This window comes from Gorilla gorilla, chromosome 2 (assembly GCF_029281585.2).
Source record: "Gorilla gorilla gorilla isolate KB3781 chromosome 2, NHGRI_mGorGor1-v2.1_pri, whole genome shotgun sequence".
Classification (NCBI taxonomy): domain Eukaryota; kingdom Metazoa; phylum Chordata; class Mammalia; order Primates; family Hominidae; genus Gorilla; species Gorilla gorilla.
The window spans coordinates 99,760,919-99,905,097 of NC_086017.1; the positions used below are offsets into that span (position 1 = coordinate 99,760,919).

General features: G+C 36.4%; 1 long non-coding RNA gene across 1 annotated transcript; it reads right to left on the reverse strand.

Annotated features, from left to right (window-relative positions):
* Window positions 1-2,693: 2,693 nt before the first annotated feature.
* Window positions 2,694-118,359, reverse strand: LOC129532361 (uncharacterized). The gene is made up of 5 exons (XR_008678061.1): window positions 117,890-118,359; window positions 14,485-14,595; window positions 13,277-13,332; window positions 4,225-4,418; window positions 2,694-4,012 (listed from the first exon to the last, which is right to left on the reverse strand). It is a non-coding gene; the product is annotated as an uncharacterized lncRNA (long non-coding RNA).
* Window positions 118,360-144,179: the final 25,820 nt, after the last annotated feature.

Here is a 144,179-nt window from a genome sequence, read left to right on the forward strand (position 1 = left end):
AAGCTTCACATTGTAGGGAAAATATATTTCACTAAGTTATTTTGGCCAAGTTACTAAACAAATAAGCAAGTTCAAGTGAGGGGAAAAAATTAGTACCCAGAGTTGCTACAATATATACTCTCAAATGTCTAGTTTTTAACAATAACAACAAAAATATGAGACCCACAAGGGAGCAGGAGTATGACTCATACACAGGGGGAAATACCAGTAAAAAAGGCCAAATGTTGAAGTAAACACTCAAAAACTTCAAAACACCAGTGATAAATGTGTTCAAGAAAGGAAAGGGAATCATGCTTTACAAAAGTAAAGGAAGTTTTGGTTTTGAGGGTTTTTTTTCAAGATGGCAGATTGGAGGCAGTGTTAGCATGCCTCTCCCACTGGGACGCACAGAATAGTGGGTACAGATTCACACTGAGAAATTTTTCCCCTAGAACCACCACAGGAACATAGAAGGAAAACCAAAAGAATCCACAGACCCTTTGAAAGAAGCGACAGGCTACAGCCTCCTCCATGAGACAGGCAGAACACTGTACATTCCCAGAGTGTGAGAGGTGGAGAGTCTGCCTCCAAGCCCACATCCCTATCAAGTAATCTGAAAATCCAGATCATGGGAGAAGGCCTTAACCCTACCCAGAGCTGGAGTGGATTCAGGAAGAAGCAGCAGTGGGAAGTGCATTGTAGGCATTTTCAGTCTCCAGAGTGAACAGAGGAAAGCCATTCCTGACTATGCCTCACAGGGGCCCTTGGGGAAGTCAGTCAATGAGTTCAGGGAGGGGTCACAGGGTGAAAGAAGCTCCCAGATGAATTTTGTGATATAATCTTGAGTGGGGACAAACTCCCTTGAACAAAACCAGGCGGATGAGTGGGAAATGTGCTGCAGACACAAACACAGCGCTGGGCACCTGGCCTCACAAGCAGACAGGGAGAGGCATGGTCTGAGAGCCCTGATTGCTGTCTCTTCAGGGAAGTTTATGGCCTGGGCAGGTCTGAGTTCTGTGTGCAGACTGCCAGAATCTAAACTCATTGTTGTTGGTGGAGGACTGTGGGAGCAAGACCAGCCTCACCAACTGCATGGGAGCTGGGTGAGGCTTACTGCTGCCTGCTACTCTCTACTCCTTTTGCTAACTTTTCTATACAGCAGAGACAGTTATATGTCCTTCTGGAACGTTACCCCAGTGGCCTGAGAACCACCCCCTATCTCCAACAGGAGCTGCACCCTGTCTTGCCCAAGGAGAATCTGAGTTCAGACCAACCTAAACCTGCCCCTACCTGGTGATATTTCTTCACCCACCCTGGTATCTTAACACAAAGGACATAAACTTTTGGGAGCTTTATGTTTTCACCCATTGCACGAGTAACCAGAATACTTCCCCTGGATAGCTTAGAGCAAGTTTAAAATCCCACTGCTACTACCACAACTGGTGCTCTCTTGAAAGCGCCACCTCCCAGCTGGAGGCCAACTGTATTGATTCATTCTTATGCTGCTATAAAGAACTGCCCAACACTGGGTGGTTTAATTAAATCACAGTTCTGCAGGGCTGGGGAGGCCTCAGGAAACTTACAATTATGGAGGAAGGAGAAACCTACACATCCTTTTAACATGGTGGCAGGAAGGAGAAGAATGACTGCCCAACAAAGTGGGAAACTCCTTATAAAACCATCAGATCTCATGAGAATGCACTCACTATCACAAGAACAGGATGGGGGAAACTGCCCACATGATTCAATTATCTATACCTGGTCCCTCCATGACACATGGGATTATGGGAACCACAATTCAAGATGAGATTTCCATGGGGACACAGCCAAACCATATTATTTCACTCGTGGCTCCTCCCAAATCTCATGTCCTCACATTTCAGAACACAATCATGCCCTTCCAACAGTCCCCAAAACTCTTAACTCATTTCAGCATTAACACAAAATTCCAAGTCCAAAGTCTCATCTGAGACAAAGTAAGTCCCTTCCATCTATGATCCTGTAAAATCAAAAGCAAGTAAGTTACGTCCTAGATACAATGGGGGTACAGCCATTGGGTAAATTCACCCATTCCAAATGGGAGAAATTGGCCAAAGCAAAGTGGCTACAGGCCCCATGCAAGTCTGAAAGCCAATAGGGCAGTCGTTAAAGCTTAAAGTTCCAAAATGATCTCCTTTGACTCCATGTCTCACATTCAGGTCATGCTGATGCCAGAGGTAGGTTCCCACAGCCTAGAGCAGCTTTGCCCTTGTGACTTGGCAGTGTACAGACTCCCTCCCACCTGGCTTTTCCAGGTGCATGATGCAAGCTGTCAGTGGATCAACCATTTTGGGATCTGGAGGATAGTGGCTTTCTTCTCACAGCTCCACTAGGAAGTGCCCCAGGGGAGACTCTGTGTGGAGGCTTCAACTCACATTTTTCTTCTGCACTGCCCTAGCAGAGAGGTTCTCTATGAGAGCTCTGCCCCTGTAGCAAACTTCTGCCTGGACATCCAGGTGTATCCAAGTGCCTCTGACATCTATGCAGAGGTTCCCAAACCTTGATTCTTGTCTTCTGTGCACCTGCAGGCTAACACCACATGTAAGTTGCCAAGACTTGAGGCTTGCACCCTCTGACGCAAAGGCCTGAAATGTATGTTGGCTTCTTTTAGCCATGGCTGGAGCTGAAGCAGCTAGAACAAATGATGCCATGTCCTGAGGCTGCATAGAGCCCAGCCCACAAAATCATTTTTTCCTGCTAGGCCTCTGGCCTCTAATGGGAGGGGTGGCTGTGAAGGTCTTTGACATGCCCTGGAGACATCATTGTCTTTGTGATTAACATTTTGCTCCTCGTTACTTATACAAATTTCTGCAGTTGGCTTGAATTTATCCTCAGAAAATGGGTTTTTCTTTTCTATCACATCGTGAAGCTGCAAATTTTCCAAACTTTTATGGTCTGCTTCCTTTTGAAGCCTTTGCCACTTAAAAATTTCTTCCACCAAACCCGAAATCATCTCTCTCAAGTTCAAAGTTCCACAGATCTCTAGGGCATATGCAAAATGCCACCAGTCTTTTTGCATAGCAAGAGTGACCTTTACTCCAGTTCCCAACAAGTCTCAGCCTGGACTTCCTTGTCCATATCACTATCAGCATTTTGGTTAAAGCCTTTCAACAAGTCTCTAGTAAGTTCCACACTTTCCCACATCTTCCTGTGTTCTTCTGAGGCCTCCAAACTGTTCCAACTTCTGCCTGTTACTCAGTTCCAAAGTTGCTTCCACAGTTTTGGGTATCCTTATAGCAGCACCCCACTTTACTGGTATCAATTTACTGTATTAGTTTGTTCTCACGCTGCTAATAAATACATGCCCAAGACTGGGTAATTTATAAAGGAAAAGGTTTAATTGACTCACAGTTCTGCATGGCTGGGGAGGCCTCAGGAATCTTACAATCATGATGGAAGGGGAAGCAAACATGCCTTTCTTCATATGGCAGCAGGAAGAAGAATAAATGCTCAGGGAAGGGGGGAACCCCTTATGAAATCATTAGTTTTCATGAAACCTAACTTACTATCATGAGAACAGGATTGGGAAAACCACCCCCATGATTCAATTATCTCTGCCTGGTCCCTCCCAGGATGTGTGAGGATTATAGGAACTACGATTCAAGATGAGATTTTGGTGGGACACAGCCAAACCATATCACCAATCAACACAAGCCATTACAGCAACTCTCTGTAGAATAACTGCACCCAGGAAGGAGAAAATACCTGTGTGATCTCAGCTATCACCCCTGACTGTAACACTCTGGCAAACCAGAGGTCCTGAGCCTCTCCACCTGAGAAGTTCACTACTATTATAATCAGCATTTGAGAAAGTCAGCACATTAAGCCTATCTAAAACCAAGGAATCTCACACAGTCTGCGTCACTCTTCTGCTACCTCCATTAGAGCAGGTGCTGGTATCCTCTGCTAGGAGACTTGAAGATATGTTCCATCACTGGATCCCTTGCAGTCATTTCCCATCACCAGCCTACAGTCTGATAGCCCCAGTAGATGTCTAGACACAGAGGAGAAATAATAATCACTGTAGTCTGGTTCTCAGGAAGTCTCATTCATAGGGAAAGGGGGAGAACACCACATCAAGGGAATACCCCAGGGGACCAAATAATCTGAACGGTAGTCCTTTAGATCTTTCTGATGCTGGGAAGTTTCTTACAGCAGAGACACAATTGCACTGATGGATGTAGTAGGGAAAGTCTGCACCCTTACCCAAATGAGCAGGTGTCCTCCACAATCATGAAGCGTATTAAAGAAGGAGTCCTTCTTGCCCCCTGATACACCACTGGAGACACAACTGGGGCTTCTCCAATGGGAACGTAGTGTGGATGTACCTAAAGATAGCCTTCCCAGAATAATGCAGGGTGATTGCAGTCTCATAGAAGGAGCACTCCCCAGATTCATGCCTGCACAAGAGGAAGTCATAATTTTTTACACTTGGAATATAAACATTCCTACAGATAAAAAGAGATATCTGTCTGATCTGAATAGCATGTATTAGTCTGTTTTTATGCTGCTGATAAAGGCATACCCAAACTGGGCAATTTACAAAAGAAAGAGGTTTAGGGGACTCACAGTTCCACATGGCTAGAAAGGCCTCATAATCATGGCAGAAGGTGAAAGGCACATCTCACACGGTGTCAGAAAGAGAAGAGAGCTTGTGCAGAGAAACTTCCCTTTAGATCTCATGATCAGATCTCAACCATCGGATCTCATGATACTTATTCACCATCACGAGAATAGCACAGAAAAGACTCACCCCCATGATACAATTACCTCCCACTGCATCCCTCCAACAACACGTGGGAATTGTGAGAGCTATACTTCAAGATGAGATTTGGGTTGGGACACAGCCAAATCATATCTTTCTGCCACCGGCCCCTCTCAAATATGATGTCCTTATATTTCAAAACCAATCATGCCTTCCTAACAGTCCTCCAAAGTCTTAACTCATTTCAGCATTAATTTGAAAGTCCACAGTCTAAAGTTTTGTCTGAGACAAGGCGAATCCCTTCTGCCTATGAGCCTGCAAAATCAAAAGCAAGTTAGTTACTTCCTATATGTAATGAGGTTATAGGATTGGAAAATACACCCATTCCAAATGGGAGAAATTGGCAAAAATGAAGGGGCTAAAGGACCCATCCAAATCTGAAATCCAGAGGGGCAGTCAAATCATAAAGGTCCAAAAAAAAAAAAAAAAAAAAGATATCCTTTGACTCCATGTCTCACATCCAGGCCACGCTGATGCAAGAGGTAGGTTCCCATGGTCTTGGGCAGCTTCACCCCTATGCCTTTGATTTTGCACTGGCTAGTGTTGAGTGTCTGTGGCTTTTCCAGGCACACAATGCAAGCTGTCAGTGGATCTACAATTCTGAGGTCTGGAGGATGGTGGCTCTCTTCTCACCGCTCCACTAGACAGCACCTCAGTGGGAACTCTGTGTGGGGGCAGCCACACCACATTTTCCTTCCACACTGCTCTAGCAGAGGTTCTCCATTAGTGCCCCACCCCTGCAGCAAACTTCTGCTTGGACATTCAGGCATTTTTTATACATCCTCTGAAATCTAGGCAGAGGTTCCCAAACCTCAATTCTTGCACCCACAGGCTCAACACCCTGTGGAAGCTGCCATGGTTTGGGGCTTACACCATCTGAATTCACAGCCTGAGCTGTACCTTGGCCCCTTTTAGTCACAGCTGGAGCAGCTGAGATGCAGGGCACCAAGACCCTACACTGCACACAGCAGAGGGACTCTGGGCACCACTCATGAAACAATTTTTTCCTCCTGGGCCTCTGGGCCTGTGATGGGAGGGGCTGCCACAAAGGTCTCTGACATACCCTGGAGATATATTCCCCATTGTCTTGGTGATTAACATTTGCCTCCTCATTAATTATGCAAATTTCTGCAGCTGACTTGAAATTCTCCTCAGAAAATGGGATTTTCTTTATTATTGCATTGTCAGGCTGCATATTTTCCAAACTTTTATGCTCTGTTTCCCTTTTAAAATGGAATGCTTTTGTATTAATCCGTTTTCATGCTGCTGATAAAGACATACCCTAGACTGGGAAGAAAAATAGGTTTAATGGACCCATAGTTCCACATGGCTCAGAAAGCCTCAAAATTATGGTGGAAGACAAAAGGCCCTTCTTACATAGTAGCAGGAAGAGAGGATGAGAAAGAGGCAACAGCAGAAACCTCTTATAAAACCATCAGCTCTCATGAGACTTATTCACTACCACAAGAAAATTATGGGGGAAACTGCCTCCATGATTCAATTTTCTCCCACCAGGTCCCTCCCACAACATGTGGGAATTATGGGAGTACAATTCAAGATGAAAGTTGTGTGGGGGTACAGAGCCAAACTACATCAGCTTTCAACAGCACCCAAGTAACTTCTTGAATACTTTGCTCCTTAGCAAAGGGTAGGGTATCCTGCCAGATACCCTAAATCATCTCTCTCAAGTTCAAAGTTTAACAAATCTCCAGGGCAGAGGCAAAATGTTGCCAGTCTTTTGGCTAAAATATAACAAGTGTCACCTTAGCTCCAGTTCCCAGCAAGTCCTTCATGTTCATTTGAGACCACCTCAGCCTGGATTTCATTGTCTATATCATTATCAGCATTTTAGTCAAAACCATTCAACAAGTCTCTAGGGAGTTCCAAACTTTCTCACATTTTCCTCTCTTCTTCTGAGCCGTCCAAACTGTTTGCAACTCTGCCTGCTACCCAATTCCATTTCAGGTATCTTTTCAGCAGTACCCCATTCTACTGGTATCAATTTACTATATTAGTCTGTTTTCATGCTGTTGGTAAAGACATACCTGAGAATGGGCAATTTACAAAAGAAATAGGTTTATTGGACTCACAGTTTCACGTGGCTGGGGAGGCCTCACAATCATGGCAGAAGGTAAAAGGCACAGCAAACATGGTGGCAGAAAGAGACGCAAGCTTGTGTAGGGGTATTTCCCTCTATGAAACCATCAGATATCATGAGACTTATTCACTATCGTGAGAATAGCATGGGAAAGACTCACCCCCATGATTCAATTACTTCCCACCTGGTTCCTCCCACAACATGTGGGAATTGTGGGAGCTACAATTCAAGATGAGATTTGGGTGGGGACACATCCAAACCATATCACTGCAACACTGGGACAGGAGTGAGGCTGTGAGTTGGAGAGCTTTCCTGCTGGTCTGACAGGGGAACTGAGGTAGCTGTCATCCTTCACCCTGATAAAACCTCAGCATATCTAATTGAGAGCTCCCTCAACCACCTTCATCAAGGCTGGGACCTCTGCTCACCATGGGGTATTACAGCTACTCATCTGTTTTAGCTATAACCAATGCCTACCATGGATACCTTTCCTATTGGCCTGAAGCCTGAATCATCACCTCAGTAAATAAAATATATGAGCTGTCTTCAGGAGACTCACCTAATGCATACGGACTTGCATAAACTTAAGGTAAAGAATTGGAAAAAGCTATTTCATGCAAATGGAAACCAAAGCAAGCAGGAGTAGCTAGTCTTATATCAGACAAAACAGACTTTAAAGTAATAACAGTAAAAACAAAAACAAAAACAAAAAAAACAAAGAAGGACATTATATAATAATAAAAGGATCAGGCTAACAGAAAGAAATTGCAATCCTGACTTCATATGCACGTAAAAATGGAGCTCCTAGATTTAGAAAACAATTATTACTAGACCTAAGAAATGAGATAGACAGGAACACAATGGTAGTGGGGGACTTCAATAATCCACTGACAGCACTAGAAAGGCCATTAATACAGAAAGTAAACAAAAAAACAATGGATTTAACTATACCTTAAAACAAATGAAAGTTGTGGATATTTACAGAACATTCTTCCCAACAACTGCAGAACAGAGATTCTTCTAATCAGCACATGGAACATTTTCCCAGATAGATCATGTGATAGGCCAAAAACCAAATCTCAGTACATTTAAGAATATCAAAATCATGTCGAGTACCTTCTCAGACCACAATAGAATACTGGAAATAAACTCCAAAAGGAACACTCAAAGCAATACAGATACAGGGAAATTAAATAATCTGCTCTTGAATGATTTTGGGGTTAACAATGAAATCAAGAGGAATATTTAAGAATTATTTGAAGTAGAATATTTCACAATAGAGATACAATTTATCAAAATATCTGAAATATAGCAAAAGTGTTGCTAAGAGGAATGTTCATATCATTAAATGCCAACATCAAAAAGTCTGAAAGACAACAAATTGGCAACCTAATGTCAGACCACAAGGAACTAGAGAAACAAGGCCAAACTTAACCCAAACCCAGGAGAAGAAAAGAAATAACAAAGCTCAGAGCATAACTCAATGAAAACGAAACAAACCAACAAAGGAAATACAAAAGATAAATGAAAAAAAAAACTAGTTATTTGGAAGGATAAGCAAAACTGATAGACCACTAGTGAGATTAACCAAGAAAGGAAGGGGGACCATCCAAATAAACTCAATTAGAAATGAAACTGTAGATATTACAACTGATACCACAGAAATAAGAAAGATCATTCGAGGTACTATGAATACCTTTATGTACACAAACTAGAAAATCTAAAGGAAATGCATAAATTCCTGGACCAGATGGATTCACAGCTGGAATTTACCAGACATTCAGAGAAGAATTGATACCAATCCTACAGAAACTATTCCAACAAATAGAGAAAGACAGAATCCTCCCTAAATTATTCTATGAAGCTAGTATCATGCTAATAACAAAACCAGAAAAGGACATAACAAAAAAAAAGAAAACTACAGACCAATATTTCCTATGAACATTGATGCAAAAATCCTCAACAAAATACTAACTAACCAGTTCCAACACCATATCCACATCATGATCAAGTGGATTTCACACCACAAATGCTGGGATGATTTAACATATACAAGTCAATAAATGTGATACATCACATAAGCAGAATTAAAAACAAAATGATATGATCATCTCAATAGATGCAGAAAAAGCATTTGACAAAATCCAGCATCACTTTATAATAAAAATCCATAACAAAATTGGCATAAAGGGACATACCTAAAGTAATAAAAGCTATACATGACAAACCCACAGCCTACATCATACTGAATAGGAAAAATTTGATAGCATTCCACATGAGAACTGGAACAAAATAAGGATATTCACTTTCACCATGTCTATTCAAAATAGTACTTGATGTCCTGCCAAAGCAATCGGACAAGAGAAGGAAACAAAGGGCATCCAAATTGGAAAACAGAAAGTCAAACCATCACTGGTTACAAATGATGTGATAATATGCCTAGAAAAATCCTAAGGCTCCTACATCTGATGAATGAATTCAGTATAGTCTCAGGTTTCAAAATCAATGTGCACAAATCAGTAGCATGGCTATACATCAACAATGACTAAGCTGAGAATCCAATCATGACCACAATTGTTTTTACCATAGCTGCAAAAAATAAAATAAAATACTTACGTATATGCCTAATCAAGGAGGTGAAAGAACTTTACAAGGAAAACTACAAAACATTGCTAAAAGTAATCATAGACGACACAAACAAGTGGAAACACATCCTATGCTCCTGGATGGGAAGAAACAAAATTGTGAAAATGGCCATACTGCCAAAAGCAATCTAAAGACTGAATGCAATTCCCATCAAAATATCATCATCATTCTTCACAGAACCAAAAACAAAACAAAAAAAACGATAAGATTCATACGGAACCAAAAAAGAGCCTGCATAGCCAAAGCAATACTAAGCAAAAAGAATATATCTGGAGGCATCATATTACCTGACATCAAATTATGCTACAAGGCTATAATTACCAAAACAGCATGGTACTGGTATAAAAATAGACACATAGACCAATGGAACAGAATGGAGAACCCAGAAATAAAGTCAAATACATACAGCTAACTGATCTTTAACAAAGCACACAAAAACATAAGTTGGGGAAAGGACACCCTACTCAATCAATGGTGCTGGGAAAACTGGGTAGCCACAATAGAAGAATGAAACTGGATCCTCATCTCTCACCTTATACAAAAATCAAACCAAGATGGATCAAAGACTTAAATCTAAGACATGAAACCATAAAACTCTAGAAGATAACGTCAGAAAAACCCTTCTAAACATTGGCTTAGGTCAAAGACTTCATTACCAAGAACCCAAAAGCAAATACAATAAAACAGAGATAAATAGATGGGACTTAATTAAACTAAAAAGCATCTGCACAGCAAAAGAAATAATCAGCAGAGAAAATAGACAACCCACAGAATGGGAGAAAATCTTTGCAAACTGTGCATCTGACAAAGGACTAATATCCAGAATTTACCAGGAACTCAAATCAGCAAGAAAAAAACAATCCCATCAAAAAGTGGGCTAAGTACATGAATAGACAATTCTCAAAATAAGATATATATATATATATATATATATATATATCGCTAGCAAATATATGAAAAAATGCTTAACATCACTAATCATCAGGGAAATGCAAGTTAAAACCACAATGAGATACCACTTTACTCCTGTAAGAATGTCCATAATTAAAAAATCAAAAAACAGTGGATGTTAGAGTGGATGTGGTGAAAAGGGAACACTTTACTCTGCTGGTGCAAATGTAAATCCGTGAAACCACTGTGGAAAACTGTATGGAGCTTTCTTAAATAACTAAAAGTAGAACTACCGTTCAGTTCAGCAATTCTCACTACTGGGTATCTACCAAAAGGAAAAGAAGTCATTATATGAAAAAGACACTTGCACACACATGTTTATGGTAGCACAATTCACAATTGCAAAGATATGGAACCAACCTAAGTGCCCATCAACCGAGGAGTGAATAAAGCAAATGTGCTATATATACACCATGGCATATTACTCAGCCATTAAAAAAATAAAATAGTGTCTTTTGCAGCAGCATGGATGGAGCTGGAGGCCGTTAGCCTAAGTGAAGTAACTCAGAAATGGAAAGCCAAATATTATATATTCTCACTTATAAGTGGGAGCTAAGCTATGAAGGCACAAAGGCATAAAAATGATATAATGGACTTTGAGGAATCAGTGGTGGGGGGAAGGTTGGGAAGGAAGTGAAAAATAAAAGACTACATATTGGGCACAGTGTATGCTGCTTGGGTGACAGGTGCACTAAAATCTCAGAATTCACCACTGAAGAAAGTATCTATGGGCTGGGCAAGGTGACTGAGGCCTGTAATACCAGCACTTTAGGAGGCTGAGGCAGGCAGATCACTTGAGTTCAGGAATTCAAGACCAGCCTGGCCAACATGGTGAAACCCCATCTGTACTAAAAATACAAAAAACATTATCTGGGTGTGGTGGCATACACCTGCAATCACAGCTACTCTGGAGCCTGAGGCACAAGAGTCACTTAAATCCAGGAGGTAGAGGTTTCAGTGAGGTGAGATGCTATTACTGCACTCCAGCCTGGGTGATGGAGTGAGACTCTTGTCTCAAAAAAAAAAAAAAAAAAAAAAATCCTTGTAATCTAAAACCACCTACACCCCAACAAAACTATTGAAATAAAAATAAAATTTTAAAAAAAGTAAAGTAATTAAATAGAGATTTCATTAGATAGAGATATCTCTATAATTAGATAGAGAATATCAATAGATAGAATTAATGTTCTTCATGGCAAGACAGTATAACCTCTTAGGTTGTCTTTTCACCATATAAAAATTATTTGCATATTTACTGGGGCAAATATGCAGGTTAACATGTAATTTTCGAAAGTCTAAGCCATTAATTGTTAGATAATAGCATTCAAACAATGGCATAGTGTCCTAGAAAAGAAAAAAATCATTCAGTGGCTCTAAGAAACAATTCTTCAGTATGATAGTGAAAGGAGCTGCAGTCATTCTTTTTGCCTTATTTTAAAGTTTTGGATAATTCATCTTACAAGAAATATGTCCCCATGTTGACTAGAAAGAGAAAAATATGCAAGACAGAGAAAATCCAAGGAGTAGAAAATAGCAATGTGTTTGGAGAACAAGTAATTCACTAATGATTGTGTATAAAATTTTAGATGCAGAAGAGGAGGTTGGATAGTTAGTTAGTATCGAAAAGCCACTTGTAAAATAAATAACAATTTTAAAAGCCCCTCATGTGCCTGGCTAAGTAAGAAGTTTAGGCTTTATGTAAATATTAACTTGTACCATTTATGGATTTTAAATAAAGATAAATACAGTTTTAGAGAGAACAGTAGAGAGCAAGGTAGCACTGAAGGGAACTAGACTGCAAAAACTAATCTTTCATCTTTGTTTAGATCCATGCTTCTCTAGATTTAATGTGCATGCAAATAAACCACCTCAGGGAACTTGTAAAAATTAATTTTTGTATTTAGTAGAGCTGTGATAGCGCCTAAGATTCTGCATTTCTAAAAAGCTCTCAGGTAATGCCAGTGCTGCTGGTTTATGGATTACACATGGAGTAGCAAGAATTAAGATCAGCACTGTCTAATAGAAATATAATGTTTTAGTGGCCATGTTCCAAAGAAGTAAAAAATTAAAATTAATATAAAAATAGATTTTATTTTATCCAATATATTTAAAATATTAGCATTTAAACATGTTATCAGTTTTTAAAAGATTGGTAATCAGTTATTTTGCATTCTTCTCTTCATACTCACTATTAGATACCCAGCATATCTTTTATATTTACAACATATTTCAATTCAGACTCTAAGTTTTCATTGGGAATATTCGATCTGCACTTTGCACTTCGATTTTATAAAACTTACCATTGAAAAAGTCTTACATATGCAAGTTGATCCAAACATACTCAAAATTTTTGTGATAACTGAATCAAATTTCCTTTTGGGAGTTTAAATCAGTTAAAATTAAACAAAATTAAATATTTGGTTTCTCAGTTGCATTAGCCACATTTCAAGTGCTCAGAAACCAAAAAAGAACACTAGACTATTGGAGACCACAGGTATAGATGGTAAGAGTCAGAACAAGTACAGTAGTGCTATGCTATAGCATTTAAATGGTACATTAAGGTAAGAAAGTGTAAAGAATAAGTCAAAAAATACTCAAAGAGGTAGTGAAAAAAATCAGGAGACAGTCCTTATTTAATTCTTATAGCTCAACAGAGCCAATTATGTACATTTCTTCCCAATTCCGTATTCAGTAATGTTATATTGATAGCTTGAATTTGGCCATGATGAGTGTATTTACAACATAAATATTAGCACATGCTCCGTTTCCTCCTCCAGCACACATTGTTAAATACTTACCAGCACATCACTAGGGTTCAGATATCGGAGAGATCAGACTGGTTTATTCCCATTTTCTGAAATTAGTAGGTTTTCATTAGAATAAAATCCACAAAATCCTATAATATCCTACATAATCTGGCTTTAGTCTACCTCTCTAAAACCATCTACATTATGATATTAGATTACCTTGCTCTTCCTTCAACATGCCAAGCATATTCCAACTTACAAATCTCATTGCCTGTTGAACATTCTCCCTATCTGTGAATTTCATTCTAATACATATCATTTGCTCAGACTCATTTTCCAGAAAAGCCTTCAGAAACCACCAGTTCTTCCTTAACAATTAGTGATTAACTGTCTGCATCCTTGCTTTATTTTTCTTCCTAGAATTAAACACAACCTGAGATAATATATTTTTTAAAATTTGCTTATCTATTTCTTGTCTGTCTCTGGAAATGTGAGCTCTTTGAAAACTTATTTGGTTTTGTTGTCATGCCTCAAGCTCCTAGAGCACTGCATGATACCAGTGGCATTCAATAACAATTTGACACATGTGGAAATAATTGAATAAATGAATTTATTTAAGTGGGACCTATAATACATGGATTTGGTAAATGATTGGCAATGGGGACTAAATGAGTAGGTAGAGCCAAGAGGTCTCTCAGTTTCCCAGCTTTGGTTGTTAAGGCATGCAGTAAATAAGATAGTAAACATACGAGGAAGAAGAAATGCGGACATGAGTATTACCAGTTCATCTTTGATCATGCTGAGTTTAAGCGCCTATGGAAACTACAAATAGAGAAGTCCAATAGGACATTCAATATGCAAGTCTGGATTTTGGGAAAGAGACAGAATCTCAGAGATTTGATAACTATTTCTTATAGGTAGCACTTAAAAATCACTTAAGATCACATAGAAAGTTGATGACAAACGAAGATAAGAAAGTTAAGTGTGAAATTCTGTATAACACCAAAGTTATGGTGGCAACTAGAAGTAATAAACATGTAAGAAAAGTCATAAAAGAAAGAAAATACCAAAACAGCATAGAATCCAGGAGACAGTCATAATTTATTCTTACAATCAAAAATGCCATTTTTTTCTTATGACAAATGCCAGACATTATAATAATACGAGATATTCAAGCAGGGATAAGATATGATTCCTGCTAGATTTCAGAAGAAGAAGGACATGGCAGAAAATACCCATAATTAATCTGAAAGACTTACTGGCTGAATAATTGTTTAGAGTACAGGATGAGGCTGGGTGTAAATCCTTTTGACTTAATCCTCTTTTTCCCACAATCAAGATACCTTCTCAGGCCCTCCAACCTGTAAGTCCTGAATGAAAAGAAAAAGTCTAAGTGGTAAAGCTAGAGAATTAGGGTATCTAAATATCTTCTGTAGGATCTTCCTCTGAAAGACTCCAATAACAGAAAATGACAGTGTCAAATCAATGTAGGACTTGAGGAACAACCAGTGATTATGTTAGTGAGTCAGATGATTCTCCGGGGCACCAAAGTCCAAAGTCAGCGAGCACTGCTGATTAGACAATTGAAGAACTACTGCAGCAGAACTTACAGGGTCTCAGGAGACCTAGCAGAGGGTGTCAGAGCCTTGAAAAGAAACAGGATTTTATGAAATATAGTCCTCAGATCACTTTTGATCTTGGGAACTATGTGGAAGCTATGCAACTTGGCAATTAGATTCTATTCATCTTTGCAACTCAGGACCAGCCCAAGCTGTTAAAATGATTTTCCCATGTCCATACATTTGATAGGAGTCAAAGCAGACATTTGGGATCTATCACAATATTTTTAACATCTGGAAATATTTTTTAAATAAAAGTTTTTGCATATCTGTTAGAAGTAATTGATCTAAAGTGTGGAGTCCTATCTGTTTCCAGATGCCCTTATCAGTCAGATTTGGACACCCTTATTTGTCTGATTTGTCTACTTGTTGGCTCTACAATAAGATTGTGATTTATTCTATTCTTATATAATTTATTCTTATATATTATACCTATTCATTTTTGTAACTTCATACCTGCAAATAGTGGATGCTTAATGTATATTCTTTCAATCATTAAAAAAAAACAAAAAAGATTTGTTCTATTTATACCTGTAGAGAACTAGCCAAGAATGTCTCAAGTGGAAACCTCAGTGGCACACTGAGAAACAACACCCACTACAGTGTTGGAGCTGATACAAATTTCAATCTGAAATTGCATTTTTCAACTGAAAATGGGGAAAAATTAAATTTAAAAATTCAGAATAAGTGACTACTGCCTTTAACTTGAATCACTAAGCTAATTTTTTTAAATGTCTACATCTGTACATTCACTTGAGAGTACTCTGGTTATTGTAGAAAAAAAGTCTGTCAGCTAAAGCAGAGATCAAAATACAAATTGTAACACACAGAAACGTTACATGAATTTGTTTCACTCCCTGGAGAACTTTAGGTTCATAAAAAGCAATGAATGTATTACATGAAGACATAAATATGCTCCTGCATTTTCATCTATGACAGATATATTCTTATTGCAATGCAGTCTTTAAAACTACACCACCTTGAGCTATGAGCTCATCAGAGCTCTCAAGCTCAGTGGGGTCAAATCTGGTTAATGTTTGGAAGGGTGACCTCCAAGGAAAATCCAGGTGCAAGAGGATATAATGCTAGTAATTCAATAGATGACATGATTTCCTTTAAGTCACTAATAAGCAATTCTCCCTTAAGGCCATTATCAGACACCATGCTACTGCAGGTTTCTTTGTAAAGATTTAATATATGTGGACATTTAAGATCTCATGAATTCTTTTATATTCTCTTTATTATCTTGATAATCATTCCAAACAACATTTTTTTCCAAATTTTATGGCAAGATATACATAAAATAAAATGTGTCATCTCAACCATTTTAATTACAATTCAGTGATATAATACATTCATATTTTGGGCAACCATCACAACCATTTATTTCTAGAACTCTTTATTTTGTAAAACTGAGACTCTATACCCATAAACAATACCTCCCCTTTCTGTCTTTTTCCAGCCTGGGGCAACCACCATTTTACTTTCTATTTCTATGATTCTGATTATTCTATGTACTTGATAAAAGCGGAATCATACAATAGTTGTCTTTTGGGGTTTGGCTTATATTTCACTTAGCACAAAGTCCTCAGGATTTATTCTTTTCACAACAAATGTCAGAATTGCCTTCCTTTTTTTTTTTTTTTTTTTTTTTTTTTGAGTTGGACTCTCGCTCTGTCACACAGTTTGGAGTGCAGTGGCACGATCTCACCTCACTGCTACCTCCGCCTCCCAGGTTCAAGCAATTCTCCCGTCTCAGGCACCTGAGTAGCTGGGATTACAGGCATCTACCACCATGCCCAGCTAACTTTTGTATTTTAGTAGAGACAGGGTTTCACGATGTTGGCCAGGCTGGTCTTGAACTCCTGACCTCAGGTGATCCGCCTCAGCCTCCCAAAGTGTTGGGATTACAGGCATGAGCCACTATGCCTGGCCAGAATTGCCTTCCTTTTTAAAGATGAATAATATTCCATTGCGCATGTATGCCACATTTTGCTCATTCCTTCATCCATTGATGAACATTTGGGTTTCTTTTACATTTTAGCTATTGTGACTAATGTTGCTATGAACGTGCATGTACAAATATCTCTTTGTAACCCTGCTTTCAGTTCTTCTGGGTATTTACCCAGGAGTCTAATTGCCAGATCATATGATAATTCTATTTGTAAGCTTTTGATAAATGGCCATACTGTTTTCTACATCATTTTATATCTCCACCAAGAATGCAAAGCGTTTCAATTTCTGTACATCCTCACCAACACTTAGTTTCTGTTTTTTGTTTGTTTGTTTGTTTTGTTTTTTGTCTTATGATTGTTTGTTTTATAGTAGTCAGCCTAATAGATTTCAGGTAGTATTTCATTGTGTTTTTGACTTGCTTTTTCCTAATGGGATGCTGAGCATCTTTCCATGTGCTTATTTGTCATTTGACAGCTTCTCTAGAGAAATGTCTATTCATATCTTTTGCCATTTTTGAATGATTGTTTTCTATTGCTAAGTTTTAGAGTTCTCTTCATATTCTGGATATTAACCCTTATCAGATGTATGATTTTAAAATATTTTCTCCCATTCTGTGCATCCCTCGATGCACAGAAGTTTTAAATTTTCATGAAGTCCAGTTTGTCTATTTTTTCTTTTGTTACATGTACCTTTGCTATCATAGCTAAGAAAGTATTTTCAAATCCAATGTCATGAAGCTTTTGCCCTTTATTTTCTTCTGAGTTTTCTAGTTTTTTGCCTCATGTTTAGGTTTTTAATCCATTTTTGAGTTAATTTTTGTATACAGTGTTAGATAAAGATCCAATTTTATTCTTTTGAATATAGATATACAATTTCCCCTGCACCTTTATTGAAAAGACTGTCCTTTCCCCCATTGCATGGTCTTGGAGTCCTTGATGAAAAGCATTTGACCATTTATGCAAAGATTTCTTTCAGGACTCACTTTCCTCTTTTGTTGGTCTATATGTTCCTCTTTATGGCAGTACAATACTGTTTTGATTATTGTAGCTTTGTAATAAGTTTTGAAATCAGAAGTTGTTAGACATCCAATTCTGCTCTTGTTTTTCAGTATTGTTTTGTATATTAAGGGTTCCATAAAATTCCATGTAAGCTTCAGGAGGTCTTTTTCTATTTCTACACAAAAAATGTCATTGGGACTTTGATAAATATTGCATTAAATTTATAGATTGCTTCAAGTAGCATTTACATCTTAATAATATAAAGTCATCCAATCAATGAAAATCAAATGTGTTTTCATTTATTTACATCTTCTTTAATATCTCTTAGCAATGTTTAATAGTTTTCACTGTACAAGTCTTACAACTTCTTGGTTAATTCCTAAGTACTTTATTCTTTTTGATGCTATTATAAAGAGAGCTTTTTTTATAATTTTCTTTTCAGCTTACTCATTGTTAGTGTATAGAAAGGCAATAGATTTTTTTTGTGGTGACTTTTTATTCTGCTACTTTGCCAATTTTTTTTAGTTCTAACCAATATTATTCTGGAATCTTTAGGACTGTAACACATAAGATCATATTATCTGCAAACAGAAATGATTTTATTTCTTCCTTTTCAATTTGAATGCCTATTATTTCCTTTTCTTGCCCAGTAGCTCTGGCTAGACTTCCAGCACTATGTTGAATAGAAGTGGTGAAAGCAGCCATCCTTGCTTTGTTCCTGATCTTAAAGGAACAAAACATTCAGTCTTTCCCCAAAAAGTGTGATGTTCTCTTGGGCACTTGGGTTACTTCCACATTTGAAGGGTTGAAGGGTTTCAACTTCTCTACATTTTCACCAACAGTGAGATTTTCATGTATGAATTCTGTTATGTTGAAGTAGTTTACTTCTGTTCTTGGTTTGTTGATTTTTTTTAATAAAAGAGTTAAATTTTGTCAAATTATTTCTTTGTATTATGATATAATTATGTGTATTTTTTGTGCTTCATTCGTTAATGTGGTCTGTTACGTCAATTGATTTTCATATGTTGAGCCGTATTTACAGTCCAAGAATAAATCCCACTTGGTAATGGTGTATAAATCTTTCAATATGCTTTGAATTCCATTTGCTAGTATTTTGTAGAGGATTTTTGCATTAATGTTTATAAGGGATATTAGCTTATAGTTTTCTTTTCTTGTAGTATCATTGTCTGGCTTTGGTATCAGGGTAATGCTGGCTCCATAGGATGAGTTAGAAAGTACTCCCTCCTCTTTTTTTTTCTAATTTTCTTGGAAAAGCATGAAAAGAACTGGGGTTAGTTGTCCTTTAAATATGTGGTAGATTCACAATTGAAGCCATTAGGTCCAGGGCTTTTATTATATTTTATTTTTTTTCAGGAGTTTTTTTTCTTTACTGATTTAATCTTACTATCTATAGGTCTTTTCAGATTTTTCATTTCTTTTAGTCATGGTAGGTTGTGTGTTTCTAGTAGTTTGTCCATTTCATAGAGATTATCCAATTTCTTCATATACCATTGCTCATGGTACTCTCTAATAATATTTCTTATTTTTGTATAATTTGTAGCAGTGCCCCCAGCTTCATTTCTGATTTTAGTAATCTGAGGCTTCTCTCTTTTTTTCTTAGTCCATCTTGCTCAAGATTTGTCAATTTTGTTGATATTTTTAAAGAACTAAACCTAATATAACTGACTGATGAGGGTGATTACTTGCTAGGATGGCTATTTTTATGTCAACTTGGCTAAGTCAGAGGGTTCCAAGATATTTGGCTGTTATTCTGAGTGTGTCTCTGAGGCTGTTTCTGGAGAAGATAAACATTTGAATTGGTGGACTGAGTAAAGCAAATTGCCCTCTCTATGTGGGTGAGCTTCATCTAATCCACTGAAGGCTAAACAGAACAAAAAGGCTGAATAAAGGAGAATCCATTTATTCTTAATCCATTTATGTCTTAAATGTCTTCCAGCCAGGTCATCAATCTTCTCCTGCCTTGAAACTTAGACCAGAATTTTTACCATCAGCTTTCTTGATTCTCAGGCCTTTGGACTCAGACTAAAACTATACCATCAGCTCTCCCAGGTGTCTGTAGCTTGCCAGTCTTGGAACTTCTTAGGCTCCATAATCATGGGAGCCAATTTTTTATTGTAAATTTCTTCCTATATATATAACCTATTGTTTCTGTTCCTCTGGGGAATCCTGACTGACACATGTGTTATATCTACCATAGCACAACCAGTAGTTCTGACATTCCTACTTTAGATAATGTGGGCCATCACCTTCTTAAATTTCCAAAAGCCATCTTGGCGAAATGTTAGCACCCTCTCTGACAATCATTGCCAGGGAGATAAGCTTATCCTAGGAGAGAATTCCCTATGATAAATATTCCTTTATCAAACATTATGTTCTGCCTCAGCAATCCTGCAACCTTCGAATCTATCTACTGCTATCCATACTCTGCTAGCTTTGACAACGAATGTTGGCTAGGCCTCATAGTTCTTTGGGGTATAGTTCCTTTCCTTTCTTGGCAGATTCACCACTTCCTGCACCTGTAAGTTCTTGAAGGTGCATGACTTGACCTACTTGTTGATCTAGTGACAACATGGGAAGGTGAATACAGATTTTGAGGCAGGTTCATGTTGTATATTTTCTTCAAGCAAGAGGTACGCTAGCCTTTAATAAGGACTGAACTATATCTCCAGAGAGTTTAGGGGATTTAAAAGTTTTAAAAGCAAAGTGTCTTTTTTTTTTTAATTTTTGTCTGCTTTGATTTGGAAGTTCTCTGTGTATCGTTAAGGCCTCAACTAAAGCTTTGACCTTGGCATAGGAGACTTGAGGAATTGATCATTTAAATTTCTGTACGCCCCTCTATTACTTTTATTATTAACTCCTAAGCCTGGACTTTAGTTTTTTCTGCATGCAAGAGATAAAGAACTTTTAAAAATCCTGCTGAGGAGGACATCTACCATTCACATTTTCCATTTACTTGGTGACTGCATCCTCAGTCTTTGATTCACTATACTAGTGGGACAATGATACTTAGCAAAGCCTGTCTAATTCCATTGTTGTTATAATTAACACATTTTCCCAGACCCTCACCTTACTGAAATTTTACTGATAATCTATCCTAATTGGCTATCAGTAAAATTTTAACAATTGCACTGCTACAATATACCGGGGCACTTAGTGTTCTATCCGCTACAAAAGTAAGGGTCTTCATTACTAGTTGACCAGCGGTTGGTCCACATCTCACGTCTCACTTTAGAATACACTCTCTTGGACCAATCTAGCACTAGTTGTCTTAGGTCAGATTTCCTGGGATATAGATTTTGAAAGCGTTTTTCATGCAGAGATTTTACCTAGGGATGTCAATGATATCAACAACTCTGGAGCAGTTAAGGAAGAAATGTACAGAGTAAGAGAAAAGAGGCCTCAGCCAATCTCATGAATGTCCCTTTAGAGTAACACCCCTAGGAATAGTAGAGTAGATTTTATATCTGTGTCACCAGGCTAGCTGTTGTCAAACTTTTTTTCTGTAAAAACCAAGTAGTAAATATTTTAAGCTTTGTTCTATAATGACTAAGCAGTGAATATTTTAGGCTTTTTGGGTCACATTCATTCGGTCACATATTCTCTCCCTCTTCTTTTTCTTTCCTCCTATATGAAAACACTTTAAAATATAAAATTTATTTTTATATTTTGCACCCTATAAAAACAAAGTTGGTCTGTGGCCATATTTTACTTATCTGAGAAAAGTCAACAAGTATGTGCTTCCTTCAGGAAGGGGATGTGAGATTGAATTAGTTGGTTCTTGTGAAGCTAGATAAATTCCTAGACAAAGACTCATCTTGGTTGTTCAGTCTTCAACACTTATAGAAGCTGTGGGTAGTAAGCAATCCAATCTTGATTAGAGAATTTACATGATACATCACTAAATATACTCTCCACGAAAGCTCTATTCTAGCAAGAGACATAGACAATAGACCATTAAATAAATAAGTACATAATTATGGCCGGGCGTAGTGGCTCACACCTGTAATCCCAGCATTTTGGGTGGCCGAGAGGGGTGGATCACTTAAGGTCAGGAATTTGAGACCAGCCTAGCCAACATGGTGAAACTCCATCTCTACTAAAAATACAAAAAATTAGCTGGGTGTGGTGGCATGTGCCTGTAATCCCAGCTACTCGGGAGGCTGAGACAGGAGAATCACTTGAACCCAGGAGGTGGAGGTTGCCATGAACTGAGATCACACCATTGCACTCCAGCCTGGGCAACAGAGTGAGACTCCATCTCAAAAAATAAATACATTTATATACATACATACATAATTATGAAGTTATAAATGCTTTGGAAAAAATAGAGAGTAGAGCAAAGTAAGGAGGATCAGATATGGGAGATAGGTTTCACTTTAATATAGTTGGGCAAACATCTTTAAGATGGTTAAGTATATGATTTTTATAAAGATACAATTAAACTGACATATCAAATCTATAGTTTGAAGTGTTTTGATAACTGTATACAGTTCTATAAATACCATCACAATTAAAATACACAACACATCCATTATTTCCTCTCTGCCAAAATTGCCTTTTGTCTCTGTACACCATCGTTTTGACCCATCCTAAGGCCTTGGCAAACAAACACTATCACGTTTTTTCTCCCTGTAAAGTTTTGTCTTTTCCAGAATGCATGTAAATGGAATCTTGTAGTCTTCTACCACTTAACACATGCTTTTGAGTTTCATCCATGCTATTTCATGTATCAACAATTCATTCTTTTTTACAGCTGAATAATATCCTATTAAATGGACATACCACAACTTGTTTATCTACTTAGCAGTTGATCGATATTTGGGTTGTATAAGTTTTCCCATTTTTTTTTACTGTTAAGAATATAGCTTATATGAACAGTTGCATGCAGGTCTTTATGTGCATGTTTTCATTTCTTTCAGGTAAAACATCTTGGGCCAAAATAGAAGGGTCATAAGATAAATGTTTTACCTCCATAAGAAACTGCTAAGAGTTTTCCAACATGAGTATACAATTTTGTATTGCCACCACCAATGTATGGAATATCTAGTTGCTACAAATTCTGAGCATCATTAAGCATTGTCAATCTTTAAAAATTTTAGCCATTGCAGTGGTTTCATGATATTTCAGTTATGACTTTCATTTGCATTTGCTCAGGATATTCTCAAATGCTTTTTAGCCATTTGCATTTTCTTCCTGCTAAAGATGTCTGCTGAAACACTTTGCACATTTTATTATCGTTTTTCTGTGCTTCTATTTTTGCCTGATAAAAGATGTTTACATATTTTGGATGCAAATCTGGCATTTGATAAGTGTTTTGCAAATAATTTTTCCAGTTTGTGACTTCTCTTTTCCCTTTACCTAACAGCAACTTTCAAAGAGGAAAAGTTTTTAATGAGATGGAGATTTTTATATATATGTATATGTGTGAATATATATATGTGTGTGTGTGTGTGTATATATATATATATGTATGTGTGTGTGTGTGGCTTATGCTTGGTTTTGTCCTAACATCTGCCTAGTGCAAAATCACACACACACACACACACACACACAAAATCATCTTTTTTTTTAACTTCTGAAGTTTTATAGTTATAGCTCTTCCATTTGGGAGGATGGTTCATATCGGGTTTTATTTATTTATTTATTTATTTATTTTATTTTATTTTTTTTTTGAGACGCAGTCTCCCTCTGTCACCCAAGCTGGAGTGCAGTGGCGCGATCTCGGCTCACTGCAAGCTCCGCCTCCCGAGTTCACGCCATTCTCCTGCCTCAGCCTCCCGAGTAGCTGGGACTACAGGCGCCCGCCACCACGCCCCTGTAGTATTTTTTTTAGTAGAGACAGGGTTTCACCACGTTAGCCAGGATGGTCTCGGTCTCCTGACCTCGTGATTTGCCCGCCTCAGCCTCCCAGAGTGCTGGGATTGCAGGCGTGAGCCTCTGCGCCTGGCCATCAAGTTGGTTTTTATATATTAACATCTAATTTTTAAGTGCTGTTTGTTGGAAGACTAGACTTCTACAACTGAATTACATTCGGGCCTTTGTAAAATAAATGTGTGGTTCTATTACCAGACTATTTTTTCTATTTTATCTATATATATGTCTATTTTTATGTCTTGATTACTGCCTCTTTTAACTTTATGAGTTTGTATATGTGTATTCAGGAGGATGGTATGAATACTGATGGGAAGGTAGAGTATATTTTAAAGCAACATGGTAAGATTTATTTATTTAGAGATATTATCTGATAAAATAAAGCAAAATATACATTCAATAAAAGTCCCAGGCACGCACATTTTTCGTCATACTTTAACATTAAAATTAAACTAACAAGGTAGGCCAGATATACAAATAATTTCAAAATAAAAATTTTTAAGCATAAACCTTAGTATTTTATTCACAAACAGGTTTTAACTAAATCGAAATGACAATATTCCTTACCAATGCTTCTTACATTAATTCCTCAAGTATTTATTGAAATTTAGATATTCACTTCATTGTGTTTGAAGATAGAACTCTAACAAAGATTTGTCTCTATCCTCAAGGTTTTTAGAGTAGTAAGAAAATTTATGCATATATCATAAAAATATGTGGTAAGCACTGTGAGCATGTAATCTTTGCACTGAATTCAGAAAGGCTATTCAAAGAAAAGATGCTAGTGTTAAGGTCAAAAGAATAAGTATAATTTTTTTCTAATAAATCACTAGATTAAATTTTATTGATTGAAGGTGAAAGGTTTGTGTATTTTTTTGTTTGTGTTTTTGAATCCCCTGAAGTCCATTTTTATACCTGTTATTCACAGTACATATTGACAACAAAGATGAGTTAAATGCTTTCTTCAATAAATTCCTAAAAATATAGTGTTCTATTCCCTTTAAATGTATAAAGGTTGGCCAAGCAACTTTTTAATCTTTATTTAAAAAATGAGTAATAGAAGATTGATACCTACTCACCCTGGACCTAATAAATATTCAAACCCAGTACTATCTGGTTAATTATTTTATCAGAAGATATTTCAGAAGCTCAAAAAATATATGAATGCATTATCCAGTGTGGCTTTCTCTTGAGTAGTAATTTATACTTTGGTAAGTTCCGACTGCCTTCAGATGACAATGATGATGATTTAGTGCAAGGAAGCCACGATTTATCACAAGCGATACACACAGTGAACTACTGGAGAAGCACAGAGTAAGATGAAAAGGATCCAAGGATTCGGCTCTCATTATATTGAGTCTTAAATATTGTTTCAATTTTCCCTCCTAGTCTATCACTGCCACTTAGTAAATTATTTAAATGGCAGGGACTGGAGATAATATTCAAAAACTAATCCATTTGGTTATTAAGTTGAATGAACTATAAATTAATTTTTACCATAAAGTAATTTTCAATGAATAGCCATTGGCCTAACTGTGGAATCAAAGACATTTAGGTTATTTTTTTTCTTTCTGCAAAAGATTTGTTAAATATAAGATTCAGCAAATCTGTTTTCTTACTGTTACAAAATTAATAATGGTTCAACAAAAAGAATTTTTAATTTTTAAAACATTTTAAAAATTAGCATTTATTTGAATTAAAGCTATAGATGTTATCTAAATTATTACATTTCCATCTATATAACTAGAATTATTTTAATTAAAATCAACAACTGATTTTCTCAATCAGAAGCAATGGTTTGCAATTATAGTTGCTGAAACTAGTAAAATGATTAATTATCTGTTTAGTAAATACAAAATATTCTTAGAAGACAAACAACAAAGGAATCCTGCAGGAATCACGTTTTGGAGATCACCTTAACTAGGGCTAGAATATTTGGATTTATAATATTGGATAATATTTAGTTTCTTAGATTTTGAATCAAATTTTTAAAAAATATATGTGCAATAACATTTATGTCTTGCTTAAACAAATGTTGGCATTTCTAGGTCTATCTTTACATAGAAAATTAAAGTCTCCATGAGGGTTAAAACGTTTAATAAACTATGTACTATAATTATTTTTGAACTTACACATTTTTATCTGAAAGCCCAAGTATACTCTAAATGGTGCAGGACTTTAAAAGTGACATAAGAAGGAAAACCTAGAAGACTTCCATACTGAAATCTGTTCAGTAGTTAAATTGTAGCAAAACTTACACCAGCAATTATTTTCTTTTCTCAAAAAGCTTTTATATAAAGTCTTCTGCACATTACATATTGATAATAAAGGATACATAGTTTTAAAGAGCTCCAGTGGAAGGAGAGGAAATAACTTATTTTGAGTGCCCATTGTGTGCCCACAGCTTCACATATAAGCCTCACAATAACCCTGCAGGTAGGCATTACTTTATATTATATGTAGAGAAGCATGTGGAGATTAAATTATTTGCCTGGTTTTATACAGCTGGTATATAGCAAAGTCAAGATTCAAACTTGAATATTTATAAACGAAAATTGTAAGCTCTTTTCTTTATGATACAAACATTCAAGATAGCCTAATATCTACCAAACCCCATCTCTTTGCAAGACGTATAAGAGCATAGAAGCTTAAGGAGCTAAAGCAACTTCTCAAAATATTTTGATCATGGACTTTTAATCCTGAAGAATGATGGAGTGGATGCACTTCTTCATATTTCAGTCCTTACAGTGAACAAAACCCTGTGTGTCTCATATGTTATACACATAAGGAGGCTCTAAAAGACAAAGAGAAGAAGGGCAGACCAGCTAGAGACACCAGGGCCCAAGGAAAGAAATGTCAGTGAGTTATCTGGATTTTCCTTTGGCTTCATATATCACAAAATGGACACTAGGAAACCTGGCAATTTGGAAACACCAACAAGCACAACAAAAAAGCCCTAACAAAAGCCTCTTCTATACAGCCAAAGGACCTGGAAAAGGGTAGCAAAGCTAAATAGATGTTTAGACAACAATCACTCTACTCTAGTCAAACAGCATGAATAAAAACCAAAAACACCATGGCCCCACCTCTGTCCCCATCAGCAGAGGCTGAGTGGGGAACCAAGACTTCCAGTCTTTCCCGGATGTAACAAGGTATCTTCTTTGGCGACCACAAGGGTTGAGTTAGGAAGGCCTTCAGTATATTGTCTCTTTAATGTGGCCAAGATACAAAAGAATGTACTGGACAAATACCATGACCTGTTGACTTACTGCTGCATCTAATAATTCACATGAATCATCAAAAAAAATCTAAGTTCCAGAGGTGACCCTTATTTATACTCTCTCTCTAAAATATAGAACTCAAAGAATACTATTTGGAAATAAGTCTCTAGAATATACTTGAAACTTTTGCAGACTCTTTTTGGTGTCTCAAGTGAAAATAAATAGGTTGTTCTACAGTGAGAGCACATAGACACAGGTAGGGCAACATCGCAGGCCAGGGCCTGTCAGTGGGTGGGGGGAAAGGGAGGACCTAACGCATGCGGGGCTTAAAACCTAGATGGCAGGTTGATAGGTACAGCAAACCACCATGGCACAGGTATACCTATGTAATAAATCTGCACATTCAGCAAATATATCCCAGAACTTAAAGTAAAATAAAAAATATAATAAATCTCTTACACATGAAAAAAATAGGTGGTTCTAGTGGTCTCAGATATGAAAAAGGGAAATCAAAAACATGAGTAAATATAATAATTATTTTTGTATTGCTGCCTACTTGTTTAAATGATTTTATATGATGGAATGTCAAAAATCTTCCTGCTAAGTTCTCCAAGTAAGCTGGTTTTTCTTGCAAGAAAGTCTTCACATTTTATAAATGTTAATGCTTCTAAATTAGTTTGATGCAACCCTATGACATTTTTTATTCAAGTAGACAGAGAATACTTTTACTTTTGCATCTTGCTTTTGTTTGTATTAATTAGTGGGCACCCCAGGAGTAATAATTCTTTAGTACTATATAATAATAATAAAAATGAATTTTATATATAAAATATTCACCTCCTAGATATTATTAAAATTTGAATGATTATCTTTAATTTTATATATGCAAATGCCAATAGTCATAATTGCTTAATAAATTCTTACCTATTTTCCCTTTCTATAAAGTTATCCTCTTTCAAATTATTTTTATTTGATAGATGCATTTACATAATTATGTATTAATTTGAGGAATATCTTAGTGAATTTTATAAAACAGAATTCAATGATTTTTATTGACAGTTTCTAATAAATCTATTCAAAAAAACTTTTAGCTTTATTAGAACTGTGAAATTCTACAAAACTAAACAATTGATCCAAGATATTTTAGTCTTTACAGAGCACATAGCTGAAATATAGTAGATATTTAATACCTAAGAAATCACCGTATCTTCATGAGAAAAAAGAAGAAATATCCTTCAAAATATATTGTTAAGCAAAATAGACATTGCCTCTGTATGTGTGTGTGTATGTGTCTGAAATATCTGACAATGTATCTATTTGGTGAGAAATTAATAGTTTGTTAAAAACACCTACTTGAAGGAAATGAAAAACTCTGTGTATCTATAATCTTTCCCCAAAATGAAAGGAAAGTTGTTCCACTGGAAAATATTCAGTAAGTCAATACTAAACTTAATATCTCTTCTTTTTTCTGCATATTTATGGAATAGATTTCACTTTCTTTATGTTAGTAATGTGAGATAATAAAAGAGTATACTGACATGTAAAGAAAAATAAATGATGTTTCCTGCTAAAATGGCTATTGTTTAAACACATTAATCTAGCTAAAACATTGTGTATAAGAAAAATAGAAAATGATATCTTAGCTATAGCTTAATTCTAGGAATCAGACATCATTCTTTCTGATCCTATCATAGAATAATTTTATAGAATGGCAAACAGTTATTACATGTACCCAAATTTCTAGAACCATAGATGTTATCCTGAATCACAGAATTGCCTTCAAAACTTAATCATGGATTAAAATAGTTGATTACAGGCATCTAATACTTTCCTCCTTCACAAAGGAGGATGAAAACAATAAAGATGTAGCCTAACATTGAATAGAGCATCTAAGAGAGAACACCGGAATACAGCAAAAAAATGACAAAGACCCTCTGAGGCAGAGAAACACAAGATGGCAAGATAGAGATGGAAGTGAAGTAGCTGGTTAAGATCCAATGAAACCCAAGGGGGACTCCCTCTTGTTGGTAAAAGTAAGTGGGCGATCCCCAGGACTCCACATTCTTACCACTGATACTTGCAATCCTGACTACAGGAGAGCCCTTCAGGCCTCATTGGCTCTAAGACTCACATAGGAACTTCCTTGCATCAATGGAGTGCATTTTCATAGACAGGAAATTCACTCTGAGTCACCCTCAAGCCCCCCCAGACCCTGATGCAGTACAGAGTCATTTTGAGAATAGAGCCACAACCAAACTACATCTTGCCCTAAGGCTCAATAGCCCATGTGTCTCCACATTTTAATTTTGCACCTCAAGGAACTAGAAAAACAAGAACAGACCAAACCCCAAATTAGTAGAAGAAAAGAAATAATACAGATCAGAGAAGAAATATATGAAATTGAGACTAAAAAATACAGAAGATCAATGAAATGAATTTATTTCTTCAAAAAGATAAGCAAAATTGACAAAATTTAGCTAGACTAAAAAGAGAGAAGACCCAAATATATAAACTCAGAGATGAAAAAGGGCATATCACAATGGATACCACAAAAATACAAAGGATCATTAGAGACTACTATGGATGACTACATGCCAATAAACTTGAAAAACCTAGAGGAAATTAATAAATGCCTGGATGCAAGCAGCCCACAAAGATTGAACCATGAAGAAATAGAAAACCTAAATAAACCAATAATCACTAACAAGATCAAAGCCCTAATAAAAAGTATCCCATCAAAGAAGAGCCTGGGACCTGATGTCTTCAAAGCTGAATTCCACCAAGCATTAAAAAAAGAACTAATATCAACCCTACTCAAAATTCTTCCAAAAAATTGAAGAGGCAAGAATGCTTCCAAACTCATTCAATAAGGCCAGCATTACCTCAATACCAAAATCAAAATAGGACACAACAAACCAAACAAAAAAAACTATAGGCCAGTCTCACTGATAAAATCCCCACAACAACAACAAAAATATTGCAGACTGAATTCAACAATACATTAAAAAGATCATCCACCATGATCAAGTGAGATTCATCCCAGGGATGCAAGGATGGTTCAACATATCCAAATAAATAAACATGATATCACACTAACAGAATCAATAACAAAAACTATATGATTATTTCAATAGATGCCAAAAAATCCTTTTGATAAAATTCAATATCCCTTTGTAATAAAGGCCCTTATCAAAATGAGTATAGGAGAAACATACCTTAAAATAATAAAGACCACATGACAACCCATAACTAACATTGTACTGAATGCAGAAAATTGAAGGCTTTTTCTCTGAGGACTTGAGAAGGACAAGGATGCCCACGTTTATTCAATATAAACTTGGAACTCCTGACCAAGCCAATTAGACTAGAGAAAGAAATACAGGGCATCCAAACTGGAAAGCAATAAGTCAAATTAGCCTTGTTCACAGGCAACATGATCTTATACCTAGAAAAAACTAAAGACTCCACCAAAAAACTGTTAGAACTTCTAAATTCAATAGAGTTGCAGGATACAAAAAATCAGTAGCATTTAGGTACATTAACAACAAATAATCTGAAAAAAATAAAAAAAGCAGTTTCATTTACAATACCTACAAAAATATAGTGTCTAAAAATGAAACGAACCCAGGAAGTGAAAGATCTGTACATGGAAAACTATAAAACATTGATGAAACAAATTGTAAATTGAAGATGACATTAAAAAGATGAAAGATATTCCATATTCATGGATTGGAAAAATTAATATTGTTGAAACATCCATAATAATGAAAGCAATTTACAGAATCAATGTAATCCTTATCAAAATACCAAGATATTGTTCACAAAAATGAAAAAACATCCTAAAATTTACAGGGAACCACAAACGATCCTGAATAGCCAAACCAATCCTGAGAAAAAGGAACAAAGTTGGAGGCACCACACTACCTGACTTTAACATTTACTACAAAGCAATAGTAACCAAAACAGCATGGTACTGGCATAAAAACAGACACATGGACCAATAGAACAGAATAAAGAACCCAGATATAAATATACATATTTATAGCCAACTCATCTTCAGCAAAGCTGCCAAGAACATACATTGAGGTAAGGACAGTCTTTTCAATAAATGTTCTGGGAAAACTAGATAACTATGTACAGAAGAATAAAATTAGACCCCATTTCTCATGATACACAAAAAAATGAATCAAAATGAATTAAATACTTAAAGATCTAAGCCTTGAAACTATGAAACTAATGGAAGAAAACATTGAGGAAACACTCCAGGATATTCTGTGCAAGACCTTAAAAGTGTAGGTAACCAAATAAAAAATAGACAAATGGGATTGCATCAAGCTAAAAATCTTCTGCATACCAAGGGAAACAATCAACAAAGTTAAGAGACAACCCACAGAGTGGGAAAAATATTTGCAAACTATCCATCTGACAGGGATGATACTGCTGGCAATTGTTGCTATGCTTTATCAAAGAGACTGGGGGCATTTTTCCCCTGCCCTAGAGATCTGTGGAACTTTGAACTTGAGAGAGATGACTTTGGGTATCTGGCAGAAGAAATTTCTTAGAAGCAAAGCATTCAAGAGGTCCCTTGTGTGCTCTTAAAAGCATTCAGTTTTATTGATTCACAAAGATATGGTTTGGAATTGGAACTTACATTTAAAAGGGAAACAGAGCATAAAAGTTCAGAAAATTAGCAGCCTGTCAATACAGTGGAAAAGAAAAACCCATTTTCTGAGGAGAATTTCAATTTGGCAGCAGAAATTTGCATAAGTAATGAGGAGCCAAATGCTAATTACAAAGACAATGGGGAAAATGACTCCAGGCCATGTCAGAGACCTTCAAGAAAGCCCCTTCTTTCAGAGGCCCAAGGTAGGAGGAAAAAATGGTTTCCTGGGCTGAGTCTAGGGCCCCACTGCTCTGTGCAGCCTTGGGACATGATGCCCTGAGACTCAGCTGCTCCAGCCATGGCTTAAAAGGGGCCAAGGTACAGCTTGGGCCCATGGTTTTAGAAGGTGCAAGCCCCAAGCCTTGGCAGCTTCTACATGATGTTGAGCCTTCAGGTGCACAGAAGTTGAGATTTGAAGTTTGGGATCCTCAACCTGGATTTCAGAGGATGTATGGAAACACCTGGATGTCCAGGCAGATGTTTGCTGCAGGGGTGGAGCCCACATGGAGAACCTCTACTAGGGCAGTGCAGAAAGGAAATATGGAGTGGGAGCCCCTACAGTGTCCCCACTGGGGCACTGCCTAGTAGAGCTGTGAGAAGAGGGCCACCATCCTCCAGGCCACAGAATGGTATATCCACAGATAGATTGCACTGTGCACCTGAAAAGCTAGAAACACTCAACAGCAGCTCATGAAAGCAGCTGAGAGAGGGGCTGTACCCTGCAAAGCCACAGGGGCAGATCTGCCCAATACCATGGGAGCCAACCTCTTGCATCAGCATGACCTGGATGTGACACATGGAGCAGAAGATCATTTCAAAGCTTTGAGATTTCTCTACCTCACTGGATTTTGGACTTGCATGGGTCCTGTAGCCTCTTAATTTTGGCCAATTTCTCCCATTTGGAACAGGCAATTCAAACTGTTTAGAGAAATCTTAACAAAATTCAAGACAACACAGATAACGAATTTAGAATCTTATCAGGTAAATTTAACAAAGATATTAGATAATTTTAAAAATCCAGGAGAATTTCTGAAGCTGAAAAATTCAATTGGCATAATGAAGAATGCATTAGAGTCTCTAAACAGCAGAATTTATTAAAAAAAAAAGGTGAGCTTAGAAACAGGCTGTATTAGTCAATTTTCATGCAGCCAATAAAGACCTATATGATACTGGGCAACTTACAAAAGAAAGAGGTTTATTGGACTTACAGTTCCACATGGCTGAGGAGGCCTCACAATCATGGTGTATGGCAAGGAGGAGCAAGTCACATCTTACATTGATGGCAGCAAGCAAAAAGAGAACTTGTGCAGGAAAATTCCTGTTTTTAAAACCATCAGATCTTGTAAGACTAATTCACTGTTATGAGAACAGCGCAGGATAGACCCACCCCTGTAATTCATTCACCTCCCACTGGGTTCATCCCATGAAAATGTGGGAATTGTGGGACTCAAGATGAGGTTTGGGTGGTCCCACAGCCAAATCATATCACAGCCTACTGGAAAACACACAGTCAGAGGAGACAAAAGAAAAAATAATAAGAAATAATAAAGCAAAACTACATGACACAGCAAATAGCCTCAAAAGGCAAAATCTAAGAGTTATTGACCTTATAGAGGATGTAGAGAGATTAGCATACAAAGTTCTTTAAAGGGATATAAACAGAATAATTTCAAAACCTAGAGAAGATATTGATAGTTAAGTACAAGAAGTTTAGAGCACACCTAGCAGATTTAACCCAAATAACTACCTCAAGACATGTAATAATAAAACTCCCAAAGGTCAAAGAGAAAGAAAGGATCATTAAAGCAGCAAAAGAGGTACAAAAGAGCTCCAACACATCCGGCAGCAGCCTTCCCAAAGGAAACCTTATGGGCCAGGAGAGAGTGGCATGACATATTTGAAATGCCAGAAAAAAAACCTTTTATTATTCAATAGTATATCCAGTGAAAATATCCTTCAAACAAGAAGGAGAAATAAATACTTTTCCAGTCAAACCAAAGCTGAGAGATTTCTTCAACATCAGACCTGTCCTACAAAAAAATGCTAAAGGGAGTTCTTTAATCTGAATGAAAAGGATGTTAATGAGCAATGAGAAATCATCTAGGGGTATGAACTCACTGATAAAAATAAATACACAGACAAATATATAATATTATACTATAATTGTGGACTATAAACTACTCATATGTTGAGTAAAAAGACTAAAGAAGAGCCTATCAAAAATAATACTAAGAAAACTTTCCAAGACATAGACAGTATAATAACATACAAAAATAAACGACCAAAAAAAAACTTAAAAAGCAGAAGGATGAAGTTAAAATGTAGACTTTTATTAGTTTTCTCTTTGCTCTTTTGTTTACATTGTTTCTTCAATCAATTGGAATTGGTCATCTGTTTTAAATAATGAGATATAAGATGTAACTTTCAAGCCTCATGGTAACCTAAAATCAAAAAAACATATAAGAGAAACACAAAAAATAAAAAGCAAGAAATTAAAACACACCACCAGATAAAATAACCGTTACATAACAGTGAACAATCTGAAAAAATTAAGAAAGTAATCCCATTTACAATAACTACAAATAAAATGGAATACCTCAGAATATACTTAACCAAAGAAGTGAAATATATTTACAATGAAAATTATAAAACATTGATGCAAAAAATTGAAGAGGACACCAAAAAATGGAAAGATATTCCATGTTCATGGATTGGAAGAATCAATGTTTTTAAATGTCCTTACTATCCAAAGCAAGTTCAATGCAATCCAAATCAAAATACCACTCACATTCTTCAAGGAAATAGAAAAAATAATCCTAACATTTATACGGAATTGCAAAAGACCCAGTATATTCAAAACCACATGATCAAAGAAGAACAAAACTAGAGGCATCACATTACCCAACTTCAAATTATATTAAGAAATCATAGTCAACAAAATAGCATGGTACTGGCATAAAAATAGATGCATAGACCAATGAAACGGAAGAGAGAACCCAGAAATAAATGTCTACAGAGAACTCATTTTTGACAAAGTTTCCAATAATATACACTGAAGAGAAAACAGTCTCCTCAATAAATAGTGCTGGGAAAACTGGACAATGAATTTGCAGGACAATGAAACTAGATCCCTATCTCTCACCATATACTAAAATCAAATCAAAATAGACTAAAGACTTTAATCAGAAACCTCTCACAATGAAACTACTAAAAGAAAACATTGGAGAAGCTCTCCAGGACATTGGTCTGGGAAAAATTTTTTGAGTAATATTCTACAGTCACTGGCAACCAAAGCAAATTGGACAAATGGGATCACATTGAATTAAAAAGCATCTGCATAGTAAACTAAGCAACAAAGTGAAGAGACAGCTGATAGAATGGGAGAAAATATTTGCAAGCTAACCCCACTGACCAAAGATTAAATGATAAACAGAATATATAAGGAACTCAAATAATTCTACAGGAAAAAATATAATAATCTGATTATTAAAATGGGCAAGATAGACATTTTCAAAAGAAGATAACAAATGGCAAACAGGCATATGAAAAGGTGCTCAACAACATTGATCATGAAAAAAATGCAAATCAAAACTATGATGAGATATCGTCTCACCCTGATTTATTATGGCCTTTATACAAAAGACAGGCAGTAACAAATGTGGGTGAGGATATGGAGAAAAAGGAATTCTTGTACACTGTTGGTAGGAATGCAAATTAGTACAGCTGCTATGGATGCAGTGTAGAGTTTCTTCCAAAAATTAAAAATAGAACTACCATAAGATCCAGCAATTCCACTGCTGGGTATATACGCAAAAGAAAGGAAATCATTATATCAAAGAGATATCTGCACTCTCATACACAAGATTTGAAAGCAACCTATGTGTCCATCAACAGACAAATGAAAAAGGAAATATGGTATAGACACATGATGAAATATTATTCAGACATAAAAAAAGAATGAGATCCTGTCATTTGCAATAACATGGATGGAACTTGAGTACATTAAGTGGAATAAGTCAGACACAGAAAAGCCAACTTAGTATATTTTATTAGTCTGTTCTCACACTGCTATTAAAGACATACTCGAGGCTGGGTAATTTATGAAGGAAAGATTTAATTTACTCACAGTTCTACATGGCTGGAGAGGCCTCACTATCATGATGGAAGGCAAATGAGGAGCAAAGTCACATCTTACATGGTGGCAGGCAAGACAGCATGTGCAGGGCAACTGCCCTCTATCAAATCATCAGATCTCATGAGACTTATGCACTATCACAAGGACAGCATGGTAATATCCCATCCCCATGATTTGATTATCTCCCACTGGGTTCCTCCCATGATGGGGGGATTATTGCAATTCAGGGTGAGATTTGGGTGGGGACACAGAGCCAAACCATATCATACATTAATTACAATAATGTCATTAATTTTAATTTAATAGTGCCATTCTGAAAAGAGTATGAATGTTTCCCAGAAAACTAAGAATAAATTATCATCATGTGGTCTAAATATCCCATAACTGGTTATTTATTTAAAGAAAAGGAAACTAGCATATTAAATAGATATTTGCACCCCCATGTTTATTGCAGCAGTATTCACAATAGCCAAGATATGAAATTAATGTAAATGTCCATCAACAGAAGAATTAATAAATAAAATGTGATATATATACACAATGGTATATATTTCACCATTAAAAGTAATGAACTCCCCTCATGTGCAGCAACGTGAATGAGCTTGAAAGACATGATGTTAAAATGAAATGAGTCAGGTGCAGAAAGATAAATACAAGTTCTCATTTATATGTGAGAGCTACAAGAAGTTGAGCTCCTAAAAGTAGAGTAGAATTGTGGTTACTATAGGATGTGAAAGATAGGAGAAAGGAAAAGATAGAGAGAGATTGGTTAACGATACAAAATTATGGCTAAATAGAAGGAATAAGTTCTAGTGTTCCACAGCTCTATAAGATGAGTAGAGCTAATAATAATTTATTATATATTTTCAAAAGCTTGTAGAGATTTTGAATGTTCCCAACATAAAGAAATGACACGTATCTGAAATGATAGATATGCCAATTACCTTGATTGGATCATTAAACATTGTGTACATATATCAAAATATCATACTGTGTTCATAAACATGTAAAATTATTATATGTCAATTAAAAATGAAAGAAAAAAGAATACACTTTTGGGATTTACACCTTTTCTAAAAAGTAAAAACCTAATCATGGCTAAAAAATTCTTAAGACATTGTAGGAAACTGTTGCCCAATGCACTAGATAAATATGATGTTCAGAACCCACATCAGATTGCCATTCTCTCTTTTTTTGGTAGTATTTTTAAGACATCCTCCAATATCTAAGCTCTACTTGGTACTGCTCCTGAAATGATTATAATGAATTCTACACTATCATAGCATATAATAATGTAATGTGTGCTGAATGTGAAGGAAATCTCTGGATTTTTACTTTGCCACATTAAAATAGAAGAAATCCATCTCACATGACCCAGAAATTCTATTCCTAGTCATTTCCATTCTGCAGAACCTTTCACAAGCATCTATATAGAAACATTATAAGACTCTTTATGGCAATTTATTAATAACAAAATAATATCAATCTAAATATTAATAAGGAATAAATTACAGTATAGTCATAAAATGGAATACAAGCACTTAGAAAAATTTTTCTTACTAAAAGTGTTAAAATTTCAAACAATAAACATTATTTTAAAATGTAATTGTCTTCAGTAAGTACTTGAGTAAGTCTGAAATTAGTTTTATAAATGAATTTTAAAAGAAAGTGATACATTTAGAGAACTGATTATATCTTCCATCATGTATATGTTGCTGCAGGGAATTCATAAGAAATATACTTTAAAGAGTTAAATTGGTAAGAAGACTTCCATAAGTAAAGTGCTATTATGCATATGAAGCAAATGTTAAAAATGGAAATGACACACATAAAGTAAAATAGCAAATAATATAGAGTATAGAAACAGAAGAAAGACATTTAAATTATTGGAACAAAGTTTCAAGTTATTTTTATAACTCAGAATATAACCCATTTTGCTCTTTATAGAAACAGCTATCATCATTTTTAGTTCCTGTTGGTTTAAAAAGTTCAGAGAAATTACAATATTGATTTAAAGATACTATGATCAATGAAAAATAAACGAATACCACCAAAACAGACATCCATATTAACCTAATAATAAATGTTAAAAAAACTAAATTGCGATAGAAATATGAATGCTTTAGGCAAGAGAGGACAAATGAACTCAGAAAGAGTGTGAACATTATCTATTTATTTTCTGAAAAAAATAATTATTGGTTACTTTCCAGTTGTCAGATACAATGCAATTCCTCTAAGGTGAATTATAAAATTAAATAAAGCAAATCCCTACTCTCAGAAATGTGCTTCCCAACGGATGTGAAAACTATGTAGAAAGAATTGAATTGAAGAAAACTATTTCTTGAATAACGAGAATTGATACAAATAATGCAAACACTGGTTTAAATACACAATTGAAACTAAAAGTCTAACTGGTATTGAGGAAGTAGTAGATACATGCTATTAGGATAAGCTATCATTCAAAATGGCATTGATGACAATATTATGATTTTATTCTATAGATGATTACCATAGGTTATAATGAGAAATCAGGGAAAGAAGCAAAAAGAGGGCAGCCCTAAAGATATCACCTCTGTATTGAGTTAATAGAGTGAAAACTGGAAATCAACTCAAGAAATAAGAACAATTTTACTTTTACTTTCATTTATATTACCTCACGATATGCTCTAATGTTTCTAATATTACCTAATACACCTAATATTTCCAAAGACAAATTTTGTTTTCTCTAAGAACAATATAAGATATTAAAAATTTTAAAAATGGTTTAGATTTTTCTAAATTTGATTTTTTTATATATAATAAAATCTGTATGAAATTTGGATTAGAATTCCTGTGACCCATTACTGAGAAAGAAGATAAGAAATGTATTTTCCTGTTGAGAGAAATACTGTAAAAGTGATGTGCAAAAGAAATTGTGCCCTCACTGAATTTTAAGTAAGTTAATTGTAAGTTAATTTTTCTCTGTTGCTTAAAAAAGCAACAAAGGAAAATTACTGACAGATAAAATGCTTTTCTTTTTCTTCGTTTGGCAAAAAAAGTTTTTTTCCTTAATGACTATCACTTTTCACCTGATAACAACTATTTGAATTATAGATACACTGGCAAGAAAAAAAATGGTAACCTGTCAGCTGTATGCAGAGAAACTGTGGAAGGTATCTGCGTAAGGGTGGCACACGTGAGGAAAATGTTGGAAGAATATTTGTTGAATGAATAAAGAAAAAAATCGATGAACTCGTTTGTCCTCTCTTACTTAAAGCATTTATATTTCTATTGTAATTTAGTGTTTTTTAATATTTATTGTTAGGTTAACATGGATGTCTGTTTTGGTAGTATTCTTTTATTTTTTCATTGATCATAGTATCTTTAAGTCAATATTGTAATTTCTCTGAACTTTTTAAACCAACAGGAAGTAAATATGATGATAGTTGTTTTTATAAAGAGCAAAATGGATTATATTCTGGGTTACATAAGCAACTTGAAAGTTTGTTCCAATAATTTAAATGTCTTCTGTTTCTATACTCTATATTATTTGTTGTTTTACTTTATATGTATCATTTCCATTTTTAACATTTGCTTCATATGCATAATGGTTATTTGCTTATGGAAGGCATCTTACCAATTTAAGTCTTTAAAGTGTATTTCTTATGAATTCCCTGCAGCAACATATACATGGTGGAAGATATAATCAGTTCTCTAAATGTATCAGTTTCTTTTAAAATTCACTTATAAAACTAATTTCAGACTTATTCAAACACTTACTCAAGACAACTACATTTTAAAATAATGTTTATTAGTTTGAAAATTTAACATTTTTACTAAGAATAATTTCTCTAAACTGAGATTAAGTCAACTATTGTGTATGTGCTTTTTTATATGTTATTTAAGTAGAGTTTTATAATAATTATGTGAGGCTGACAATATTATTCCATTTTTTACATAAGAGAAAGAAAGTGAGACTCAGATGTTAAATTACTTGTCTAAAGGTTCCTCTTTATAAGTAAAGTCAAGAAATAAACATGAGGACAAGGAAATCAAGATCTCTTTTCCTGCAACAAAGGAAGAAATGTAATTGAATTACTTACATATCTCAAATAATAATGTGCTCACTTCATATTCAATATCATGTAACCTTGATAATAGTATACTAAATACTTTTCAACTTTATTTTGCTGAATAGCTAAAACATATCATAGTCCTAAAAGAAACTCTAGAAAGCAAAAGTCAGCTCAATTTATTCAAAAAATAATTAAAAGTCTAACAGAACATTCATTTCCCTCAGGTTGGCGTGACTTCATTTCTGCTATTATTTCTATTTTCATCCTGATGATCAATCATGTTATGCACAGCAACCTGTCAAAATGTGCTGTATTAGCAAATCTGGAATGCTTTACTCATCTTTCCCCTCAAAGCCCACACGTTTTAATAGAACAAGCAAACTCAAGTTGGTATTTGTAAGGAAGTAAAAGCAGAAGAGTAGATCAACATTATCTTGCTTTGATATTTAGGATTTTTTTCTATTGGTCACAAATGTGTTTGGTGATCACAGTAACTGCTTTGTTCAATCAAAAATTTTCGGAATTCTGTATGGAAACATATGTTACAATTTTAACCAAAATGAGAAGGAAACATGCATTTTTTATTATGTAAATCCTACAATGACTCCCAGCAGTCTGTAATAAACAACTGATGTAAACTCCTCTTTAGTTAGGAAGAAACAGTCTTGCTCATTCAACATTTCCTCTGTAGTTAAACTCTTTCAAGTTCATTTATTTCATGCTAACAGTTTATTTCACTTCTTCAATAATTAGTAACTTTTGTCAACGAATGAAAGAATGGCACATACAAATTCCCAAAAATGACAAGAATTCATTAAATATTCAAAAGTATTAACATGAAAATATTTTCTAATCACTTAGAGTATTTATTAAGATTATCTGTTACGCTATTTACAGCAGTTAGGCTGGATTCTTCTGCAAATATCAAATGACTTAATCAAATACAGCCTTAAGAGTGAAATTTAATTCTTATAGATAATAAAATGTATTGGTTTATATAACAAGAATTCTGGAGAAAGGATGGATTCAGATTGGCTAATTTTGCATCTCTATGTTTCCCATCAATGTCATATGATGGCTGCAGAAATTCTAGCCATCATTATTATACTCAGCAACATCCAAAGGCACAATAATTGAGAGAATCCTTTATCTATATCTTTTTAAAATAAAGAAAATTGTATGGGAAGTGCTTCAGCAAATATCTCCTTACTTTGTATTTGTCAAGTTTGCATCACATGCTCACAACTGAAGCAATCACTAGCAAAGGGAAAAGACTTTTGTGAATTGCTGATTCCTTGGTCAAATCAATGCCAATGAATGAATAAAATCTGGCTTCAGCTATCAAAAAATAGGGGAGATGGATGCAGAGATAACTTTGGTTAGGCAAACAAAAGTTACTGCCAGCCAGTCCTTTTGTGATGCTAAAATCTTTAAAGCACTTTCTTCTTCTTTTGTAATGTGTATTATCAAGAACAAACCTAAATTTATTGGTTCCACTAATTCCACAAAGACAATTAATTTGCCCCCTCTGGTTGTTATTCTGTAATCGTAATATCCTGACGAGTCTGAACCATGATCACACTACCATTTAGTTACTAGATATAAACATATATTGAAAATAATTAGAAACATGACAATGAGGTAGAGAATGAACTGTTAAATTGTGGGTTTTGTTTTTTAGATAAATAAAACACAAGAGGGAAAATAATATGGCAATGGCATTATTCTCACACAAAAAAAGAGATTAATAAGGGTTCAGGCTATGGTGGAAAGCTTTCTAGATCTAGACATTGTGCCCCATAATGAAGTATAGGTGGATTTTAAATAACGGAATTGCAGAAATGAAGTTTTGATACTGATGAAAGTAGAATGATCAGATACATGGAAACAGGGCGAGCTTAGTAGATGGAATCTAATTTGAAGTTAGTGGAGAGTTAGGAGCGTATGAGTCTTGGGTACAAAAGCCTGAATTTGAAATCAGATGTTCTCTGAGTTTAAGATCAGAGTTCAAGATAACTTTCATATTGCCGTTTCTTCAAATCAAACCACATGTTCCCATGGAAACAACAAAAGCACGTTGATGTATCAGCTACTATTAGGTGATCCATACATACAAGTTCCTCTTTTCCTGTGAGATGCAACTTGTATATATGTTTATGCATACATATATACATATGCACACATATATGTATACTGTGTGTACATATATGTAATATATGCATATATGTATTACATACTGCAGAGAATAAATATATATACATATACATATATGTAATACACATACATATGTACATAGACATATATAACATATGTAAAAATATATAATATATGTAACATGATACACATGCATATGTATACATGTATTTAGCATGCATGTAAATATACATACATGTAATACATATGTATGCATGCTGCAGAGAATAAATATACATATGTGTAATATATATACACACACACACACACACACATATACATATATATATGTAATCTTATCCGTAGCTCTAGGTCAAAAACTGAGTATTTCTTGGCACACAAAATTCATAATAAACTTAAAAACTGAGACTCAAATGAATTAACTATCTCAGAAATTTGTTGAGTTAAAATCCACGTGCAGAAATATTTCCAATAAGAAATCTTTCTTTGTGTTAATGTGATTTGTAAGAGTGACTATCCCGGGATAACTTTAGAGTTTCCATCAAATATTAATGTATTGGTTGCTTAAACTGTGTGGATGAATACCATTTTTAAAATTTGAAGTATTAGTATATAAATACTATTTTCTAAAGTTAGAACTGTTTGAAACTATTTGGAGCTAAGAAGCTATCGATTGTTGTAATGAACTGAATCCTGATGAGTTTTTGGACAGTATTTTCTGTTAAAACTTCATTAAAGAATTAATTTAAGAATAGTTGAAAATAAAGAGCAGATGATCCATTAGAAAAGAATCTACCAAGATATCAATGTCTTTTGAAACTTAATAGCATTAAACAGGCAGCCTTAGAGTTGAGTCAAGAGCAAGTCTTTATATGGCTGCATGTTATTAACTCATACCTGTTAATAAACAAGCATCTCCATCTGTTGTGTGTTGACTGTTCTCTGCAGACCTCACAGACTCGTGTTTTATTAATACATGTCAATGTTCCAGTGTAAATCAGAAAGGGCAACCCAAATACTTTGCAAACTGCAGAGTTGTTTAAACTAAATAAAAGTGCATCCAGCATGACAGTCTTGTATGAATTACTTTTAAGTTTATTATATTATGTGGCGTTATCTCACTAGATAAAACTTTCATTTGTCTTAATTTCAGGTCACACATATAAATTCAGATTTGTTTCCCACACTTTATGTGTTTCAGGTTCATTTACACATGTGATAAGCAAGTTCAAAAATCACATTTTATGTAATTCTCACTATTTAAATTCCTCTTTTTGCATAAATGCCAAATACATCTCAAATATATATGTAGTTTGATCAGAGAACAACTACAATAATGTTTTCTCTTTCAACTTTCTATTCACTCTTTTTACTATAACATCAATAAATCAAAATTATTTTCCGGGTGAAATGGTATTATTGTTTGTAATAACTGAAGTTAATCCTTATTCTTGTCTAAAAATGAGAAGAAATGTAAAGTAAAAAACAAATTATCACATTGTTCATTTCCCTGAACAGATATCTGTAGTCTATAGAGTATAGCTTATTATTTCTTAACTCAATTACTTGTAAGTGTCTACTTTGGCATGTATTAAATACGAACCAATTTTAAAACTTTTACTTTATTCATTAAGTACTTGTTGGGATTTTAAGTTTCAGGCACTGTGCTGAGCTCTAGACATGCAGTAGAGTCCCAAATAACACATGGCTTTTCTACTCACAGAGGGAGTGCACTACTGAGTCTGGGAAACAAACAACATTAATTAATAATTAGTCAGCTATTAAGTCGTTAAAATAGAAAAATACATTTGGAAAAAATGTATGCACATATAAACTGTTTCTTTTTTCTTAGCTCAGTATATATCAATATTTGTAAAATAGGAACTTCTGGGTAAAAGTTTTAAAGAAAGTGTTAATTTATGAAGGGCAAAAGGGGAAGGGTTGTAAGAAATAAAATTAACTGGAGGAGATAAAAACTCAGACTTCTTGGCAGGAAAAGACCAACATGTTGGCCCTGAGTACAAAATGTCGTCTCTCCAAAATGTCTGAGTTTTTTCCTCTCATTTTGAAAGTCATAAAGTGTCACCAAATACAAGAATTTGGATGAACAAACATCCTGTTTTAAAATTAGAAATACTCCTGGGATGAGAAGAAGAAGAAGGGGGGGGGGAGGAGGAGGAGGAGGGGAAGGAGATGACGCTACATTGCTTTCTTATTATAACCTGAGATGAGCAATATTGAAAGATAGGCCATGATGATAATGGGAAAAGGGAGGCAGACAACTTTAAAATAGTGTGAATTTTGCCAAGGATGGGTTGGACCAGAGTAGCTGTCCTTCAGGGTCTTTTAGGGCTTATGAAGTCTCATGAGAGTCACAGGAAAAGCAATGCTGGACAGTGGGGAAGGCCACCATGAGTAAAATCAAAACAAACAACCTGGCCACAAAAGAAAGGGGCCATTTTCTCTCCAAATTCTTTCTCCAGGGACTCAGGGATAATATATGGATAATATCAGCCAAATAATGGGTTAAAGCAGCTATTTGTGCCTTGCTTAGGAAACACTAAAATTTAAACTAGTTTATACGTAAAAATATGCTCTTCATCCCAAAAAACTAACTCATAAATACACTTTTGGAATACAACCCATTCATAAATTATGGTCTCTTCATATAATTACATTCAGACAAAAATTCTCTGACTCATAAACAAATTAAACAAATAATTTCCTTCCGAAACATCTGTTAGTATGAATTGCAATCTTGTACACCAGCCACAAGAAGCCTTATAATCACATGTGTGGTACAAGTTTAACATATGAACAACATGAAGTCATGAGCTCTGATGGACTTGTTTTGTCATGATTATTTATTTATACCCTTTCCCCCAAATCTTAGTAGAACTTTTTAGAGCAGTAGATGGTGACTTCATTTCTTTCTTGAACAATCTGGAAGAAACATTATTTTTGAAGATGATAAACTCTGAGTCTATTACTGATCACGTTATCTTTCATTTCTTAATGTACTTCCCCAAATTCATTTACATTTTTATAGTTTAAATTAATCAAATCCACTTCAGTGAAAGCAGCGACTTTACTGCGGAGAATAAATCCAATGGCTACTTATCACAGATTTTAGGAAGTAGTTGATGCCAGATAACATAGGTATAAAGTAGAGAAAGAGTGTCATTGGACAAATGTTTAAACTGGTTAGTAAGCCAGCTTACCTCAAAAATAATTTGGCAAACCTAATATTTAAAAGTGATAATGAGAAAAGCTAGATAGTATAGCATATATATAATAATATATATCATAATACTTGCTAATAGTTATTCGGTGCTTAAAATATCTGAGTCCTGTTCTAAGGCTATATAGAAATGTGATATCATTTAATTTTAGCAAATAAAACCCTGTGAAATAGGCAGAAGATTAATGAAAGCTTTAAAATGAAGAAGATTACATAGAAAAAGTTTAAGCATCTTGTTCAAAGATATAAAGCTAGCAAGTGGCTCAAGTGGATATAGCTAAATGGTAGAGTATATGTGTATCATTTTATGTGTGCAAAAGAAATATTTTGCATAATTAATTGTTAAATGATGTAGTTAATATATCAAAGCATATGTTAAACAACTTATGGGTTTATTGAAGAATTTAAGATTTTACTTCATTACTTTATGTCTAGGAGTTCTTAACTCTAAAGACTATATTGTAGGGATTATTTCTCTACATTTTTATATTTCAGAGAATCTTTGTTATTGCAAATCAAAAAATATTTTTGTCTCATCAATAAAGTGTACTTTTGCAGAAACTGTAGGAATTCTATTTAAATTCTAAGAGGAATGAAGGAATGAAATATAAAAGGGAAGGAAGGATGGAGGAAGACAACGATAGGGAGGGAGGGAGGAAGGAAAAAGGAAGGAAGGAAGGAGGGAAGGAAAAAAGGAAAGAAAGGAGAAAGGAAGGAAAGGAGGAAGACATAGTGAAAGTAAACCATTTGAGTTGTTCATGATAGACACATCTCTTGCCATAGCCACTTAGGAAATCAAACCAATACATACATGTGTGTAATGAGGTGTAATAGAGCACAAGAAAGATATAAATAAATTGAGCAGTAAGTATACCCAAAGGCAGTAAAAGTATGTAGAGATACCAGTCCAGGTAATATAGGTAAGCCTTAAAGGATAAATATGTGTAGCTGGTTAAGACGGACATGATAAAATGCAAACTGCAATTGCATATAACTTTCCTTACTTTACCTAATGTAAGTAAACATTATAACATATAGAAGAAAAGCAAAGGATAAGACTTTTTAAAAGGTGTTTTGGGACTCTATCAGTTATCTATCACTGTTAATAAATCACTCCTAAGGTTGATGAACATATAATCAAGCATTCATTATGTCTTACAAACTTGTGGTTTGACCATTTTGGTTTACCAGACAGTCTTCTGCTTCTTATGTCTGGGGTCACTCTGTAGGCAGCTGTTCATTTGACTAGGACTGGTTGTCCAAGGTAGCTTCACTCACATGTTCGCTGTTGTGTCAGCTGTTGGCTGGGCAACCCTGGTTCTCCTCTGTATGTGTTTTCTTCTACCATAAGGATAAATTGGACATTTTAAATGATGTAGAAAATATTCCTAGTTGGTGAAATCAGCAGCTGCAATGCCTCTTAAAGCCTATCCATAGAAGGCACACGATGTCACTTCTGTAGCATTATATTGGTCAAGATGAGCTACAATGCCAACTCAGATGTAAGAGTTGGGGAAAAATAGACTTCCCCTCTTGATAGGAGCAAAGTTATATCACTAAGAGGCCTAGAAATAGAAAGACATGATGCATGATGGGCCATTAATGTAACAAACAGACCAATTAAGTGTTTGGCAACATGAGTGAATTATTCCAACAGCATACAAACATGATGCTAATTTTCCATTTTTTAAAGAACTTTTTCTTTACTTCCCATTCAGATAACGGTAGAGTCTGGCTCTGTGACCCTACCCAAATCTCACCTTGGATTGTAATCTGAATTGTAATCACCACGTGTTGTGGGTGGGACCTGGTGGGAGATGATTATATCATGGGGGTGGTTCTCCCATGCTCTCCTTGTGATAGTGAGTGAGTTCTCATGAAATCTGATGATTTTATAAATGGCAGTTTTTCCTGCACTCACACACTCTCTTCTGTTGCCATGTGAGAAGGTCCAAGCTTGCTTCCCCTTTGCCTCCTGACATGATTGTAAGTTTCCTGAGGTCACCCCAGCCATGTGGAACTGTGAGTCAATTAAATCTCTTTTCTTTATAAATTATCCTGTCTCAGGGTGAAAATGGACTAATACAGATAACTCAGTTTTGTTTGTTTTGGTAAATCACCTTCAAATAGTAATCTCTTCTCACAGTCTATCTCTCTTCCTATTCACTTTTAAGCCCAATCCTATTAGGGTTTAGTTGTCACGAGTCCACCAAAACTTCTGGTCAAATACATCCATGACATCCACGTTGTTAAATCCAATTACCAGTTCTCATTCCTCCTCTTCTTTGACCTATCATCAGCATTTTACACAACATAATATTCCTCCTTTTTGTTCTTCACTTTCTTTCTAGGATACCACACTGATGTCCATTAAAATGTATACTGCTCAGATTTCCTTCTGTAGGGAGCATAATAGAAGGGCTGCCTGCCGCAGCACTCCTGGATCCATTTCTGTGATTGTGTTGATTCCATGCTTCCAATGGGCTTCCCCTAGCCAATGGCTGAGCACAATATCAGTAGATAATCTCAGTAGATTTTATCATATAACCCTGAGAGAAAGAGAGCCTCAAATGGAGATGTTGTTTTAGCCTGGGGTGGGGGCGGGGTGTTGTTCTTTTTAAAATTAGGTTGATTCTATTTCTGTTTTTTTCTAGTTTTGTTGAGGTATAATTAACAAACAAAGTCGTATAGATTTAATACGCTTAATGTGTACAATGTGATCATTTTACATATATATACATTGTGAAATGATTAACACCATTAAGTTAATTAACACGTCCATCACCTTACAGTTACTTTGTTTTGTTTTCCATTAGATGAGATTGCTTAATATCTAATCTTTTAGCAGATTTCAAGTACTGAATACAGTTTTATTAACTAGAGTTATCAGGCTGCACATCAGAGCCTAAGACCATATTATTATATAACTGAAAATTTGTAACCTTTTATCAACACCTCCTCATTTTCCTCACACCCCAGCCCCTGGGATCATCATTATACTCTGTTTCTATGGTTTGACTTTTTAAAAGTTTTAGATTTCACATATAAGTCATATCATACAGTATTTGTCTTTCTCTGTCTGGTTTATTTCGCTTAGAATAATTACCTATAGGTTCTCCCCTCTTGCTGCAAATGGCAGAATATCCTCCTTTTTATAGTCAAATAATATTTGTGTGTGTCTGTGTGTGTATATACATGACAAATTTTATTTATTCATTCATCTGTCAATAGACACTTAGGTTTTTCTATATTGTGACTATAGCAAATAATGCTTCAGTGAATAAGGTAGTACAGATATCTCTTCAAGATAGTGATTTTATTTCTTCTGTTTATGTATTTGAAAATGAAATTGCCGGATCATGTGGTAGTTTTACTTTAAATTTTTTGAGGAACCACCACACTGTTTTTTATAATGTCTACATTAATTTACATTCCCACCAACACTGTACAAGAGTTTCCTGTTCTCCACATCCTTTCCAATACCTGTTATCTTTTGTCTTTTTGGTAGTATTTGTACTAACAGGTATGAGGTGATATCTCATTGTGGTTTTGATTTGCATTTCTCTGCTGATTAGTGAGGTTAATGTACCTAGTGGACACTTATATATCTTCTTTGGAAAAATGTTTACTCAGATCCTATGCCCATTTAAAAAATCAGATTATTTGAGATTTTTTACTGTTGAGTTGTATGAGTTCTTTATACTTTTTATATATTAACTTACCAGATACATAGTGTGCAAATGTTTTCCCCATTCTGCAGGTTGCCTTTTCTTTTTCTTTCTCTTTTTTCTTTTTTTGGCCACGCAAAAACTTTTTCAGTTGATGTATTCCGTTTATTTTTACTTTCGTTGCCTGTGCTAAGACAATATCAAGAATCTTTTTCCATAAGACTTTTTCTTGGAGTTTTACAGTTTCAGGTTTTACATTTGTCTTATGCCATTTTGAATTGACTTTTGTGTATAGTATAAGAAAAGTGTTTATTTTCTCCCCCCACTCCCTGACACCCCCGTGGCTATCCAGATTTCTGAACATCATTTATTGAAGAGACTATTCTTTACCCATTGTGTGATCTTAGTGCAGTTGCCAAAGATTAGTTGACCATATATGCACGGGTGATTTCTGATTTCTGAGCTCTATATTCTGTTTCATCAGAGTATGTGTCTGTTTTTATGCCAGTACCAAACTCTTTTGATTACTGCAGCTTTGTAATACTATTTGAAATCAGAAATGTCATGTCCCCAGCTTTGTTCTTATTTCTCAAAATTGCTTTTGTGGTTCCACATGAATTTTAGGATATTTTTTCCATTTCTGTGAAGAATGTCATAGGAATTTCGATAAGGATTGTGTTGAATCTGTAGATTGCATTGGGCAGTTTGGACATTTTAACAATATTCATTCTTCTAATTCAAGAACATATATCTTTCCTTTCATTTGTATCTTTTTACATTTCTTTCATCAATGCTTACAATTTTTGGTGTACAGATCTTTCACTTCCCTGGCTAAATTTATTCCTGGGTACTTTTTTCTTCTTGATGCTATTGTAAATGAGATTGCTTTTTAAATGGCTTTTTCAGGTAGTTCATTGTTACTGTATAAAAACACAACTGATTTTTTGTGTGTTGATTTTGTATCCTGCCACGTAATTGTGCTGCACCCATCAACTCGTCATTTAAATTAGGTATTTCTCCAAATGCTATCCCTCCCCCAGCCCCCGACCTGTCGACAGGCCCTGGTATGTGATGTTCCCCTCCCTGTGTCCATGTGTTCTCATTATTCAACTCCCACTTATGAGTGAGAACATGTGGTGTTTGCTTTTCTCTTCTTATGTTACTTTGTTGAGACTGATGGTTTCCAGTTTCATCCATGTCCCTATAACGGACATGAACTCATCTTTTTTTATGGCTGCATTGTATTCCGTGGTGTGAAATCATGTTCTCATCTGTATGACACAGATGCTAATATTGTCCTTATGAAATTATTGTGAGAATAAATAATATAGTATATATGAAACACTTTAACATGTATGATTATGAAGTAGTTGCACATGCAATCATAAGCTAACTAGAAAAAAAGTATTAATTTTCTCTTATGTACTGCATTCGCTAAGAAAGCTTTAACTATTCAAATGTGTTATTTTTTTATCTCGAAAATTTATTTTGCAAGTTCAGATGTTTCTGCATCTCATGTTCGTAAAGAAGCATATTCTAAATTTCTTTTCAGAATCCTAAATTAAGAATTCTCTAACCTCAAATTGCATTAACAATATTGCATAATATACTAATAAATAGGCAGAAAGTGACTGTTTTCTCAAATCTTCTACTTACAAATAAAAATGATAGAATGTTTATTCATAACTAATGAAAACTAACCTAGTATAGGTATACAAAATTAAAAAGTAGATACTGGGTATATTTAAAACTTTCACATTGTATTTTTATTAAAATACTGCCCTAAAATTATTTCAGGATTTTGTTTCATTTGCATAAAGCCAACTTAAAATGCCTCAATAGTTATCTGATAACTATTTCAGTTTATGACAAAGAAGTATCAGAATTAGTCTGAATTTTTTAAAAAGTGAGTCAATAAATTCATATTTCCTAAGTTCCAACTATGATAAGCTGCAAATAACATTTTAATAATACATTAAATTAGAAATTTAGACTGAGACCCTAAATTTTGACATTCCAATTACTGACTAACATATAAAATTACCAAAAATTAAATATCCAAAACCACTTTGGTGACAGTCAGTCCCCTCTCTCAGAGCTAGGGTATAAATGTTGGTGATTCAGAGACAGATTTACAAAGTTGCTCTTTGTATTCTGGGAGTTTACCTTTTCTTCCAGGGGAGAAAAGTAAAGGGGTGCTTTCTACTCCATCCAGCCTAATAAGATGGGTTTTAACAGCATCTCTCAGAGACCTAGATGTGACTCCTCTGCAGTTGGGAGCAGGCCACACTGGTGAGCAGCTTCAGTTGGAAAAAATCTAAGGTGATTTCTGGCTCACATTTTATAATACAAATCAGGGAGAATGAATTCAAAGAGTGCGTATGTATATGCATTTTTCTTTTTTAATATTATTTAGATGTGCCATTTTTAATGAACCTACTTTTAATTTCAGTGTGATACTTGAAAAATGATACTTTATTTTACTTTGGAGTAATTATATTATATAAAAGCGGGGGGGAGGAGCGAAGATGGCCGAATAGGAACAGCTCCGGTCTACAGCTCCCAGTGTGAGCGACACAGAAGATAGGTGATTTCTGCATTTCCATCTGAGGTACCGGGTTCATCTCACTAGGGAGTGCCAGAGAGTGGGTGCAGGTCAGTGGGTGCGCGCACCGTGAGCGAGCCCAAGCAGGGTGAGGCATTGCCTCACTCGGGAAGCACAAGGGGTCAGGGAGTTCCCTTTCCTAGTCAAAGAAAGGGGTGACAGACGGCAACTGGAAAATCGGGTCACTCCCACCTGAATACTGCGCTTTTCCGATGGGCTTAAAAAACCGCGCACCAGGAGGTTACATCCCGCACCTGGCTCGGAGGGTCCTACACCCACAGAATCTCGCTGATTGCTAGCACAGCAGTCTGAGATCAAACTGCAAGGCGGCAGCAAGGCTGGGGGAGGGGCGCCTGCCATTGCCCAGGCTTGCTTAGGTAAACAAAGCAGCCGGGAAGCGCGAACTCCGTGGGGCCCACCACAGCTCAAGGAGGCCTGCCTGCCTCTGTAGGCTCCACCTCTGGGGGCAGGGCACAGACAAACAAAAAGACAGCAGTAACCTCTGCAGACTTAAATGTCACTGTCTGACAGCTTCGAAGAGAGCAGTGGTTCTCCCAGCACGCAGCTGGAGATCTGAGAAGGGGCAGACTGCCTCCTCAAGTGGGTCCCTGACCCCTGACCCCTGAGCAGCCTAACTGGGAGGCATCCCCCCAGCAGGGGCACACTGACACCTCACACCGCAGGGTACTCCAACAGACCTGCAGCAGAGGGTCCTGTCTGTTAGAAGGAAAACTAACAAACAGAAAGGACATCCACACCAAAAACCCATCTGTACATCACCATCATCAAAGACCAAAAGTAGATAAAACCACAAAGATGGGGAAAAAACAGAGCAGAAAAACTGGAAACTCTAAAAAGCAGAGCGCCTCTCCTCCTCTAAAGGAATGCAGTTCCTCACCAGCAACGGAACAAAGCTGGACAGAGAATGACTTTGACGCGCTGAGAGAAGAAGGCTTCAGATGATCAAATTACTCCGAGCTACGGAAGGACATTCAAACCAAAGGAAAAGAAGTTGAAAACTTTGAAAAAATTTAGACGAATGTATAACTAGAATAACCAATACAGAGAAGTGCTTAAAGGAGCTGATGGAGCTGAAAACCAAGGCTCGATAACTATTTGAAGAATGCAGAAGCCTCAGGAGCCGGTGCGATCAACTGGAAGAAAGGGTATCAGCGATGGAAGATGAAATGAATGAAATGAAGCGAGAAGGGAAGTTTAGAGAAAAAAGAATAAAAAGAAATGAGCAAAGCCTCCAAGAAATATGGGACTATGTGAAAAGACCAAATCTACGTCTGATTGGTGTACGTGAAAGTGACGGGGAGAATGGAACCAAGTTGGAAAACACTCTGCAGGATATTATCCAGGAGAACTTCCCCAATCTAGCAAGGCAGGCCAACATTCAGATTCAGGAAATACAGAGAACGCCACAAAGATACTCCTCGAGAAGAGCAACTCCAAGACACATAATTGTCAGATTCACCAAAGTTGAAGTGAAGGAAAAAATATTAAGGGAAGCCAGAGAGAAAGGTCGGGTTACCCTCAAAGGGAAGCCCATCAGACTAACTGCAGATATCTCGTAAGAAACCCTACAAGCCAGAAGAGAGTGGGGGCCAATATTCAACATTGTCAAAGAAAAGAATTTTCAACCCAGAATTTCATATCCAGCCAAACTAAGCTTCAGAAGTGAAGGAGAAATAAAATACTTTACACACAAGCAAATCCTGAGAGATTTTGTCACCACCAGGCCTGCCCTAAAAGAGCTTCTGAAGGAAGCGCTAAACATGGAAAGGAACAACAGGTACCAGCCACTGCAAAATCATGCCAAAATGTAAAGACCATCAAGACTAGGAAGAAACTGCATCAACTAACGAGCAAAATAACCAGCTAACATCATAATGACAGGATCAAATTCACACATAACAATATTAACTTTAAATGTAAATGGGCTAAATGCTCCAATTAAAAGACACAGACTGGCAAATTGGATAAAGAGTCAAGACCCATCAGTGTGCTGTATTCAGGAAACCCATCTCACGTGCAGAGACACAAATAGGCTCAAAATAAAAGGATGGAGGAAGATCTACCAAGCAAATGGAAAACAAAAAAAGGCAGGGGTTGCAATCCTAGTCTCTGATAAAACAGACATTAAACCAGCAAAGATCAAAAGAGACAAAGAAGGCCATTACATAATGGTAAAGGGATCAATTCAACAAGAAGAGCTAACTATCCTAAATATATATGCACCCAATACAGGAGCACCCAGATTCATAAAGCAAGTCCTGAGTGACCTACAAAGAGACTTAGACTCCCACACATTAATAATGGGAGACTTTAATACCCCACTGTCAACATTAGACACATCCATGAGACAGAAAGTCAACAAGGATACCCCAGAATTGAACTCAGCTCTGCACCAAGCGGACCTAATAGACATCTACAGAGCTCTCCACCCCAAATCAACAGAATATACACTTTTTTCAGCACCACACCACACCTATTCCAAAATTTACCACATAGTTGGAAGTAAAGCTCTTCTCAGCAAATGTAAAAAAACAGAAATTATAACAAACTATCCTCAGACCACAGTGCAATCAAACTAGAACTCAGGATTAAGAATCTCCCTCAAAACCGCTCAACTACATGGATACTGAACAACCTGCTCCTGAATGACTACTGGGTACATAACGAAATGAAGGCAGGAATAAAGATGTTCTTTGAAACCAATGAGAACAAAGACACAACATACCAGAATCTCTGGGATGCATTCAAAGCAGTGTGTAGAGGGAAATTTATAGCACTAAATGCCCACAAGAGAAAGCAGGAAAGATCCAAAATTGACACCCTAATATCACAATTAAAAGAACTAGAAAAGCAAGAGCAAACACATTCAAAAACAGGCAGAAGGCAAGAAATAACTAAAATCAGAGCAGAACTGAAGGAAATAGAGACACAAAAAACCCTTCAAAAAATTAATGAATCCAGGAGCTGGTTTTTTGAAAGGATAAACAAAATTGATAGACCGCTAGGAAGACTAATAAAGAAAAAAAGAGAGAAGAATCAAATAGATGCAATAAAAAATGATAAAGGGCATATCACCACCGATCCCACAGAAATACAAACTACCATCAGAGAATACTACAAACACCTCTACGCAAATAAACTAGAAAACCTGGAAGAAATGGATAAATTCCTCGACACATACACTCTCCCAAGACTAAACCAGGAAGAAGTTGAATCTCTGAATAGACCAATAACAGGATCTGAAATTGTGGCAATAATCAATAGCTCACCAACCGAAAAGAGTCCAGGACCAGATGGATTCACAGCTGAATTCTACCAGAGGTACAAGGAGGACCTGGTACCATTCCTTCTGAAACTATTCCAATCAATAGAAAAAGAGGGAATCCTCCCTAACTCATTTTATGAGGCCAGCATCATCCTGATACCAAAGCCAGGCAGAGACACAACCAAAAAAAGAGAATTTTAGACCAATATCCTTGATGAACATTGATGCAAAAATCCTCAATAAAATACTGGCAAAACGAATCCAGCAGCACATCAAAAAGCTTATCCACCATGATCAAGTGGGCTTCATCCCTGGGATGCAAGGCTGGTTCAATATACGCAAATCAATAAATGTAATCCAGCATATAAACAGAACCAAAGACAAAAACCACATGATTATCTCAATAGATGCAGAAAAGGCCTTTGACCAAATTCAACAACCCTTCATGCTAAAAACTCTCAATAAATTAGGTATTGATGGGATGTATCTCAAAATAATAAGAGTTATCTATGACAAACCCACAACCAATATCATACTGAATGGGCAAAAACTGGAAGCATTCCCTTTGAAAACGTGCACAAGACAGGGATGCCCTGTCTCACCATTCCTATTCAACATAGTGTTGGAAGTTCTGGCCAGGGCAATTAGGCAGGAGAAGGACATAAAGGGTATTCAATTAGAAAAGAGGAAGTCAAATTGTCCCTGTTTGCAGATGACATGATTGTATATCTAGAAAACCCGATCAACTCAGCCCAAAATCTCCTTAAGCTGATAAGCAACTTCAGCAAAGTCTCAGGATACAAAATCAATGTACAAAAATCACAAGCATTCTTATACACCAATAACAGACAAACAGAGAGCCAAATCATGAGTGAACTCCCATTCACAATTGTTTCAAAGAGAATAAAATACTTAGGAATCCAACTTACAAGGGATGTGAAGGACCTCTTCAAGGAGAGTTACAAACCACTGCTCAAGGAAATAAAAGAGGATACAAACAAATGGAAGAATATTCCATGCTCATGGGTAGGAAGAATCAATATCGTGAAAATGGCCATACTGCCCAAGGTAATTTACAGATTCAATGCCATCCCCATCAAGCTACCAATGACTTTCTTCACAGAATTGGAAAAAACTACTTTAAAGTTCATATGGAAACAACAAAGAGCCGGCAACGCCAAGTCAATCCTAAGCCAAAAGAACAAAGCCGGAGGCATCACACTACCTGACTTCAAACTATACTACAAGGCTACAGTAACCAAAACAGCATGGTACTGGTACCAAAACAGAGATATAGATCAATGGAACAGAACAGAGCCCTCAGAAATAACGCCACATATCTACAACTATCTGATCTTTGACAAACCTGAGGAAAACAAGAAGTGGGGAAAGGATTCCCTATTTAATAAACGGTGCTGGGAAAACAGGCTAGCCATATGCAGAAAGCTGAAACTGGATCCCTTCCTTACACCTTATAAAAAAATCAATTCAAGATGGATTAAAGACTTAAACTTTAGACGTAAAACCATAAAAAGCCCTAGAAGAAAACCTAGGCATTACCATTCAGGACATAGGCATGGGCAAGGACTTCATGTCTAAAACACCAAAAGCAATGGCAACAAAAGCCAAAATTGACAAATGGGATCTAATTAAACTGAACAACTTCTGCACAGCAAAAGAAACTACGATCACAGTGAACAGGCAACCTACAAAACGGGGGAAAATTTTTGCAATCTACTCATCTGACAAAGGGCTAATATCCAGAATCTACAATGAACTCAAACAAATTTACAAGAATAAAACAAACAACCCCATCAAAAAGTGGGTGAAGGACATGAACAGGCACTTCTCAAAAGAAGATATTTATGCAGCCAAAAAACACATGAAAAAATGCTCACCATCACTGGCCATCAGAGAAATGCAAATCAAAACCACAATGAGATACCATCTCACACCAGTTAGAATGGCGATCATTAAAAAGTCGGGAAACAACAAGTGCTGGAGAGGATGTGGAGAAATAGGAACACTTTTACACTGTTGGTGGGACTGTAAACTAGTTCAACCCTTGTGGAAGTCAGTGTGGCGATTCCTCAGGGATCCAGAACTAGAAATACCATTTGACCCAGTCATCCCATTACTGGGTATATACCCAAAGGACTTTAAATCATGCTGCTTTAAAGACACATGCACACGTATGTTTATTGTGGCATTATTCACAATAGCAAAGACTTGGAACCAACCCAAATGTCCAACAATGATAGACTGGATTAAGAAAATGTGGCACATATACACCATGGAATACTATGAAGCCCATAAAAAATGATGAGTTCATGTCCCTTGTAGGGACATGGTTGAAGCTGGAAACCATCATTCTCAGCAAACTATCGCAAGAACGAAAAACCAAACAGCGCATATTCTCACTCATAGGTGGGAACTGAACAATGAGAACACATGGACACAGGAAGGGGAACATCACACTCTGGGGACTGTTGTGGGGTGGGGGGAGGGGGGAGGGATAGCGTTGGGAGATATACCTAATGCTAGATGACGAGTTAGTGGGTGCAGCACACCAGCATGGCACATGTATACATATGTAACAAACCTGCACATTGTGCACATGTACCCTAAAACTTAAAGTATAATAATAAATAAATAAATAAATAAATAAATAAATAAAGAGAAGACTTCTGGATTGGAAAGCACAAAATGAGTGCAATTAGGGAGGGAATGCAGGGAGATTTAAACTGAATATTAATGTTCTATTTCTTAAGCTGGTGTTATAAAAATGTATAAGTACTGTATATATTTTTAAAATGCTACATTTGCATATTTTGTATATTTTTATATGATAAATTTTACATTAAAATATTTTAAGATAAAAAAATATAAAAGCAAAGAGAAAATGGAGCAGAGGGAGAGAGAAAATAGGAAAATGTAATCAGTGTTTAATATAAAGAAAAATAGTAAGTTAGAGGGCAAAGCAAATGAACTCTGCAATCCTTAGAGAGATAAGAAATCACACTGATGAACCACTGTAGTCAAAGGAAATTATTTTTCCTCAGAATCCTTCGCTTGGAATTCTAATGCTGTAATTGAAATGGAAGGCAGTGTGGTCTATATCAGCTAACAGAGGCACAGGAAATCAACCACAATGATCAACCGCACAGGAGACAGAGGGGCTTTGGCTTTTGAAACTTTAATTTTATTTAGTTATGTGCTTAGAAAAGAAAAAAATGGAGGAAACTGTGAATGCTTAGTTTTGAATATTAACTACAAAAAATATTCTAACACAACAGAAGGAGATTGTGACAAATGATGAGTGCATTTCAAACATTTAGAGAGTTTTATTTTTTTCAAATAAGAATAGATTCATCTGAGTGCCTCTGTGGTAGAAATATCAAGTTAACAGCTTTTCTTTCTTACATTACAGATATAATTATGTATCTATACACAATTCTGTATCTGTATCTATATACAATTCTGGCTGGTTGCAAGTAAAATCGAACACACTGTCTTTAAAAATGCACCTACCTACATACGTACTTACACACATATCAATTATAAAAAGTGAACACAGATTAAATACAATTTTTCAAAACTTAGAGGTTAAAAAGCAAGAACAGCAGCAACAATATTTAGGCTATTTCCCACACATATTTATATTAAGAGGTTGTTTAATTTGCAAAACCTCCCAGTGCTGAGGGACTTAGAGCTGCAAAATGTTAGAGCAGAAGGAACATCAGAGTTCCTAAAATTCAACCTCCAATTATGTTGACATTACAATTGGAGGAAATGCAACTGATTGTGCTTGTTGTTTAATGTCACGGAGTTAGTGGTAAGCAGAATTGTTAAGTTGGCCCTAAGCTAATTCTGTCTACCTTACATGTTGGCAAGGATGTGGTGGGGTGAGGAGACAATGATGGCACCAACCTAGGAGAAAAATGAAGTTTTATTAGAGGAACATGAAGAAAATATGCCTGCTCTAGGGCCTTTACCTACCCTAGGTGAGAAGGCTGGCTCAGGAGATGCAATGTGCTCTGTGTTGCAAAAAGACAATTTATTACAACAGTTCACAAGAGACATGAAATGAGACCGTGCAGGTAGGGTTACCTGGTAAAATACGAGACACACAGTTACTTTTTAATTTCAGGTAAAATTTCTTTCTTAGTATAAATATGACCCATGCAATATTTGAGACATACAGATATTAAAAATGTATCATTGTTTATCTGAAATTAAACTCTAACTGGGTTTTCTATATTTTCATTTGGTAAAACTGGCATCCATACATTTAGGGCATTTCCAGAAAAGCAGGAATGCTGCCAGGCCTAGGCACAGCAAGAGAATACCCAGGTCTCCATGAACTCTCTGGGAAAGAATATAGTATCAATGATTTGTAGGGTGTGAAATGCTTTTTAAAGGCTAAAATGATTATCTATGTCTATTTTTAGAGACTTGTAATTTCTTAAAAAAATTTAATTTGGGGGTAAAAGTATCTTTCTGCCATTTTGTAGCTATCAGGAATGTATCAATATAGTATTATTTGATACAATAAATATTTGCAGAAAAACAATTATAAGACAATGATATGGGCATTAAAAAATAATTATAGTTCTTCAGTTTAAAATTAAGTATTCTCTTCCCTATAATACCTGGCTGGTTAGATTACTGAAATAGATTTTAAACCAGTAAACCATAAAGTAACCTTCAACTCTGCATTTTCTTGGTTATACTCAAGAATTTATATATTTTGGGGGAAAGATGAATTATTGAGTACCCCAAAGAGAATACTATAAACACCTTTATGCAAACAAACTAGAAAATTTAGACAAAATGGATAAATTCCTGGATACCCTCCCAAGACTGAACCAGGAAGCGGAATCCCTGATTAGACCAATAACAAGTTCTGAAATTGAGGCAGTAATAAATAGCCTACCAACCAAAAAAAGCCTAGGGCCAGATGGATTTATAGCTGAATTCTACCAGAGGTACAAAGAGGAGCTGGTACCATTCCTTCTGAAACTATTCCAAGCAATTGCAAAGGAGGGACTCCTCCATGACAAAAAACAGCTGATATCATACTGAAGGGGCAAAAGTGAGAAGCATTTCCCTTGAAAACCTCCACAAGACAAGGATGCCCTTTCTCACCACTCCTATTCAACATAGTATTGGAAGTTCTGGCCAGGGCAATCAGGCAAGAGAAAGAAATAAAGGTTATTCAAATAGGACAAGAGGAAGTCAAATTGTCTCTGTTTGCAGATGACATGATACTATATGTAGAAAACCCCAATATCGCAGCCCAAAAGCTTCTTAAGCTGACAAGCAACTTCAGCAAAGTCTCAAGATACAAAATCAATGTGTAAAAATCACAAGCATTCCTACACACCAATGACAGAGGAGCAAAGAGCCAAATCATGAATGAATTCCCATTCACATTTGCTACAAAGGAAGAAAATACCTAGGAATATAGCTAACAAGGGAAGTGAAAGACCTCCTCAAGGAGAGCTACAAACCACTGCTCAAAGAAGTCAGAGGGAACACAAACGAATGGAAAAACATCCCATGCTCGTGGATAAAAAGAATCGATATTGTAAAAATGGCCATGCTGCCCAAAGTAATTTATAGATTCAATGCTATTCCCATTAAACTACTATTGACATTCTTCCCAGAATTAGAAAAATATATATATTTTAAAATTCGTATGGAACCAAAAAAGCACCAATATAGCAAGATAATCCTAAGCAAAATGAACAAAGCTGGAGGGATCACACTACCCAACTTCCAACTATACTACAAGACTACAGTAACCAAAACTGTAACCTCTGTTCCACTGGTCTATGTGTCTGTTTTGGTACTGGCATGGTACATCATCATTGGTGTGCAGAAATGCTACTGAGTTTTGTACACTGATTTTATGTCCTAAAACTTTACTGAAGTCATTTATCAGTTCCAGGAGGTGTTTTTGGTAGGGTCTTTAAGGTTTTCTAGATCTAGAATTGTATCATCAGAGAAGAGAGCTAGTTTGACTTTCTCTTTTCCTATTTGGTTGTGGGTTTTTGTTTGTTTGTTTGTCTGAGACAGAGTCTTGCTCTGTTAGCCAGCCTGGTTCAGTGGTGCGATCTCTGCTCACTGCAACTTCCACCTCCCAGGTTCCAGCGATTCTCCTGCCTCAGCTTCCCGAGTTGCTGGGATTACAGGCACCCGCTAACATGCCTGGCAAATTTTTGTATTTTTAGTAGAGATGGGGTTTCGCCATGTCGGTTAGGCTGGTCTTAAACTCCTGACCTCAGGTGATCTGCCCGCCTTGGCCTCCCAAAGTACTGGGATTAGAGGCGTGAGCCACAGCGCCCGGCTTGGTTGTGTTTTCTTTCTGTTACCCGATGGCTCTGGCTAGGACATCCAGTACTATGTTGAATAGGAGTAGTGAGACTGAGCATCTTTGTCTTGCTCCAGTTCTCTAGGAGAATGTTTCCAGCTTTAGTCTATTCAATATGATGTTGGCTATGGATTTGACATCATAGATGACATTTATTATTTTGAGATATATTTATTTGATGCCTAGTTTAGTGAGAGTTTTTGTTATGAAAGAAATTTGAATTTTATCAAAGGCTTTTTTGTGTTATCTATTGAGACGATCATGTGGTTTTTATTTTTAATTCTCTTTATGTCTTGAATCACATTTATGGATTTGCATATGTACAACCAACTTTGCATCCCAGTAATGAAGTCTACTTGGTCGTGGCGAATTATCTTTCAGATGTGCTGCTGGATTTTGTTGAGGATTTTCACTTCTATGTTCATCAGGGAAATTGGCCTGCTGTTTTCTTTTTTCACCATGTCTTTGCCAGGTCTTGCCAATGTGTTACTGACTTCATAGAATGAGTTAGAGATTAGTTTCTTCTCCTCGATCTTTAAAATAGTTTCAACACAATTGGTAACAGCTCTTCTTTATACATTTGATAGAATTCAGCTTTGAATTCATCTGTTGCAGAGCTTTTTTTGGTTGGTAGTTTTTTTTTTTTATTATTACTGATTCAATTTTGGGACTCAATATTGGTCTGTTCAGGGTTTCAACTTCTTCCTGATTCAATCTTGGGAAGTTGTGTGTTTCTAGGAATTGATCCATTCCCTCTAGATTTCTCTTGTTTTTGTGTATAGAGGTGTTCATAATAGTCTCTGGGGCTGTTTTGTATTTCTGTGAGATCTGTTGTAATGTCATCTTCGTTGTTTCTGATTGTGCTTATTTGGGTCTTTTCTCTTTTTTTCTTAGTTAACCTAGCTAGCAGTCTATTGATCTTGTTGATCCTTTCAAAAACCAACTTTTGGTTTTATTGGTTCTATGCTTGAAATTTTTGCTCTAAATTTTGTTCAGTTCTGCTCTGATTTTGGCTGTTTCTTTTCTTCGACTAGCTTTAAGGTTGGTTTGTTCTTGTTTTCTTGCTCCTTTACCTGTTATATGAGATCATTATTTGAGATTTCCCTAACTTTTTGAGGTGAGAGTATGGCACTATAAACTCTCCTGTTTACACTGCATTTGCTGCACCCCATAGATTTTGGTATGTTGTATCTCTGTTTTCATTATTTCAATTTTTTTATTTCTGCCTTAATTTCATTGTTCACCTAAAAGTCATTCAAGAACAAGTTGTTTAATTTCAATGTAGTTGTGTGGTTTGGGGAGACCTTCTGGGTATGGAGTTCTATTTTTATTCCACTGTGGTCCCAGAGTGTGGTTGATATGTTTTGATTTTATTGAATTTATTGAGATTTGCTTTATCACTGAGCAAGTGGTTGATCCTGGAGTATGTGCCATGTATAGATGAGAAGAATATGTATTGTATGTTTGATGGGTGGAGTATTCTGTAGTTGTCTATCAGGTCCAATTGGTCAAGTGTCAAATTTAAATCCAGAATTTCTTTGTTAGTTTGTTTCCTTAATGATGTCTTTAATGCTATAAGTAGATTGCTGAAGACCTCCATTTTTATTCTGTGGCTTTCTAAGTCTTTTTCTGTATAGAAGTGTTGTTTTGTGAATCTAGGTGCTCCAATGTTGTGTGCATACATATTTAGGTTAATTACCTTGTTGAATTGAACTCCTTATTAGTATGTAATGCCCTTCTTTGTCACTTTTTACTGTTGTTGATTTAATGTCTCTTTTGTCTGATAGAAGAATTGTGACACCTGTTCTTTTTTGTTTCTATGTATATGATAAGTCTTTCTTCAATCTTTTAAGTTGATTTTTAGGTGTCATTATGTGTGAAATGGGTCTCCTGAAGACAGCAGATGAATAAATAGATAAGTCTAATTTTTTTAATGCAACTTGCTACTCTGTGCCTTTTAAGTGGGGTTTTTCCATTGTTTATATTCAATATTAATATTGATGTATTTGGTTTTGACCCTATCATAAAGCTGTTAGATGGCCGCTTTGTAGTTTCTATTGTGTGCTTACTTTATAGGGTCTGTGAACTACGTACTTCAGTGTATTTTTGTGGTAGCAGGTGTTATTCTCTTATTTCCATGTTAGAACTCCCTTAAGGTTCTCTTGTAAGGCTGATCTAGTGGTAATGAATTTCCGTTCCCTTAGTACTTGTTTGTTTGTAAAAGATTGTATATCTGCTTCATTTATGAAGCCTAGTTTGGCAGAATATGAAATTCTTGGTTGGATTTTCTTGTCTTTATGGATACTGAAACTCCATTCTCCCCAGGCTTGTAAACTTTCTGCTGAGTAGTCTGCTGTTAGTCTGATGGTATTCCTTTTGTATGTCATCTGATATTTTACTTTAGCTGCCTTTAAGATTTTTTTCAGGCCAGGCACAGAGGCTGACACCTGTAATCCCAGCACTTTGGGAGACCAAGGCAAGTGGATCACTTGAGGCCAGGAGTTTGAGGCCAGCCTGGCTAACACAGCAAATACTGTCCCTATTAAAAATATAAAAATTAGTTTGGTGTGGTGGTATACTCCTGTAGTCACAGCTACTCGGGAGGGTGAGGCATGAGAATTGTTTGAACCCAGAAGGTGGAGGTTACAATGAGCCAAGATTGTGCCACTGCACTCCAACCTGGGCAACAAGAAAGAGTTTGTCAAAAAAGAAAAAAAAAAAAAGAGAAATAAAAAAAAGAAAAGAAAAATAAATTGTTTTCTTTAGCATTGACCTTGGATATTCTGGTGACTATATGCCTCATGACATTCATTTTGTATAGTATTTTGCAGATGTTCTCAGGTTTTCTTCTAACTCTCTAGCAAGATTAGGGACGTTTTCTTGAATTATTTTCTGAAATATGTTTTTCAGGGTTTTTTTTCTCCTAATCTATCAGCAATGTCAATGATTCATAGGTTTGATCACTTTACGTAATCAAAGACTGTCCATTTTTAAAATTTATTTTTCTTTTACATTTTTTCTGACTGAGTTAATTTGAAAGAATGGGCTTCAAGCACTGAACTTTTTCTTCTTCTTCCTCCAGTCTACTAATAAAGACTTCAGTTGTATTTTAAAAATAATTAAATAAGTTTTTCAATTTCAGCAGCTCTAATTCATTTTGTTTTAAGATGTTTGTCTCCTCTTTCATTTCTTGGATTGATTTAGAAGTTTCTTTGTGTTGATTTTCAACCTTGTCTTGGATCTTGTTGAGCTTCCTTGCAATCCGTCCTCTCAATTCTTTATCTATCATTTCTGTCTTTCCATTTTGATTAGGAACCATTGCTGGAGAGCTAATGTGATCCTTTGGTGGATCACAAAATTCAGATTTTTCATTGTGTCAGTTTTTCTGCACTGATTCCTTCTCATCTGGAGACTCTGGCACTTCTAACTTTTTAATTATTTTGTGGGACAGGATTTTCTTTATTCTTTCCCTATACTATTATTATTATTATTTATTTCCCTTTCCTCCTGCCAAAGGGTGTGACTGTAGCAAATCCTGGGTAGGGGCTTTGGCTTTGCTTCTATGCATTTCTGTCAGCAGGGTTTACATTGGGCTGGGCTGTTCAACCTATGAGCCAGTAGATGGTGATGATGGGTAAGAGGTGCTGATGGATAAGAGCCAGCTAAGGTGTCTGTGTTGTTTACCTGATCCTTGTTTACTAGGAGAAACTCTCTGTTGCCTCAGCCAATGGGCTGATCTGTGGAGTGCAGAGTGGTCTCCCTGCTCAACCCGAGGGGTGTGGGGTAAAAATGGGTGGGCCCAGACCAGACAGCCCCACCTAAGGGTCTCTTGATGGCAGACACAAGCACCAGTGCTGAGGGCAAGTTCTGTAGATGATCATAAAGCCCCCAGAGGTGTGCCTAGGCATGGAGCTCTGAAATCTCCCTGGCCCCAAATTCTCTGCACAGGGATTGGGGGTGGCCTAATGTCCTAATCCAAGACAGTGGGTGCTCCAGATGCCTGAAGGTCTGCCTGAGTGTAAAGCACAGAGGGCCCCACTTCAGCACAATATGCACAGAAAAGGTGGGGCAGTTGAGGCTGCTCATCTGGGAAAGTGGGAAAGTGGGTGCTCCAACTGCCTGGAGCTCTGCCTGGATATGAAGCAGACAGGGCCCCATTGGACCCAGATCTCTGCACAGGAAGGGTGAAGTGGCTCAGGCTGATGATCTTGGCAAGTGGGTACTCCATATACCTGGAGATCAGCCTGTGCATAAAGTGGAGAGGGTCCCACTGCACCAGGATCTCTGTACAGGATGAAAGAGGTCACCCTTAGGCTGCTAAATGAAGCAAGAAAGTGCTCTAAATGCCTGGAAATCTATTTGGATGTGAAGTGGAGAAGATCTCCTTGCACCAGGATTTTTATACAGGAAGGGTAGGGTGGCTCAGGCTGCCAATCTGGGCAAACAGTTGCTTTGAATACTTCAAGATCTGCTTCAGTATGGAGCAGAGAGGGCCCTGTTGCACCATAATATATGTCCAGTAAGGGTGGTATAGCCTAGACTGCTAATCCAGGACAGCAGATGCTCCAAGAGCTTGGAGATCTGCCTAGGCATGAAGTGAGTGGGCTCCACTGCACCATGATCTATGCCCAAAATGTTTGGGCAGCTCAGGCTGCTGGTCTAGGCAAGCATGTGCCCTGAATGCCTGCAATTCTGTCTGGGGGTGAAGCCGAGAGGGCCCCATTGCACACTGCACCAGGATCTCAGGGGAGCAGGCTGGAGCACTCAGCAATGACACAGGCAGATGAGTTCCAGGCCATCAAACTGGACCAGGTTGCAAGCCTCAGCACCCAGAAGTAACCACTGCTGCAGCAGCTCTCCTCTCACCCCAGCCTGTAATGGGGAAGGACAAAACTACAGTGCCTACTGCTGAAGACTTTCCACAGTTCTGGCTGTGGAGGCCCTACCCCACTCCAGAGCAAGTAGGCCAATCTTTGGTCTCAGACTAAAATGTCTGCACAGCCACACTGCAGAGTCACCAAAGAATGGCTGACTTGGTATGTACCTGAATTGAAAATGGCATCCTGCTCTGGGTCCTGGTGTGGGAAAATGCCTGCAGCATTTCCCAGTATCTTCTCCTTTCAGTGTCTCCAGGCTTTCCCCAAGTTAGCTCCAGGGATTGGGAGGAACAAAGAATTCTCCCTCAGCCTGGGTTGCTCAGATCCTAAGTGGAAAAGTGAGTCACAGAGGGAGGCTCTCTGCCTCTCCCACATACTGGGGCTTCACTCACTTTTATTAGCCCGATGTCAATTAGCATGTCAATGCTGTTTGCCAGCATTCTCCTCCCCAGATCTGAAGTGTCCTTCATGATTACAGTGGATTCCTGTTTTCCTTCTTGAATTAAAGCTCACAGAGTTGATCTTTATGCACTATCTTGCTATTTCCAATTGGCTGAAGCATCCTAAAGCCTCTAATCGGCCATCTTGGAAAAAAATTCTAGAAATTTAATTTTAGATATGTTGTTTCCATAACTGCTATGATGTGAATGTTTGTGTCTCCCCCGAATTCATGTGTTGAAACCTAAACAGCCAGGCAATAGTATTAGGAGGTGGGGCCTTTGGGAGGTGATTAAGTCGTCAGGGCAGAACCCTCATGAATGGGGATAGTACCCTTATAGAAGAGGCCCCAGAGAGCTCCCTGGCCCCTGCCACCATATGAAGGAGGACAAAGCTAGCATGTCTCATCTATGAACCAGATAGCAGGCCCTTGCCAGACATCAAATCTGCCAGTGCCTTGGTCTTAGACTTCTCAGTCTCCAGAAATGTGAGAAATAAATTTTGTTGTTTATAAGCCACCCAGTTTTTGATATTTTAAGTTCCAACAGACTGACAATAACTCATTGCATACACCAATGGAGATGTTGAAAAATAAGTTTGATACATGCACCCAGAATTCAGTGGAGAGCTCTGAGTCAAGAGAAGTAAATTTGGGAGATATTATCATACAAATTGTATTTAAATCCATGAGAATGGATAAATCACCTATAGAGTGAGTACAAGAACACTTATAAGAATAAGTTTCATAAGTAAACCCTCAGGCAAAACAGCTATATACCCTGTAAGGAAATAGTGGCCTTCAAAGTAAGAATAGAATCAAGAAGTTATGGGAAGGAGGCACTTCAAGAATGAGTAACTGAATATATTAAATGTTGGGATGATTCAACATATTCGACTGAAAATTAGCCATTGCTTTTAGTAAAGTGGAACTTATTGTTGATCTTGGCAAAAGCTTATTTTAGTTTAAATTGGAAAATTAAGATTTTTGTATTGAAGGAGCAAACTACTTTTGTTTATGTTTACCTGAAGGCATATATCTTAAGATATTATCTTAGATCTATGTTGGTGATAGAAATAAAACAACAAATAAAATCTTTAAGTAGAGAAATCACAGCACAGCTGTTGTTCCACTAATCAAAGACATAACTGAAGCAGTGAACATTCAGAGAAAGTCAGCTAAATGATCAAAACAGTTCATGGTAATTTGAGATAAGAATATGTTTGTCTAAAAAGTTGAAGACAAAAAGAAGTCTAACATATTTGAATATATGCAATAGAAAAGAAAAGGAAAATGATGATATTTTCCTAAATTCCTGATTATGTCACTTAGCAGATACCCTCTGATACTTAAAAAATGCTGTGTTTATGTATAATACATACACACACTCACACACTCAATTTAATCACTTAAAAGCCTTTCAAACATGTAACCATACATTGATCCAACCATCATCTCACCCTCCCTCACACAATATCCTCACTGCTCTTTTACCCAATTTAGGTCAATGATGACTCGTCACAATCAGTCTTTTGCCTTGGTTTTCAAACTTTCTGGCCTCTTTGCTCTTTAGCATGTCCACCAAAAAAAAAATCAATTCTAGTTATATAAAATTCTGCATATTTTGCCCCAGCATCTGTCCAGCTGAATGAACCCTGTTAGAAGAACACATAACTATACTGATTTATTTCCTTTTAGTTCATGGCCACTTGCACCAAATGAGTCATTAGTGTAACCTAAATAATCCCGTTAAGTTTTCCTGTATACTTCCCTATACAAAAAGACTAACTCATCTAATTTGTTCTCATTTTCTTTTCCATCCTCATTTTCAGACAATGGCAAGGCTTCTAATTTCACCAAGTCATCATTAAGAATCAGGAAAAAAAAAGAAGCAAAAATAATGACATTTTTTTCTCTGACAGATGACCCATTTTAAATTCATACATACTCATATACTCTGTTTTACATCTTGCCACAATTAAACTAATGTGTGTTCTGTTACCTAAGCTAGTCTATCCATCTAGGTACTAAATTCTGTGACTTTTGCTTTCTCTAACACAGTAGTTTTTCAATTATCCCTACTGTATCCTACATCGACAGTTCTTTTTAGTGAAAATTTTCAGGTATGTACCTAGATATTTTGCTCATCGTACAATGAATTCTCTTTAATATTCAGTCTAATATGCATTGAATAAAATAGTTGTATAAACTTGCTCTCTCTAAACATATTTCTTGCATGCTTTCCTGAACTCATTTCAATCAAACTTTGGAAAAGGAATGTTTACTGGAAAGTAATATAAAGGAAATTTCCAGAGGGACATAAATGATCTGTATCTTATTTTGTGTTACTCATATGTATACAATTGTCAAAACTCATTGAACTGAAGACTTAAGACCTGTGTTTCATATAATATATAAATTATACCTCAAAAAAAAGAAAAAAACTATAAGGTAGCCATAGAAGAAAGCACTGCTGTCAGCTCCCTATCTCCTACCAGAAAAGAGCACCTATGGAGAGATTCATTTTACAAAGGAGAACCCCTAAAAGGAAGCATGAGAGAGGACAAACCCAAAATAAAAAGAATTGACAGGGTGGTGGAAATACAATCAAGAATATAAATCTATTGATTTTAGGGATTCCAGTTTCCAAGTTGTATAATTTTGTCCTTCAGAGATGAATGTAACAGTTTACCCAGGCTAAGGAATTTATGGGCAGTTAAGTTAGGCAGGGGATTTGGCAAGTGGAATAGCTGAAACAATGGGACAATGATCAAAAAAAGGATGTTGTCTACATGTCCCTGGAAAGCAAATGTAATTGAAGAAAGGGAGTGAGAACGTTAGTAAGAGAGGATATTTGGGCCAGAAAGTATTAATAACATATTAGAGTGTAAGTTTGCCATGTACTGACAGTCATCTATACAGAACTTTAAAAGAACATTAACAATGAGTGCAATTTATCTGCCATTCACTAGTTAAGTTACCCCCAATAAGTCATATTGCTCATCTACTACAATTTCATTTGCCATTGAAAAGATTTTCTGTGGATTCACATATTAGTGACAATGATTGAGACAATTTATACAAAAGCATTCGATAGTCTATTAAACATGATTCAAATATAAGGGATTATCAGGAGATATTTTTCACCATCAAATGCCTAGCATTGTCATTAATAATTCTTTACAAAATGAACAAAATAATATATTGTAGCTATTTTTTATAAGCTGGTTTTCATTGACCCTTAAACATATCTATCAAAATATGTTATGACACAAAGCTTTGTCAGGAAGCCATTCATTCATTTCTTTGAGCTAATCAAAGAAAGAATTTAGATTTTACTTAGAATACCTTTTCTTTTAAGAGATTTGCATGAAACTAGCAAACCCAGTAGCTTTAATCAGCAGTTCTTTGAAAAAGTTCTTTAACAAAAGCCTCACAGCAGATGATCACATAATAAAAAATGTGTCCATTAGCTAAACATTAACACAACACATTAACTGTATGTTTTCTTTGATTAACACATACATTCTCATAATGTAATAAATTATTGTGATTTTATTGTTATAGATGCATATAATTCTTTTTGTATATGTGTGTGTGGAGAGCAAATATTCAATTAGAGCTCCTGACTGAAAAACTATCATCTCATAAACTAAATAAATTATTTCAGGCTACAAAATAATTTTATGGTATGCATTATATTAGTCAAAATGTCAACCCAGATATAAAAAATTATCAGTTTAATTATGAAAGACATAGCTTCCCCTTTGATTTTTTTTCTACATGAAAAAGGTACACGTTACTTACACTTAAGATTATTTCTACAAGTATATTTTAAAGAATTTGCTTTACTGAATGTCCTAAGTATCTACTATTTTATTCCTTTTCTATTTTTATTTTTGATACTCTTTCTGTACACAATAATATGGTATTTTTGGAAAAGGTTATGGATCTCTTGGCATATTAGTTTCCTAGGGCTGCCATAAGAAACAGCCACAAAGTGGGTGGTTTAAACCACAGAAATTTGACTCGGTTCTGGATACTGGAAGTTCAAAGTCAAGGCATAGGGAGAGCCACGCTTCTCTGATGGCTTCAGGGAATGATCCTTCCTCACCTCTTCCTAGCCTCAGGTGGTAGCTTTCAATCCCTAGTGTTACTTAGCTTTCAGCTACATCACCCTAATGTCTGTTTCTATCATCACATGGCATTCTCCCTCTGTGTTCTTGGTGTCTCTTCTCTTCTTCTAACAAGGACACCAATCACATTAAATTAGAGCTCACTTTAATTGAATATCATCTCATCTTAATTTGATTTCATCTACAAAGACCGTATTTGCTAATAAGGTCACACTCAGAAGTACTGCAGTTAGGACATATCTACTTGGGGGAAACAATTGAGCCCATAACAGTGAATCTTGTTGAATACATGGAGAGCCAGTTGTAGGACTAATATTCTCTAAGCAGTTAAAATCAGAATGCATGAAGCTTCCAGATTGATCCACATCCTAGGTAGACATTAAAAGTCTCCTGGGAATGTCTGCAAGGTAAAAGTCAGAATGAGTTGTGTCTGGCATGAGACTTGGAAGTTAACTGTGACCTCAATTTCAGGGACTCTAAGATGAAGAGGATAATTTTTTTAAAAAAGTCTTTTGTTTGGAAACAATAATAGATTCATAGGAAGTTTCAAAAATGGTATAGAGAAGTCTAGTGTATCTTTCACTCAATTTCCCCCAGTGGTTTTATCACATCTAATTATAGCCTAATAAAAATCAGGATGTTGACATTATTAAAAAATGTGTTAAATTCTGTCATTTCATTTCATGTGTAGAATCCTATAATTACCAATGCAATCAAGTTACAGAATGATGCCATCACTGTGAAGATATCTCTCATACTATCTCTTTGTGGTCACACCAATCACTTAGCTCACCTAGTTATAGGATTTGAAGTCCTATAGCATTTAAAACAAATCAGATTTTTCTGAAATGCACAATTAAAAAAAATGCAACAGAATGCTCTGAGACTATTGTGTGGTTAAAGAGCTTAGCATCAGGTACTGGAATCATGTCTAAGAGGGCCAATTCCTGGCTGTGTAAGCAACAAAAGTTTTTCAAATAATTTGAGTATTTGAGTAAAAATGTAATTTTTTTTTTTTTTTCAGGTGGAGTCTTGCTCTGTTTCCCAGGCTGGAGTGCAGTGGCATGATCTCGGCTTACCGCAACCTCTGTGTCCCAGGTTCAAGCAATTCTCCTGCCTCAGCCTCCCGAGTAGCTGGGACTACAGGCACATGCCACCATGCTCAGCTAATTTTTGTATTTTTAGTACTGACGGGGTTTCACTATGTTGGCCAGGCTGGTCTCGAACTCCTTACCTCATGATCCACCCACCTCGGCCTCTCAAAGGGCTAGGATTACAGGCATGAGACACCACACTCAGCCCATATTTTTTTTATTTTATGTTCTGGGGTACATGTACAGAATATGCACATTTGTTACATAAGTAAACATGTGCCATGGTGATTTGCTGCACCTAACAACCCATCACCAAGTTATTAAGCCCAGCATTCATTAGCTATTTTTCCTGATGCCCTCTGTCCACCACAGGCCTCAGTGTGTGTTGTTCCCATCCCTGTGTTTATGTGTTCATATTGTTCAGCTCCCAATAAGTGAGAACTTGCAGTATTTGGTTTTCTGTTCCTGCATAATTTTGCTGAGAATAATGGCTTCCAACTCCATCCATGTCCCTGCAAAGGACATGATCTTGGTCCCATTGATGGTTTCATAGTGTTCTATAGTGTATATGTACCACATTTTCTTTATCTAGTCTATCGTTGATGGGCATTTGGGTTGATTCCATGTCTTTGCTATTGTGAATAGTGCTGCAATGAACATACACATGCAGGTATCTTTATATAAGAATAATTTATATTACTTTGGGTATATACCCAGTAATGGGATTGCTGGGCCAAATGGTATTTCTGGTTCTAGGTCTTTGAGGAATCACCACACTGTCTTCCACAATAGTTGAACTAATTTACACTCCCACCATCAGTGTAAAAGTGTTCCTATTTATCCACATCCTCACCAGCATCTGTTGTTTCCTGACTTTAATAATCACCATTCTGACTGGCAAGAGATGGTATCTCACTGTGGTTTTAATGTGCATTTCTGTAATGATCTGTGATGTTGAGTTTTTTCTTACGTTTGTTGGCCACATAAATGTTTTCTTTTGAGAAGTGTCTGTTCATGTCCTTTGACCACTTTTTAATGAGGTTATTTGCTTCTTTCTTGTAAATTTGTTGAAGTTCCTTGTAGATCCTGGAAATTAGACTTTGTCAGGTGGATAGATTGCAAAATTTTTTCCCCTTCTGTACATTGTATGATCATTCCCATGATCATTTCCTTTGCTGTGCAGAAGCTCTTTAATCAGATTGCATTTGTCACTTTTTGCTTTTGTTGCAATTGCTTTTTACATTTTCATCATGAAATATTTACTTGTACCTATGTACTAAATTTTATTGCCTAGATTTTCTTCTAGGGTTTTTATAGCTTTGGGTTTTATGTTTAAGTCATTAATCCATCCTGAGTTAATCTTTATATAAGGTGTAAGGAAGGGATCCAGTTTCAATTTTCTGCAAATGGCTTGCCAGTTTTCCCAGGAGTATTTATTAAATAGGGAATCCTTTCCCAATTGCTTGTTTTTGTCAGGTTTGTAGAAGATCAGATGGTTGTAGACTGCAGTCTCTATTCTGCTCTATTGTCAGACAAGCTGACTGCCAAATCAAGAATGCAAACTCATTTACAGTAGCTGCAAAAAGGAAAAAAAAAAATACCAGAGAATACATCTAACCAAGGAGGTGAAAGATCTCTAAAAGGAAAACTACAAAAGACTGTTAAAGGAAACCACAGGATACAAACAAATGAAAAAACATTCTATGCTTATGGATTGGAGGAATCAATATTATTAAAATGGCCATACTGCCTGAAGCAATCTATAGATTTAGTGCTATTCCTATCAAACCACCAACCTCATTTTTCACAGAATTAGAAAGAAACCATTCTAAAATTCATATGGAATAAAAAAAGAGCCCAACTGGCCAAAACAATCCTAAATAAAAAGCACAGTGATGGAAGTATCACATTATGCAACTTGAAACCATACAATAAAGCTAGAGTAACACAAGCAACATGGTTCCAGTAAAAAAACAGACACATAGACCAATGGAACATAATCAAGAACACAGAGGTAAAGCTAAACACCTACAGCCATCTGATTTAAGACAAAGTCGACAAAAATAAGCAACAGGGAAAGAACTCCCTTTTCAATAAAAGTTGTAGTGATAGCTGGCTATTCATATGCAGAAGTGTGAAGCTGGACCTTTTCTAACACCATATTCAAAAACTAACTGAAAATGGATTAAATATTTAAATGGGGCACCTCAAACTATGAGAATCCTAGAAGAAAACCTAAAAAATATCATTCTGAACATCAGCATTGGCAAAGATTTTATGACTAACTCCTCAAAAGCAACTGCAAAAAAACCAAAAGTCTGCAAGTGTGACCTAACTAAACTAAAGAGCCTATTCACAACAAAAGAAACTATCAACAGAGTAAACAGACAACCTACAGAATGGGACAAAATAACTGCAACTACATATATTAGTTCATTTTCATGCTGCTGATAAAGACATGCCCAAGCCTGGGAAGGAAAATAAGTTTAATAGACTTACAGTTCCACATGGCTGGGGAGGCCTCACAATCATGGCGGATGGCAAGGAGGAGCAAGTCTAGTCTTACATGGATGGCAGCAGGCAAAGAGAGCGTTTGTGCAAGGGAACTCCTCTTTTTAAAACCATCAGATCTTGTGAGACTTATTCACTACTGTGAGAGCAGCACAAGAAAGACACGACCCATGATTCAATTACCTCCCACTGGGTCCCTCCCATGACATGGGAGAATTGCGGGAGTTACAATTCCAGATAAAATTTTCTAGGGACACACCAAAACCATATCATTCTACCCCTGGCCCCTACCAAATGTCATGTGCTCACATTTCAAAACCAATCATGCCTTCCCAACAGTCCCCCAAAGTCTTAACTCATTTCAGCATTAATTCAAAAGTCCAAAGCCCAAAGTCTTATCTGAGAGAAGTCCCTTCTGCCTATGAGCCTGTAAAACCAAAAACAAGCTAGTTACTTCCTAGATACAATGAGAGTACAGGTATTGGGTAAATACAACCATTCCAAATGGGAGAAATTGGCCAAAACCAAGGGGTACGGGGCCCGTGCAAGTCCAAAATCGAGTGGGGCAGTCAAATCTCGAAGCTCCAAAATGATCTCCTTTTACTTCATGTCTCACATCCAGTTCACACTGATGCAAGAGGTGGGTTCCCATGGTTTTGGGCAGCTCTGTCGCTGTGGCTTTGCAGGGAGGGAGAATACAGCCTCCTTCCTGGCTGCTTTCATGGGCTGGTGTTGAGTGTCTATAGCTTTTCTGGGTACACAGTGCAAGCTGTCAGTGGATCTACCATTTTGAAGTCTGGAGGACAGTGGCTCTTTTTTCACAGCTACACTAGGCAGTGCCCCAGTGTGGACTCGGCTGCGGGGGTTCTCACCCCACATTTCTCCTTTGCACTGCCCTAGCAGAGGTTCTCCATGAGGGCCCCCTGCAGCAAACTTCTTCCTGGACATCCAGGCATTTCCATACACCTTCTGAAATCCAGACAGAGGTTCCTAAACCTCAGTCCTTGACTTGTGTGCACTCACAGGCTCAACACAAAGTGGAAGCTGCCAAGACTTGGGGCTTGCATCTTCCAAAGCCATGGCCCAAGCTGTACCTTGGCCCCTTCTAGTCATGGCTGGATCAGCTGGAACACAGGTCACCAAGTCCTTAGGCTGCACACAGCAGAGGGACCCTGGGCCTGGACCATGAAACCATTTTTTCCTCTTAGGCCTACAGACATGTGATGAGAGGGGCTGCCACAAAGTTCTCTGACATACTCTGGAGACATTTTCCCCATTATCATTGTGATTAACCTTTGGTTCCTCATTACTTATGCAAATTTCTCTGTAGCTGGCTTGAATTTCTCCTCAAAAAAGGAGATTTTCTTTTCTATAACATTGTCAGGCTGCAAATGTTCTGAACTTTTATGCTCTGTTTCCCTTATAAAACTGAATGCTCTTAACAATGCCCAAGTCACCTCTTGAGTGCTTTGCTGCTTAGAAATTTCTTCTGACAGATACCCTAAATCATTTCTCTCAAGTTCAAAATTCCACAAATCTCTAGGGCAGGGGCAAAATGCTGCCAGTCTCTTTGCTAAAACACAGCAAGAGTCACCTTTGCTCCAGTTCCCAACAAGTTCCTCATTCCATTTGAGACCACCTCAGCCTGAATTTTATTGTTCATATCACTATCAGCATTTTAGGCAAAGCCATTCAACAAGTCTCTAGGAAGTTCCTGACTTTCCCACACTTTCCTGTCTTCTTCTGAGCCCTCCAAACTGTTCCAGCCTCTGTGTGTTACCCAGTTCCAAGTAGCTTCCACATTTTCAGGTACCTTTTCAGCCACGCTCCACTCTGCTGGTACCAATTTACTATATTAGTTCCTTTTTATGCTGCTGATAAAGACATACCTGAGACTGGGAAGAAAAATAAATTTAACAGACCTACAGTTTCACTTGGCTGCGGAAGCCTCACAATCATGGCATAAGGCAAGGAGGAGCAAGTCAAGTCTTACATGGATGGCAGCAAACAAAGAGAGAGTTTATGCAGGGGAACTCCCTTTCTTAAAACCATCAGATCCCCTGAGATGTACTAGCTATTGCTAGAACAGCCTAAGAAAGACCCACCCCCATGATTCATTTACCTCCCACTGGGCCCCTCCCATGGCATGTGAGAATTGTGGGAGTTACAATTCAACATGAAATTTATGTGGTACACAGCCAAACCATATCATTATGTATCTGAGAGATATCTAATATCCAGAATCTATAAGGAACTTAAACAATTCAATAAGGAAAAACAAATAACCCCAATAAAAAGTGGTCAAAAGACACAGAGACTTCTCAAAAAAAAAGACATACAAGCAGCCAATTAACATATGAAAAAATTATCCACATCACTAATCATCAGAGAAACGCAAATCAAAACCACAATGAGATACCATTTCACACCACTCAAAGTGACTGTTATCAAAAAATGAAAAAAATAAAAATAAAAAAATAAACAGGTACCGGTGAGGCTGCAGAGAAAAGAGAATGCTTATACACTATTGGTGGAAATGTAAACTAGTTCAGCCACTGTGGAAAGCAGTTAGGAGATTTCTCAAAGAAGTTAAAACAGAGCTGCCATTGGGCCCAGCAACCAATTCCATTACTGGCATATATTCAAAAGAAAATAAATTGTTCTACCAAAAAGATGCCTGCACTTTTGTGTTCATTGCAGCACTATTCACAATAGCAAATATATGAAATCAACCTGGGTGCCCATCAGTGATGCATTGGATGAAGAAAATGTGGTACACATACACCATAGAATACTACAGAGCCATTAAAAAATAACAAAACCATGTCCTTTTCAGCAACATGGATGGAGCTGGAGGTGATTATCTTAAGCAAATAATGCAGGAACAGAAAACCAAACACCACATTTTCTCACTCATAAGTGGGAGCTAAACACTAAGTTCTCCTGGACATAAAGATGCCAACAATAGACTCTGGGGACTACTAAAGCAGGGGAGTTAAGAGAGTGGGGCCAGGGCTGAAAAACTATTGGCTACTATGCTCACTACTTGGGTGAAGGCATCATTCATATTGCCAAACATTGCCACACAATAGACCCATGTAACAAGCGTGTGCATGTACCCCCTGAATCTAAAATAAACATCATAATTATTTTTAATAAAAAGAAATAAAAATAAAATAAAACTTTTAGTTTTTTTCTCTCAAAATTGCTCATTTCATTCTTTCTTATCATAGTTAATGAAAACTCCATTCTTCCAGTTATTCACTCTCAACATCTTGGAGATGTCCATGATGTATCTCTAAACTAGTCACAATTTCTGTTTTATTGTCAAAATATAACCACAGTCCAATTACTTTATCCAAGCACAGCATTACTCCTTTTCCTGCCATCATAATCTCTTACCTGGATTGTTGCACTGGTCTTGTGAAGGTTCTTCCTGCTTTTGTCCTTGGTTTTCTAGAGCCTTTTTTTTATGTGGTGGTCAATGAGATCCTCGTAAAATGCAAATCAGATCATATTGCCACTTGGTTAAAAAGTTTCTGTTGACTTCCTTTCTCATTCAGAATGAGAATAGAAGTTCTCACCAAGGCCTACAAAGCCGGATATAGTTTGGCCCTGCTCTCTCCCTGATCTTGCAATCTTAGCTCCTACAAAGAGAGAGTTTATGCAGGGGAAGTCCCCTTTTTACAACCATTAGATCTCATGAGACTTATTCACTACTGCTAGAAAAGCACGAGAAAGTCCTGCCCCCATGATTCAATTATCTCCCACTGGGTCCCTCCTTCTGACTCACTTAGGACCAATCATAGTAGAATTCCTGTTCCTCAAATTTCTAAGTATCATTCCACCTCAAGACCTTTGTACTTGTTGTTCTTTCCCTGGAATACTTTTCCCCATGATATCCACATAGTTAATTACTGACTTCCTTCAGGTCTCTGCTCAAATATCATTTTCTGGCAATCTTCTTGAAAATCCATTAGCAACCCCTACCTTGATACTGTTGTGCTTCTGAAGCTGTTATTAATGTACTCAGATTCTGTTATTAAGGGTTGTCCATCTGAGTCATTTTGAAGAAAGAAGATGGCTAGCACTCTGTTCCAAGGGGCCAACCTAAACTTGGCCCTGAATCAGACACATACTGTTTTTCAAGGTGGGCTTCTGATTGAGGCTTCTGACCCTGACTGCAGACACTGGTCAAAGTCCAGAGGCAGACAGTAACCAATAGTGGCTCCAGATAACTCGAGCAGTGTGGAGGTTCCAGTCAGTGTCTGGGGTCTACACAGGCCAGCACAACATTTGCTGGACAGCCTAAAACACAGCACTGCCATCTGTCTGCCATTGGCTTTCGCCCACTGGTAATGCTGATTTAGAAGGAATTCGCAAAAGTTATCTAGGTATCAGGAGCCTAACAAAGTAGGTCATCAATTAATTCAGCACTCCCTTCCTCGTGGAGGAAGTAAATGCCGATCAGGGTGCAACCAAGACACACAGATTGTAAGAATGCTGTGAGAATTGGGTGGAGGCTATGCATCTCAGTGAATTTGGTTGAGGCTATGGATCTGAGTGAGCTTGTGAGTTCAGGGTTCAATCCTGACATATAGGATGCTAATGTGAAAATAGTATGTTAATTTGGAGGCTCACAGGGCAGGATATTTGAATTTACATGGATACTGCCAAAGCTTGTTAGGATTATCTGAGCCTATCAAAGCAGTGTTAATAAAACAACAGAGGCCTAGGGTAGTTCTGAGTTCACTTAAAAACACTTATTTTCTTTAGACTAGATTTACACTTTTTAGGAGGAGAACACAACTTACAATGCCTAATGTAATGCAATGAGTATGCAACAGGAATCACAAAATACTTGAGGATTAAGGGCAGAAGCAGCATTTTAAGTCTCCTAGAATTTCTAATTTGCTGTTCACTCTGTTATTATTACCTCTACTTTTTTATTACTATTATGCACTTAGAAGTGATCTCATAAATACATGTTAAATTGAAGGTACTATACTTGGGTTAATATTTATCTAAAGGCCCTTATGAGCATATAAGTAAATATAGTAATCAACAATATTAAAAAATCTATTTGATTATCCACAATTGAAACCTGAGTATATAAAAATAATCTCAAATTTAATTAAAAATCAATTATGGGCCAGGTGTGGTGGCTCACGTCTGTAATCCCAGCACTTTGGGAGGCCGAGGCAGGTGGATCACGAGGTCAAGAGATCGAGACCATTCTGATCAACATGGTGAAACCCCGTTTCTATTAAAAACACAAAAATTAATTCTTTGTATTTGTAATTACCAATTCTTTTTCTATAGTATTCAGGCTTCATATATTAGATTAATCATATGAATTACATTCGACTAATAAAATGGAATAATTTTTCTATAAAATTCATCATGCTCTGTGTGCATAATTTACAGAGCCAACAAATGTAGAATCAGCACACTTAGGACAATGTTAAGGGATCCTTACACACAATCATCTGCTAAAGAGAAAGCTAAAGTTTGCATTATTCTCCTTCTGAGTTGTGTCTAGTTCATGGCTTTCCTACTGAAAAAGAGTGAAAGAGGCATTACTTTACCACTTTATACTTTACTGGAATTTTTCCATAGTCCCTTCCTTCCTTCCCTTCTTTCCTTCCTTCCTTCCTCCCTCCCTCCTTCCCTTCCTTCCTTCCTCTCCTCCTCCTCTGTCTTCTTCTTCTTTCTTCTTCTTCTTCTTCTTCTTCTTGCTGCTGCTGCTGCTTCTTCTTCTGCTGCTTCTTCTTCTCTTCTTCTTTATTTTCTTCTTTCCCTCCTCCTCCTCCTCTTTCTCCTTCTTCTTCTTCTTCTCCTTCTCCTTCTTCTCCTTCTCCTTCTCCTTCTCCTTCTCCTTCTCCTTCTCCTTCTCCTTCTCCTTCTCCTTCTTCTTCTTCTTCTTCTTCTTCTTCTTCTTCTTCTTCTTCTTCTTCTTCCTTCTTTCTTCATCTTTGCTTTCATTTTGGTTCTGGGGCTACATGTGCAGGTTTGTTATATAGGTAAATTGTGTGACATTGAGGTTTGGTGTATGAATGATCCCTAGTACTGAGCATAATATTCAATAGGTAGCCTTCCAACCCACACTTCCCTCCCACTCTTGGGCTTCAAACAGTCTTCAATGTCTATTGTTTCCATATTTGTGTCCATGAATATTTAATGTTTAGCTCCCACTTATAAGTGAAAACATGAAGTATTTGTTTTCCTGTTTCTGTGTTAGTTTGCTTAGGATAATGACTTTAATCTCCATTCATGTTGCTGCAAAGGACATGATTTTGTTCTCTTTTATGGCTGCAGAGCATTTCATGGTGTATATGTACCACATTTTCTTTTTTTTAATGTTTTGTTCTCTGCACAATATTATATACAGTACCAAATTTTTAAAAAATTATAACTTTTCTTCCAATGCATATTTATTATAGGGGACATATTTTGGTCTTTATGGAAGTGTGTCAAATATATATTTCTCTCATGTGTTATTTTATGAGAAGTTGTATATATCACTCAACTGTGCCCAATGAGCATTAAATGAGGATGCAAAGGTCCAATGTAAAAGTTCATTGCATCTCTATCTAAAAAGAATTTTAATAGCTTTAATGGTAGCTGTAGATAACAAAAAACAACAGTTCTATCTTCAAATATACTTCATTACACGTGACTTCATTACCATTACCAAGATGGTCATGCCAATTTCAATCCAAGGTGTACTGTACACATTTTCTTTATCCAGTCCAGCACTGATGGGCATCTTGGTTGATTCCATGTCTTCACTATTGTGAATAATGTTGCAATGAACATATGAGTGCATGTCTTTTTGCTAGAATGATTTATTTTCCTTTGAGTATATACCCAGTAGTGAGATTGAGGACTGAATCGTACTTCTGTTTTAAGTTCTTTGAGAAATCTCCAAACTGCTTTCCACAGCAGCTGAACTAATTTACATTCACACCATTAGTGTCTGAGCGTAAGCTTTTCTCTGCAGCCTCACCAGAGTCTTTTTTTTCACTTTTTAGTAGCCATTCTGACTGGTGTTAGATGGTATTTCATTCAATCAAAATACAAATCATATTTTGATTTGTATTTGTCTGATGATTACTGATATTGAACATTTTTTCATATAGTTGCCAGCCATTTGTATGTCTTCTTTTGAGAAGTGTCTGTACATGTCCTTTGTCCATTTTTTAACGGCATTGTTTGTTGAATTAAGGTTCTTATTGATTCTGGATATTAGACCTTTGCTGGATGCATGCTGGATATTAGACCTTTGCTGGATTCATGGTTTGTGAGTATTTTCTCCTATTCTGTAGGTTGTCTGTTTACTCTGTTGATTGTTTATTTTGCTGTGAAGAATCTCTTCAGCTTAATTATGTCCCCCTTTGTTGATTTTTTCTTGTTGTAATTGCTTTTGGTCACTTAGTCATAAATTCTTTCCCAAGGCCAAGTACAGAATGGTATTTCCTAAAATTTCATTTGGGGTTTAATTGTTTGAGGTCTTGCATTTAAGTATTTAATCCATCTTGACTTAATTTTTGTACATAGTGAAAGGTAGGGGTCTAGTTTCATTCTTCTGCATATGGCTGACCAGTTACCCCAGCATCATTTATTGAAAATGGAGTCGTTTGCCCATTGTTTGTTATTGTCAACTTCATAAAAAATCAGGTGGTTTTAAGTGTGTATTTTTAGGTTCTCTATCCTGTTCCATTGGCTTATGTGTCTGTTTAGTACAACAGTACCACCATACTGTTGTGGTTACTGTAGTATAGCTTGAAGTTTGGTAGCATGATGCCTTTGGCTTAGAATTGCTTTGGCTATCCGAGCGGTTTTTTGATTCCATATAAATTTAGAATAGTTTTTTTCTAATTCCGTGAAAAATGAGGTTGGTAGTTTGATAGGAACATTGCTGATTTTACAGATTGCTTTGGGCAGTCTGGCCATTTTAACAATGGTGATTCTTCCTATTTATGAGCTTGGAATGTTTTTCAGTTGTTTGTTTTGTTTCAGATTTCTTTCAGCAACGTTTTGTAATTCTTAAAAGATCTTCCACCTCCTTGATAAGCTGTATTTCTACATATTGTATTCTTTTTGTGGTTTTTGTAAATGGGTTTGCATTCTTGATTTGGTGCTCAGCTTGAATGTTGTTATATAAATGCCAGTTATTTTTTGTACATTTATTTTGTATCTTAAAACTTTACAGAAGTTTTTTTTTTTATCAGTTGTAGGAGCCTTCTGTTGAAGTCTATAGGGATTTCTATGTATGGAATCATATGGTCTATGAAGACAGATAGTTTGGCTTCCTCCTTTCCTATTTTGGATACCTGATAGTTCTGGCTAGGACTTCCAGTAGTATGTTGAATAAGAGTGGTGAGAATGAGCATCCTTGTCTTGTTCCAGCTCTCAAGGGGAATGCTTCTAGATTTTGCCTGTTTAGTGTGATGTTGGCTGTGACTTTGTCATCTATGTCTCTTATAGTTTGAACAGGCAGTCAATGAGATAAAACACGATTTTTAGATTTTGTAGCATCTGATACCATTAGTCTCCAGATTATATTGAACTTAAATTTGATCAACCTAAATATTTGGATACATATTTATTTTTAAATTCCGGTTCCACAGAGTAATTACATGTACTCTAGAAGTTTAAAACCTAAAACAGACAAAGCTGAACTAAACAACAGGGATTTGTGTCTTCATCTTTTTGTATCTCTCAAAATGCTGCAAAACATTAGATGATAAATAGCTGTGGAATTGATATTACTTCACTGTACATTTAATTTGCCTTAAATTTATTACATAAAAACTCATACTATAAAAAATAGTAGATTTAAATGGTATTTTCTTGGCAAAAGAAATCTCAAATTGCATTAGTATCAATTACCTTAGCATGGTTACAAATATGAAAATTACATATGACTCTATATATTAAAAATTTGTGCAAATTTGTTTTCAGTTGTGTGTCAAATTGAGTTTAAATATTGTTCTCTTCCAGCATCTCTGTCACAAATTCATCCATCTTTAAATGATACCACATTAGTCTTCCTAAAGCATGGGTCTAAATATTCACTTTATACCTCAACTTCCTTTATTGGATTTTCATTATTTAAACATTCTATACCAAGAACACTCTTGGGGAATTCATCATGCTCAGCCATGCATCCCCTACTTACATTTCCATTCTTCTTTCCCAAGGCTTCTTTTTTTCATTCTGTACTTCCACCAAAATAGGCTACTCATTTTACCTAGAACACGTCCCAAATTTCCTGCCGTTGTTTTTCCATGCTAATCCACCTACTCTTATATCATTTCCTTACTTCTGCTGCCAACTTATTATCCATTCTTCAAAAGCTCAAATGTCTTTCCACATACTTTTAAACTTGATTCAATTTTTCGTACTATTAATTATCTTAATTAGTCATTTATGCCATTTGCACATTCTACAATTTACTTTGGTTATACAGATATTTGCATTAGGGTTTCTCATCATTCTTCAATCTACAGAAGTAGTGGAGAATTTTGCTCACTTAATATTGAGCTCAATAAATATTGCTGAATTTAACTGAGGATCAAGGATGCCTTTGTGGAATGATTAAATGAATAGTATAAGGAAAGAAATGACAGACATATATGGGCATATTTATCATGAATACCCCTAAATGAAATGGAGAGGAACATATAACTTGGTTACAGAAGATGTGGCCATTATGCAAGCTAGGACAGTCACATCCAATTTCAGATACATCCTTAGCTCTTTACCTCAGAAGTATGCATTGCATTGGGCAGAGGTCATGTTTCATCCATCTTTAAATTCATTTTCTAGCATATGGAAGGTGTTAGGTAAATACACATTTAATGAATGTATATAACATCCTGCTGCAGTATGATTTCTGTCATCGAGATGTGAGTCAAGATTTTGAACTCAAAAATTAGCACAATAATATCCCCACCTGGAAATAGTATTATCTGTGTGTACTTCTCCACTCAAGATAAAAAATACATGCTAACTATATCATTAAACAATGTTTAAGGCTGATCATCATTGGTGGATTCATCTTGGACTTTTCAAAAACATTCAAGAATGCACTAACCAAGAATGAATAACTTTTATTCAGAATTTATGTTATTACCTAAAATGTTTAAAGCCATATCATCCATAGTATTTTGAGAACTAAACTGCCTTCCTTTTTAAAAAAATTTCCAGTGGTTGCCTTACTCAGGACATGCAATCACAACATTGACTCATGATACTTAAGACTTTAGTTATTTAAAAAACAAAATTTGGGAGCTACTTTTTATTTCAAAGTGATGCATTTATTCAAAAATTATTACAAAATACATGTGAAAGATTAAGAAAACAACGTTATAACATAATCACTGAAAGATAATCATCATTACATATTTTGGCGCATATATTTCTAGCTATTTTATGCATATTTGTATAATTTTATTTTTTCCCACAAAATCAGAAACATATATTAAACCATCTTTTTCACTGAAATTTCCATTTAAAGTAGCTTTCAATACAAATAAATACACTTCTGTAATATTAATGGCAGAATGCATGTGGTTTATTTTATTTATTTTACTGCTTTAGGTAATTAGTTCTTTGGGCTAAATCTTTGTATAAGTGTTTGATTATCTTCTAGGATAAGATCTTGGAAATGAAATGTTGCTTCAAATGTCCCCGTTACTCTACATCTTCACATTTGAGGATTTATTTGTGTCTATGTAAGGCTCGGTTTCTTTCCAGAAACTCCTTGTCTGGATCATTTCATAACTGGAAGCCTTGGTACCATATCAATTAAAACAAAATAATGAAAAGAGGACTCTAAATTATGCCAACAGTCCCCTTACCTATGAGGCTGAAAGCCACTGTCTAAGTAATTGCCAATGTTGTACTTCTTTTCTTTTCTATCAGAATTTGGACTCAACCATTAAAGCTAAGTTGTTTTCAATTAAACAAAGAAAACCTGACTGTATTAGTTTGCTTGTACCAACCAAGTCCTATATATTGAGAGGCTTAAACAACAGAAACTTATTTCCTCACAGTTCTGAAGGCTAGAAGTCCAAGAGCAAGGTGTCAGCAATGTTGGTTTCTTCTGAGGGCCTCTCTGCTTAACTTGCAGCTGACAATTTTTTCTGTTGTCTTCACTTGGTCCTTCCATTCTGTCTGTGTCTAAATTTCCTCTTCTTATAAGGATAACCATCATATTGGTTAGGGCCCACTCTAATGACCTCCTTTAAAATTAATGACCTCTTTAAAGGCCCTATCTTCAAATACAGTCATGTCCCGGTGTAATGAGGGTTAGGACTTCAACATATGAATTTGGGGATGATAATTCATTCCATAATACTTACAATTTTGTATCATCTCTTCTAGTAAGTGAGTATTAGTCCTTTTATTATTCTAAACTATGATGATAAAGGATTTCAGATAGACATATTTCATCAATCAATAAAAAAAAAATCTTTCCACACTTCATTGATAAGATTCATGAGAGTGGGGACTGGATCCGTCTTCATCATTATTCCCATTGGCAAATATATTGTCTAAAACAGAATGGGTACATAGTGAACATTTGTGAATTAGATGAATAAATGAAAGAAATATCCATTTACTTAAGAAACTGTGATAATTAGTGCTAGGGAAAAATCAAGGAAGTGTTGTGTCACTTTCAAAGACTGCAATATCGAGGTAAGGCTTACAGCATTTGAAGTCTGATAATAAAGCCATATTGCAAATTAAAATGCCCTCAAGGGGTAGGCAAGTAATTTAAATGTGTGAAGCAGATATGAGTAAGAAAATAAGGAATGATAGGGACCTTCTATTAACTAGACAATCAGTATTAATCTTAAAGGTAATTAAATTATATTTTCTTTAAAAATCAGCAATAATACTGCACTTTTAAATGAAATATGTCTGAGAATTTACTTAGAAACACAATGTGTCAGTTCTTGACTTTTGTTTAGGATATGCAGTTGCATCATTTTACAAATCAACTAAAAACATCATTGAAATCAAATGGCTAATGAATAGCACAGATTCTGCAATATTTGTGGTAGGCACTGACTGATCTGAGAAAAGACTATAGAACTAACAGTTCATCTTGTCCATCAAACCATTGCCAAATGGAAATGTAATCTAAGCAATCTCGAAATGTCTTCACTGGTTTAAAACACGTGAGTAATTCTACATTGAAATCTTTACCAATTTCTAGACTCTCTTATTAGTTATAAAAACTATTATAGTAAACCTCTAAATTGTTTCCCAATTGTGTTATATGTGTCTATGAATCCATTGTTTTTTACCCAGACAATTTTTTAAATGTCTCCATTGTTCTGCAGCAGGTTATTATTTCAATTATTTACAGAGATCTACATGGTTAAAAAAAAATCACTTCAGATCAATTCCCATAAACTAACATTACATCTCGCTTTTTCATAGACTCTATCAATTCCCTCCTGTTGTGCTATATGTCTCAGCCAAAGGAGTATATTTATCAGATGTTGAATGAATTCCTCTACCAAAACATATTCTCTCAAAAAAGAGAAAGTAAGTGATGAGTACTTTATACTCTACTTTAGGCCCAGCATTTGATTTAACCTAGGGCTATATGTACATATAAATTTTCATGGACACATTTAATACATTTCCATTTTTATAGCCCTCTCAAACTTTTCAAATAGAAGCGAAGGGCTGTTTAATCCCTTCTCTTTGAGAGATTTAGGAATAGAATATATGTGTATACAATCTGACTTACTGGCTCTACATTTGGCTTTTTTTGAATCAGATATTAATTTGAGAAGACAGTTTAATATTTTCAATAAATATTACATGTTGCTGTTTCACACAAGAGGGATTTGTCCTCTCTGAATTAATTTAGTAACCTGAAAGGTTTCAGATGGTAGAACATTCATTTAGATGCAAAATCACAAGGTACAGTCAGAAGCAATGGAAACCTCTCTAATGCTCAGTTGAGGACCCTGCTGAGCTAAAATGTCTCCACACATTTTCCTTCTCATATTTAGGAGAACTGTAAATCGCTGGAAACAGCTACTTCATTTCTGTTCTCTGGCCAGTGCTTGAATCCCAGGAGACATTCCAGGGGGTATGGGTTTGATGGCTTCAGCGCATCCTCCAGAGGACTCTCTATACATACCACAGTTGAACTGGCTGCCTTTGTAAGAAGTTTTGATCCAGCAATAAGATTGCATTATCTCTTTTCCCTGGAGAGAAAGATCCCGTTTGATCAAGTTTACAGTCACCTCAGGGTCGGCAGGGAGCATTTTGCATTATGTCTTGCTGGCTCTTCCCCAGCCTGCAGTGGAGTCCATCTGCTCTCCTGACAGTACTCTTTTAAACTTGAGCAGCAGCATTAAGAAGGGAGGGGTCAGGAAAGGGATGAAGCATAAAGAAATCCAGGTATGAATTGGTGACCAGATGTTTCAGTTGGAGGGAGCAATGTCCAATCTACTGTTAGAAATTCCCATTTCTGTGTTGCTTAACTATACTAGTTTTCTGCACCCCAGTATTTTATGTTCTCTCAGGTTTAGGGTTAATTACCATTCTGCTTTAGAAGCACATTTTGAGGACATCAGGTGAGTGAAGAGATTTTCCTGCCCTATCAGAGTGGTTTTCTTCCAGGAAAATTCCATCTTTCTATTAAAATAAATTTCACACTAAAAACTTGCATTAAAATATTTTAAAGAAAAGTATCAGTATTTCATTTTATAGTAATCGCTATGAAAGTATGAAACCATTCTATGAAGCACTTACTTTGCCTATGGAAAGTTGTTTCATGTACATTTCTAAAGCATTAACAAATCACAACACATACAGTGTCATAGACGATTAGAAAAATATTAGCTAATTAATTTTTATTAGCAAAAAAAAACCCTCAAAAAACTAACATATATGGCTTTCTTTTCTCCTGGATCTCATCATGTTCTTTTGAGAGATTTTTCCTTTGGTGATTAGCAGAAGATATTTCTCTAGATTCCAAAATGAGGAGTAACATTACTGATGTTAGGAGATCTACTCATCCAAAATGCTGCTGATTGTGCTAGAAAGGACAGTGAACTGAGAGTCGGGGAAATTTATTCTTCTAACCCTGATTATATCTTCAGTTTAATATGTAGGCAGCACTGAATTCACTGCCTTGTACTAAATAAATGCCCGTGACTCATTTTCTTCAACTGTTCACTGAGAGAATTTAGAGAATTGTTAGACTGGAACCTTGCTTTTCAAAGCATAGGCTGCAGATCAGGAGCCTGTCCACAGAGCCCAGAGCCACTGATTCAGAATCTGCAATTTAACAAGTTCTCCTTATTATTCATATGCACATTACAGTTTAAGAAGCAGTGTGTCAATTAACTTCAAGGACCTCTTCTTCAACAATCCCTAATTTCATGGGATAAAAATCTCATGGGGTATTGATATTTTGGCAGGGGGTCCCAATTTAGCTCAAAGTAAGATTCGTGTTCTTGCTCTTTGCAGAACTGGAATGCAGGTGAACACTTAGGATATTTGTTTTTTCACATGAATTTACATGTATGGTGTTTTTGTGTTAAGGCTGAAGATCAGAGTTGTCAGGAGAAAAGATGATCATGGCAAAGACAATGGAGGGAGTGAGATGACCTTTATTCTCAGGCTGTCTTCGTGAACTAGTTCTAAATTCTAAAAGAGAACACATGACCGGAAGTTGAATACCATCATTATAACCCATGATGATTTGGTCTTTGTCAACAATTCAGTGCAGAGATACCCTCCCGAGTTTCTTCAGTAACAGCCAGTAGCAGCATCAGTGGCTATTGTGGAACAGCAGCCAATAACTGCTGTGCCCAGAAGACTATCAGGGAGTCATGATCATGGAGTGTACCAATGAGTGTGGTACTAGCAATGAGCCTTCCTCTGATAGCCTTTGATTATTGCACTGAAGGGATATTACTAGAACAGAAAAAAATGCATGAACTGCTTTGGGAGCACACATACACCCTTGGGGTGCCTAGAAATAACTGCCCTACAGTGGAGCTCTAAAAGTGAATCCATCTTTCCCTTCATACCTGAAAATATTTAAGTGAATGAAGCTTTTATCCAACAAATTGTTCAAACCAAGAACTAGGAATAATCTTTGACTTCCCTTCTCCACCATTTCCACATGTAATCAATGACCATATCCGATCATTTAAAACTCTTAAATACTCTATCAGTTTCTCTCTAATCCTATTACTTTCCCACTTCAGGGTAATATGTATCAGGAACAAGCTTGCAACTGGCCACCTTGAAAATGATTTTGTTTCCCTTAATCCATTTGTCATCATTTGGAAGTTCATTTTTAATCTTGTCCCTGAATAACTCTCTAGTTCTATCTTCTTCCATTCCCTTACAATGTATATGATATTTATGTGTATTAATTTTACTTTTAAATGTATTATACTTGTGTTTTAACTTTGAATCTTTCTACATGTTTTCCCCAACTTAGTGGGCTATTCCTTCTCCATTTGAGCCAAGTATTCCTCATTCTCCAAGTCTTAACTTAGATGGAGTTTAAATAAACTATGTATTTTGGACTCTACTAGGTAATTTTGACTCTCCATAACTTATGGAGCATATAACAGGTAGATATTTACTCTTCTCAGAGATCAGAAATAGCCCCCTAAAGATTTTCTCGGACCTTAATTAACGCTCCCATTTTTAACAATAAAATAGCTAATGGATTTTAAAGTGGACACCATCCTTTCAGGACTTTAATAAGTTGATGATACCTTTCCTTGATAGTATGACTCCTTAATAGAATAATCTCCAGTCACTTTTGTTCTGTCAAACATATAAAACATAAACTACAAGTAATTATAAGAAAATCTGAATGACTAAAATGATGGGCTTGACTACTATTTCTAGTCAATCATATTCCCTGTGTTAATTGTTTATGCATGACTTTGAACATACAATAACATTTTTAAAACCCAGTTAAGGGTTATTGGAATGGCTTTGTTTAACGTTTCTTGCTCTTCATAAACAGCTATCCTACACAGAAAGGTCGCAAAGAGTTTCAGCAGCCCTCTTCTCCATTACTGATCCTCTTTACCTCTCATTACATAAACAAGACCAGTGACTTAGTAGGCTTTTCTCTCCCCCATATTGGACATAATTTCAAAAGAGAGGCTTTTAACCCACAGAACTAGGTCTCTGACTGCTCTCTGATTTCCTTTCACGTGGATTTCATGTAACCAATTATCTCCGGTATTATTCTCGTGGTACTGCACGTAGGCTGTCTCTTGAGAGCCAAAATACCAAAAATCAAGTAAAGTAATCCAAGAGAACTGAAATTCTCATATTCTCCCACTCAAGGAAAATTTTTGTTATTTTTGCTTATTTTGGGAGCAATATTATACTATGTGGTAAACAGTTAATTTTCTATAAAAAAGACTCAAAGTCCTGCATATGTCCTCTCCCTTCGTAGTCGCACAATTTACGTTAAAGACAGACAGAAACAGTGAAATTCAGAGTATGTCATCTGTGCCTTTTTTTTTTCTCTTTTTCTTTTCTTGGTGGTGGTGGTGGTGGTGGAGGAGGGTCCTTATTGACTACCAGGTGGATTTTTACCATAAATGGATATCATTTCAAACTGCTCTAACATTCACAGTTTTCAATATACAGAGAAATCTGAAGCCAAGTGAGCTCTTCTTCTTCCTCTTTTTCCTAGTGAACACTTTACGTAGCTATTATGAGATGGTGTCTTCAAAAATTCCTCTCTGAGATTCCTTTTACTGAATATAATATCCCTCCCTACTTGGAAATGTGAGCAGGCCTATATATTTCCCATTTCTTGACTGTTCTGGCAATTTTCCCTGAGAAGGAGGAAAAACCCTATAAAATTTCTTTTGGTCCCCAAAGCAGAAACATCTGCTGGAGTCATGAGTAGTTGGCGCTGCTGCTCAGCTCCAGCCTGGAGTTGATTATCTCTCCTGCTTTACCTGTGTTCATGTAGTCAGTAAGGAACACACTGGAAGTTTCTGGGAAGACTCATTATAAATAATGGGAACAGGGAAGAGAAGAAAGAGGGAAAAGGTTCAAGCTACTTTGGCCGATGAATTTTATGAGTTTCACAAACTAAAATCATTAGACCACCAAACTGCTTGATAAGAAATCAAGACCTAAAAAAAAAAAAAAAAATCAGGACATTGTTTTCTGTAAATACAGCTGCTTGGCAAAAGCAAATAAGAAGAGTGACAAATTATTGGTTGAATTTTATTTTCCTACCAGAAAAAAAAAAAGGTTATTTTAAGTAGCAATCTGGGGAAAGAATTAGTTGCTTACTTCTCTGAAAGTTGTCATTTGCATGTTACCTCACTGTGGAGTTGGCAGTGAGTAGCATTTCCTGGGTTGAGTGCACAGGCATTTTTATTCTTCGAAATAGTTTAACAGGTGCAAGTCAGGTCCTGCTAGAAATGCTTATATATGGCAATGTACTGAACTCTTTCCTAAATTAATTCACTTCACCCAATGCACAAGATTATGTGGCAAGATCTTTGGTGTGCTGTCAATTCAATCAGTTACTTAACAGATGAAAGTAACCCTAGTTTTTTGCATCCTCCAGTAACTCTGACAATTTTATTATTTTTCAACCGTCGGCTTTTCTAATGTAACAACTGACAGGGTCAAAATGCTCTCTGTCATTCTGACAGGATTTGCAGGGGGGAAATGAACAGATTAGATTGAAAAGGTCCTGATATAAAGATTTAGAATAGAATTTCAATGCACTTATGTACAGAAGGAAGGGTTAACTAGTGGAGAGTGGGAGAATGTCTATGGAATAAAGTTAATTGGTGTAAGTGGAGGTGACTTTCTGAGACAGGAGTTCTCACACTGACTGCATCAGAAAGCCCCTGAGTGCTTGTTGAAACACACATTGCTGTCCCCCAACCCCCAGTCAAAGACGCTGATCCAGTAGATGTGGGGAGAAGCCCAGGGATTTGCATTTTGTAGTTTCCAGGTGCTGATCACAGAGCAGGCCTGAGAACCATACCTTTTGAACCACTGTGGTAAGAGACAGTGGGGAAATCAAGTCAGAATCCCAGAGTGTATAACTAAGAGAGAGGCTCCTTGGATTTCCATGCTAGTAAACTACTAACCAGTTGTCAATGATAGCACAGGCTCACTTTCTTCTAATTCTAAATTCATCTTTAGATGAAGGGGCACAGTTTCATTCTACGATAGTCTAAGGTGACTCCTATTTGATGCAACTGTCCTCCTATTTCTTATCCCTATGTCTATATTGCTATATTCATGATTTTCCTCAGATGTGGCTTTTTTGACAATTAATTATTCTGAAGACTCAGTGACTTTTCATTGATTTCATATTAAAGTCCATTCTACTCCAGTAGCACCCCATAAATGCCTAGAGACATCAACACAGAGGCAAGTTTCTTCTTACAATTTAGTTTGATTTCCTATCATAAACAATATTAACTTCTCACTTGTATACTCTCCAGAGTAAATTCTCAGCCTCACTCACATTTTTCAGGTGAGATTTACACCCTAGAGGAGTGTCCTCTGCTTTGGTCTCAGGCAACACGCACCTACCTCTGATATATTTTCTTATTAACTTCCCATGTTTCTACTTCATCAATAATCCATCACCACCTTTTATCAATACATGCATACACAAACACCTCATTTGCCTGGAATCTCTGAGGATGATGCCTTAATGAATTCCTTGGTTGTTGAAGGCTCCTCTAAAAACTGTTTTTCATTTGTTTGTTTTGTTTTGTTTTTGAGACAGAGTTTCACGCTTATAGCCCAGACTGGAGTGCAATGGCGCAATCTTGGCTCACTGCAACCTCCCCCCGCCAGGTTCAAGCAATTCTCCTGCCTCAGCCTCCTGAGTAGCTCAGATTACGGGCGCCCGCCACCACGCCCAACTAATTTTTGTATTTTTAGTAGAAACCAGGTTTCACCATGTTGGCCAGGCTGCTCTCCAACTCCTAACTTCAGGTGATCCGCCCACCTCGGCCTCTCAAAGTGCTGGGATTACAGGCATGAGCCACTGTGCCCGGCCTAAAAAATGTTTTTAATACCAACTTTTGTACTAATGTGGAAGTTTGACTGAAAGCATTTCTTGATAACTCAGTCTCATCCTAATAAACCTGTATTTTAGTGGTTTGTTATATTCCTATGGTTTATGATAAGAACTGTAAAGACCATTGAGACTTTTACAATAATATACTAAACGGCTCTGGGCCACATGGATCATTTAATTTTTAATGTTTTATTTGGAACTACTGTTAAACCTTTAAGAAAGTTGCAAGATAGTAGAAAATCTTCTTCTGTCTCTCACCCTGCTTCTCCTAATGTTAATATCTGACATAACCATGGTATAATTATGAAGAACAGGAAATTAACATTGGTATCATAGTCTTAACTGAATTTCATCTCTTATTTGTATTTCATTAATTTTACACTAATGTCCTTTATCTTTTCCAGCACTCTGCCTAGGATCCCACATTGCATTTAATTAACAATGTTTTCATTTATAGATACTTCTTAGTATCTGCCCCATCTCTAACAGCTCCTCAGACTTTTCTTGTTTTTCATAACCTCGACACTTTCTGAACCCGAAGTGTGGATGTGAGGGAACCCCAAATGTGGATGTGAGGAAAACACAAGTGCAAATACTAACAAACTAACCAGAGTTCTGTTGACAAACTGACTCAGAAAGAAAGGCTATGGCCAGGCACGGTGACTCATGTCTGTAATCCCAGCCCTCTGGGAGGCCGAGGTGGGCAAATCACCTGAGATCAGTAGTTTGAGGTTTGAGACCAGTTTGGCCAACATGGCAAAACCCTGTCTCTACTAAAAATACCAAAAAAAAAAAAAAAAAATTAGCTGGGTATGGTGGTGCATGCTTGTAATCCCAGCTACTTGGGAGGCTAAGGCAGGAGAAACACTGGAACCCAGGAGGCAGAGATGGCAGTGAGCTGCAATTGTGCCACTGCACTCCAGCCTGGGAAATAAAGTGAGATTCTGTCTCCAAAAAAAAAAAAAAAAAAAAAGGACTAGCGAACAAGACCTAATCTAGTTATCTTTTAGATAAACCTATGGTATGCTTGGTGAAATACCTAGAAACAATGAGCCCCGTATAGGTCTTACCATAGCTGACATCAGAAAAAACTTTTGTGACCGGGTGCGTTGGCTCATGGCTGTAATCCCAGCACTTTGGGAGGGCAAGTCAAGCAAGCAGATCGTCCAAGGTCAGGAGTTCAAAACCAGCCTGGCCAACACAGGAAAACCCCATCTCTACTAAAAATACAAAAATTAACTGGGTGTGGTGGTGTGCACCTCTAGTCCCAGCTACTCGGGGAAAGGAAGCAGGAGAATCAATTGAACCCAGGAGGTGGAGGTTGTGGTGAGCTGAGATCACGCCACTGCACTCCAGCCTAGGCAACAGAGTGAGACTCTGTCTCAAAAAAAAAAAAAAAAGAAAAAAGAAAATACTTTTGTCACTTCTATCATCCATCCGTTGGTTCATATTTCTGCTGTAATTAATCCAAACAAAAATAGTAATAAATATGTAGTAAAAATTAAAAAGATGCATAAGTTAAGTGGTTGTTGCTTTATTTTATTATAAAGCCTTGGAATTAACATTTTATAATTTTTAAATTCAAGAACTTTTACATTTATAATCCAGCAGCAATATTCATACTAAAATGTTTCATCAGAATGCCAATGTTAAAAGGGCATATTTCTGAGATTAAGTATTGGGGTAATTTGGGGTAACATGGAGGGTGTTCTCTATTATAGATAATTTGTAACCCCATTTGGTTCCAAAAATATGTTTCTCTGTAAAAATAAAACAAATCACTAAATATAATGTTTATATATAATGCTAAAACAAGGAAGATTAATATAGAATTTTTATACTGTACAGTTATCTCTTCTGATACTATAGAAGTGATTTTGGATGAAACTGCATGATCAGTTCAGAGACTGTACATTTTTTATGTGGGCCAAGAGTAAATTTCGCAACACACTCTGAATTTTTCAGAAAACTCAAGTAACTCCCAACTTCCACTCTTCAATAATAATTATTATATCACGCATGTTTTAAGCTTACTCTCCTCTTCCTTGCTATTAGAGTGGTCGAGAAATCTAAATAAAAATTTGTGGTATTAAAAGAAATAAAGGCAGGACCTTTACAATTCAACGCAGCATGAGAGCGTCTATTACGCCCACTGGCCATGCCTGAGGGGTTCATTGAAGTCAGCTCAGCTCTGTAAGTGCCAATATTGGAAGCATCATCACCTATGTGCAAAATCCCTAGATACATTGTAGAGCCATTGTTCTTCAAAGTCCTGTCACCTCCTACCTGGGTGTCATGAGGTGATGCAGTGCTATTCATGATGTGGGCTCACTAAACTCCTGGGCTTTTTACCAAAGGAAGGGATCTTCATCTCCCTCATGGCCAGCCCCTGTCATCACCTCTACTTCTCGAATTATTCCCTTGCATTCTCTCCTTTTCACAAATATCCCACAACATTTTTCCCTTCTTTCTTAAAAAGTGCATTTGCTCTTTTATTATGATACTATAGAAGTGCTGTGAATACCCTAGCAACATTGTTTACAATTTCAGAAAATGGAAAATGTTAAACAAGAAGGCAGTGTCTGAGTAAATCAAGTCAAGACAAGTTATGGAGTTAAAAAAGTTATAGAAAAACATGAAATGAAGTAAAAATGTACAATATATGTTATTCAGTGAAAATATCTCACATCTTAAACATCCACTGAGAACTGTCCCCTCACTAAATAAACTTGAAGCTCTTCTCTTATTTCCAGAACGTGGTTGGGGAATGATGCATTAAACTCAATTCATTTTTTCTCTTATGACACGTGATGTAATAAATGTATCTTCAAAGCTTACATTACATTATTATGTTAAATTATGTGAGTGTTGATAGATTCTATAGGCAAAACCTTTAAAAATTGTAAGTTTTAAACTACTAAATCTATACAGAAGGAAAAGTTTTTTATGTTGAATTATCAAACTCTCAGATTGGAGAAAAGGAAGAAGAGAAGAAAGAAAGCCTGATATTAGAGGGAGGAGATGTTAATAGACATATCAGTGCAAAGATCATCAAATATATTGAAACAGAAAAACTGATGCCTCCAAATTCCTAAAGCTGTCCCATATTGCATGATGCTGTGTGTTAATATTTAACAATGTTTTAACTTTATAGATAAGGCAGTCACTGATTTCTCTACATCAGGTTTGGGAAGTATGTGAAATACTTGCCACAACTCTATACATACTTGCCATGATAACCATGCCCATTCATCACAGCAGTCTGTAGTGCTGAACCCTAAGGAAATCTCAAAATCTATTCAACATTATTGAATAGTTCCAAGCACCTACCATTTATGGACTGGAGTCAATAATTGACTCTCCTGGACCTCTCTGTTTGCCTCGAAGAAGGCTTCATCACTTTAGTCTATGTTTCATATATCGGCACTGTGTTATTTAGGGTAGATTACACTGCTATAATGAAAAAACTCAGAAATGTATGTTGCTGGAATGCAATAGACGTTTCTTTCCTTTTTATGCAACAGTCTAAGGTGTTTATTTTTGGTTGGCAGAAGGTATTCATCCACATTAATATTCAATGATCCAAACACCTTACATTTTGTGGCTCCCCCTCAATTGCTATTTCATCATCGTCATCTTTAGCCAGACAGCAAAAACGAAGAGAGAACATAAAGGAAACAAATATCTGTCTCAAAAGCCTTTGTCTCAGAAATGATTCACATGACTTCCTATCACATTTTATTGATAAGGTCTCGTCAGGACTCGACTTTAAGAAAGCCTGGTGAAGGTGTTTTAGCCTTGATCTCCAATGCAATCCTGAGAGATTGTAACTACAGAACGAGAGATACAACTTGGGTGGGTGGTTAATAATCTCTATGACATGCACCACTGTCCTCTGATTGCAGTTGCTGGAATTGCAAGCACTAATTTCAGAAGACATTACTGCATCTCCATCTTATTGAACTGTGGTTGTAGTTTTAGGGTTTGAATGACTGAGAAGCAAGCACAGGGACATATTTCAAGATACACAAAAAATAAGGATAAAAATGAATCTTTTTATTTCAGGAAATATATTGATATTCACTGTGCCACAGGGTCAAAATCTCACACTTGAATAGATGGGAGGAACAATTATTTTCTAAAAATTATATGAAAATTAAACTGCCAAATTTGCACTAAAATAGATATTTGTAAAAACAAGGAAGTTTATTATTTCCATAACTTACAATAGATTTTGCATTTTTTACATACTTACAAATTGCAAATGACATTCCATCACTGCTTGCAATGGGAATAAATTTGAAGGAAAGAAAAATGCTTTATACAGTAGCCCCCATCCCTTATAGAAGGTTTCACTTTCTGCAGTTTCAGTTGCCCATAGATAACTGCATTCCAAAAATAGTAAATGAAAATAATTCCAGAAATAAATAATTTGTAAGTTTTAAATATCATACCATTCTGAGTAGTGTGATGAAATCTCACGCTGTCCCACTCCATCTCATCTGAAGTCTTTGCCCATGTCTATGTCCTGAATGCTATTGCCTAGGTTTTCTTCTAGGGTTTTTATAGTTTTAGGTTTTACATTTAAGTCTTTAATCCATCTAGAGTTAATTTTTGTGTAAAGTGTAAGGAAGGGGTTCAGTTTCAGTTTTCTGCATATGTCTAGTTTTTCCTGCATCTCAGCAGGGAAGGAAACCATCCCTTTGTTCATGCCATATATGCTACCCATCCCTTTGTCACTTAGCAGCTGTCTTAGTTATCAGATAAGAAGAAACCTCATATATAGGGTTTGGTGGCTTCAGGCATCCACTGGGAGTCTTGGAACATCAAGGGGAGACTACTTTATTTACCTTAATACATGTGAGAAATGCCAAACCATAGAAAGTCTCTTATTTTCCATTTTTGACTCCATATGTTTCAATATTTACATTTTGGTATCTGAGAGTGAGACAGATGTAGTTACATTTTTGAAGCCAAGAAAGTCATTATCTTCGAAACAACAAAATGCAATTCCAAAAATAATTATAAATATACCTGTCATCTGGCTTGTCCAGGCAAAGAAGGGCTGAAAAAGCAATATAAAAGCATAAAAGCAGCTTATCATTCATTGAAGTTCATCGAGATCTCCACAGTGCTGGCTTACAAGTCTGTGCATAGCATTATACACAAGACAAATAAGATCTCACAATGTTTCCTTGTCCCATTTTTTTTTTCTCTCAGGCCTTCTATTAGTTTTATAAAATACAAACACACCCACAGTCAAATGCAGTCCAAGTTTTACAGTAGAATCAAAATATACACTGGAAAATTCAGCAATTAACATATCATTGCACATAAGACTCTAAAACCACCAGAACACTCCAAAACTGAGCCATGTCCTTAATCTTCTGTTTGCCTATTACCATAAAAACATTTCTTCATCCAGTAGAACAATCTAACCATTTAAGACCCTCAGGAAGGAAACAGCAAACGTTTTTAACCTGTAAGTCTTCAATATTTGATTACAATTATAACCAATGATAGCATTGATTATAGTTATAAAGTAATCTACACAAAAGGATTGCTGTGAGAATTATAAGGATACAAAAGTCTAGATCAGTGTCCCTTGGCTGTCAAACAGAAAGCACCTGATAAATATCAGCAACTGTGGAATATGAGAAAATATTTATAAAAATGGAAGTAATATACTAGCTTTTATTTTCAAATGTTAAAAATACAAAGGCAGATTTTAATATATGTTCTCAGAACAGCAAAATGAATGATAATTATTCCAATGTTCTCCAGTCACCAATTATTAAGTGACTGGAGGGATAAGTGTAGCTATTAATACTGCACAGCTTCCGTTCTTTCCTGTGCACTTTGATCTAACAGATGATGATTTGTAATGGCACAACCTCAACACCCTCCCACCTGTAGTTTATTAGGAAATCAGCCAAGTAACAATATTGCTTAGTTACTCACAGCAGGGAGGTAGACACACAAAGGGTCAATTTTTGTCATTTCACAGGTGACACCTTCATCCAGAAATCACGCTCAGCACTTGCACTGCCCTCATTCACACAGGACTTAGCCGGTGATATGCAAATGAAGTATCCTGGTGGGCAGATGCCACTTTCTATTTAAAAACTCTGGGTTCATGAGTTATTGTATAGATTTTGAAAGAGATGTAAGGATGAATTATTCTTGCACAGTGTGTGTTTGCTAAGTTTATGCTTTAGGAGAGTAAAACACATTATATATCTTCCCTTACTCCTTTTTACACACTATTTAAACTTCACGTAAAGATGGAGTCTTTGGAGATGTTTTTAAAACATGTGAACAACCATACAAATACTTATGCAGCTACAGGAGAGAAGCTATTAGGTTGTGTCTATATTGAAAAATGTGGGGAAAAAATAATTCCAGGACCGAAATTTCAGTTGTCATGGAGGCTTTGTCCTGATTTGTTAGTTTCATTTATTGAACTATAATCAGTCTGTATTGGTATCCAAATGCCATCACGATAAAATAGTACTACAGAAGCAGAGACATTTCTATGGTTATATGTTTAATATTCTGTTATCATTGAATTCATGTAAGAACTCAGAAACAATACACGAAGAAGTACCAGGAGCAACAGAAAAATGAATTATTTCAAACCAAAAACCAGATTTCAAAGTCCAGTGTACCTGTTAATATTTTGTAGAAATTTAACATATACTCAGTGAGTGTTTCTGTGGCAAACCAAATAGATATACACTAAGTGATGTGTATTTGAAAAGGATCTAAGATAATGTATCATCAAATTCTTTTCTTGTGAAATCTGTTTCAATTCCTAGACAGTACTCTTCTCATTACAGTTAAAATTCCAAACTCAAGAGTAGAGGTTTTTGTGGGTTTTGTTTGTTTGAAAGACATTACATCTAGTATCATTGTTAGTATCATTTAGAAAGTTTTTTTTTTTTTTTTTTTTTTTTTTTTTTTTTTTTTTTGACGAAGTTTCGCTCTTGTTGCCCAGGCTGGAGTGCAATGGCACGATCTTGGCCCACTGCAACCTCTGCCTCCCAGGTTCAAGAGAGTCTCCTGCTTCAGCCTCCTGAGCAGCTGGGATTATAGGCATAAGCCACCACACCTGGCTAATTTTGTATTTTTAGTAGAGACGGGGTTTCTCCGTGTTGGTCAGGCTGGTCTCAAACTCCTGACCTCAGGTGATCCGCCCGCCTCAGCCTCCCAAAGTGTTGGGATTACAGGCATGAGCCACTGCGCCCGGCCAGAAACTTTTAATACTCCTACATATCTTTTTTCTTCTAAAATTGTTTTACTTTTTCCATAAGAAAAATGGAATTATTCCTTACTCCTCTTTATAATTATTTATCTGGTCGTCTCTTTTTTAATTGCAAAATCACAAAAGTGACAAATTCTTCATAGCTTGGTATTCACAGGCTTCAATAGAAGTTTCAGTAGTTTCATGACAGAAAATCAAATATAAATATGATAAACTTCACATATGAAAAAAACCGACCTAGTCTAAACTGAATGTGTGATAGCAATATTTGATACATATTCACATATCTTAGCAAAGGTTGAGAACAGAAAATAATTCTCGTAGGGTTCTCCAGAAAAACAGACTTCAAAAATATGATTTATTATAAGTAATTGGTTCACACAATCATGGAGGCTGAGAATTTCCAATAATGTAAATAATTATCTATAGAAATAATGTAAAATAATTATCTATAGAAAATGTACCAAAAAATGCAATGTTGACTTATGTCTACTGTACAGAAGCAAAGTAGGTGAAAGACAGAGAAAGCTGCACTAGAAACTTTTGAGAAGAACAAAAAAGTTTATAGATATTATATAAATCAGTGAAAATAAGTGTGAGAAATAAGAGATTTAAAATAAAACAGAAAAACCAATAATTAAATTATGATTTTAGGGTTATTTTAAACTTCATAATGCTCTTGATTTTATATTTAAACAGTTCCTAAAAAAAAAAACCTAGAGAGCTGCACCTGGAAATCTCTAGATGCCCTGATGCATGCTTGCTTTTGCTTTCTTTCTCCTTCTTCACCATATTATTTTTATTAAAGTCTTACACTAATATACCCAGAGACTTGTGAACTCATTCACTTATCTAACCCTATGTAATTGATGCTTTCTTTTTAGATAGTCTACTACAACTCACTATTTTTTAAAAATGACACAATATATCCATCCATTTCTAAAACTCACACAAAATGGTAGCTCCTGGTAGACCACTTAAAATCTAACAACAAATTTTTGGTTTAAACCTAAACTTTTCATTTTCTATTAGATGGAGAGGGTTGTAAGTGCCTGCCTTTTCTTATGAATGCTAATTTTACTACTGATGGTACTACTAGTAATTACAATGGCTAAGATTTATTGAGTGTTTAGTATGGACCCAACATTTATATCCAGCATTTCATTTAGTTGTCACAAAAATCATATGAGATAAGCAATACTGTTATTATTTATAAAATTCTGAATATTATATATAAATTCTCCAAACACATCAATATTCCAATATCAATACACTTTGCTATGTACCTCCATATGCTAAATATAACTGTCTCTCCACAGTCATATTTTGATGCATTTGTATTTAACAGGCTAATAGACTTTGTAAATTTTTCTTTACTAAATGATGTTGCCATGGGATATTTCTGCAGCATTTTTTCTTTTAGACAGCTTGAGAAGAATAAATTCTTCCCTTAGAATATGCAAAACAAAGTTTTGTTTTTCTAAGGTATATTTTATTCAAGTAATTTTTTTCTACATCTGTGATTTATATTTAAATAAATTTAATATTAAGCTGTCATGTGATTTAGAGCCCTGATTGTACAGACAGAAGGAAGGGCCTCCACCTCTAGAATACAGATCTCATTCAGGGCACGGTGGCTCACGCCTGGAATCCCAGCACTTTGGAAGGCTGAAGTGGGTGGATCATCTGAGGTCAGCAATTCGAGACCCGCCTGGCCAACTTGGTGAAACCCCGTCTCTACTAAAAATACAAAAAGTTAGCTGGGCGTGGTGGCTGTCGCCTGTAATCTCAGCTACTCTGGAGGCTGAGGCAGGAGAATGGCGTGAACCTGGGAGGTGGAGCTTGCCGAGATCCACCCCCATTGGTGAGCCGAGATCGCGCCATTGTACTCCAGCCTGGGCAACAGAGCGAAACTCCGTCTCAAAAAAAAAAAAAGAAAGAAAGACAAAAAAAAAAAAAACAACAACAACAGAACTCCTTTAGAAACCATCCTTTCTTTGTATACGGGCGTCTTTCCTTTACAGTATCCTTAAAGTGAAACCTTATATTCTTTAACCTTACCTTAAAAGGCATATTTTTATTATTCAATTTCTCAAAATATTTTATACTAAATTTTTGGAAAACATTTCACCTGGGCTAAAAATATTTGTCTCCCTTGAATTTTCAAGTGGTTTGTTTCAGGAGAAAAAACATTTATGGCTGTGCGGATTCTTTCTGTACTTCTGGGAGACATTTGTATATCCTGGAATTGACAACAACATTCCCATTCAAAAGAATTTTGGGAAAAGCAGTTCTGGTCATGCATAGCAAGCATTACACAGAATATGCATAAAACTAACGAATGAATTCATTGTCTCATGAACAATAAGCCTAGGCAGATAAGAGGAACTGGGACTCCTTGGAGAAAGAGTTGATTCTAGGTGTAGAACTAGGACAGATTAAAGATGAGCCTGGAGCATCTTACAGTGCCATAAAATTAGGAAGTTCTTGAAATACTGTCACAAACACACACACTGATAAAGGTGTCAAAGGGATGAAGAAACTAACTAAAAGTGCCCCAAATGGCCAAAGCTAGAAAAATGTGAGCAAAAAATTAGATAACATAAACAGCTCTGAGTTAATAGTACATAAATTAATAATAAATAAACATATAAAGCAGAAGAAAGGATAAATTTCCCATGCAGAAGAATTCCCACTAATTCATATAGATACTCCATCCTCCAAAAGGTTAAGTAGAACATCCAGCTCCTTAAGTGTGAGCTGTGCATTGTGACATCTTTCCAAATAGTACAGTGTAGAAACAGTAGCAAAAAGAGTAATTTCACAAGGAAAAAACCTGACAAACACTATTTTATCTCAGTGATCAAGGTCAACATCAACAGAGAAGTCATGCTGATAGTATGAAGCCTCGTTTAAATGTTACAAAATAGCATTTTGCCCTTATGGTCTTCTTTCCCAAAACCCATAACTTCAATCCAAACATGAGAAAAACATTAGACAAATCTCAACAGAGGGACGTTTTGCAATAGTATTCCTTAAGACTACCATTGGTGGCTAATGGTATACAGAGACACCTAAGAAGAGCATAAAAATGCCAAATAAAATAATAAGAAGTACTTGCCTTATATCAATTTACTAAAAACTTAAGAAAAATAATATTCAATGATTGCAAATAGCAAAATAAGTTGACCCAAACACTGGAACAAGAGACATAAACTGTTTACAACTTCTGACTCAGTTAGTTAATTTTGTGAATGTATTTATTTTGAGACAGAATCTTTCCCTGTCAGCCAGCCTGGAGTGCAGTGGCACGATCATGGATCACTTCAGCCTCAACTTCCTGAGCTCACATGATCCTCCTATCTCAGCCTCCCAAGTAGCTGGGATTACAGGCAAGCACCACCATGACTGGCTAATTTTATTTATTTATTTTTGTAGAGAGGGGCCTCCCCCTATGTTGCCCAGGCTGGTCTCAAACTCCTGTGCTCAAGCTGTCCTCCAGGCTGGGCCTCCAAAAGTGCTGGAATTACAGACATGAGCAACAGCGCTTGGCCAAGTTAATTTTAAAATACTGGTAATTTGCCTTTAGAAATGTATGTTTAGTAAAAGGGGAAGAAGCTTCTTGCTATGTCCTCTAAATGAAATACTACCACTATGATATGCAATAATGTAAACATTTCAAATAAATATATGATAATGAGAAAATAATACTCATAGTATCAAAAAAGATATAAACTCTATTCATTTAAAAATGCAAGGCAATACCAAAAATTTAATAATAATTTTCTGCTGGAATTAGCTGCCGGAGATTTTTAAAAATCTTCCTGCTTCTCTGAGGACTCAAATTTTTAACTAATTGTTATATTTATAATAAGATAACTAATATTTAAAAGTATTCATATAATATAAAATACATTGATAAATATAGCATATAATCATGTGGATATTAAGTGTCTTGCCTTAAAAAGTTAAAAGTAAAATTAAACAAAAGAAAACACTGAGCAAATCAAAGAAAATAGATATTCTTCTGATTAGGAGACTTCCCTTAACATTTTTTTTACTCACATAAAACAAAAATTAAATGTTGGTTTCTGGCTAAATACAAAGATTTCAGAACATTACACAAATAGTGAGTTCATTGCCATTTCCCAAGTTATACTCCAAAGAAAGGAAAAGAATGATGAAGTAGATACTGATGGTTGTAAAAGAAATAATCTAGATTGGCATTATTCCAATATCCTAATTGAAAATAAGACTCATAAGAGATTACTGTATTGAGTAAGGGTGCACCTGAAAGTAGTTTTCAGGACATATGTGTAGTGGGAATCAACTAATAAGGAAATGTCTTTTCTAAGAATCATTTATGACCTTTCAAATATCCAAGCAGAGGAATCGGTACATATACAAATGAGACAGTGTGAGCAAGCTGCCTTTACTTCTAAAAGGACATATAGATACAGAGATGGAAAGGCGGGGTGGGGGCGGAGAAAAAGAGAGAGAAAGAGAGAGATAGATTCATAGACGATTGGAGTTGCTTGGAGGTACAGATAACCGGAATCAAAAGATAACATATCCATCGACATGCAACCCAGAAAGAGTTTCTTCTGAGAAAACAATTTATAAGAATCACCCTGAGAACTACAAGAATATCTTCATAAATTGTGTAAACAATTATAAATATATAACATTCTATTCTTCAAGTAAAATATAGTGAGAATGAGGGTTACAGAGTGAGAAATAGAAAAGAAAGTATTTTTTTCCTTCAGAAGATATATTAAAATAACATTTTTAAAAAATACCTACATATTTTGGAAAATTGCAGTCTATATAATAATGCTGATTCAATAAGAAGTTTTATAGAAATTCCACATATCAGAGAAAATGCAGTTAAATCCAAATAGTAAAATTGATAATAACGATGTCACACTAATAAGAATACATGAAGCCAGGCTTGTACACCTGACTGTAATTACATCACTAACACCTGAAGAAATGAAAGTTGATTAATGAGAAACAGATGCTAATTTTGAAGCCTGCAAATTCAAATATATTTAATAATGTGAAGATGTGGTATGCAAATGAAGCATAAGAGGCACTATATGCCATGGATTTTATTCTTTTCTTTATATAAGAAAATAATAAAACTAACATGCTTTAAAGAATTGCTATAGAATATAGCATGATAAAAATGGATCAAAATTAACAGAAGTTGAAGTGCAGTTTTAATTTTTAGCTAATTGAAGTCTATTTAGTAATGATAATCTAAACTAATAATTTCATAGCTACAAGAAATGTTAATATAGTTCCTTTTGTTATGCCAATTTTATTAATTACAAATTTGTTCATAAAACTAGTTTGAATCTTAGCCTACAAGAAAAGGTTGAGATAAAATATGAAATTACCATTTGATAGGAAGTGCAGATTCTGCATGTGACTGAAGATTCAACAAGCCACATCAACACGGGGGCAAGAATATTTCATGGTAATTAAGCATTAGTATAATAGTAAATTTCATTTGGGTAGAAGAAGATATTATAAACTCTGATTTTGTTTATGTTTAATCACTCAACAAAGTTATTTCTTAAATTCAGCAAAGGCCCTTCACTTCTCCAAGATCTTAAGGTACATGACACTAACCTACTTTTCAACCTCAGAGTAACACCTGCAATTATGACATTACTCTGTATCATTTACATCATTACACTATGTAGATGAGCTTACAGAACACCAACTAGGATGTATTACTCCTTGAGCACCTTTACTACAATTTTATTTCTAGTATCAGGAACTTGAAGCACCCATGCTACAAGTATTAAAGAGGGGAAAAAATAAAATTATAATAATCCAGAGCAACCTTTGAAATAATTCATTGCAGAAACTCGACTCACTAGGCATAGGAAGTGTTATATATAATCAAGTCAAGTTAAAGGAAAAAATAGTATTAGAAAACGTATTCAGTTTCTCCAGTGCTCTGAATAGTCGACATCTATTAAAGAACAAAAGAATGTCCTTCAGATAAAGGTCCCTGCTTTCCTGGAGGCAATAAAATGCATGACACACAAGCAGTGATGAATTTCTGAGACTCCTAGAGAACACCAAGTCCTTGTAGTCTTTTCACATTTTGTCCTTTTTAAAACATTAGCTCTACATTTATGTCAATTTCCTTCTGAGTTTAGTGAGGTTATTTAAAATACCCTTAAATATTTAATATAAGACTAAAATCATAAAATATATTTCCTTGGGAGACCATTTTAGTCACGGCAAGGGAGGCCACGTCTATTAAGAATCTTTCATTCCAATGATGTCATCAGAGGAAAAAAAAAGCATGCTATTTGTTGGGAAGAAATATCACTTCCAAGAAAATAAAAATAATTGCTTTCCCAATAAAAATAATTGCTTTATCAGCTTCTTTAGCCATTTGATGTTTCATATATCTTTTCCTAAAGCAATAGTATATATCAGGAATTTTTAACATTGAATCAAAACATAGCACATCAACCCCGTCCGTTTTTACCAAAGGCAGTAAATCTGAAGCCACTGTAGAGTCTATTTTTTTCCTAGCATAATAAAAATAAAAAATAAATACTTCATTTTATTCCAACAAAGGAAAAAAAGATCATTTACCTCTAGTGATTGAAGTTAGCATTTCAAGTAAATTCTACAACAAAATATACCCTAAGGACAGGGTTGACAATCACAAAACAAAAACATGCAACAATTCGCCAATCATATTAACATTAACTCAAATATCTCAATGTTACTGTAACCAAACCATGTGAATCTATGTGGTAGAAGATGCACAATAAAGCACAGAATTCCTCCAGGGATTAATTAAAATTAACTGCCTCCACATAAAGACTGGATTATAGGAAATAAAGTTGCTGAATAGACGGCAATGGGAAATTCTCTTTATTATGTGCAGAGAAACTAGAACACTAGAAACTCGTGTTTTACAGGGGGCACATCAGAGACAGAAATGAATAGTTTTGGTGAGGCATGTGGGGTTGTTTAACCTTTCCTAAAGAAATTCAAGCCTCTGAAAGATTCTCCAAAACTGCCTTTTTGCTTTATTTCCCAATTAGTATACACTAATTGAATAAGTGTCTTATTTTTAGGGCAACTTATTAAATTTCATTAATTTACTTTTGAACTCAGTCTTCCTAGGCCAACTCAAATTCAGATCTCCATTTTTTATCTGTGCCATAAACACTATTAACTGCTTTAATTCAGTACAAATGATCAAGACAGCCTTAATATTCTGCTTTGTTTGACTGAACTTTAGACAGATTTCTTTCCGACTGTAGCCCTCCCCGTACCTCCTTCTTGTTAGAAAAGTTACTTAAAAAAAAAAAAATTGGCAGTTGTAAATTCTTTCTTTGCTCCTTTGAGATATTAATCTCCCATCCTTTTGCCAGTTTTACAACCCAGGAATGTTTTTTTAGAGGATCTGGGAGCCATCTGTTTGAAATATAATCATCAAGAAAGACAGGGTCCCTATCTCCCAGTCTCTGCGGGAAGGTAGGAGCCTAAATTCAAGTGCCACTGAGCAAACACTGATGGCATGATCACATCGATCAACCTCATCTTAAAGTCCTCCGGCACTTTTTCATTAGCTCATCTTAGTGCTTAAGACTTTCCAGTGCTTCAAACTCTCCCGCCTTTTCTTTCAAGAGAGTTGAATTCAATCTCTGTCCCCTATTACAATAGTCTTAAATTCTTCTCTGCCTGTTTAAATCCATCTGATGCAAGTTTTCTTTGATACATCAAAAGCTGCTAAACAAATGAGAGAAATTACTTGGACTACAGAGGGACAAAAACAGGTGATGGTAGCTTTTCTTAATTGTAAATAAGAATGATTTTGTCTGGATGTCAAATGACACAGAAAGAAAATGGGCAGTCATTAAATGTAAAACATCAGCAGTAGCATCTGATTTTCCACAATTCTTTCCTAGGGTAAGAACCAATATCTACCAATACTTTTAATAGGAGGCAGCATATATAAGGTGATAACAAATATTTCTGAATTGCAGAATGTGCGAATAAAGAAATCAAGAAGGCAAAATATATAAAGCCCAATTTCCCCTAAAAAAAATTCATGTGAGAAATATTTTTCTAGCATCTCCTTGTTTTTCCCTATACTTTGCTCTGCGTTTTTTCTTTTCACGTCACAAACTAATTTGATTCTCTTGAACTTTTATTTCCACAAATAATTGAAGAAAGAGAAGAACTGAAGCCAGTAGCAATGACAAGTTTGAAAGGCAAATTGCTGTATTCACATTCTTCTAGAAAAATGTCTAACACCGGTTTCTATACGAAATCCATCCCATATTTTCCAGGTATATTCTTAAGCAAGATTTCTTTTAAAAAGTTATTAAACTCACCAGATTTTTATGAGTGGAAATTTATCATGTAATAAGACTATGAAATAATCTGTCTCCCAAAAACCAAACCAGAACACAAATCTATACCTCTATGAAAAGGCACATAAATTCAAAGGAAGAATTCAAATATTATTTGCTTTACAATGGAATTGACAAATCTACAATTCTGTTTGAATATTTCAATTTGTCTGAATTACAGATGTAATTCTGTATTTAGTTCTATAATTAGCTCTGTGTGTACTGAGCTAATTCATATGTAATGCCAATAATTATGTTTGTACAGAATGGCACGTAAAGATGGAGATTTTCTGTAAGCACTTCCAAAGATTTGTAATATAACTGCATATTTCCCATATTAAGAATAATTCACATTCGTTATCTATCAAAACAAATATTCAGTCTTTAAATTAATACAGCTACTAATGTAAAGGACAATAAAAAGCTTTTAAAATTCATGTAGTAAAAAGCAATGTTGTATATATATGTATATATGTATATAAATAAATCATATATATATGAATCCTATTGTTTTCTAATCCAGAGTGAGATATGAGAGGAGCAATACCCTGGACACTACATTTTGGTACATGCATTTTAAATGTTATTTTATTACTACATAGCAACCAATTATAATACTTACCATATATGACCTGTATTTTTAAGTTTATACACACACAGAAAGAGAGAATCCTCAAATAGTATAGCTAAATACATGTACATTAACATATTTTGCAAATGTAAATGAATGCAATAATGGAGTAAAGATCCACACAGGAAAAAATGGGTCTGTGTAGGTAGGTGTGGCGTGCAATAATGATGTCTAAAAAATAAAAATATAGTGTAGTCTCCATTCCAAATTTCTGTATATCATTTTAAATCCAATTTTGGACCAGAAAAAGCACTGTGAAATCCTAGATATGGCCATTCCTTGAGATTGTGAAAGTTTGATTACAGTTTATGTAGTAGGCAACGAAATGTTCAAGACGAAAAGAATGTGTGTGACTTGAGTACTGAGTTGAGAATGCAACTTTTTGAAGAGGTTGAAGCTTAAACATCATTTCACAAAATAAAGAATTAATTTATTTAGTGCCATGAAGCCCAAGTACAGAAGAAAATCTACAACCACATCTTGCATGAATGTCTATGGAAATAGGAGATAGACCCTCTCTATTTTATTTTCCTATTTTATCAATACAACTCTAGCTGTTTCAAAAATTGCTATGTTTTACCTAAACTTATATTCCACAGGCATCTGCCACTAAATTTTATAAATTTTTCATCTTTCTGGCTTATTGTAATACTATATACAATAAATCAATTAGGTAGCCACAGTTAGATGAAAACATAATGTTAGGGAAATTTCAGAACTGATTTAAAAACTATGAGTCTTTAGATTCGGAGTGCTCAAAGTGTCTCAATCACTGCAAAGATAAAGAAATCTACATCTGAATACCTGAGACTGAAATAGCTTATTACCAAAACAAAGGGAATATTCTAAAAGTAGCTAGAGAGTAAAGATTATTTGTAAAACAGCAACAATAAGACTGATTTGTTAACAACCATGAAAAATAGAAGACGGTGAAACAGTATTTTAAGGGTGCTGAGAAAAAAAAAAAGTGGTGCATCTAGAATATACTTTTAATACAACTACCTTTCAGGAACAAGAATAAAATAGACACATTTTCAGACAAACAACAAATAAGAGATTTAGCAGAAATAAAACCTTACTAAGCAAAATTCTAAAGGATGTTATTAAGGCAGAAGTAAAATGACCAAGAGGGAAAGTCTGCAATACAAGAAAAAATAATGAGGAAAAAAAGCCCTGGTAATGTGTATGTGTGTATATATACATAAATATATAATATTTGGTAATATATATATTATTGAATAATAAACACATTAGGAGAAAAGTCATCATAGTTATATTGTTACATAGAAAAGCTAAACTCTATTTATACTTTGTTAAAATTACTATGCATAACAAAATATTTTTCCTTAAAGTAATACAAATACCACATATAATGTCCAAATTAGCAGAAGAAAAATAGTGAGGTAAGAAAAAAAGAAATAATAGAATTAATCCAAAATAAAGCAAAGAAAAACTACATAACTCTATGCATCTGTTCTCAAGCTGCTAATAAAGACATACCCAAGACAGGGTAATTTATAAAGGAAAGATGTTTAATTGATTCACAATTTAGCATGGCTGGGCAGGCCTCAGGAAACTTAAAATCATGGCAGAAGGAGAAGCAAGCATGTCTTCTTCACATCATGGTAGGAAAGAGAATGAGTGCAAAGTAAATGGGGAAAAGCCTCTTATAAAACTGTCAGATCTTGTGAGAACTCACTCACTATCACAAGAGCAGGATCAAGGAAAATGCCCCAATGATTAAATTATCTCCCTCTGGTCCCTCCCATGACAGCTGGGGATTAGGAAAACTACAATTCAAGATGAGATTTGGGTGAGGACACAGCCAAAGCATATCTTTCCCCTCAGCCCCTCCCAAATCTGATGTCCTCACATTTCAAAACACAATCGTGCATTTTCAACAGTTCCCAAAAGTCTTAACTCATTCCAGCATTAACCCAAAAGTCCAAGTCCAAAGTTTCATCTAAGACAAGGCAAGTCTCTTTCACCTATGAGCCAGCAAACTCAAAAGCAAGTTAGTTACTTCCCAGATACAATGACGGTACAGGTGTTAGGTAAATATGCCCATTTCAAATGGGAGAAATTAGCCAAAATAAAGAGGCTACAGGGCCCATGCAAGTCCAAAATCTAACTGGACAGTCAGTAAAACTTAAAGTTCCAAAGTGACCTCCTTTGACTCCATGTCTCACATCCAGGTCACTCTGATGCAAGAAGCAGGCTCCCATGACCTTGGTCAGCTGTGCCCCTGTGGCTTTGCAGGGTACAGCCCCTTCCTTGCTGCTTTAACAAGCTGGTGTTGAGTGTCTGCAGTCTTTCCAGGTAAACAGTGCAAGCTGTCAGCTGATCTACAATTCTGGGGTCTGGAGGATGGTGGCCCTCTTCTCACAGCTCTGCTAGGCAGTGCCCCAGTGGGGACTTCGTGTGGGGGCTCCAGCCCCACATTTCCCTTCCACACTGCCCTAGCAGAGGTTCTTCATGTGGGCTCCACCTCTCTAGCAAACCTCTACCTGGATTTCCAGGCATTTCCATACATCCTCTGAAATCTAGGCTGAGGTTCCTAAACCTCAATTCTTGACTTTTATGCACCCACAGGTTCAACATGATAAGTATGTCACCAAGGCTTAGAACTTACACCCATGGAGATATACTGTGGCCCCATTTAGCCATGGCTGGAGGTAAAGCAGCTGAGATGCAGGGCACCATGTCCTGAGGCTGCACAGAGCACAGGTCCCTGGGCCAGGCCCACAGAACCATTTTTTGGTCTTATGCCTCTGACATCTGTGTTGAGAGTGGCTGCTGTAAAGGTCTCTGACATGCCCTGGAGACATTTTCCCCATTGTCTTGGTGATTAGCATTTGGCTCCTTGTTGCTTATGCAAATTCTTATAGTCAGCTTGAATTTCAACTTTTCTATTGCATCATCAGTCTGAAAATTTTCAAAACTTCTGTGCTCTGCTTCCTCTTAAATGCTTTGTCACTTAGACATTTCTTCCATCAGATTCCTTAAATCATCTCTCTCAAATTCAAAGTTCCACAAATCTCTAAGGCAGGGGCAAAATGTCACCAGTCTCTTTGCTAAAACATAAAAGGAATCACCTTTATTCCAGTTGCCAAAAAGTGTCTTATCTCCATCTGAAACCACCTCAGGCTGGACTTCATTGTCCCTATTACTATCAGCATTTTGGTCAAAGCCATTCGACAAGTCTCTAGGATGATCCAAACTTTACCACATCTTCCTGACTTCTGAGCCCTCCAGGTCTCTAAGAAGTTTCACACTTTCCCATATTTTCCTGTCTTCTTGTGAACCTTCCAAGCTGTTCCAACCTCTGGCTGTTACCCAGTTCCAATGTCACTTCCACTTTGTCAGGTATCTTTACAGAAGCACCCTATTACCCAGTACCAACTTACTGTAATAGTTCATTCTCACACTGCTATGAAGAAATATACCTGAGATGGGGTAATTTATAAAGGAAAGAGATTTAATTGACTCATATTTCCTCATTGCTGGGGAGGTCTCAGAAAACTTGCAATCATGGGAGAAGGGCAAGCAAATATGTCCATCTTCACACTGTGGCAGGAAAGAGAATGAGCACTGCACAGAGGGGAAAAAACCCCTTATAAAACCATCAGACCTCAAGAGAACTCACTCACTATCATGAGAACAGCAGCATGGGAGTGACTGCCTTCATGATTCAATTACCTCTCACTATGTCCCTCCCATGATACCTGGGGATTATGGGAACAGCAATTCAAGACAAAATTTGAGTGAGGATACAGCCAAACCATATCAACAACTCTATAGCACAAAAGGAAACCAAGAAATAAAATAGGCTTGAATCAAATATTTCAGGAACTATTATAAATATAAGTGAGTAACCTCTTTAGTTAAAATACAAGAATTTAAGACCATATTTTTAAAAATTGGAAATATGTTCATTATGTGAAATATACCTGTATTATACAGATACAGGCAGACTTTTTGAAATATAGAAAAATATATAAATTCTAGTTAAAAGTATTCAGGTATAATCATCTTAATATTACAACAAATTGTATTGGCTTGAGGGGAAGTCACTATATAATAACTTATAAAGAATGAATAAAATGAATTCCTCCTCCATACCATAAAAACTTCCCATGGATTAAGGACAAGTATAAAAAGCAAAACTATTAAACTTTTATAAACAATATGCGATGTAACTGTAAACTGTGGTAAAGAAAGTTTTTCTACATAAAAAGTACAAAATATACAGAAAAATACATGAATTTGAATAACTAAAACTAAGAATTTCTATTAATCAAAAAAACCACAAAGAACATGGAAAGGTAAGCTACAAAATAAGAAAATATTTGTAATGCATAAAACTTACAAGAAAACAAATATCTAGGATGTATATTTTGAAACCCTAAATATTAAAAACAAGACCAAAATTTTTAAAAAAGAGTGAGCAACAAATTTAACAAGCACTTCATAAAAAAGTGAAAAAAAAGTACAGTACACATTAATCATATGCAATAAATATGTTCCCACCTGCCCCAAAAATACTTGCCCATGGTCCTTGTGACTACAGTGTTTACCCCAAGATAACTCTGTCACAAAATATAACACTTTTATTATTATTTTTGCATTGCTCTAATATATGAACTTTGCAAACAAAAGACATTATTTTATTTATACCATTCTGCTTTCAGTATTGGTATCTCCACTTACTATATATAATAATTCTCAATTGCTGAAAATGTCAAATCCTGGAAAATGTAGCATTCTTAGTGTGGTGTTAACATCATTCTCAAACAGTTAGCCAAAGATTCATTTGACTAATCTGATATTTCCAAAATAGGTGATTCCAATGATTCAGATGATTCTGATGTTAGTTCTGTTAGCCGTTGGGATCAACAAGAGACAAACCAGGTTCAAAGTATAGCTGTTTCTAAAAGTGGGTGGTAAATACACAGATGTTTGTTTTAAAATTTTTATTTATATTTTATCTCTGTCATTTAAAAATGTGTAACATACAGTCAAATGCCACATAACTTTTCAGTCAATGACAAGTACCATATATGATTGTGTTCTCATAAGATTATAATACAATATTTGTTCTGTATATTTTCTATGTATCCCTGTCATTAATGAAATGTGATCTATGTATATGTGTGTGGATGGAGTGTGTGCCCTGGAGCACCAGTACCAGCGTCATAGCTCCAGTAGAGGTTGCAGTTGCAGGGCCTGAGAGGAATAAGATTTCTCCACACCCCCTCACTGGATGGGGCTGTGAACCAGCTTTCAGCCCAGTGGTCTCACTTTGACCTAAACTTTGTTGGCAGCTGCAGCCTCCTGTTGTCCTGGGAAGCACTTGGATGGCAGAATGATAGGCCCCACTCACCCCTGCCCCCCACCCACTGGTAGCCAGGTGGGCAATGCTTGCTAGAGCTTCCAGCCCAGCAGTCCCACTTCTCTGTGAACTCAGCCAGTGGGCACTGTCTCTTGTTGTCCTGGGAAGCATCCAGACAGCAGGGCAGGAGATCCGACCTACCCCTGCCACTGGTAGCCAGGAGGGCAATGCTTGCTAGAGCTTCTGGCCCAGCTGTCCCACTTCCGCCTGAACTTGGTGTAACCACAGCTTCCTGCTGTCCCAGGAAGCACATGAACAACATGATGGAAGACCTCATCAACCCGTGCCACTGGTAGCCAGGCAGGCAATACTTGCAAGAGCTTCCAGCTCAGTAGTCTCACTTTTGTGTGAGTTCAGCCAGTGAGCACAGTCTCCTGCTTTTCCATTAGCACCCAGAGAGCAGGGAAGGAGACCTCACCCGCTCCTGCCACTGGTAACCAGGTAGGCAACACTTGCTAGAGCTTCTGGCCCAGCAGTACTACTTCTGCCTGAACTTGGTGTAGCCACAGCCTCCTGCTGTCCTGGAAGCACTCAGAGGGCAGGGCAGGAGGCCCCAACCACTCTGATTGCTGCTAGCCAGGCAGCCTATGCCTGCTAGAGCTTCTGGCCCAGCAATGCCACTTCCACACAAACTCTACCAGAAGGCACAGCCTTCTGTTGTCCCAGGAAACACTCAGATGACAGAGAAGGTGACCCTGCCTGCCCCTGCTTTTGGAAGACAGGCAGGCAACCCCTGTAGGACAAACTTCCAGGCCAGTGATCCCTCTCCTGCCTAAACTCTGCCTACAGACACAACCCAATGTTCTCTCAGGAAGCACTCATACAGCAGATTAGGCTGACCCAGCAAAGATATGGCATATATGGAAACTGTGCATCCTACCTGAGGGAGCCCCATGGACAAGCACACTCAACAAAAGAAATGCAGGGATAAAGAAAGTAATTGAAGGGGACTCCTCCAAGAGCCAGGAGGAGAGTAGAATTGAAGTCAGTCTACTGAACCCACCTTTTACCACAATGAAATCCCCAGGGGCATAAAAAAAAATCCAAAGGACAGCAACTTTAAAGATTGTAGGAATATCTATCCACACAGATGAGGGGGAAAAAAAAGGCAAGAATGCTAGCAACTCAAAAATCCAGAACCTTCAAATGACCACACTAGTTCCCCAGGAATGGTTCTTAGCCAGGCTGAAGTGGCTCAAATGGCAGAAATAGAATACAGAATATGGGTATGAATGAAAGTCACTGACATCAAGCAGAAACTTGAAACCCAAGCCAAGAAATCTAAAGAATACAATAAAACCATACAGGAGATGAAAGATAACATGGCCACTTCAAGAAAGCGCTAAGCTGAACTGATAGAGCTGAAAAACTCACTTCAAGAATTTTACAATAAAATTGCATGTAGTAACAGCAGAATTGCCCAAGCTGAGGAAGAAATATCAGAGTTCAAAGACTGGTTCTCCAACATAACTCAGTCAGACAAAAATAAAGAAATAAAAATAAAGAAGAATGAACAAAACATCCAAGAAATATGGGAGTATGCAAAGAGACCAAATCTACAACTCATTGGTATCTCTGAAAAAGAGGGAGAGCATGCAAGCAACTTGGAAAACCTATTTGAAAATATTATCCATAAAAGTTTCCCTAACCTCACTATAGAGGCCAACATTCAAATTCAGGAAATGCAGAGAACTTCTGCAAGATATTATACGATACAACCATCCCCAAGAAACATATTCATCAGATTCTCCAAGGTCAAAATGAAAGGAGAAATGTTAAACGTAGCTGAAGAGAAGGGGCAAGTTACCTACAAAGAGAACCCCATCAGGCTGAAAATGGGCCTTTCAGCAGAAACCTTATAAGCCAGAAGAGATTCTGAGCCTATATTCAACATTCATAAAGAAAAGAAATTCCAGCCAAAAATTTTATATCCACCCAAACTAAGCTTCATAAACAAAGGAGAAATAAGATCCTTTTCTGACAAGCAAATAAAAAGGGAATTTGTTACCACAGACCTGCCTTAAAAGAGGTCCTTAAGGGAATGCTAAATATGGAAAGGAAAGACCTATTGGTTATTGCAAAGACAAATTTAAATACATAGGCCATTGCTAATATAAAGCAACCACACAATCAAGTCTTCATAAGAACCAGCTAACAGCACAATGACAGAATCAAGCATGTACATATCAGTATTATCCTTGAACATAAAAGGGATAAATGCCCCAATTAAAAGGCACTGAGTGGCTAGTTGGATAAAGAAGCAAGGTTCAACTGTATGCTGTCTACAAGAGACCCGTTTTACATGCAATGACACCCATAGGCTCAAATAAAAGGGATGGAGAAATATCTATCAAGCAAATGGAAAACAGAAAAAATAAGGGGTTGATATTCTAATTTCTCACAAACAGACTGTTAGAATTAGCATTGCCTGATGGTTTTAAGGATTTACAAGGATTTAATTCAACAAGAAAGCATAACTATACTAAATATATATACATGCAACACAGGAGCACTCAGATTCGTAAAGCAAGTTCTTAGAGAGCTAAAAGAGTCTCAAATAACCACACAAGAATACGGGGAGATTTCAAACCTCACTGACAATATCAGACAGATCATTGAGACAGAAAACTAACAAAGATACTCAGGACTTGAATTCAATGCTTGATCAAATGGGCCTAAAGGACATCTACAAAACTTTCCAACCAAAAACAATGGAATATATATTCTTATCTGCACCTGGCATACATTCTAAAATCAGCCATACAACTGGCCATAAAACAACCCTCAGCAAATTAAAAAAAAAAAAAGAAAGAAATTACACCAGAAACACTCTTAGACTACTGTGCAGTAAAAATAGAAACCAATACTAAGAAAATTGCTGAAAACATGTATTAGTTTGTTTTCATGAAGACATACCCGAGACTGGGCAATTTACAAAAGAAAAGTTTATTGGACTTACAGTTCCATGTGGGTGGGAGGCCTCACAGTCACGGTGGGAGGTGAAAGGCATGACTAAAATGGCAGCAGAAATGAGAAGAAAGCTTGTGCTTGGAAGTTACCGTTTATAAAACCATCAAATTTTGTGAGAACTCACTATCATGGGAACAGTAGGGGAGAAACCTCCCCCATGATTCAATTTTCTCCAATGGCCGTCATCTTTGACATGTGGGAAATATTACAGTTCTAGACCAGATTTGGGTGGAGACACAGTCAAACCATATCATTCTACCCCTGGCCCCTCCCAAATCTCATGTCCTCACATTTCAAATCCAATCATGCCTTTCTAAAAGTCCCCCCAAATCTTGACTCATTTCAGCATTAACTCAAAAGTCCACAGTCCAAAGTGTCATACGAGACAAGGCAAGTCCTTTCTGCCTATTGAGCCTGTAAAATCAAAAGCAAGTAGGTTACTTCCCAGATACAACTGTGGTACAGGCATTGGGTAAATACAGCCATTTCAATGGGAGAAATTGGCCAAAACAAAGGGGCTACAGGTCCCATGCAAGTCTGAAATCCAGCAGGGCAGTCAAATCTTAAAGCTCAAAAATGATCTCCTTTGACTCCACATCTCATATCCAGGTCACGCTGATGCAAAAGATGGGTTCTCATGGTCTTCAGCAGCTCCACTCCTGTGACTTTTCAGGGTACAGCATCTCTCCCAGCTGCTTTTGTGGGCTGGTGTTGACTGTCTGCAGCTTTTCCAGGTGAACAGTGCAAGCTGTTGGTGGATCTACCATTCTGGGGTCTGGAGGACGGTGGCCCTCTTCCCACAGCTCCACTAGGTGGTGCCCCAGTAGGGACTCTGTGTGGAGGCTCTGATCCCACACTTCCCTTCTGCACTGTCCTAGCAGAGGTTCTCCATGAGCGCCCCACCCCTGCAGCAAACATCTGCTTATGCATCTCCATACATCTGAAATCTAGGTGGAGGTTCCCAAACCTCAATTCTTAACTTCTGTGTACTCACGGGCTCAACACCACATGAAAGCTGCCAAGGCTTGGGGCTTGCACCCTCTGAAGCCATGGCCCAAGCAGCACCTTGTCCCTTTTTAGCCATGGCTGGAGCAGCTGGAACGCAGAGTACCAAGTCCCTAGACTGCACACAGAAGAGGGACTCTGGGACTGGCCCATGAAACCACCTTTTCCTCCTAGACCTCTGGGCCAGGGATGAGAGGGGCTGCCATAAAGACCTCCGACATGCCCAGGAGACATTTTCTCTATTGTCTTGGGTTTCACATTTAGCTCTTCACTACTTATGCAAATTTCTGCAGCCACCTTAAATTTGTCCTCAGAAAATGGGATTTTTTTTCTATTGCATTGTCAGGCTGCATATTTTCTGAACTTTTATTCTCTGTTTCCCTTTTAAAATTGAATGTGTTTAACAGTACTCAAGTCACCTCTTGAATGCTTTGCTGCTTAGAAATTTCTTCCACCAGATACCCTAAATCATCTCTCTCAAGTTCAAAGTTCCACAAGTCTCTAGGACAAGGGCAAAATGTCTCCAGTCTCTTTGTTAAACATAACAAGAGTCACCTTTGCTCCAGTTCACAACAAGTTCCTCATCTCTATCTCAGACCAATGTGACCTGGATTTCATTGTCCATATCATCATCAGTATTTTGGTCAAAATCATTAAACAAGTCTCTGGGGAGTTCCAAACTTTCCCACATTTTCCTATCCTTTTCAGAGCCCTCCAAACTGTTCCAACCTCCACCTGTTACTCAGGTCCAAAGTCGCTTCCACATTTTCGAGTATGTTTTCAGCAGCACCCCACTCTACTGGTACCAATTTACTGTATTGGTTCATTTTCACAGTGCTGATAAAGACAAACCTGAGACTGGGCAATTTACAAAAGAGGGAGGTTTATTGGACTTAACATTTTCACGTGGCTGGGGAGGCCTCACAATCATGGCAGAAGCTGAAAGGCATGTCTCACCTGGCTGCAGACAAGAGAAGAGAGCTTGTGCAGGGAAATTTCTATTTTTAAAACAATCAGATCTTTTGAGAACTCACTATCATGAGAACAGTAAGGGGAAACTACACTCATGATTCAATTATCTCCAATGGGCCCTGCCCTTGACATGGGGACTATTACAATTCAAGGTGAGATTTGGGTGGGAACACAGAGCCAAACCGTATCAAAACCATAAAATTATATGAAAGTTAAAGAACCTGCTCCCAAATGACTTTTGGGTAGACAATGAAATTGAGCCAGAAATCAAGATATTATTTGAAACTTATTAGTTTCAAAGATACAATATACCCAGATCTCTGGAACACAAGTAAAGTAGTGTTAAAAGGGAATTTTATAGCACTAAAAGTCCACATCAAAAAGAAAGGTCTCAGATTAACAACCTAACATCACACTTAGAGGAACTACAGACACAAGGAAAAAAAAATTCCAAACTAGCAAAAGGCAATAAATAAGCAAAATTAGAGCTGAACTTATGGAAATTGAGATGCAGAAATCCATATAAAAAAGCAACGATTTTAGGAGTTGTTCCATTGAAAGAATAAATAAGATTGCTAGATTACTAGCTAGATTAATAAAGAGAAAAAACAGAGAAGACCCAAATAAACAAAATCAGAAATGACATAGGGTACATTACCACTGACCCCAAAGAAGTACAAAAAACCCTTCAGAGACTACTATGCACACAAACAAGAAAACCTAGAAGAAACAAATAAATTTTTGGAAACACACAGCCTTCCAGCATTTCTTGAACCAGAAAGGAATTGAATCCCTGAACAGTCCAATAATGAATTTCAAAATTGAATCAGTAACAAAATGCCTTCCAACCAGGGAAAGCTCAGGACCAGATGGACTAAGAGTCAAATTATACCAGATGTACAAAGAAGAGTTAGAACCATTTCTACTGAAACTATTACAAAATGTTGAGGAGGAGAGATTCCTCCCTAACTCATCCTAGGAGGCCTGCATCATCCTCACACCAAAACCAGGCAGAGAAAAAAACAAAAATCAAAATTTCAGGCAAATATCCTGGATTAACATTAGTGCAAATATCCTCAACAAAATACTAGCAAACCAAATCGTGCAGCACATCAAAAAGCTAATCCACCATGATCAAGTTTTCATCCCTGAGGTGCAAAGTTGGCTTAAAATACAAAAGTCAATAAATGTGATTCATCACATAAACAGAACTAAAAACAAAGCCCACATGATGAAAAAAGGCCTTCAATAAAATTAAACATCCCTTCATGTTAAAAACCTTCCACAAACTAGGTATGAAAGGAACATACCTCAAAAAATTAAGAGCTATGTAGAGCCATGTATTGTCACGGGATCCTCAGGGTGTTACTTTTCCAGCTGGAAACCTGTGCGGCTGGTGGTGCCTTCCCAAGTTTTGCTTGGGCCTGCTGGGTTTGTTCTGTCCACTCAACCTGGCAGGCTGCACTCAGCTTATGCTACTGGCCCAGATCCTGTGCGTGCCAAAGGCAAGCCAGGTGTAGAGTGGCAAGGGGTTTCTAAGTGAGTTTCAGCCACTGTACACAGCCACGTGTGCCAGCTGCAGCAGGGTGGACAGCTTCAGGGATTGGTGCAGGGGCCAGCTCTGTGCGAGGCAGAAGCTGGACCAGGCATACTGCAAGTAGCTTTCACTGTGAGCTCTGGGGAATGTGGTGGCACCCAAAAGCTTGGAGACACTAGGAACAATAGAGCCCCAAAGATGGTGTCACAGCCTTGGCTAAGGGAGTCCCTAGGTCTGGGCTCCCAAAAGGGCCACAGCTCTTCTCTCCTTCTTGTCACCTACAACGTGGTGAGCAGGCGGCATTTCAGCCTGGTTTGTGTTACAGCTTTTTCAGTCCTGCCATTCAGTGGGTCCTGAGTTCTTGCCCCATATTCAGGAACAATGAGGTACATGGACAACTGGAGGATGAGCAAGGCAGAGCTCCTTCTCTGAGCAATAGAATAGCTCTCAGGAGACCCAAAGTCGGTAGCTCCATTCTGGAGCCAGGTCATTCTGAAGAGTGTCCAGCTCTTGGAGGAGAGGAGACCCATAGTGGGTAACTCCTTTCCACAGGCAGGTCATCCTGATAAATTGAGGAGACCAAAAATGGGTAGCTTCTTCCCAGAGCTGGTAGTCCCAACATCCTTGTGAGTCTGTCTCATACACCCTGAGTCCAGGGATTTTATGGGCCCAGAAGGGAGGAAGTGTGTGTTGACGGGTTCACAGGCAGGCCCAGGAAAACTACTATAATTTCTCACTCCAGACCATGGACTCCACTCAGAACTGGCAGCCCAGCTCTCAGGCTTCAGGCTGTCCCTGGCTTGAAGGTGGGGTTTCACTAGTGACCCATCCTTTCCTTCCAGAAACTTGTCTCCCTCTCACAATCAACATGCCATCCACAGCACCCAGCCTGTTTATGCTGAGGGGCACCTGCAGGCCCATGCTGAGCTTCCCTCACCCCCCTTCACCCTTCTTTTGCTTCTTGACACCCAAAGTCTGGAGGGGGTCAAGGCAGCAGGGGCTGGCATGTCAGCACCACCCCATGTGTGCACACACCTTCCCAGATCTCAATAGTGCCTGGGCTTGGCCACATATTTGCTCCACACTGGAATGGGTGCCAGGAACAGGGAGATGCCAGGGAGTGGGAGAAAGCACTTCTGAGCCTGCACGGGCAGGGATTTTTCCAGGCCCCGGAAAAATGCAGGAATGCCTGGGTCCAGAGCCACTGCTGGGCAGCTGCAGCTGTGCCCAGGAGCATGGGGCTACTGCCCCACCAACTCAGTAGGGGGAGGGGCTCTTTTCTGTTCCAGGCCCCCTCTGACTCCACAGAGCACACAACCCTGGCCACACCTTTTGTGCTTCAGCTGGCATCCCCACAGTGGCTGCTCCAGACAGACCGCCACCGCCATCATAATGACAAACCCACAGCCAACACCATACTGAATGAGCAAAAGCTGGAAGCATTCTCCTAGAGAACTGGAAAAAGACAAAGATGCCCATTCTCACTGCTCCTATTCGGCATAGTCCTGGAAGTCATAGTCAGAATGATGAGGCAAGAGAAAGAAAACACAATCAAATAGGCCAAGAGAAAGTAAGGAAAATTCTGTTTGTAGATGATATGATTCTATACCAAGAAAATCCCATCCAAAAGAGTGTATGTATTCTCTGCCCAAAAGCTCTTAGATCTGGTAAACAACTTCAGCCAAGTTTCACTATACAAAATTAATGTAACAAAATCAGTAGCATTTCTATACACCAACAATATCCACGCTGAGAAATAAATCAGGAATGCAATCCTATTAACCATAGCCACAAAAAGAAAAAAATACCTAGGAATACCTCTGACCAGGCAGGTGAAAGACCTCTACAACAAGAATTAGAATAACTAATTATAACTACAACTAATTCAACTAGTCAATAAAATCAGAGATGAAACAAGCAAATGGAAAAATACTCCACGCCCATGGAATGTATTGAGCTCATGGATACATGGATACACCCTTTTGGATAGGATTTTCTTGGTATGGAATCATATCATCTACAAACAGAAATTGTTTTGCTTTCTCTTTGCCTATTTGATTGTGTTGTCTCTCTCTTGCCTTATGCTCAATATTGTTAAAATAGCCATTCTGTTCAAAGCAATCTATAGATTAAGTGCTATTCCTATCAAACTACAAATGACAGTCTTCATAAAATTAGAAAAAAAACTATTCTAAAATAAATATGGAACCAAAAAAGAGCCCAAATAGCCAAGTATGCTACAAGACTACAGTAACCAAACGAGCATGGTACTGGCACAAAAATAGACATACAGACCAAGGGAACAGAATAGAGAGACCAGAACTATAGCTGCACACCTATAGCCATCTTATTTTTGACAAATTTGACCAAAAAAGCAATGGAGAAAGGACTCCATATTCAGTAAATATGCTGGGATGACTGGCTAGCTATATGCAGAAGACTGAAACTGGGTCCCTTCCTAACACCATACACAAAAATCAACTTAAGATGGGTTTAAAACTTAAATGCAAAACCTCACACTATAAAAACCCTGAAAGATAATCCAGAAAATACCATCTGGACATAGGCCCTGGCAAAGACTTTGGGATGAAGAAACCAAAAGCAATCGTAACAAAAATAAAAATTGACAAATGAGCTGTAAACTGAAGGACTTCTGCACAGCAAAATAAACTATCAACAGAGTACAGAGACAACCTACAAAAAGGGAGAAAATGTTTGCAAACTATGCATCTGACAAAGGTCTAATATCCAGAATGTATAAGGAACTTAAATTAACAAGTGAGTAACATATAACCCTATTAAAAATGGGCAACAGACATAAACAGACACTTAATAAAGAAGATGTACACACAGCCAACAAGCATATGAAAAAATCTCAACATCACTAATCATTAAAGAAATTCAAATCTAAACCACAATGAGATACCATCTCACACAAGTCAGAATGGCTATTACTAAAAAGTCAAAAAATAACAGATGCAGGTGCGGCTGTGGCAAAATGGGAATGCTTGTACACTGTTGGTGAGAGTGTAAATTAGGTCATCCACTGTGGAAAACAGTGTGGCAACTTTTCAAAAAACTTAAAACAGAAGTACCACTTGACCCAGCAATCCGTTATTGGGTATATATCCAAAGCAATATAAATCATTCTACCATAAAGACACATGCAGTTGTATGTTCATCACTGCACTATTCACACTAGCAAAAACATGAAATTAACTTAAATACCCATCAATGATAGACGGGATAAAGAAAATGTGGTATATAGACATCACGGAATGCTATACAGGCAAAGAACAAGATCGTGTTCTTTGCCACAACATGAATGGAGCTGGAGGACATAATCCTAAGTGAACTACTGCAGGGACAAAAAAACAAATAATGCATGTTCTCACTTACAAACGGGAGCTAAACTTTGCATATACATGGACAAAAGGAAAAGAATACCAAACACGAGGGCCTACTTGAAGGTGCAAGTTTGGAAGAGGGAGAGGATCAAATGACTGTCAAGTACTATGCTTATTACTTGGGTGACAAAATAACTTCTACACCAAACTCCCATGACACACAGTTTATTGATTTACCAAAACTGCACGTGTATCCCTGAACCTGAAATACAAGTTTAAAGAAATCCTTCTATGCCTCTTCATGGCTATGTGACTTTGGATAATCTATTTAAATTATTTGTGATTCAGTTTTCTCTTTCATATAATGCAAATAATAATAATGATACCTACTTCATAAGGATGTGAGTATTCAACACATTATGTGGTGATTACAGCACGCAGTTCACAGACAGTGATAAAAAAGTTAACAATAATTATTTTAATTATTTTTTAACATCTGCAGCACAAAGAACAAGTATAGAAGAATATGATGCAGATTTGAGAAGGCTAGAAAGATCATGTGGCCGGCATAGTCCATTTTTTTCATGCAAAAGTGTTTTCATTTGACAATTTTATAAAGACTCATACATTTAGATCTTCAACCTCCTGTCAGATACATCCCTGTGTCATAGTTATGTCACACAAATATGCTCTACTATTTCCAAACCTATACAATACAATCTCTATTATCAGTGGTGAGAGTCATTGCAATTGTCTACATCTTTACTATCTATTCATTCCAAATAGTCATTTTTAAAGTCAAATTGTTCCATTGGCAGATTAAATTATATACAGAAAACGCTAAAATAATACATTAAAAACTATTAGAACTAATACATAAATTCAGTAAATTTGCAGGATACAAAGCCAACATGCAAAAATCAGTAGCATTTCTAGATAAACATAGTGAACAACTGAATAAGAAATCAAGAAAGTAACCCCGTTTACAACAGCTACCAATCAAATAAAATACCTAGCAATAAATTTAACCAAGCAGATAAAAGATCTCCACAATGAAACTACAAAACATTGGAGAAAGAAATGGAAGAGAAAAGATATAAATTAGAAGATATCCTATGTCCATAAATTAGAAGAATTTATATTGCTAAAATGTCCATAATTCCCAAAGCAATTACACATTTTGTGCAATCCTCATCAAAATACCAATGACATTCTTCACAGAAGTAGAAAAAACAATATTAAAATTAACCACAAAAGACTACAAATAGCCACAGAAATCTTGAGCAAAAAGAACAAAGCGAGAGGCATCACACTGACTTTAAAATATACTACAAAGCGATAGCAACCAAAACAGTATGGTACTGGCATAAAAACAGACACATAGAAAAATAGACCAGAAAAACAAACACATATTAAAACATTAAATATGTATGTAAATCTATACATTTACAGCCAACTGATCTTCAACAAAGGTGCCAAGGACACACATTGGGGAAAGCACAGTTGCTTCAATAAATGGCACTGGGAAAATTGAATATCCACATTCAGAAGAATGAAATTAGACCCTAATTTCTCACCACTTACAAAAATCAACTCAAAATGTATTAAAGACTTAAGTTTAATACCATAAACTATAAAACTATTAGAATAAAAAATTGAGGGAAAGTTTTAGAACATTCATTCTGGCAAGGATTTTTTAATAAGACCTCAGAAGCTTAGGCAACAAAAGAAAAAACAGACAAATGAAGTTACATCAAGCCAAAAAGCTTCTGCACAGGAAAGGTGGTTGTGCTATGGGTTAGAAATTTGGATTACTGCTGTTTTGTGAATAAAAATAATTATTCCTTTGGTCAAATTTTGTCCCATTGACTTTAGTCATTTATTATAATTAGAAGTAAGGTTTTTATTAATAATTTTATTTCCAAATTTTTTTTAAATTGAAAGGAAGTAGATCCATATTTTAACTGAAATGTAATTTTCAATATTGTGGTTGCATAGATATACATGTAATAAGTAAGCTAAAAATAAATGTTTAAAAAATATTGGACCACTGATGAGAAAATTCTATCCTAAGATATTACCAAATAAAAACATTTCAGTACTCTAAGTTATATTGGAAAATTTATATAATAGCTTACATAGAAACACTACAACTCAGATAAAATAAAAATCACATTATTATAATTTATGCTAACATAAAATTGTATAACTACTTTAAAGGATGTATAAGTAAAAACATTAAGAATATTTCATACCTTCACACAATTACAGCAAGATTCACATTACAAACTATAGGTCATGGATACAATAAAACAGGCAAATATGTCAACGGTTTAGTTAAAAATGAAGAAAAACTACAAGTTCTTAAATCAGCAAAAAGTAACTTTGTTCCAGGTAGTTAGAAAGAATAGATTAAAACTAACCCTGTAACCAAGTTTATAAATAAAAATAATTTCATGAGACAGAAATGTGATATATCTAATTAACAAGGTTGTTCATATTTTAATTTTTATAGTGATAGTGATGAGTGATCATGTAGATGATCCCCATAAATATCTCCTTACAATTGTGAATCTATATGATTGAATCCATATTTATCTTAAATGAATATAGAAAAGTTTGTCTTTAATAAAATATGTTAAAGATACAATATACAGGAAAAACTTCAAAATTAAAAATTAGCCATTTTATGTATGTGTTTCAAAAGAGATGTTGGGCTTGTACCAAAATGTAAACATTTCAGACTTGTTAGGAAATATCCGTCAAATCTATCAGTGGTTGATATATTTTAATTTGTTGGTGACTACAACTTTGGCTTTTTGTCCGATGATTTATTCCTTTTGGCAATGAATCTCAGGTCTATTAGATTTATCATACAAAAATATTGTTCCTTCTCATCAATTTACTATTTAATGATACATGCTCTTTTCCTCAATTGTCCTTTATATAGTCACACAGAAGTAGTTTGAAATATGTAGTGTTCTTAAGAAATTAATAACTTCAAATTAGATAAAAGTTAATGTTAACTGTGTAATGATATTAAGAACAAATCCTGTGGTTACTTTTTTTTTTTTTTTTTTGAGACAGAGTTTTGCTCTGTTGCTAAGGCTGGAGTACAGTGTCATGATCTCAGCTCACTGCAACCTCTGCCTCCTCAGTTAAAGTGATTCTCCGGCCTCAGCCTCCCAAGTAGCTGGGATTACAGGCATGTGCCACCACGCTCAGCTAATTTTTTGTGTTAGTAGCAGAGATGAGGTTTCATTATGTTGGCCAGGCTGGTCTCAAACTCTTGGCCTCAAATGATCTGCCTGCCTTGGCCTCCCCAAGTACTGGTGTGGTTACTTTATACATACATATATATATATGAATCATCATCCATACCTCAAAATTAGAATCCCAGAAAGGAAGTTACCTAACATGACATGTACTCAAGAAATCTGGCCAGCATGTTGATCAAGAATTAGAAAGGGACAAGAAAGGTACAAAGAGAAGAACAATTATCACACAACTGGAAGAGTCTGAGTTGAAAGACCTCTGAATCTCTGTAGCAGCAGTAGATATGAAGGCTAGAGAGATGTAGGAAATAGGATCAATAAGATTTGAAAACTAATTAATTGTATTTCAAGAATGAGAGGAGATAAAGTTGGGAAAAAATGACTCAGACGTTTCTAACTTAAAAAACTAGATGAAAAGAAAACCTCTACCTTACCAAACCTTTTGGGGGTTAGAAAAAATTATACATTTGTGTCCAAATATGTTTGAAGGCAAAATCTCTGTTAAAATCTAGTAGGTATTGGATATATGGAGCCAAAATGCAGAACAGAAATTGGAGACAGAGATACAAATCTTGGTGGGAGCTGAAGCCTCAGGGTTGAATGTGTTTGCAAGGAAAACTAAAGCATAGATGGGACTAATGACAGAGTGTGCCAATAACAGTCATGAAAAATGGTAAAATTTTAGAGGCAGGCCAGGGAGAGCAATATATAAAAAGACGGAACAACAACAACAAAAAAAACAGTTATGTTGTTAAAACAAAAGAGGCAAATGATGCTAGGTGTGGTAAGTGGTCCCATTGGAAAAGATAGACCACAAATCTCTCCTGAAATATTAAATAAAGAAAATAAATAAGTCAAAAATTAATCCAAGATATAACCAGTAAGTGACTGGGAACTTAATAGAGAGAGGAGATTTGGTAAGAAGCACTAATTTAGGATAGGAAGTGTATTTTTGCTTTGGTGTCTGTTAAGTTCATTGTGATGAAATCCACCCAAGAAGATATGTTCATTTGGCAACTGGTGAAGGAGCTTGAACTTGGGTAAATGGACGTGAATTCTATTATTAGATATATAAATATATGACAATTGATAATTTACTAAAATTTTTCATAGCCATTTGATTATTTTATGTATTTCAAACATTTCAAAAATAATCCCAACTATAAATTGAACACTTGAAATATTCTAGGAATTATGTTTATCTCTTTATGTGTCATTTAATCCTTACAACAAAACTTCAATCTCAGTAGTATTATTAATGATTAGATTTTAAACATGAAAGCACTGGGAGTCACAGAGCAGTTTACGTGCTTGGCCAAGGTCACATAGCTATAGAGAGAGTGGGCTACAACATGGGTACTCTGAATCCAGATTCTGAACTCTTCGCCACTATGCAGTACTTATTGCAGGTGTTAAGGATAAATGGCTTCTAAACATTCATAGAAGAAAAATTAGTTGATTCTGCTAAAATTGAAGGACTGAATTTCTCCTTTAAAGATTAATGGAAAACGCCCATGAAACAAAATCTGCAAGAAAATAAGCAAATAATGTAATCATAAAATTAATTTGCTTCTTCAAGAAAGAGGGAACACTTTCGTTACTGAAAACTTGTGCTTGTTATAGAAAGCATATTTTAAGCAATAAGCATATATTATCTATGTTTATGTTGATTTTATAATTTTTATAGTTTTTAAGTTCCAAGTCATTACATGTTTTAAAAGACTAAAACAATGGTTTTAACTTTTATCCTGAAATGTATGCAAATTTTCCAGTTCTGCTTTAGAATTATTTTTACAGAACTATAGATCACCTGGAAATTTTGAATACATTAATTTTCTCTTCACAAACAAATGGTTATTATTACAAGACAATGCAATTGAAGATACGGTTGCATATTAGCAGTGGATGTTTGAAACTGGAACAATGAGTTTTCTAAAGATGAACTTTTTAATACACTCCTACACTTCTGAAAGTAACTATGGGACATGCACTATAATTATGTGTTATAGAAAATGAATAAAAGATGTTCTTCAGAAACAAATATAAAGTAATATGAAAACTCCTTCTCATCTTTAATTTAAAACAATGCTACCGCACATTTGACCCAAAAGAGACTTTATCATAAAACATTCAGAATCACATACAAATTAATATAAAAACACAGGTTACATGCACTCTCAAATCTGCTATCAATTTTCCACGATTTTTTTTAATAGGTAAAGTTAAGCCATCAATATTTCCCTTACTTTTTCCAGTATGTAAACTCAAAATTATTTTCAAATGTTTATATTCCATATGCTACATATTACAATTTTTTTTTAAAAAGCAAGACAAATTGTACCTAGTCATAAATTTCAACTAGGCTTTCATAAGCAAGTAATAGATTTCTTAAGATATGGCTGGGCGCAGGGGCTCATGCCTGTAATCCCAGCACTTTGGGAGGCCGACGGGGGCGGATCACCTGAAGTCAGGAGTTTGAGACCAGCCTGGCCAGCAGAGTGAAACCCCATCTCTGTAAAAATACAAAAATTAGCCAGGCGAGTTAGTGGGTGCCTGTAGTCCCAGCTACTCAGGAGGCTGAGGCAGGAGAATTGTTTGAACCCAGGAGGCAGAGGTTGCAGTGAGCCGAGATCATGCCATTGCACTCCAGCCTGGGTGACACGAGCAAAACTCCATCCCCCAAAAAAAAAAAAAAAAAAAAAAAAAAAAAGACATGGCTAATCAACTACAATTAAATATGCACATTATAAATATGTTTTTAAAATAAAGATCTTTATTTCTTAGATCTTTCTAGCCATAGAATTCAGCAAAAACTATGGATCAAAGATATTCAGTTCAAAAATTAAAATAAGTTTCTGAGCACTGAAAAACTTAATAGTTGAAGGTACTTGGTGGAAGAGTAGATGTTGCTTACTGAAATCGCTTTATTACTGCCTAGAATAACTATACCCTGCTTATTCTTGAATATAAAAAAATAAAGTCTCTAAGAGAGTAAATACATACCTATATCAAATAGGAGGTATCTTATCTTAACTGGATTTAATGTTGACTAAATTGGTCTTATCCCCACGGAGCTTCTAACGCTGCTCCTGGCATATAGAGCAGATTAGAAAAAAGAAAAAAGCTCACCCTTAGGTAATCAGAAATCCCTTCTACTCTAGTTTTCTAGTGGAGATTATACATTAAAATCACAGTCATCGATATTATTCCCAAATTAATTTAAGCTAATGCCAGTTTCTTTTGTCAAAGTAAAAAAAAAGTGTTAGCTCAATAACGGTGTAGAAATGTTTAGGTCATGTACTTCTCTTGCATTAAATAAGAGAGTGTTACAGAGTGTTTGATTATTGATTAATATTTATTAATAACAACAACCTGATTGTTTAGGGTGAAATATATTTTAACCAGGCAAATTAGTCATGCCATGAACTCTAAATCTTCCTTGCCCATCTTGTCTACAGAGGCACCAAATCCTGCCAACTCCACTTCCTAAGTATCGGTATCAAAAAATGTCTCTTCGTCAACTATCCTTCAATCTGCGTAACATTCTATTCTAATTCAGATCCTTATCATTTCATTCTTATCATAACTTCAATTCAAAGTTATTTTTACTAATGTTTTTATTGGGGCTTATTATGCTTATTATTAAATATAAAGCTTAACTGATAAAGAAAAAACCTCCTCATCTAATGTTCATAAGATGTAACCATGTTCATAACCTTACAGACATTTTCAATATAAGTACAGATATGCATGTGAGTATATGCATGTTTATATTCAAATATTCAATTTTTACAAAAATAAATTCCGACTTATTGTTTCTTGACTTGGTTTAAATTGTGTGTGTGTGTTAACAATGGGTTGTAATTTTATTAAGATCTTTGGATAAATTCTTCTATTCAGTACCTCCATGTTATATTTATCCAACATTTCAAAATTAATTTAAATATCAGAGACTAAAAAGAAGTAATATCAATAGTAGGCAGAACTTCAAAATTTTTATATAGAAATCATCAATAGACAATATCTGAAGGCCTGTTTTTTTTTCCACTTTACGGGTTCCATAAGAATAAACTGATAAAAGACACTATCCTATTTGGCATTAACATACACAGTATTATTCCACTTTCACATTTAGATATTCATCAATAACTTTAGAGGTAATTTCAAAGCAATTTTACCTTATTCCTGAAAGTTATTATATCCATGTAAAACAGGGAAAATTGCAAATCAGAGATTAGGCAAATTTGAAAGCAAATACCCCAAATTTTGCATTGTTTAAAGCAGGCTACATCTGTACCTCAAATTTGCATCCTGTGGTAACTATAATATCATCATAGAAAATATGCATAAAGGTATTTTGGAGTGGGAATAATATTATCCAATCACATTCCTTTGCATGGACACATTGTTTTGCTATGCAGACCCAAAAGGGAACCAGAATTGGTCTGTATGGTTGTACCTGGATGCAAATAAGGCCAGTAATTTTCCCTTAAGTGACTGTGATGTGCTTCAGGCCACCCTTTCCCAGACAGTTTCCAGAAAGATTAATTATTTTAGGACTAGTAACACTAGATGTTTTCTATTTCCATCCACCTGTTGTAAAGGTAGTAAGAGAGTTAGGGAAGCTGGAATGAAGGGAGGAAGTATGATTAAGAGAATGATATTTAAATGTTTATACATAAGCTCTGTTTTGTAGGGTAGTAAAATAATCAAGTGGAAAATATTCAGCAAGTAATTAGAAATGAGTGGTGGGAATTCTGAAAGAAAGTAAAATGTAGATTCTAATGCTAGGTGAGAAGTGGAGCTTTCTGATGCCATGGGATTGGGGGCTATACAATAGGTAGTTTTCTATTACCATCAATCCAAGGGTAACAAGTTATGCAAAATATCCTGTTTATGAAATACTAGAAATAGGTTTATATCTACAAAGCACTTTCAAGTGCTCTGAATATTTTAGCACCAGCCAAAATCATACTGATCTCAGTGGTGCTATCTACCTGCCAAACATTGTCTTCACATCCCTGAAAATTTTCTTTAAAAAGTGGTCTATTTCTACTGTTGCAATTTCCTCAACCTACTCTTTTTTGAAGTGTCTCTAATCAAAATTATACCGTATTCTTACAATGTACACTATTGGGGTGATGGTTACACTGAAATCTCAGTCTGCACACATACCCCCTAAATTTATACAAGAAAAAAGTTCTAAACTCAAAAAATGCTTTAAAAAATAATCACAGATTCTCCAAATATTTTAGTTTTTTTCATTTGTTTTCTTATTTTATGACACATTATCCTGGTCCTCCTAGTACCTTCATCAGTTTTGCTTACTCGTCTTCCTCCTGTGGTCAGCAGGTTAGCTGCTAGCTTTCTATTTCTCTCTCTTTATACATTTCTCTATGTAGCTCCACCAATCCCATGACATCAGAAATCTCCACTCTTCACCTAGTGTTCAAATCTACACTTTACTTTCTTTCAGAGTTGCCATCTCTCATTTCTAATTACTTGCTGAATATTTTCCAGTTGGTTATCTTACTACCCTACAAAACAGAGCCTTTGTGTAAATGTTTAAGTATCATTCTCTCAATCACACTTCCTCCCTCCATTCCAGCTTCCCTAACTCTCTTACTGCCTATACAATAAAATCAAAACATTTTGTTCTGTCGTTTAGAAATATCCCCATCCTTATTGTAACTGCTCATCATTTCAATGGTTATGCTTCATTTTAACTTGAGCACTCACTGTGAGCACCCTTGAAATCTTGTAATTTTCTTTCTCTTTTCTGTGTACTATTCCAATTACAATTCTCTCCCAATTCAATATTTATCTAAAGCATAACATTCTCAAAGAATCTCTTAAATCTCCAAAATAATGCTTCTATTATTCTATTACACTCTGTTTATTTCTTGAGTATCACTTATCACACTCCTTAATTACTAAATTTATATATGTGTTTACTTATGAATGTATATAATATATGTATAGGAAGACCAGGAAGATCTATAAAACATAAGCTTCCCTTTATCAAGGCCTATGTTTTTTGGGAGATAATTTTCCATTCATCTTTCATTTTTCTGCATGTCTTATGATCAGAAGCATCGTAATGTAACCTCCAACGATTTACACTCCAACATAATCTCCTCCTGCTGAGGGTGAAAAAAACTTTTGACTTCCCTCTAGCCAACAGAATATGGCAAAAGTATGGAATACTCAATCCCTTTATTAACTTACGTTATATGGCAGAGATGATGAGCTAGTTACTCCCATGGTTTTGTATAGGACTATTTCAGCAGACTGGAGTGAGAGACTCTCCTGTTGGCTTTAAAAAGAAAATGAGCTGCCATATTGTGAAAAGGCCTTTGAGAGAGCAATACAGCAAAGAACTATGGGTAACATTTAGGAGGTGAGCATGGCTCCCAGATGAAAAACAGAAAGAAAAAGGAGTTCTCATTCCTGCAATCACCAGAACCTAAATTCTGCTAACAACCAACTGACGCTGGAAGAAGATTCTGCACTCTAGAAAAGAATTCAACCTAGCTGACACCTTAAATTTGGACTCATAAGATTAAAAACAGAGGACTCTGTTATCATGCCCAGACTGCTGACTCAAAGGAACAATGAGATTATAAATACATTGTTTTAATCCACTAAATGCATCATGATTTGTTGCATAGAAACATAGAACTAATACAGGCTCTGATGGTTTTTGTTTTGGGCCATCTTATCCTGAATGACAATATGGCAAATAGCCTTGGAATATTAGTATTTCTCTGAAAACTTGAGGGCAGTTTTGCTCATTGAGCAGTGTAATAAATGTCTTCCTCCAGCACAAAGGGCAAGCAAATTGAAGCTCCTACTTCTTGATGTGCCATAAGTATAAAGACCTTTATCTTAGACTCAGGAGTCTAAGATACCACTATCCACGAAACTGCCAAGCTGACTTGTTAACTTGCAAACAGGGTAAAAATATCAGATTCTTCATTGTTCTTGACAATGTGCTTCTTATTCACTTTTGATTTTTTACATAAGGCTAGCAAAATGTCTAACATATAATAGGTGCTCAATTAAAACAATTTAAAGTAATAAATAAACTAATGGATTTAGTAGAACTACTATAACCTAAAGGAATTTCTTCTCACAACCTAGTATGGCATTTATAATCTGTATAATTAAATTTAAAATGGAGTGGAGCCAAAATGGCTGAATAGGAACAGCTCCAGTCTACAGCTCCCAGCGTGAGCGACACAGAAGACAGGTGATTTCTGCATTTCCAACTGAGGTACCGGGTTCATCTCACTGGGGCGTGTCAAAGCAGTGGGTGCAGGACAGTGGGTGCAGCCCACCGAGCGAGAACCAAAGCAGGAAGACGCATTGCCTCACCCAGGAAGCACAGGGGGTCAGGAAATTCCCTTTCCTAGCCCAGGAAGGGGGTGACACACGGCACCTGGAAAATCAGGTCACTCCCACCCTAATACTATGCTTTTCCAATGGTCTTAGCAAATGGCAAACCAGGAGATTATATCCCCTGCATGGCTCAGAGGATCCTATGCCCACAGAGCCTCACTCATTGCTAGCACAGCAGTCTGAGATCAAACTGCAAAGCTGCAGCGAGGGTGGGGGAGGGGCGCCTGCCATTGCCAAGGCTTGAGTAGGTAAACAAAGCATCCAGGAAGCTCGAACTGGGTAGAGCCCACCGCAGCTCAAGGAGGCCTGCCTGCCTCTGTAGACTCCACCTCTGGGGGCAGGGCATAACCAAACAAAAGATAGCAGAAACCTCTGCAGACTTAAATGTCCCTGTCTGACAGCTTTGAAGAGAGTAGTGGTTCTCCCAGCACGCATCTTGAGATCTGAGAATGGACAGACTGCCTCCTCAAGTGGGTCCCTGACCCCTGAGTAGCCTAACTGGGAGGAACTCCCTAGTAGGGGTAGACTGACACCTCACATGGCCGGGTACTCCCTCTGAGACAAAACTAATGGAGGAACGATCAGGCAGCAACATTTGCTGTTCACCAATGTCTGCTGTTCTGCAACCTCTGCTGCTGATACCCAGGCAAATAAGGTCTGGAGTGGACCTCCAGGAAACTCCAACAGACCTACAGCTGAGGGCCCTGACTGTTAGAAGGAAAACTAACAAACAGAAAGGACATCCACACCAAAACCCCACCTGTATGTCACCATCATCAAAGACCAAAGGTAGATAAAAACACAAAGATGGGGAAAAAACAGAGCAGAAAAACTGAAAATTTTAAAAATCAGAGTGCCTCTCCTCCTCTGAAGGAACGCAGGTCCTCACCAGCAATGGAACAAAGCTGGATGGAGAATGACTTTGACGAGTTGAGAGAAGAAGGCTTCGGATGATCAAACTACTCCGAGCTAAAGTAGGAAGCTCGAACCCATGGCAAAGAAGTTAAAAACATTGAAAAAAGATTAGATGAATGGCTAACTAGAATAACCAATGCAGAGAAGTCCTTAAAGGATCTGATGTAGCTGAAAACCAAGGCACGAGAACTACGCAACGAATGCACAAGCCTCAGTAGCTGATTCAATCATCTGGAAGAAAGGATATCAGTGATGGAAGATCAAATGAATGAAATGAAGTGAGAAGAGAAGTTTAGAGATAAAAGAATAAAAATAAATGAACAAAGCCTCCAAGAAATATGGGACTACGTGAAAAGACCAAATCTACATCTGATTGGTGTTCCTGAAAGTGACGGGGAGAATGGAACCAAGTTGGAAAACACTCTGCAGGATATTATCCAGGAGAATTTCCTCAATCTAGCAAGGCAGGCCAACATTCAAATACAGGAAATACAGAGAAAGCCACAAAGATACTCCTCCAGGAGAGCAACTCCAAGACAGATAATTGTCAGATTCTCCAAAGTGGAAATGAAGGAAAAAATGTTAAGGGAAGCCAGAGAGAAAGGTCGAGTTACCAACAAAGGGAAGCCCATCAGACTAACAGCTGATCTCACAGCAGAAACTCTACAAGCCAGAAGAGAGTGGGGGTCAATATTCAACATTCTTAAAGAGAAGAATTTTCAATCCAGAATTTCATATCCAACAAAACTAAGCTTCAGAAGTGAAGGAGAAATAAAATACTTTACAGACAACCCAATGCTGAGAGATTTTGTCACCACCAGGCCTTCCCTACAAGAGCTCCTGAAGGAAGCACTAAACATGGAAAGGAAAAACTGGTACCAGCCACTGCAAAAACATGCTAAATTGTAAAGACCATCAAGGCTAGGAAGAAACTGCATCAACTAGTGAGCAAAATAACCAGCTAACATCATAATGACAGGATCAAATTCACACATAACAATATTAACTTTAAATGTAAATGGGCTAAATGTTCCAATTAAAAGACACAGAATCGCAAATTGGATAAAGAGTCAAGGCCCATCAGTGTGTTGTATTCACGAAACCCATCTCAAGTGCAGAGAGACATATAGGCTCAAAATAAAGGGATAGAAGAAGATCTACCAAGGAAATGGAAAACAAAGAAAAGCAGGGGTTGCAATCCTAGTCTCTGATAAAACAGACTTTAAACCAACAAAGATCAAAAGAGACAAAGAAGGCCGTTACATAATGGTAAAGGGATCAATTCAACAAGAAGAGCTAACTATCCTAAATATATATATGCACCCAATACAAGAGCACCCAGATTCATAAAGGAAGTCCTTAGAGACCTACAAAGAGACTTAGACTCCCACACAATAATAATGGGAGAATTTAACACCCCACTGTCAACATTAGACAGATTGAGACAGAAAGTTAACAAGGATATCCAGGAATTGAACTCAGCTCTGCACCAAGTGTACCTAATAGACATCTACAGAACTCTCCACCCAAATCAACAGAATCTACATTCTTTTCGGCACTAAACCACACCTATTCCAAAATTGACCATATAATTGGAAGTAAAACACTCCTCAGCAAATGTAAAAGAACAGAAATTATAGCAAACTGTCCCTCAGACCACAGTGCAATCAAACTAAAACTCAGGATTAAGAAACTCACTCAAAACCACTCAACTACATGGAAACTGAACAACCTGCTCCTGAATGACTACTGGGTACATAATGAAATGAAGGCAGAAATAAAGATGTTCTTTGAAACCAATGAGAACAAAAACACAACATTCCAGAATCTCTGGGACACATTCAAAGCAGTACATAGAGGGAAATTTATAGCACTAAATGCCCACATGAGAAAGCAGGAAATATCTAAAATTGACACCTTAACATCACAATTAAAAGAACTAGAGAAGCAAGAGCAAACACATTCAAAAGCTAGCGAAGGCAAAAAATAAATAAGATCAGAACAGAACTGAAGGAAATAGAGACACAAAAAACCCTTCAAAAAATCAATGAATCCAGGAGCTGGTTTTTTGAAAAGATCAACAAAATTGATAGACTGCTAGAAGACAAAGAAGAAAAGAGAGAAGAATCAAATAGACACAATAAAAAATGATAAAGGGAATATCACCACCATTCTCACAGAAATACAAACTACCATCAGAGAATACTATAAACACCTCTATGCAAATAAACTAGAAAATCTAGAAGAAATGGATAAATTCCTCGACACATACTAAACCAGGACTAAACCAACTCTTCCAAGACTAAACCAGGAAGAAGTTGAATCTCTGAAGAGATCAATAACGGGCTCTGAAATTGAAGCAATAATTAATAGCTTACCAACCAAAAAAGTCCAGGACCAGATGGATTCACAGCCGAATTCTACCAGAGGTACAAGGAGGAGCTGGTACCATTCCTTCTGCAACTATTCCAATCAATAGAAAAAAGAGGGAATCCTCCCTAACTCATTTTATGAGACCAGCATCATCCTGATACCAAAACCTGGCAGAGACACAACAAAAAAAGAGAATTTTAGACCAATATCCCTGAAGAACATCAATGCAAAAATCTTCAATAAAACACTGGCAAACCGAATCCAGCAGCACATCAAAAAGCTTATCCACCATGATGAAGTGGGCTTCATCCCTGGGATGTAAGGCTGGTTCAACATATGCAAATCAATAGATGTAATCCAGCATATAAACAGAACCAAAGACAAAAAACACATGATTATCTCAATAGATGCAGAAAAGGCCTTTGACAAAATTCAACAACGCTTCATGCTAAAAACTCTCGATAAATTAGGTATTAATGGGGTGTATCTCAAAATAATAAGAGCTATTGATGACAAACCCACAGCCAATATCATACTGAATGGGCAAAAACTGGAAGCATTCCCTTTGAAAACTGGCACAAGACAGGGGTGCCCTCTCTCACCACTCCTATTCAACATAGTGTTGGAAGTTCTGGCCAGGGCAATCAGGCAGGAGAAGGAAATAAAGGGCATTCAATTTGGAAAAGAGGAAGTCAAATTGTCCCTGTTTGCAGATGACATGACTGTACATCTAGAAAACTCCATCGTCTCAGCCCAAAATCTCCTTAAGCTGATAAGCAACTTCAGCAAAGTCTCAGAATACAAAATCAATGTGCAAAAATCACAAGCATTCTTATACACCAATAACAGACAAACAGAGAGCCAAATCATGAGTGAACTCTCATTCACAATTGCTTCAAAGAGAATAAAATACCTAGGAATCCAACTTACAAGGGATGTGAAGGACCTCTTCTAAAGAGAACTACAAACCACTGCTCAATGAAATAAAAGAGAATACAAACGAATGGAAGAAATTCCATGCTCATGGGTAGGAAGAATCCATATGGTGAAAATGGCCATGCTGCCCAAGATAATTTATAGATTCAATGCCATCCCCATCAAGCTACCAGTGACTTTCTTCACAGAATTGGAAAAAAGTACTTTAAAGTTCATATGGAACCAAAAAAGAGACCGCATCGCCAAGTCAATCCTAATCCAAAAGAACAAAGCTGGAGGCATCTCACTACTTCACTTCAAACTATACTACAAGGCTACAGTAACCAGAACAGCATGGTACTGGTACCAAAACAGAGACACAGACCAATGGAACAGAACAGAGCCCTCAGAAATAATGCCACATATTTACAACTATCTGATCTTTGACAAACCTGACAAAAACAAGAAATGGGGAAAGGATTCCCTATTTAATAAATGGTGCTGGGAAAACTGGCTAGCCATATGTAGAAAGCTGAAACTGGATCCCTTCCTTACACCTTATACAAAAATTAATTCAAGATGGATTAAAGACTTAAATGTTAGACCCAAAATCATAAAAACCCTAGAAGAAAACCTAGGCAATACCATTCAGGACATAGGCAAGGGCAAGGACTTCATGTCAAAAACACCAAAAGCAATGGCAACAAAAGACAAAATTGACAAATGTGATCTAATTAAAGTAAAGAGCTTCTGCACAGCAAAAGAAACTACCATCAGAGTGAACAGGCAACATACAGAATGGGAGAAAATTTTTGCAACCTACTCATCTGACAAAGGGCTAATATCCAGAATCTACAATGAACTCAAACAAATTTACAAGAAAAAAACAAACAACCCCATCAAAAAGTGGGCAAAGTACATGAACAGACACTTCTCAAAAGAAGACATTTATGCAGCCAAAAGACACGTGAAATAACGCTCATCATCACTGGCCGTCAGAGAAATGCAAATTAAAACCACAATGAGATACCATCTCACACCAGTTAGAATGGCGATCATTAAAAAGTCAGGAATCAACAAGTGCTGGAGAGGATGTGGAGAAATAGGAACACTTTTACACTGTTGGTGGGACTGTAATTTAGTTCAACCATGGTGGAAGTCAATGTGGTGATTCCTCAGGGATCTAGAACTAGAAATACGATTTGATCCAGCCATCCCATTACTGGGTATATACCCAAAGGATTATAAATCATTCTGCTATAAAGACACATGCTCACGTATGTTTACTGTGGCACTATTCACAATAGCAAAGACTCGGAACCAACCAAAATGTCCAACAATGATATACTGGATTAAGAAAATGTGGCACATGTACACAATGGAATACTATGCAGCCATAAAAAATGATGAGTTCATGTCCTTTGTAGGGACATGGATGAAGCTGGAAACCATCATTCTCAGCAAACCATCGCAAGGACAAAAAACCGAACACCACATATTCTCACTCATAGGTGGGAATTGAACAATGAGAACACATGGACACAGGAAGGGGAACATCATACACTGGGGCCTGTTGTGGGGTGGGGGCAGGGGGGAGGGATAGCATTAGGAGATATACCTAATGTTAAATGACGAGTTAATGGGTGCAGCACACCAACATGGCACAAACATGTATACATATGTAACAAACCTGCACGTTGTGCACATGTACCCTAAACCTTAAAGTGTAATAAAAAAAACATAAAGGACTATACACCAAAAATAAAAATAAATAAATAAATTTAAAACAATTTCCTAAAATGTATTTTTTAATAAATTTAAAAATGTAAATTTTATATTTAATTTTTTATTTTCAAATAGACTACATGTTCCTTGAGGACACTGACTTTTTTTCCAGTCTTTATTATCCTTTGTGTCTACAAAGTGTAACATTTAATGCATCATAAGTACCTAATAAATGTATCCACAGATTTATTAAATTTGATTTTTTAATGTAGTCACATACAATTGCAGAAGTAGACTGTGCTACATCATTTGCAAATTATCCACTTCTGGTGTTAAATAGATTATTTATTGGAATTGTTTGGATTATCAATACGAGTGTCATTGATAATATTCTCGCATTTTATTTATGACATACAGGCCCTAAATGTTAAGTTCTCAAGAAGGCTATTTGACATGTTACTATGTTAGGATAGATTATACAACATTATTTTTTCTGCTTATGCATAGCATTTTATATTGTTAATGAATATTCACATTGATTACCGTTCACACTCACTAGGTAAGATAGGTAGTATGCTATTGTCTGAGTCCATTTTCTGATGCTATAACTGAATACCTGAGACTGGGTAATTTACAAATAGAAGAAATTTATTTCTTATAGTTCTGGAAGCTGGAAACTCTAAGGTCAAGAGGCTGCACCTGTTCACTTTCTGGTGAAGGTCTCATGCTGCCTTATAACACAGTGGAAACCATCATAGCACAAGAGAGGCACATGAAAGACAGCCAAGTTGGCTTCTACAACGGACTCACTCTAATGATAACTAACCCACTCCCATGATAATACATTAATCCATGAATAGATTAATCAGTTCATGAGGGCAGAGTCCTCGTGACTCATTCGCGTCTAAAAGGCCCCAACTCTTAAGACACTTACATTGGGGATTAAGTTTCAACATGAGTTTCAAAAAGGAAAAACATTCGCATGATATCAGCTGTAAATAAATCAAAATATTTAAGTTGCCCACCTCCCACACATACAGAAACACACCCCAAAATGAAAGACTTAGTGTTAAAAATTAGATCTCTTAGGCCATAGCCTAGAGCATTTTTAAGTAAGTGGCCTGCTTTATAAGCCCCCACGGAAGATAGAGAAGGACCCATGGAAAGCTTAGCCTAGAAGTAAAGAAAATATGTACCTTGGATTTGAAGTATAAAGATTCCAAATATCTTTAGTTAGGCAAAATGAACCCTCTTGGGTATGACAGTGGTATTTTCTATGTTCAACAGTTCCGTTTAGTTTGGAATTCCATGATGTGGAACAAAGGAGAAAAATCTGTTTTAGTATGCCCGTCACTATTTAAGGAGAATTCTCGTCAGTAAAATACGGCTTAACTATAGCAATTTAGCTACTTTGATGGTTTTCACCACTAGAGTGCCTTTGTCATCTTACATGTGATGCTTACCATTCAAAATGGCAGGTTCATCAGCAGTTATTCACACTAAAAATGTGACCCCAAACACTTCTGCAGTTAACACTTATCTTTAAGAGATCTCATGATAAATTTCAGAAGGAATATGAAATTTTGTGTATGTCCTTATTTAACACATAAGCATATTTTCTGGGAAAAGTTTATATTGATTTGATCAGATTCTCATGGCTTAAGGAAACGAGTTGAGGATATTATAAGTGCAGTTATTCTAGAATCTAGATTAGTAGATGACTAAACCTAAGGGTACCTTTAAATGTTAAGAAATAATTTTTGATCTGATTATAAATCAGCATGTAACTTATGACATTATTTCTTATAGAAGAAAACTCTCATAAGGCAAGTTTTTTAATCAACATGAATGTGTTCATTAACAAATTATCTCTTATAATTGTACCTAGACCTTATTTTTAATAACTGTTCCATCATCAAAATTTTGATTTCATGCATCCAATCCCTTGACATTGCCATCTAATTATTTGACTCTTATCCTCCTAGCATGACAACTGTAATGCTCTTATACTAAACATTTTTCAACTCACCTGGATCTCCAGTTCACTTATCACATACTCACCATATCTCACTTCACGTTCTCACTTACCTTCTTAATTTAGATTCCATGGCCCGTTGTTATAACCATTCTGTGAATATGCCTACAACACCTTTGCTCATATTTCTCTTAATTTATATTCACTAGCTAAAGATGCCTATTTTAATGGATGGAGTGTTTATAACCTATTGGGCCAAATGCTCACCTGTGCACCAGATTCTGTTTTCTATCACCTCTGACCTATTCTAAGAATTTGTTCCTGAAATATTCACTTTTTCTCCTGCATCAAGAATTTCCACATTCAGTAGGCACTTTGCATAACTGTAGATACTCTTTAAAATAGAATCGAGAGTCTTCTGTGGAGAGATACAGAGCATAAGGTGGAAGGAAGGGAAGAGCACAGCAGCAAAAGTTGTTTTCCATCACATTTTGGTAGCATATCACAGTATATTAGCCGCGTAAGAAAGGAAACAAAATGGAAGTTACACAGTGAAAAGATGATGAAATCAATGAATTCTGCATTTGGAGGCAGAAAAATTGTCGAGTGCTTTAAAAGTGTAGGTGAACTGAAAGTAGGTAATTAGAGTAGAATGGCTAAATTTGAGATGCGAGCTGAAATATAGTTATTGTTAATGAAAATATTTTGAGTTAGTCCTTGCGAGTGGTAAAAAAAGTGGAGTGGAAGACAAGTAATAGAGGGGTCAATGTTTTGGTCAAATAATTACATACTTACAGAAGACACCAAAATCAAGGTAAGAGTAGTGATGAAGAGGAACA